Consider the following 144,179-nt stretch of genomic DNA (forward strand, 5'->3'; position numbering starts at 1 on the left):
TTTTCCAGCCATTTCCTAATTAAACCACAGAGGTCTCCAGCTTCTGTCCATTAGTTGGGTGTAAGTATCTGCATCTGGCTCTTTCATCTGCTTATTAGGCCTCTCAGAGGGCACCCATGCTGGGCTCCTGTCTACAAGGGCACTACAGAAACAGTAATAGTGTCAGGTCTTGGAGCTTCCCCTTGAGCTGGATCCCAATTTGGGCTAGTCACTGGTCCTCTTTTTCCTGCAGTCTCTTCTCTAATTTTGTCCCTGCAGTTCTTTTATTATTTTTTATGTGAAAATCTTTATTGGATATTTTATTTAAATTCCAGATGCCATCCCCTTTCCCCATTTCCCCTTTCTAGAACACTCCTATCCCATCCCGACTTTTGCTTTTATACTGTTTTTTTTTAAATGTTAATCAAAGGCATTATTAGTTTGGTAATGCTCAATATCAATCAGAAGTGTAACCCAATACCCAATCTAGATATATCAACTATATCAACTATCTTTGACTGGCGGGGACACGCAAACATCCACCTCCATGCCCCCCCCCCTTGTCACCTAGCTCCTCCTCTCCTTCTCCTCCTCTCCTTACTCCTCCCACCTTAGCTCCTCCTACATATCACCCTTCCTGTTAAAATAAAACTTTTCTCTTAGAATACAATTAGACCATAACTATATCAATTTGTGTCAGTAAGACACAAGATAGACCTAATATCCAGTCCATCATTTTGTTGACTAAAGAGAACCTCTGTCGTCCCTCCTAACTAAAAGACTTCATTCTGAACCTGGCTTTTTTTCTTGGCTTTAGAATGAATGTCAGCTAAAAAAACATCCTCTCAAACCTTTTCTCTCAAAGTACATGGCCAGGATTGGCTATGAGACTATAAGTCTTCAATCCCGTCAGAAATCCAGAATGACTGAGTTAACTGAAATTATGGGAAGCACTAAGCATAACTTCTAAAACTTAGCCAATTTATAGAGACCTCTGAACACCTGGACACTCCCTCTACTACAAAACATTGGAGCATTCGATCTTCAGCCTTCTGGTCCAGGATCATCTGACAGATCTAGTGATGCAGAATTATTAAGGGCTGATTACTCTGTCTTGGCAGATATAATCAGTCGACTATTCCACAAGTGTGTCCTTTTCTGGACAGTAATTTGACTGTAGATGAAAAGAGGCAATTCTTGCCTAGTGGCTGTCTCACCACAACTGAAGTAACTCCAAAGATGCTCAATTTCTTCTTAAAATACAAGACAGGAAGCAGTCAGGAGCAGACAGGTCTCTAATCAAAATGGACATTAATAAAGAAATGTTTGTAATGTCAATTTTGTGGACTTCTGACGTTTTAAAAACCAACTATCCATGTAAGACAATCTGGACTATTGTTTGTTAACTCCTCGCAGCTAAATAAAATATAGAAAACACCCTAATAGTAAACTTAGAGCCATGAATTTGCATTAGGCCCTTAACTCACAGGCTAACCATTTCAAATCAGTTTAAAAAGTTATAGAAGGACTGGGTCTAAGCCTTGTATTTCTAAATGTGTTATATAGGCACAATGCCTATGAGAGTAATAATATTAATCTCACTTTTATATCAATAAGAAGCTGATACCAATGAAAACCTTAAATTTGAAATCAAAGTAAATTTTGTACCATTTAAGAAATTATAACTTTATCTCAATAACTATACGTATTTCTACCAATAGGTTATGGCTATGCAATAAATCCTAGCTAATCCTCCCTGTTCCAACAAAACCACTGCTTTTCTCTGGAAAGACAGCCCAATATTAACCACCTCAGTCCCCAAGCCCACGGAATAGGGTCGCCGAATCTTCATTAATTTCTTCAAGCTGATTATTGGACGTTGAGATATTAGAAGAGGGGCAGGGAGAAGAGTAAATTGATAAACTTTTGATGTCTGTGTCTTCACTGCATCCAGCTGCAATTCCAGGACATCAGAGGATCGAGCATGTCTGCTCAGCTCACTTGATGAGTAGATACACCAAGGCTGTGTATTCTGCAATATACAATTCTCAAAACAAATTTTAGTATCAAGATAATTTTTTGTTTGAATTCTGGAATCTAGTCTTCTGGCTGCTTGCCTCTGTCATGTCTAATCCATATAACTCTGGGAGTTACTATGAGGGTGTACTACCACCATCCTCCCATTTTCACCTCCCTGCTCTTAAATTCCCCAACACTAGGGAATCCAAACTTTCAGGCACCAAAGCCCTCTACTTCCACTGATGCATAACCCCTTGCCCCATCCCTCCTCCTCCAATTACTATGAGGTTGTGCTCCCACCATCCTCTCATTCCCACCTCCCCGCTCTTGAAATTTCCCAACACTAGGGAATCCAAACTTTCAGGTACCTAGGCAGTCCACTTCCACTGATGCCTGGTAAGGCCACCCTCAACCACCTATACAGGTGGAACCATGAGTCCCTCCTTTTGTGTTCTCGGGCTGGAGATTTTAGAATGGCTACTACAGCTTGTTTCTTAGGACCATTTGCTTGAAAAATTGTTTTCCAGCCTTTTACTCTAAGGTAGAGTCTGTCTTTGTCACTGAGGCGGGTTTCCTGTATGCAGCAAAATGCTGGGCCCTGCTTATGTATCCAGTCCATTAGCCTATGTGTTTTAATTGGGGGATTGAGTCCATTGATATTAACAGATATTAAGGAACAGTGATTGTAGCTTCTTGTTATTTTTGTTATTAGAGGTGAAATTATCTTTGTGTGGCTATCTTCTTTTGGATTTGTTAGAAGAGGATTACTTTCTTGCTCTTTCTAGGGTATAATTTCCCTCCTTGTATTGAAGCTTTCCTGCTATTATCCTTTGTAATGCTGGGTTTGTGGAAAGATATTGTGTAAGTTTGGTTTTGTCATAGAATATCTTGGTTTCTCCATCTATGGTAATTGTGAGTTTTGCTGGGTATAGTAGCCTGGGCTGGCATTTTTGTTCTCTTAGGATCTGTATGACATCTGTCCAGCATCTTCTAGCTTTTATAGTATCTGGTGAGAAGTCTGGTGTAATTCTGATAGGTCTGACTTTATATGTTACTTGGCCTTTTTCCCTTACTCCATTTAATATTCTTTCTTTGTTTTGTGCACTTGGTGTTTTGATTATTATATGACTGGAAGTATTTCTTTTCTGGTCTAGTCTATTTGGCGTTCTATAGGCTTCTTGTATGTTTATGGGCATCTCGTTCTTTAGATTAGGGAAGTTTTCTATAATTTTGTTGAAGATATTTATTGGCCCTTTAAGTTAGGAATCGTCACTCTTATCTATACCTATTATCCTTAGGTTTGGTCTTCTCATTGTGTCCTGGATTTCCTGGATGTTTTGTGTTAAGAACTTTTTGCATTTTGCATTTTTGACAGTTGTATTAATATTTTCTTTGGTATCTTCTGCACCTGAGATTCTCTCTTCTATCTCTTGTCTTCTGTTGGTGATGCTTGCATTTGTGACTCCTGGTTTCTTTCCTAGGTTTTCTATCTCCAGAGTAGTCTCCCTTTGTGATTTCTTGATTGTTTCTACTTCCATTTTTATGTCATGGATAGGTTTCATGTCATATTCAATTCCTTCACATGTTTGGTTGTGTTCTCTTGTAATTCTTTAAGGGATCCTTGTGTTTCCTCTTTAAGGGCTTCTACCTGTCTACCTGTGTTCTTCTCGAATTCTTTGAGAGTGTTATTTATGTTTTTCCTAAAGTCCTCTATCATCATCATTAGAATGGATTTTAAATCTAAATCTTGCTTTCCTAGTAGTATGGGGAATTCAGGACTTTCTTGTGTGGGAGAACTAGGTTCTAACGATGCCAAGTACCCTGGGTTGCTGATGCTTATGTTCTTGTGCTTGCCTTTTGCCATCTGGATCTCCTTAGTGCTACCTGCCCTGTCTCTGACTGGAGCCTGTCTTTCCTATTATCTTGGTTTTATCAGAACTGTGTGGGGTGGTTGTTACTGCTGGGGTAAGAGCTGAGGCACAAAATTCAAAGCAAAGCAGTAGTTACTAGAGGGGGAGGTGGGTGGTAGTGGAAGGAGGAGATACCAAAGTTAAATTTGGAAAGAACAGTAAATTCTATTTTGCTTTTTCACATTGGCGCTATACAGAAAAGGGGTATATACTTTATATTTCAAAAACACAGAAGCAAGTATTGTGAATCATTTACCAAATATAAATGATAAGTACTTGAAGAAATAAACATTTATTTACTAAAGTTTATTTGTTATCCCATAAATATTTATAATTTCTGGTTGTTTACATAAACTTTCAAGGAAAACATCAAAGAAATTCTCCTCTCTTAATTGGAATGGCTGATGTTTGAATACCAATCTGATTTGAAGAAATCTAATGTGGTGGATAAATGAGTTTACTACGGGTTACTTCAGTAGAGATGAGTGGCTTATGTGACTCTGCATAAAGAAATCTCCATTCATGCCTATTAATGTTCTGTTATATAGAGATGTATAATTATGCAGTACAGAGAGATCAGAAGTAAACACAAGCAACTATGTGCTAGGTGCACACCATCTTTCCTTTAATTAAACAATCAGCTAAAGTTGACAAGACCATGGTAAGGAATGTAATGCTTCACTGTAGTCTCATACATAGAATCAGTACACAGAACTGAAAACATATAGTAGTCTGCTGAAAAATGCTGTTGCCTTTGACTAAGAATGTATTATTTAAATCTATTAAAATGTAATTGAAGGCTGGGCAGTGGTGGCGCACGCCTTTAATCCCAGCACTTGGGAGGCAGAGGCAGGTGGATTTCTGAGTTCGAGGCCAGCCTGATCTACAGAGTGAGTTCCAGGACAGCTGGACTACACAGAGAAACCCTGTCTTGAAAAAAACATGTAATTGAAAATAATGATTACATAAATCCTAGGGACAAAATGAAGAAGTCCAAACTGTTGATGTACATATGAAAAGTGTTCATTTGCTCAAGTAACCAAAGAAATATAAATTTCAAAAGAAATAATCTCTATTTTCTTAATGAAAAACTGCCAAAGCAATAATATTCATATATATATGAATATATATAATATAAAAAGAGACAGATAGTTATATATGTATATAATATTATATATGTAAAACCTTTCTGGTCAGATATAAAAAAAGAATTATTTAAAAAGATTTCTTCATGTTCATAACTCACCTAGTTCAATGTGGTCAGTACACTATTACACTCATATTACTTATTTATGTGAGAAGATTAGGAGCCTTTCACTGTAGAGTCCTTTGGCAATTTTAATTTTTTATTATTTCCCTTTTATTAGACAGATCTTCTCATACAATAAAACATAAAAACAGTCTCCCTCCTTCATCTCCTTCCAGTTTTTCTTCCCCACTCTTCTCCCATTCACATTCAATCTCTTTCTGTCTCTCATTAGAAAAGAAAAGGCTTCTAAAAAATAGCAACAAAATGTAACAAAATAAAATATAAGATACAATGAACAACATCATATCAAAGTTGGAAAAGACAAGCCAACAGAAAAATAAAAGATAACAGGCACAAGAATTAGAAAGCAATTCATTGACATATTCAAGAGTCCCATAAAAGTGCTTAAATGAAAATTGTGATTACTGTTCCCATCTCTGTGACTTCATTGCTTAGTAGATTTAAAGGGCTTTGTTCTTCTGAAGTCTTCTATACACTCTGTCTCACCCATTCCTGCTTCCTCTTCCCTGGGCTCCCTGGGATATGAGGGGAAGGATTTGATGGAAACATTTCATTTAGAGCTGTGTGTTCCAAGATTTCTCTTTGTATATACTGTCTGGAAGTTGGCTTGTGTGTTTTTCCTCATTTGATGCAGCAAAGAAATCTCTGATGCCAGCTAATTAAAGCACTGATCTATGTGTGTAGCAGAATATCCTTGACAGTATGGTTACTTTCCACAGAACTAAGTTCCATACTGTCCCCCAAATGCCGTAAGATTTTAGTTGTCTCTCCTTTTACTGCCTCCTCAATCCCAGCTCTTCTACACTTCATGTCTGATCTTCTAGTTCTTGTCGCTCCCCACATCCCTTGTCCATTCCAGCTAAAATCTGTTCTATTTCCCCTTCTAAGAGAGATTAATGTGGTCCCTCAGTCCCTTCCATTATGCCCATCCTCTCTTCATCAATAGATTTTAGTTTGGTTATCATTTATTTAATGGTTCATATCCAAACATAATAAAATACTTACTGTATTTGTCTTTCTGCATCTGTGTCTTTTTCTAGTTCCATCCATTTGCCTGCAATTTACATGATGTCATTTTTTAAAGGAAGAGAATAATACTTTACTGTGTAAATGTACCACATTTTCTTGATTCTTTATTTCTTCTTCTGAGGGACTTCTAGGTTTTCTAATTTCTGGCTATTTATGAATAGAGCAGAAATGAACATAGCTAATCAAATGCCCTAGTGGTAGGGTGAAGATATAGCCTTTGTGTAAATGCCCAAGAGTGGTAAAGCTGTATCCTAAGATAGGTCAATTACCATATTTCTGGAGAACCACCCACAATTTTGGACACACAATTTTTCATGTTTACATATTTTCTGCATAATACCTTCTACAGGACTGGACTTGTAGGTAAATATTGGTTAAATTTGGTTTTATCATAAAATGTTTTATTTTCTTCATCTATCTTTATCTATTACATGGTCTTTTCACTTTGCAGCTTTTAATATTCTTTCTTTGTTCTGTATGTTTAGTGTTTTGATTATAATATACTGAGAGGAATTTCTTGTTTGTTTCCTTATATTCAGTGTTCTGTATGCTTCATAGAGTGTCATAAGCATCTCCTTCTTTAGGCTAAAATAATTTTCTTTTACTTTTTTTAAAATTATTTTCTGGGCCTGTGTTATTTTTTCTTCCTTGATCCCTGTTATACTTAGATTTGGGTATTTCATGGTCTGGACCTTTCAGTCTTGATGCATATGCTCCATAAATTATTCCTATCTGAGACTGGTGTTTGTGTGGTTTGTAAAGCAATTCCTGGACCCCGACAATCAATGAGATTGAGAAATCCTTATTTAAATTAACTAAAAGGCAGAAAAAGAAAATCCAAATTAACTAAATTAGAAGTAAAAAAGGTGACATAACAACAAACACTGGGAAACTATTGAGAATTAATCATAAGGTACTTTAAAAATCTGCATTCCACCAATCTAAAAGTCTAAAAGAAATAGGAATTTTTTCTTGATACATATTACTTATCAAAGTTAAATCAAGATTAGATATGCAATTTAAACAGATCTTTAAACCCTTTAACCCCCAGTAGAACTAATGAAAGAAAAGTAGACATTAAAAGTCGGCCTTATTTGTGATAGCCAGAAGCTGGAAACAACCCAGATGTCCTACGACAGAAGAATGGATACAGAAAATATGGTTCATTTACACAATGGAATACTATTCAGCTATTAAGCATGAGGACATCTTGAGTTTTGTAGTTAAATGAATGGAGATAAAAAAAGTATCCTGAGTGAGGTAACTCAGACCCAAAAGAACACACATGGTATGTACTCACTAATAAGTGGATATTAGCCAAGTTGAAGGGCCCAATTGAGGATGACTCAGTCCCACTGGGGAGGGAGAAGAAAGCAATCACAAGTGGGTAGGGAAGGAGAAACCTGGGAGGGAAATTGGACAGGTGTAGAGGGGAGAGAGGAACCTAATCTGGTATTGGGTGAGGGAAAAAGACTTAATCCCTGAAGACCAGCAGAAAGAATGGAAACAGGCAACCTAGGGAGGTAGGAGGTTGGGGGGATCCTCCAGAATGCTCCAGAGATCTGGGAGGTAAGAGACTCTCAGGACTCAAAGAAAGGGATCTTAGATGAAATGCGGAACAGTAGAAAAAGGGAACTATACTTCCAGCAGAAAGACAGGGCATCAAATGAGGGAGGGGTTGCCATCCCACAGTCAAAACTCTGACCCATAATTGTTCCTGTTTGAAAGAACTACAGGGATGGAAATGGAGAGAAGACTGAGGAAAAGAACAGCAACAGTTCCAAAGTGGGATCCAGCTCAAGGGGAGGTCCCAAAACCTGACACTATTACTGAGCCAATGGAGTGCTCACAAAAAGGGACCTATCATGACCACCCTCTGGAAGACCCAACAAGCAGCTGAAAGAGTCAGATGCAGATTTTTGCATCCTACCAATGGACAGAAGCTGCTGACCCCATGGTTGAATTAGGGAAAAGCTCAAAGAAGCTGAGGAAGAGGGCAACCCTATAGGAGGACCAGCAAACTGGACCCCTGAGATCTCTCAAACACTAGACCACCAAAAAGGCAGCATACACCAGCTGATATGAGGCCTCCAACTCATATAAAGCAGAGGACTGGCAGGTCTGCATTCAATCAGAGATGATCCACCTAACCTTCAAGAGACTGGAGGCCCCAGGGAGTTTAGAGGTCAGTTAGGTGGGAGGTGGGGGCTGGGGACAGCAACATGGAGACAGGGGAGTGGCTGGGAGGTACGGGATGTAGAACAGTTGAGTGGATGGGGAAATAAAATCTTGGGTGGAAATAAATAAATAAAAGGTCTCCCAACCAAAAAATATAAATAAATAAATAAATAAATAAATAAATAAATAAAAGCTCAGGGCCAGATGTTTTAGTGCAGAATTCTACCAAACTTTCAAAGAAGAGTTAATCCTCATACTCCTCAAATCATTCCACAAAATAAAAACAGAAGGATTATTGACAAATTTATCCTATGAGGCTACAGTTTCCCTGATATTCAAACCATACAAAGTTTCAACAAAGAAAGAGAATTAAGAAAATTACAGAACAATTTTTCTAATGAACATAGACACAAAAATACAATAAAGTACTTGCAAACAAAATCCGAGAACACATCAAAATGATCATCAACTCTATCCAGTAGGCTTCATCCTAGAGCCTAAAGTGAAACATATAAGCATAAATTAATATAAACAGCTACAGAACATGACAAAATTAAATACTGAAGTAGGAACCTATCATAGGAGACAGAAGGAAGATAAGGAAAGGAAGACAATGTAATTATAGTCAATTTAGAAAAAAATTAAAGAAAAACACAGTAATAAAAATACTAGAAACATATGGGGGATATTAGTTTGTTTTTCTTTTTATTGGATATTTTCTTTATTTGCATTTCAAATGTTCTCCCCTTTCCCACCACCCTCCGTAAATGCCCTATCCCATCTCCTCTTCTTCTGCTTCTAAGAGGGTATTCCCTCACCTACCCACCCACTCCCTCCTCCCTGCCCTCAAATTCCCCTACACTGGGGCATCTAGTCTTCACAGGACCAAAGATACCTTCTCCCACTGATGTCTGACAAGGCCATCCTCTGCTACATATGCAACTAGAGCCATGGGTCCCTCCATGTGTACTCCTTGGTTGGTGGTATAGTCCCTGGGAGCTAGGGGGAGGGTCAGTTTGATTGATATTATTGTTCTTCCTATGGGGTTGTAAACCTCTTCGGCTCCCTCAGTCCTTTCTCTAACTCCTCCATTGGGGACCCCATTGAAGACCCAGTGCTTAGTCTAATGATTGGCTGAGAGCATCTATCTATTTGTCAGGCTTTGACAGAGCCTCTCAGGAGACAGATACATCAAGCTCCTCTCAGCATGCAGTTCTTGCCATCCACAAGAGATCTGGGTTTGGTGACTGTATATGGGATGGTTTTTCAGGTGAGATGGTCTTTGGATGGCCTTTTCTTCAGTCTCTGCTCCACACTTTGTCTCTGTATTTCCTCCCATGAGTATTTTGTTCCCCTTTCTAAGAAAGACAGAAGCACTCACACTTAGTCTTTTTTTCTTGAGCTTCATGTGGTCTGTGAATTGTATCTTGGGTGTCCAAGCATTTGGGCTAATATCCAATTATCAGTGAGTGCACATAAAACAAGGTACACTGAAACTAATAGAAGAGAAAGTGGGGAAGAGCCTCAAACGCATGGCCATAGGAGAAAATTTCCTGAACAGAACACCAATGGCTTATGCTCTAAGATCAACAATAGACAAATGGGACCTCATAAAAAAAAGAAAAAAAGAATTTTCAACTGAGGAATACCAAATGGCTGAGAAGCACCTAAAGAAATGTTTAACATCCTTAGTCATTAGGGAAATGTAAATCAAAACACCCCTGAGATTTCACCTCACACCAGTCAGAATGGTTAAGATAAAAAATTCAGGTGATAGCAGACACTGGCAAGAATGTAGAGAAAGAAGAACACTCCTATTGCTGGTGGGATTGCAAGCTGGTACAACCACTCTGGAAATCAGAAAGTTGGTCACATTATTACCTGAGGACCCAGTTATACAACTGCTGTGCATATACACAAACGATTCTCCAACATATAGCAAGGATAAATGCTTCACTTTATTTATAGCAGCCTTATATATAATAACCAGAAGCTGGAAAGATCCCAGATATCCTTCAACCTAGGAATGAATACAGAAAATATGGTACATTTACACAACGGAGTACTCCTCAGCTTTTTTTTTTTTCTCAGATTTTAAAAACAATGGATTCATGAAATTTTATGCAAATGGATGGAACTACAAAATATCATCCTTAGTGAGGTAACCCAATCACAAAAGAATACACATGGGATATTAATTTTTAAAAAATGAAAAGATGAAGAATTGATACAGTTCTTTTTCTGGATCCTGAAAATGTGGAGAATGGCAGCTACAGCTACAGTGGGGAGGTCAAGTTAATTGATAGACCTTTGAATTTTCTTTTATTTAGGTTGCTGCTGAGCCTGTATGTAACAAGTGTCCAATATCCTTTCGTAGTCTTCTTCACTTGTATAGTCTTCTTTCTTTATATACCAGGGGCCTCTCTCTGATTGATACATTTAACTCTACATTCTTTGAGCTAGATCTTTTCGAAAGCCCCCAGATTGCACCTTTGGAAAGGCTAACCATTCTATCTTGGGGGAGTTTCCTAAGTTAATTGTAAATGTGTTAAATAATCATAGCACTGAAATTTGTTCACTCTGGGGCTTGTGTTCAACCTTTCCTGTTCTCGCAAACACTAAATACTTTATTAGAAAAATCTGCTTAGAATTTTCTTCTTCTAATTCAGGACTTCACATAGTGGCTCCAGATGTTAATTCATCTACTGACCTCTGGTTCAAGACTATTAGCTTCCTGTTCTATCCTCAAATGATCACATGGATTCCTGCCTGCAGAGTGGGCCTATGTGTTTCACTATCTCAGTGAAGACCTGTTATGTTTGAACTTTTTACAACAGCAATTTATAAAATTTCCCCACGTCTTAACTGCCCTTTAGAGATGCTTCTCATTCTAGGTATTGGTAAATTAAACCTGCCTGCGTTGTAGTTGTTCTGCAGGGCAGCCCCATTTTAAACACATACCTAAAGAAACACGTTCTAGGCTGTGGACCTTTGTCCTTACTGAACTATTTCTGAGACTTGGGACAGAAGAACACAACAAATGAGGCAGACAGAGCCGAAGCTACTGATACAGTTTATAGTGGCTCATTTATCAAAAATTCCACAAAGAAAGGCTACAGGGGAACAAGGAAATACCTGTTCCAGAAAATGCTTCATGAAAATCAGCAACACAAAGTCATTACAAACATTTAACAGTGTCCCATTTCTGCTCCAACAAGATCCAGCATTTAATAAATCTCAGGTTAAAAGGAAAGTTTCCTTCTCAAACTTGCTCTTTTTTCAATTATCCCATTATGATAAATAAATAGTTGCTTGGCTACAAATTGAGAAATAATGATTTTCTTCCTCCCTTTGATGTTCATTAGTCACCAAATTATCAAGCTCTATTAACCCTCAGTGGATCCTAAATGTGGCCTCAATTATATATAAAGAATTACAGACAACTGAGTAAAACTGGATAACACACAATGGATTGTTTTTATTCTTTACCTGAAAATTTCAGCTTCTCATGTCAGAGGCCTTGTACTCCCTAAACAGTTTGTCCTAATGATTGTTCTATTACTGTAAAAAAAACACCTTGACCATGCCAACTCTTATAAAAGAAAGTATTTAATTGGGGATGGCATGCAGTTTCAGAGGTTTATTCCACTCTCATCATTGTGGGTAGCTTGGCAGCATGCAGGCACACATGATGCTGGAGAAATAGCTGAGAGACATACATACAGATCCATGGGTAACAGGAAGAAAGAGGCTCTGAACTCGAAATAGGCTTTTAAATCTCAAATACTTCCTTTAGTTTCACACTTCCTCAAACAAGGCCAGCCTTCTGATCCTTCTCAAGCAATGCCACTCCCTAATGACTAAGCATTCAAATATATGAATCTAAAAAGCTATTCTTATTCAAGGCTTGTAGCCTTATCATAATGTGAAATGCATTCAGTTCAACTTCAAAAGTCTCCATAGTCTAGCACAGGATCAGCATTGTTTTAAAGTCCAAAATTCAAAATTCAAAGGCTCTTCTGAGACTCATGATGTTCTCTTAGCTGTAAACCCCCAGTAAAATTCAAAAAAATCAAAACATAGATTGTAGTGAGCCGCTGTTTCAGTGGCTACACACGTACATTTTCCAAGATGGCGCTGGTCTCATGTTTCCCCAGCAGTAAACAATCATTCTGCGCAGCTGCTAGGCAGAAAGAGCGCCAAGTCACTGGCCTATCCTGAGGCGTAATATTGGGTGGTGAGCGAACAGCCATTCAGAAGTGAATACGTCACTCTAGGGTGTATTTAAGGGAGCCTCTTCCGGTTTCTTCTGTCTTTCTGCGTTACCATGTGGAATAGTAAAGTTCCTCGTGGCAGTACACCCGACTACCGCCTCCTGTCCTTATTCACGGGCGAAAAGGGATTTTGGGGGCGCTCGTTTCATCTGGTGCCGAAACCCGGGATTTTAAGGCGCTGCGGGAGACCACCCAAGTTTTGGGACGGGTTAAAAACTGTGGAACACGAGGTGCATCTTGGAAGGTATGCTTGGCCTGCAGACCTTTGTTGCGACCGAATTTTCATTCACTGCCGCTGCTGCAGCAGCTGGCCTTGTGCTCGTGTGGTTTTTGTTGGCAGTCTATTTTTGTTGTGAGGATCTAGCCCGAGGCACAGCTAATAGGGCGAGCAGAGAGGTTTCAAAAAAGGTCTGCTCTAAGCTATCAGAACCAGGATGTGGCAACAGGCGCTCAGCCATAGGGTTGGGAAACCCTTGTTATGGGTTCATCCCAATGCTTCTCCCGCAAAGATCATTGAAAGGTATCCAGATGCAGTTGCTCAACTTGCCCTTCATGGGCTAAAAGCGGCCATTACTCATTTTGGAAGAGAGCCTAAGGTTTTGATAGTACCTTATACTGCCCATCAAGTCCAAATATTAAGGGCGACCTCTGATGTGTGGGCAGTGCTGGTTATCTCCTTCAATGGTCAAATAGATAATCATTATCCTAAGCATCCCATCTTACAATTTGCTTTAACTCAGGCTATCATATTTCCACATATTGTGTCTCAGGAGCCGCTCCCAGATGGAAAGGTAGTTTATACGGATGGGTCAAAAACAGGAGTGGGTGCCTATGTGGTTAATGATAAGGTTACATCCAAACAATATCATGAAACCTCACCTCAAATTGTGGAATGCTTAGTGGTGTCAGAGGTTCTGGAAATCTTTCCAGGTCCCTTAAATATTGTTTCAGATTCCTTCTATGTGGTTAATGCAGTAAAAGCATTAGAAGTTGCTGGGTTAATTAAGACATCTGGCAGACTTGTAGAAGTTTTTCAAAAGATTCAGCTTACCCTGGCTAAGCGTAAATTCCCTGTCTTTATAACTCATATTAGGGCTCACTCAGGCTTACCGGGACCTATGTCCCGTGGTAATGACCTGGCAGATCGAGCCACAAGGTTAATTGCAATTGCCCTTTCACCAAAGTTAGATTTGGCTAAAGCTTTTCACAAAAGGTTTCATGTGACAGCTGAGACATTATGATGTCGATTTAACATCTCTAGAAGGGAGGCCAGAGATATTGTGACTCAATGCCAAACTGCTGTCAATTCCTACCTGTTCCCCATACCGGGATTAACCCTCGGGGAATCAGGCCCTTACAAATCTGGCAAATGGATGTTACTCACATCCCATCCTTTGGTAAATTACAATATTTGCATGTCTCTATTGATACCTGTTCTGGAGTTATATTCGCCTCTCCTTTGACCGGAGAAAAGGTGGCCCATGTTATTCAACATTGCCTCGAAGCTTGGAGTTCTTGGGGAAAGCCTAAAATCCTTAAAACTGACAATGGGCCAGCCTACACTTCTCAGAAATTTCAACAATTTTGTCGCCATATGGAAGTGACACACCTGATGGGTCTTCCTTATAACCCCCAGGGACAGGGCATCATTGAGCGTGCTCACCGCACCCTTAAAACTTATTTGATAAATCAAAAAGGAGAAGTTGAGGAAGCTCTGCCCATGGTGCCACGAGCTACCATTTCTCTGGCACTTTTTACCCTCAACTTTCTGAATTTGGACAGTCAGGGCAACACAGCGGCTGATCGCCATTGCCTGGAACCAACTAGGCCAAAAGAAATGGTAAAATGGAAAGATGTTTTGACTGGTCTATGGAAAGGCCTGGATCCTATTTTAATAAGATCCCGGGGAGCGGTCTGTGTGTTTCCACAGGGGGAAGACAATCCATTTTGGCTGCCAGAGCGACTGACGTGGCGACTCGCAGTTCCTGAAAAAGACCCCCGGAAGGATTCATCTGCAGACGCTCTCAGCTCCCATTTGGACTCTCCAAAATCGGGTTCCTAGTATATACAGTGAATTTAGATGGTTAACCTATCTGCTTCTCTAAAACCTATGCCCTTGCCTTCTTAAAAGGTGTTGCTGCTGCTAACTTGTACCAATGTAACTCGCTTTATATTCCAGTGCTGGTCTGCTTTTCTATAAGCAGGCCTAATAGCCAATTTACCACTCTGATCCCTATCCCCGTTCAGACGTCTGAGACCTTGATTTTATCCTGACAAGAAAGGAGATTTTGATATAACTGCAGTCCTTATCGCTGCTATTACCATCCCTACAATTGCAGCTGTGACAGCTGACTCAGACATGGTTAATCAAGTTACAGCAGCTACTGTTGTTAATCAAATTTCAGAAAAAACCTCTGAGGCTTTGACCCTCCCACAGAAAGTGGATGTGTTGGTCAATCAGAGTGTTAATTCGCTCCAAGCCTATTTGAAACAGCTCGCAGATGTGGTTCAAATGAGCTGTGTCTCAGAGACCCCACATCCAGGTATTTCACCTCTGAGATTTGTGAATGATACATTTATTTAAAGCCATAATCTTTCTGCTTATTTAAAAGGAAAGTGGAATGGGAAGTTGGACCAGATACAGCAGTAATTGCAAGCCCAGATTTCCAGCGGATGGAACCTGCTGCCCGTGGAGATTTTACTTCTTAAATTTCTTCTGCCTTTTCTTTCTTTCTTTCTTTCTTTCTTTCTTTCTTTCTTTCTTTCTTTCCAAAGAGCCGGAATAGGCCTGCTTGATACAGCCCTATGATGTGAATTAGTATTCATAGATGGTTGGTTTGTAAGCTCAAAGCCCAACAAAAACGTGACAAGGTAGCTTAAAGCCTAAGCATGCGCAGCCTTGGAGCAAGCATCCCTCCCTGAAATTTGACTATCTAGGCTGGAAAGTAGCCAATGACTGCGACCCTCAGTCTATGCACCCCAGGGGTTCGTCCCATTGCACTGGGCAGATGAGAGGTCTAAGTCCAGTCAGCCCTTGCCTGAATAACCGGTACCTGAGCAGTTAGAGGTGTTTGCGAGTGGGTACTCGACAGGGAATGTTCCACGAGTGTGGATAGATTTCCCGAAAGTATGCCTGATTACACAAAGGTTTGATGCCAAAAACCTCCCCTGGTGGCACCCCAGGGTAAAGGCTTCCTTTCCCCGTCAAAAGGCATCGAGATTGGGTATGGGAATTAAACCCATTACAATATCTCATTTTGCACAGGGGATCAGGCCTCTGCTTTCCCTCACTGAGTTGGTGCTGCGTTTAATGGGCGAAAGGCTGTTTTATATTAATAATTTAAACAGGGAGAGATGTAGTGAGCCGCTGTTTCAGTGGCTACACACGTGCATTTTCCAAGATGGCGCTGGTCTCATGTTTCCCCAGCAGTAAACAATCATTCTGTGCAGCTGCTAGGCAGAAAGAGCGCCAAGTCACTGGTGTAATATTGGGTGGTGAGCGAACAGCCATTCAGAAGTGAATACGTCACTCTAGGGTGTATTTAAGGGAGCCTCTTCCGGTTTCTTCCGTCTTTCCTTCCGCGTTACCGTGTGGAATAGTAAAGTTCCTCGTGGCAGTACACCCAACTACCGCCTCCTGTCCTTATTCGCGGGCGGAAAGGGATTTTGGGGGCGCTCGTTTCAATAAATCACATAGATCCAACACCCAATTCTACAGAATATACACAACCATCCCAGGAGGGGGAAAAGGACAGATAGTGAGAAAATACTGGACTAAAAAGCAAGACTGAAAACCAGCAGGCAAACTCCAAACTCTTCATCTCCATGTCAAAGCACTTGCTGTGTTAAAATGAGCAGTTCCCCTCTCCCATAGGTTCATAGATTTAAATACTTGATCATTAGAGAGTGACACTATTAGAAAGGATTGTGAGATGTGGTCTTATTCAAGGAAACATGTTAGTGGAGAAGGGCTTTGAGGTTTTAAAGCCCATGTCAAAACCAATGTGAAGCCCTTTCTTTTCCTGCTGCCTAAGGATCCATATGTAGAACTCTCAGCTACAATCCAGAGCCATGTCTGGCTGCATGCCACCATTAATCACTACCAATATGAGGGTAAAGTAAGTAATCCTCTGAAACTCCAAGCAAGCCCCAATTAAATGCTTTCTTTTATAAGACTTGCAGAGGTCAAGTGTCTCATCACAGCAACAGGACACTGACCAGGACACAACTTTTCAGATCTCCAGTTCCTTTCAGCTTTATTGACTGCAACATATTTATCTCTTTTAGAATAGATCCATACCCAGTCTGAGACATTACTTAGCAATGTTCTACAACTCTCAACATCTTGGAGTCTCCAAAGCAATCTAGGCCTCACCTTCACATCTGCATACAATGGCCTCTCTGGTTCCTTACAAGAACACACCTGACACATGACAAAACTGACTTCAGGAGCTTTCTTTAGCTGTAGAGGGAGAGTTCACAATTCTTTCTTGTAATCTTGACTCTACAGCCAGAAACATGTGGCCAAAGCTACCAAGTTTGGCTGCTTCCTAGGGCTAGAATTCAGCCTCTCATTCAAATGCATTTTTATCAGAGTTCTCTTTTTGATGGTTTCCTTCACTTCTTAAACTTTTAATTCTTTTGCACAAATTTGCAGATTAGTTGTGTGGGATCTTGCCCTCAGGTCATCATTTCTTTTATCCATTTAGTGTCAGGCTTTTCTTTAACATTTTGTTTTTTTAATTTCCTTGAGCACTAAACTTAACTCCATTGCACTTCCTGGTACACTTTTCCTCCTCAAACTGCACATTTTTCTCCTTGCTCAGCTGTCCAGGCCAGCTGGAAAATCAAGTGGGACCCTTAGCCCCTGTAGAGAAGACTGAGACTCCAGAGAGAATAAGGAGGCTCAGCAAGTCAGGTGGTCTGATCAAGCTGGCAAAATTTTTATTGTTCACACAGGTTATATACTCTAAAAACAGCATATGGGGAGGGGTAGGAAAGGAAAGAGGGCTTTGCAGGTGGAGGAAGCTAGCTGCAGCTGTGGGGTCTAACTAAGTTATTTTTACAAAGCCTTTCCATTACCAGGAGTTCTAAAAAACATCTATCTAGCAGGATGTTGTCTAAATCTAGAGATCAGGAGGAAGGGTTACTAAGGTGGGTTGCTATGAGGCCTTGTCTGAAGTTCTGAGAACTGACAAGTGAATCATGGAAGGTAAGCAGAAAGAAGAATAGTAGATAGGAGAGCCAAGGATGAGTGTTTGCCAAGAGTAAGGCCTTGCCATGGCTTCCCACATCTCCCCTTTCTCTGTATAACAGAGCACTGGAAGCATGGAGGGGGAGCACGGAGGGAGAAGTAGAGACCTGATCCCCTTTGAGTTTGCTGAAGGGCTAAGCACTCCTATGTTGGGGAGGCCAAGCCCCAGCCTCCTGAGGGCTTTTTCAAGGGGACAGGAAGAGTGACTTACTCCAACCCGTATGCAATCAGGCATGCTTCTCAGAATACAGTCTTTGAGCGAAAAGAAAGAGGTATCCCTGCAGTACTTTGTCTTGTACCCTCCAGCATCTCCCTTTACAGAGGAGGATTAATGGTAGGACGTCCTACAAAGGCAGCTGCTCTAGAGAATTTTGTGAGGTTTGAACTTTGAAGCACTGCGTCAGGGCTGGCGCTTGACAAGTTCTGGAGTAGGTTCATCATCAGAGTCCAATTTTAGGTAATGGACCTGGAGTGGCTTGGCCGCCAGGTTACCTACCTGGATATTTATGAGAATAGTAAGGCTAGAGAAGGCCCAAGGGCCAAAAGAAATGAGCAAGAGAAGACCAATGAGAGGTCCAAGGATAGAAGGCAGCAAGGTTGAAAGCCAAAGCGAGGTAGAGAACCAGTTCTTACACCAGCTCTTGCTTTTTTTTTTCTTTTTTTTTTCTTTCTAAGCCCTCTCAAACTCTGCACATGCTATCTTTTACTGCCCTTGATTTATCTGCAAAGAAACAGCACTATTCCTTTAAAGTGGTGCAGAGTCCTTTCTGTTGAAGGAGCAAGAGATCTAGGCCTCATCTATTCTGGAGGACAACTTTAGCTAAAGAGGAAAGTGGCTCACTAAGGGCTTCGATGCTCTGCTGTCGCTCTCTAACATCTTGATCAATGGTGCCACTAAGCTCAGAGTAGTAGTGGTTGGAGAGGACAAGGGAGGAAATTTCAGTTCCAGGGCCCACTGCCCCCAGACCCAAGATGACTGCAACGGTCACTGCAATGATAGGCTCTCGCTTTTGTCGGAGAAGAACTTCATCGTGTCTTGAGGGTGAGATCCAGGAAAGGCACTCCTCTTGGTTCCATAAGTGGAAAAGTCATCTGAGGAGTAATAGGCTAACCACAGGAGAACCTGCACAAAAAATCTTTTGAAGCCTTAAAGGTAGTAAGGTGTATGCAGGGAGTGAGTCCAGAGAAGCAGGGCTACCACGTATCCTCAAGGCGGATAAGGTAAAAGTCCCCTGTAAGGTTAAAAGAGGTTTGAGTCTGATTATAATGCAAGCAAAGGTAGGAGCCAGCTTGTTCCCAGAAGTGGTGTTGTAGGTACCAGATCCTGAGACCATTTCCAAAGAAAATCTATTAAAGGAGGAATGTTGCCAATGGCAGGAACTATGTTCTGTGGAGAGAGTAAAATTATTATGGGGGATAGCAATTCCTTCATAGAAAGAAGGGGAAGAATGATAACAAGGCCAGCATTCTTATGTGACCTTTGTGCGAGAATCATTGATGGCAGCAAATGTCTGTTTTATCAGGGAAAAGACAAGGTGTGAAGAAGAACTATGAGAAACTGTTGTTAATGAGGGAGTTGACTCTGGTGCGGCATAATCCTGTGAAGGAGAAGCGGGAGGAGAAGGTTGAGTTGGAAGGTAGGGCAGGTTGGTGAAAGACCAAAACTGGATTAGGTCCTCTGGTGACAGAGGAAGTTTTATGCCGGATTTCTCTGATTAGTTTGCTGCTAAGAGATGATGGATGTTAGTCAATGGCCATAAATCTGCAACCTGGTGGCCTATCCTGATTGAACCCGGGATGGCGGGGTCCCCAGGCTCTGGAGGCCCCATTGAGCCCGGGACCTTGACAGGAGGGGTGTTCTCCAAGGTGGCTTCGAGCGTGGGCTTTGACCACAGCTGCTCAGACACTGTCGAGTACCTGATGCTCAACTTTGGACCCTTCGAAACAGTGGCTCGCTGGCAGCGCCTTCTGCCCTGCGGCAATTCGTGGGCTCCTGGCGCGGCAAACACACAGTCATAGCATATAAGAATGCCATCTATGTGTTTGGTGGGGACAACAGAAAGACAATGCTCAATGATCTTCTGCGTCTTGGGGAGGACAGAAACCTCCCCTAGGGCAGAAGAGCAAAAGCTCGCTTGATCTCCCGCGTTTTGATGTGAAGGATTGCTCCTGGCTGGGAGGGGGTAAATCAATTTGCTTAACCAAACATTAAGCCATCTAGGGCCATAATTAGCCTGATCATAAATGCAAGCAGAACCTCATCCGCAAATGAGGACAGGATCAGGTCCATTCCATTTATTGCTAAGTGGGTCTTTAATGAAGAATATATACTTCTGGCCAAGCATCTCTGACAGGTTGTATAACTTGTCCCACAAACTTTTGGGCCAATGTGGGGCTATTGGCCATCCCTTGAGAGAGAACGCACCAATGGTAGCAGGATGTGGGGGCCTGAAAATTGGGCTGTGGTAGGCTGAAAGCAAAATGGGCACAGTCATCAGGGTGCAAAGGAATGGTGAAAAAGCAATCTTTATGGTCAATATTAACTTTGTGAAAACCCTGGCGGATGGCTGAAGGATTGGAGAGGCCTGGTTGCAGGGGCCCCATAATCTCCATGACTTTATTAACAGCCCGAATATCTTGCAGCAATTGCCATTTACCTGACTTTTTCTTGATGACAAAGATAGGGGTGTTCCAAGGGGAATTGGAAGGGACGATATGCCCTGCTGCCAGCTGTTCCTGTACTAAGAGCATGGCAGCCTCTAATTTCTCTTTAGTAAGGGCCACTGATCAACCCAGATGGGGGAGGAAGACCTGCATTTTATTTTGTCTGTAAGTGGGGTACAGGAATATCAATAGCTCCTATAAAAAAGGATATCCCAGACCAAAGTGATTGTTTTTGGGGGAGACCTCTACAGGATTGGGGATCCCCTGAGAATGTTTGCCCAGGCCATGTCCTGGAATGTAGCCCTGATTCATCATAAGACAAGTTACAGTATCATTCGGACTAAACATGACAACTCCCATTCCTTCCAAAATGTCACGATCCCAAAGATTAATAGGCAAATCAGGAATAACAAAGGGTGTGACCAGTCCAGAGTGTCCTTCCTCATCTGACCAGCAAATGGCCTGAGAACTAACCGTGGGAATCCCTGGAGTGTCCAATTCCCTTGAGCTGTGTGGCGAAAGCAGTCAGAGGCCAACTGAGGGACCAATGTTGCATCGATATTACAGTGGCATCTGCCCCTGAGTCCAAAAGGCCAGTGAAGGCTTTGCTATTAAGATAGCGTGTCATCGTGGGCTTAGCCCTGGATATTGGCTGGACCCAAAATGCCTCGTTAGATGGTGAGGCAGAATCTTCTCTATTCTTGAAATCTGCAGGGGCGTTGTCTTTGGGGGCGTGGTTTTTGCTCTGAGGGAATGTCTCTGGACATCAGGTATTGTAAGGTGGTTCTCCCATAAGTTTGGCAGCTGTCCAATCACGGGTATCAGGGTTTTTTTTTTTTATTTATTTGTTTGTTTGTTTTTGTTGTTGTTGGTTTTTTTTTTGTTTTTTTTTTTTGTTTTTTTGCGTTACGAAGGGCTAGGTTACCAGCCACTTCTTGAAATTCAGCTTTTCATAATACATAATTTCCTCCCTCTAGTGCACCATGACCCAGCTGAAAAAATTCATTTGGAGTTAACCAAGCCTCAGTAGAGGCCTCCAGTAAGGCTAACGTATAGGAGGCCATTGGGCCATACTTAGAGGTGCTAATTTAAGTTTTTCCAGAATTGACAAATTAAGAGGAGTATACACAAGGGTATCTCAGTATAGGGTCGGTCTCTCTGGGGCAGCTGCAACCACAGAATCTCCATCATCTTCATCCACATTAATAGTCCTGTCGGGGTTAGGATTACGAGGGTAAGCCTCACTAGGAGATGGCTCGTCACCTGTGTCTCAGGGAACAGATGTTCCTCTGCAAAGTGAAAGTGGAAAAGCAACTGCAGTGCGAGGGGCTTTTCCAGTTTTCTTCTTAAGGGACTGGGGCTCATCATGAAACGAATGTTGTTGGCCTGGGGGTAGGGAGAGATCTGCTAATTGTTTATCCAGATCATGAAGAGTTTTTAAAGTGAAAGTTGTTCCTGGCGATTAAGGACCAAATTTGTCAGGACACTCAAGTCGGTAGTAGCCGTGGAGCGTTCCTGCAAAGGGGGGGGGGGGGGGGGGGGAAGGGGGTGTGTTAGCAAAACTTGATCAAGGGGAGAAGATAGGGCAGCAGGGAATAGAAAGGGGGGAGAAGTTGATTGGAGAGTGGCTCAGGATTTTGGGAAGTTGAAAGAGCCACTGTTTTCTTGAGAGGGGGCCAGTCCGGATTGTAATATGGAACAGCCTCCTTGTCAAGGGCGGCTGCATCTTCTTCCCAATCGAGGGGTTCCTCTCTGCCTTCATCCTCAAGACCAATCAAAGAGGGGTGGCTTTAATGGCTTTAGTGGGCAAAGTTGAAGGTACCTTTTGAGAAATTTCTACAAGTGGGGGGGGGACCCTAGGAACAGGAATTTTGAGACAGTGGTCGAGAACAAGGGGATTCGGAGGGAGGGCACAAACTCTGACGAAGGGCCCTCTCCCCCTCTTCAATGACATTTGAACATCAGGCCAATTATTGTGAATCTTTAATAGGTTATGAATGAGATTACGGTAAGTAAAAGTTGTAACAGGGACCTTTTTCTGGACCAAAGGCCTTATAATAATCTTGTAAACAATCACTGACTGTCTTCTACTTCTTCTGATTAATAGTTCCTTCTTGGGGGAACCAGGGACAAAGATAAACCAAAAAATCAAAAAAAAAATCCCTTTAAGTCTTTCTCTTCAACCCTGGCTCCCGGGTCTCAAGGGAATCTTTAAGCCCTGAAATGAATAAATCTTGCTGAGAAATATTCTGACCCATGTCTATATATAATGTACCACCTGATTACTCACCAAATGCCCATCTCAGCATCAGGGAACTCTCAGAGTCCTGAATGCTGGCTCCACTGCTGCCACTCGAAGGTGGGGTGGTGGTTCCCTTTGGGGGATCTGAGAGCCTCATGATGGGTGCCATTTGTCCAGGCCATCTGGACAATCAAGTGGGACCCTTAGACCCTGTAGAGAAGACTGAGATTCGAGAGAGAATAAGGAAGCTCAGCAAGTCAGGTGGTCTGATCAAGCTGGCAAAATTTTTATTGTTCACACAGGTTATATACTCTAAAAACAGCATATGAGGAAGGGTAGGAAAGGAAAGAGGGCTTTGCAGGTGGAGAAAGCTAGCTGCAGCTGTGGGGTCTAACTAAGTTATTCTTGCAAAGCCTTTCCCTTACCAGGGGTTCTAAAAACATCTATCTAGCAGGATGTTGTCTAAATCTAGAGATCAGGAGGAAGGGTTACTAAGGTGAGTTGCTATGAGGCCTTGTTTGAAGTTCTGAGAACTGACAAGTGAATCATGGAAGGTAAGCAGAAAGAAGAATAGTAGATAGGAGAGCCAAGGGTGAGTGTTTGCCAAGAGTAAGGCCTTGCCATGGCTTCCCACACTCAGATTTCTCTTTTTCATTATAGCTCAGCGTAAGAGTGACCACTAAAAACCACAAGACAGAATCAATACTAGTCTATATTGAAATCACCTCTGCCAGTCTCATTAATACAAAGCTTTAGGCACATTTTTGGACAAGGGCATAAAGTATCCACATTCTTCAGAAAATATCAGAAAATAGTCTATAGGCCACTTATTAATATGCTTCTCCCATGAAACTTTTGGAGCTGGGCCTCCAAGGTCATCAAGTCATCACTATCTTTCATGTTCCTACTACAATGGATCATTAATCCCTACTCAAAGTATCCAACTGTTTTTCTAGTCAAAAGTCCCAAAGTTTTCCATATTCCTCTAATAAACAGCATGGTTAGACCTGTCACAGCAATATCCCAGTCCCTGGTGCCAACTTCTGTCTTAGTGAGTATTCAATTGTTGTGAAGAGACACCATGATCATAGCAACTCTTATGAAGGAAAGCATTTAATTAAGGCTCGCTTACAGTTTCAGAGTTTTAGTTCACTCTTATTAAAAAGGGAGAAGATGAACCATGGCAGCATGCAGGCAGACATGGTACTGTAGAAGTAGCTGAGAGTTCTACATCCAGATCCTCGGTCAGAAGAACTAGACCTGGCTTGAGCCTTTAAAACTTCAAAGCCAACCCCTATTTACACACTTCTTCTAGCTAAACTACATCTTCTAATTCTTCTCAAGTAGTACCACTCCTTGATGTTTAAGCACTCAAATATATGAGTCTATAAGGACCATTATTATTCAAATAACTAGACTCCATTGAAATATTTGCTCTTCGTGTTTTTCTTCATAATATCACTTCATTCTTTATGACACCAGATCATTGGGTCCTTTATTTTGTCAGCTATGGATTCCTGAAGTCTGGGTTAGAGGGATTTCTTCTCTTTCCATTTATGTATTATGAATGTATGTATGTATGTATGTATGTATGTATGTATGTATGTATTCACTTTACATCCCAATCACAGCAACCCCCTCTCCTCCCAGAATCCTCTTCACACAGCACCTCCCCCATTCCTCATCCCCATTCTCCTCTGAAAAGTGGGAGGTACACCCCTGGTTACCTACCCACCCTAGCACATCAAGACACAGCAGGACAAGGCATTCCTCTCCCACTAAGGCCATACAACACACCTAGATAGGGAAACAGAATCCACAGACAACCAACAGTCCTAGAGACAGCTCTGTTCCAGTTGTTAGGGGGCCTGCATAAAGACCAAGCTGCACATCTGCTACATATATGCAAGATGCCTAGGTCCAACCCATGTATGCTCTTTGCTTAGTGTATCAGTTTCTGGTCCAGATTAGTTGACTCTGTTGGTCCTCTTTTTTAGTTCCTATCCCTCTGGGTTTCTCAATCCTTCCTTTCTTCCACAAGACTCCCACAGCTACATCTAAAGATTAACTGAGTCTCAGCATCTGCTTTGGTCAGTTGCTGGGCTGATCCTCTCAGAAGACACTTGGGCTAGGTTCTGGTTTATAAGCATTACAGAATATCATTAATATGCCAGAGATTGTTTCTTGCCCATGGGATAAAAGTCAAGTTGGGCCAGTAACTGGTTGGTCATTTCCCTAGTCTCTGCTCTACTTTTGTCTCTGTACTTCTTATAGAAGGATGAATTTGTGGTCAAAGTTTTTCTGAGTGTGTTGGTGTCAGAAGTGGCCACTTCAGGCTTTGTATTTCCTACTGCTAGATTCCCTGGAACCTCCCCCATCCCAGGTCATTATCATGTCTCAGAGTTCAGTGATGTTACCCCTCCCACTGATGGGGTTTTTTTTCACTCCTCCAGCCCTCTTTCCCTGGCTTTCCCTACACTTGATTCCCCATTCCCCTCCCCCATCACTCCATCTACCTCTAATGACTATTTCATTTCCCCTTCCGAGAGAGATTCAAGCATCTTCCCTTGGGCCTTTCTTGATAGTTGGCTTCTTCGGATCTGTGGATTGTAGCATAAGTATCCAGTACTTTATAGCTAGTATCCACTTATAAGTGAGATGCCATGTATGCCATTTGGGGTCTGGGTTAACTCACTCAGGAGGATATTTTCTAGTTCCATTTATTTGCCTGAAAATTTCATCATGTCCTTGTTTTCAAATGCTGAATGGTATTCTATTGTGTAAATGAACCACATATCTATATCCACTCTTCAGTTGAGGTTCATCTGAGTTGTTTCCAGTTTCTGGATATTACAAATAAAGCCAATTTGAACACAGTGTAGCAAGTCAATAAATAGTACCAGACTAACTGGATATCTGCATGTAGAAGAATACAAATAGATCCATATTTACCACTCAGAACAAAACTCAAGTACAGGTGATCAATGTCTTCAACATACAACTGGACACACTAAATCTAATAAACGGGAAAGTGAGGAACTGCCATGAACACATTGTGACAGTAGACAATTGCCTGAACTGAACAACACTAACCTAGGCACCAAGAACAACAATTAATAATTGGGACCTCATATAACACATTTAGGAATACAAAGCTTAGACCCAGTCCTTCTTTAACTTTTTAAACAGATTTGAGATGGTTAGCCTGTTAGTTAAGGGACTATAGCAAAGTCATGGCTTGGAGTTTATTGTTAGGGTGTTTTCTATGTTTTATTTAGAAATAGCTGAGTGGAGTTAACAGAGAACAGTCCAGATTACCTTACATAGATAGTTGGTTTTCAAAACGTCAGAAGTCCACAGAATTGACGTTACAAACATTTCTGTATTAATGTTCATTTTGATTAAGAGACCTGTCTGCTCCTGACAGCTTCCTGTCTTGGATTCCAAGAAGAAATTGACCATCTTTGGAGTTACTCCAGTTGTGGTGAAACAGCCACTAGACAAGAATTGCCTCTTTCCATCTACAGAAAAATTAATGTCCAGAAAAGGACACACTTGCAGAATAGTCGACTGATTATATCTGCCTAGACAGAGTAATCAGCCCTTAATAATTCTGCAGCACTAAGGTCTGTCAGATGATCCTGGGCCAGAAGGCTGAAGATCAGATGCTCCAACGTCTTGTAGTAGAGGGAGTGTCCAGGTGTTCAGAGGTCTCTATAAATTGGCTAAGGTTTAGAAGCTATGCTTTGTGCTTCCCACAATTATAGTTAACTCAGTCATTCTGGATTTCTGATAGGGTTGAAAACTTATAGTCTCATAGCCAATCCTGACTATTTACCTTGAGAGAAAGGATTTGAGTGGATGATTTTTCAGCTGATATTCATTCTAAAGCCAAGGAAAAAGCCAGGTTCAGAACTGTTTTATTTAAGATAGATGACAGAGGTTCTGGTTAGTCAACAAAATGATGGATTGGGTATTAGGACTATCTTGTACCTCACTGGTACAAATAGGCATAATTATACTCTAAATGTATTTTGAGAGAAAAGTTTTATTTTAACAGGAAGGGTGCTATGTAGGAGGAGCTAAGGTGGGAGAAGTGCTGAGAGGAAGAGAAGGAGTAAGGAGAGGAGGGGAAGAAGGAGAGGAGAAGCTAGGTGATGAGAGAGAGAAAGAGGGGGGAGACAGGGAGGCAGATGTTCATGTGTCTCCACCAGTCAAAGATAGTTGATATATCTAGGTTGGGTAGTGGGTTACACCTCTGATGGAACATTACCAAACTTATAAAGAAAGCCTTTGATTAACATTTTTTAAAAAGTGTATAAATGCAAAAAGGAAAAGGGGGCATGGGATAAGGGTTTTCTAAGGGTGGGGGAATGGGGAAAGGGGATGGCATCTAAAGTATAAATAAAATATCCAATAAAAAATGAAAAAAAAAGTAGATCAAAATGACAGCATCCAGAATGGGAAAAGATCTTTACTAACCCTACATCTGACAAAGGGTTGATATCTAAAATATATAAAGAACTCAAAAAGTTAGACACCAACAAGCCAAATAGCCCAATTTAAAAAAAGAGGTTCAGAGCTAAACAGAAAATTCTTAGTGGAGGAATCTTGAATGACTGAGGAACACTTAAATGTTCAACATCCTTAGTCATTTGGGAAACACAAATTAAAATGACTCTGAAATTCCACCTTACACCCATCAGAATGGCTAAGATCAAAAGTTCAAGGGACAGTACATGTTGGCAAAGATGTAGAGAAAAGGGAACACTTCTTCATTACTGGTGGGAGACAAACTTGTACACCAACTATGGAAGTCAATTTGGCAGTTTCCCAGAAAGTTTCAAACAATTATACGTCAAAACCCAGCTTTATCACTCCTGGGCATATACCCAAAAGATGAGTTTCCTGTATTTCATAACATTAATCATTCTCAAGTTGTTACTCAATATTTACATTCTCAATTTTTTAAGAATCAAGTTACCTAATATCTGCATTCATTGGTTGTTTTAAGTTCTACATCAGCAAAGGTAGGTTTCACTGCTCAAACATCACAAACACAACAACTAAAATAGTTTCAATGTGAATAACTGAGTAGATGATACAAAGGCTTTCCATGTTCTCTTTCCATTATGATTTAAAAAGTACAATTGTATGTACAAGAATTAGACTTTAGAGACACATTCTGGGGGATCCATAGAACCCATAGCCAGCGCTAGCACTCCCCTGCTGCCTTGCGCCCCTCTTCCGGTCTGAGGCCTGGGCCGGACCTCTGCTAGGCCAGCTTGTGAGTGCACCCCAGATTCCGCCAGACACATTCTGGGGGATCCATAGAACCCATAGCCAGCACTAGCACTTCTCTGCCGCCGCGCGCCCCTCTTCCGGTCTGAGGCCTGTTGGTGAGTGTACCCCGGTTACTGCTGCCAGACACATTCTGGGGGCTCCACAGATCCCACAACCAGCTTTAGGTAGGAAAACCCACATACTACCCTGAACTCATAGCTGGGTGCCCTGAGTGCTCAGAATCCAGCAGATACCCCCCCCCGCCCCTGCCGGCTAGCACCCCCCTTCTGCCCATCTCCCGGGTCTGAGGCCTAGACCAGACCTCTGCCAGGTCTGCAGTTGTGTGGACCCCGGATTCTGTCTGAGACATACTGGAAGGTCCACTCAACCCAGAGCCACAGAGGAACAACTGAACTCAGAGTGTCAAACAACATATCCTGAGATATCCAAGAGGAGACACTGCACCCAGAACAGCAGACAAATAGCTGGACTGCTACCTTGGAGGCACCATATCCTGAGGCATCCTAGAGATACTACCATAATCAGTGCAGCTGGAAAAAATCATAGAGACATCTGGACCCCTAGAAGACCAAACACAAGCGAGACAACTGGAAAGGCAGGCTATAATCAGAGACAGAAGCACAGGTAGCACTAGATTTAACCAGATGGCAAAAGACAGGCGCAAGAATGTAAGCAACAGAAACCAAAGTTACATGGCATCATCAGAACCCAGTTCCCCCATCATAGCAAGCCCTGAACACCCCATCACACCAGAAAAGCAGGATTCAGAATTAAAATCACTTCTCATGATGATGATAGAGGGCTTTAAGAAAGACATAAATAACGCTCTCAAAGAACAGATAGAAACCCTTAAAGAGGAAACACAAAAATCCCTTAAGGAATTGCAAGAAAATGCAACCAAACGGGAGAAGGAATTAAACAAAACCATACAGGATCTAAAAATGGAAGTAGAAACAATAAAGAAATCACAAAGGGAAAATACCATGGAGATAGAAAACTTAAAAAATGATCAGGAGTCATAGACACAAGTATTACCAACAGAATACAGGAGATGGAAGAGAGAATCTCATGTGCAGAAGATACCATGGAAAACATTGACACAACTGTCAAAGAAAATGCAAAATACAAAAAGCTACTAACCCAAAATATACAAGAAATCCAAGACACAATGAGAAGGCCAAACCTAAGGATAATAGGAATAGATGAGGGGGAAGACTCCCAACTTAAAGGACCAGTAAATATTCTCAACAAAATTATAGAGGAAAACTTCCCTAACCTAAAGAAAGAGATGTCCATAAATATACAAGAAGCCTACAGAACTCCAAATAGTTTAGACCAGAAAAGAAATACTTCCCGCCACATAATAGTCAAAACATCAAATGTACAAAACAAAGAAAAAATACTAAAAGCAGTAAGGGAAAAAGGCAAAGTAACATATAAAGGCAGATCAATAAGAATTACACCAGACTTCTCACCAGTGACCATAAAAGCCAGAAGATCCTGGACTGATATCATACATACCCTAAGAGAACACAAATGCCAGCCCAGACTACTATACCCAGGAAAACTGTCAATCATTATTGATGGAGAAACCAAAATATTCCATGACAAATCCAAATTTACACAGTATCTCAACACAAACCCAGCGCTTCAAAGGATAATTGGTGGAAAACTCCATCACAAGGAGGGAAACTACAACCTAAAAAAATCAGGAAAGTAATCTTCTAAAAACCGTAAAAGAAGGTAGCTACACAAACATATCTCCACTGCCAATAACAAAAATAACAAGAAACAACACTCATTTTTCCTTAATATCTCTTAATATCAATGGACTCAATTCTCCAGTAAAAAGATTTAGACTATCAGACTGGATACGTAAGCAGGACCCAACATTTTGCTGCATTCAGGAAACGCACCTCTGTGGAAAGGACAGACACTACCTCAGAGTAAAAGGTTGGAAAACAATCTTCCAAGCAAATGGTCCCAAGAAACAAGCTGGAGTAGCGATTCTAATATCAAATAAAATCAGTTTTCAACCAGAAGTAATCAAAAAAGATAAAGAAGGACACTTCATATTCATCAAAGGAAAAATGTACCAAGAGGAACTCGCAATTCTCAACATCTATGCCCCAAATGTAAAGGCACCCACATATATAAAAGACACTTTACTAAAGCTTAAAGCATACATTGCACCCTACACAATAATAGTGGGAGATTTCAACACCCCACTCTCAGCTATGGACAGATCATGGAAACAGAAACTAAATCGAGACACAATGAAACTAACAGAAGTTATGAACCAATTGGACCTAACTGACATCTATAGAACATTTCATTCTAAAAAAAAAAGAATATACCTTCTTCTCAGCACCTCATGGTACCTTCTCCAAAATAGACCATATAATTGGTCACAAAACAGACCTCAACAGGTACAAAAAGATTGAAATAATCCCTAGTACCTTATCAGACCACCATGGGTTAAGACTTGTCTTTGACATAGACAAAAACAACAGAAAGCCCACATACACTTGGCAACTGAATAATGCTCTACTCAATGATGACTTGGTCAAGGAAAAAATTAAGAAAGAAATTAAAGACTTTTTAGATTTAAATGAAAATGAGGACACATCATATCAAAACATATGGGACTCATTGAAAGCAGTACTAAGAGGAAAAATCATAGCTCTAAGTGCTCACAAAAAGAAAGTGGAAAGAGCATACATTAACAACTTGACAGCAAACCTGAAAGCATTAGAACAAAAAGAAGCTAGTATACCCAAGAGGAGTAGACGGCAGGAAATAATCAAACTCAGGGCTGAAATCAACCAAGTCGAAACAAAAAGAACTATACAAAATATCAACAAAACCAGGAGCTGGTTCTTTGAGAAAATCAACAAGATAGACAAACCCTTAGCCAGACTAACCAAAGGGCCCAGAGACAGCACTCAAATTAATAAAATCAGAACTGAAAAGGGAGATATAACAACAGAAACAGAGGAAATCAAAAAAATTATCAGGTCCTACTACAAAGGCCTATACTCAACAAAATTGGAAAATCAGGAGGAAATGGACAATTTTCTAGATAGATACCAGGTACCAAAGTTAAACGAGGAGCAGATAAACCACCTAAACAGTCCCATAACGCCTAAAGAAATAGACACAGTCATTAAAAATCTTCCCACCAAAAAATGTCCGGGGCCACATGGTTTCAGTGCAGAATTCTTTCAGACCTTCAAGGAAGACCTAATACCAATCCTCTTCAAGTTATTCCATCGAATAGAAACAGAAGGAACACTACCCAATTCATTCTATGAAGCTACCATTACACTCATACCTAAACCACAGAAAGACCCAACAAAGAAAGAGAACTACAGACCAATCTCTCTTATGAATATTGATGCAAAAATACTCAATAAAATTCTCGCAAACCAAATCCAACAACACATCAAAACAATTATCCATCAAGATCAAGTAGGCTTTATCCCAGGAATGCAGGGATGGTTCAATATTCGGAAATCCATCAATGTAATCCACTACATAAATAAACTCAAAGAGAAAAACCACATGGTCATCTCACTAGATGCTGAGAAAGCATTTGACAAAATTCAACATCCCTTCATGTTAAAAGTCTTGGAAAGATCAGGAATACAAGGCCCATATCTAAACATAGTAAAAGCAATATACAGCAAGCCAGTAGCCAACATCAAACTAAATGGAGAGAAACTTGAAGCAATCCCACTAAGATCAGGGACTAGGCAAGGCTGCCCACTCTCACCTTACCTATTCAATATAGTACTGGAAGTCTTAGCTAGAGCAATTAGACAACAAAAGGAAGTCAAAGGGATACAGATAGGAAAGGAAGAAGTCAAAATTTCACTATTTGCAGATGATATGATAGTATACTTAAGTGAACCTAAAACTTCCACCAGAGAACTCCTAAACCTGATAAACAACTTTAGCAATGTGGCTGGATATAAAATCAACTCAAACAAATCAGTAGCCTTCCTCTATTCAAATGATAAACAGGCAGAGAAAGAAATTAGGGAAATGACACCCTTCACAATAGCCACAAATAAAATAAATTATCTTGGAGTGAATCTAACAAAACAAGTGAAAGATCTGTATGACAAGAACTTCAAGTCTCTGAAGAAAGAAATTGAAGAAGATCTCAGAAGATGGAAAGATCTCCCATGCTCCTGGATTGGCAGGATTAACTTAGTAAAAATGGCTATCCTGCCAAAAGCAATCTACAAATTCAATGCAATACCCATCAAAATTCCAAATTAATTCTTCATAGAGATAGAAAGAGCAATTTACAAATTCATTTGGAATAACAAAAAACCTAGGATAGCAAGAACTATTCTGAACAATAAAAGAACCTCTGGGGGAAATCACCATTCCGGACCTCAAACTGTACTACAGAGCAGTAGTGATAAAAACTGCATGGTATTGGTACAGAGACAGACAGGATGATCAATGGAATAGAATTGAAGACCCAGAAATGAACCCACACACCTATGGTCACTTGATCTTTGACAAGGGAGTTAAATCCACCCAGTGGAAAAAGGACAGCATTTTCAACAAGTGGTGCTGGCTCAACTGGAGGTCAACATGTAGAAGAATGCAAATTAATCCATTCTTATCCCCCCTGCACAAAGCTCAACTCCAAGTGGATAAAGGACCTTCACATAAAGCCAGATACACTGAAACTATTAGAAGAGAAGTTGGGGAAGACCCTCGAATACCTAGGCACAGGGGAAAAGTTCCTGAACAGAACACCAATGGCTTATGCTCTAAGATCAAGAATCGACAAATGGGACCTCATCAAATTGCAAAGCTTCTGTAAGGCAAAGAACACTGTCAACATGACAAAACGGCAACCAACAGATTGGGAAAAGATCATTACCAATCCTACATCTGATAGGGGGCTAATATCGAATATTTACAAAGAACTCAAGAAATTAGACACCAAACAACAAAATAACCCCATTAAAAAATGGGGTACAGAGCTAAACAAAGAATTCTCAACTGAGGAAACTCGAATGGCTGAGAAGCACCTTAAGAAATGTTCAACATCCTTAGTCATCAGGGAAATGCAAATCAAAACAACACTGAGATACCACCTCACACCAGTCAGAATGGCTAAGATCAAAAACTCAGGTGATAGTAGATGCTGGTGAGGATGTGAAGAAAGAGGAACACTCCTGCATTGTTGGTGGGGTTGCAAGCTGGTACAACCACTTTGGAAGTCAGTCTGGCGGTTCCTCAGAAAATTGGATATAGCACTACCTGAGGACCCATCTATACCACTCCTGGGCATATACCCAGAAAATGCCCCAACAAATAACAAAGACATATGCTCCACTATGTTCATAGCAGCCTTATTTATAATAGCCAGAAGCTGGAAAGAACCCAGATGCCCTTCAACAGAGGAATGGATACAAAAAATGTGGTACATTTACACAATGGAATATTACTCAGCTATTAAAAATAATGAATTTGGGAAATTCTTAGGTAAATGGATGGAACTAGAAAATATCATCCTGAGTGAGGTAACCCAATCACAAAAGAACACACATGGTATTTACTCACTGATAAGCGGAGATTAGCCCAAAAATCTGAAACAACAAAGATTCAACTACCAGACGACATGAAGCTCATGAAGAAGAAAGAACAAGTAAGGATGCCTAGGTCTTTCTTAGAAGGAGTAACTAAATACCCAAGGGAGCAAATATGGAGACAAAGTGTGGGACAGAATCTGAAGGGGGGGTTGTAGGGAGACCACTCCATCTGGGTATTCATTCCATGGGCAGTCACCAAAAATAGACGCTGATAGGGATGTCAGGATGGGAAAGCTGACAGCAGCCAGATAAGGCTATCTCCTTAGAGGTCCCCCAGAGTTGGACATACCCAGAGACAGATACCGACAGCTATCCATTAATCTGATCAAAGGTTCCCAATGGAGGAGTTAGAGAGTAAATAGAAGGAACCTTAAGGGCTGGTGGCCCCATGAGGAGAGCAACAATACCAACCAGCCAGAGCTCCCCAGGGTCTAAACCACCAGCCTAGGAGCACATATGGAGAGACACATGACTCCAGCTGTGTATGTAGGGGAGGATGGCCTTGTCGGGCATAGGTGGGAGACAAGATCATTGGTACCCTGAAGGTTGAGCACAGAGGGGGTGGGAATCTGAGGGTGGGGAGGGGGGCTGGGAGTAGGTGGGTAAACACCTTCATAGAGGCAGGAGGAGGGGGAATGGGATAAGGGGTTCCTGGGTGGTGGGGGAAATATGCTAAGGGGATAAAATTTGAAATGTAAATATTATATCCAATAAAAGATGGGAAAAAATAGAAAAGCGGTTAGAACCAACATTCTTAATAAAATGTCAGCCCTCTTAAAAAAAAAAACTATCTTGATACTAAAATTTGTTTTGAGAATTGTATATTGCAGAATGATCAGCCTTGGTGTATCTACTCAACAAGCAAGCTGGGCAGACCTGCTCAAACCACTGAGGTCCGGGAATTCCATCTGGAGGCAGTGAAGACACAGCATCAGAGGATTGTCAACTTGCTCTCCCTCCCCCCCCACTCCTCTTCTAATATCTCAATGCCCATAATCAGCTTGAAGAAGCTAATGATGAGTCAGCGCTCCTATTCCCTGGGCTTGGGGACTAAGGTGGTAAATGTTGGGCTGTCTCTCTAGGGAAAAGTAGTGGTTTTGTCGGAATAGAGACGATTAGCTAGGGTTTATTGCATAGCCATAACCTATTAGTAGAAATCTGTATAATTAATATCAAGATGAAGATATAAATTCTTAAATGGCACCAATTTACTTTGTTTACAGATTTTAAGATTTTCACTGGCATGAGCTTCTTAGTGATATAAGAGTGAGATGAATATTGTTACTCCCATAGGCATTGTACCAGTATAACACATTTAGGAATACAAAGCTTAGACCCAGTCCTTCTTTAACTTTTTTGACTGATTTGAGGTGGTCAGCCTGTGAGTTAAGGGACTATAGCAAATTCATGGCTTGGAGTTTATTATAAGGGTGTTCTCTATGTTTTATTTAGAAATAACTGAGTGGAGTTAACAGACAACAGTCCAGATTACCTTACATGGATAGCTGGTTTTCAAAACATCAGAAATCCTTAGAATTGACATGACAAACATTTCAGTATTAATGTTCATTTTCCTTAGAGACCTGTCTGCTCCTGACAGCTTCCTATATTGAATTCTAAGAAGAAATTGAGCATCCTTGGAGTTACTCCAGTTGTGGTGAGACAGCCACTAGGCAAGAATTGCCACTTTCCTTCTACAGACAAATGACTGTCCAGAAAAGGACACACTTGCAGAATAGTTGACTGATTATATCTGCCTAGACAGAGTAATCAGCCCTTAATAATTCTGCAGCACTAAGGTCTGTCAGATGATCCTGGGCCAGAAGGCAGAAGAACAGAGGCTCCAACGTTTTGAAGTAGAGTGAGTGTCCAGGTGTTCAGAGGTCTCTATAAATTGGCTAAGTTTTAGAAACTATGATTTGTGCTTCCCACAATTATAGTTAACTCAGTCATTCTGGATTTCTGATGGGGTTGAAAACATATAGCTATTGACCTTAAGAGAAAAGACTTGAGTGGATGGTCGTCAGCTGACATTTATCCTAAAGCCAGGTTCAGAACTACATGTTTTAGTTAGAATAGATGACAGAGGAGCTGGTTAGTCAACAAAAGGATGGACTGGGTATTAGGACTATCCTGTACCTCACTGGTACAAATTGGCATAATTATGTTCTAATTGTATTTTGAGAGAAAAGTTTCATTTTAACAGGAAGGGTGATGTGTAGGAGGAGCTAAGGTAGGAGGAGTACTGAGAGGAAGAAAAGGAGTAAGAAGAGGAGAAGAAGAAAGAGAGGAGAAGCTAGGTGAAGAAAGAGAGAAAGAGGGGGGAGACAGGGAGGCAGAGGTTCAAGTATCTCCCCCAGTCAAAGATAGTTGTTATATCTAGGTTGGTCAGTGGGTTACACCTCTGATTGAACAATTCCAAACTTATAAAGCCTATGATTAACATTATTTTTAAAAAATGTATAAATGCAAAAAGGAAAAGGGTGCATGGGATAGGGGTTTCCTAAGGGGAGTGGGGGGGAAATGGGGAAAGGGGATGCCATCTAAAGTGTAAATAAAATATCTAATAAAAAAAGAAAAAAAGAAAAAAATTGATCTATTGAAAAAAATAAAAAAAAATAAAAATTATAAAATATTTACATAAAAAAAAAGAATTAGACTTTAGTTTTTCTTTTTAAATATGTTTGGTAGAAGTATTCTTCAGTTTAAATCTTATATGGATATTATATCATATAATATTACATTGTATTGTAGTATAATATCAATGTTTTTTTTTAAAAATCTTGGATGAACTAGCATCCCTCATATTTCTGTTGACCTGAAAAGGAACATTTTCCTTCTTCTGAACAAGAGAAAATGAAGTGCAGATCTAAACAATACATTTTTAAACAAGCACACTTGTAAACAAATGCAAAGCTTTTACTCTGTCAATGAAACCTCAATGAGATCAGATTCTGACTCTACATAAATGACAAAGACCAGCTTCTCTCACAAGACCCACTGAGACTGCCCTCATGGCTTTATTCATATAATGTTTAATGATGGTCTTCTTCTCAGGCATTCATACCCTTCATTCAAGTAACTCAAAACAACTACCTATATCTTCCAAAATTTCTAAACAAATTAACCCAATGACTTACAAATTTAACTTACAATAGGTCAACTCAAATGACAAAGTAGTAATTTTCAAATATACCTGTATCTTCTGGTTTTGCAGAACATTTAGGCTTTCTTGGACAAACATTTGTAAAAATGAAACAATAAGAATTTTTATCTTTTCCTTAATAACAAATGAAGTATATTTTCAGATAAAAAGTTTTAGATTACTTTTAATTTGATATGTGAATTCAGAATACAGCTATCTACCTTTTGAATATTTTTATTCCCATTCAATAAATTCATGCAATAAGATTATCACTTCTCAAGGAGGTTATTTTACAGTATCTAATCCATTATTCAGAATCTTCTTATTTTTTCTCTTAGATAACCAGACAATTCTTTTGATACTTCTCTCTTGGGGAAACCAGTAGCTCATCATCCAATTCCCAATAGAAATTATTAATGAGCTGGGTATTGGCCGCCTTCACAATGGGTCACTCTCCTGAGCAACTAATTAGCTTCTTTGCCACTATAAAAAATCATACATATATCTTTGTCTTCAGAGGCATTGCTTATAGACATGAAGAATAATCTACTTAGATTTCCCTTCTCTTCCAAGTGTACCTGCTGTTACTTGAGAGAAGGTAAGGGGTGCTTTACATTTAAAACCTGAAAAACATGGTTGTTGGCATCTTGCTAAACTCCTATCTGTAAAATAATTTTGTCAGACATTTCACCTTTCATGAGTATTTTTGCCCTTTTATTTTACACTATCTGACTATAATTTTGAAATTTTACTTAAATATATTGCTTTATATAATTATTCTCATGCTTACAAACTTTTGATAATTTTTAATTTGCTTTTTTGGTATGAAGATTTTTCAAGATACATATGTTTCTGCTTTGTTGGCCTCAGACAATTGTACACTTTATTTTAAACTATGCCAAGCAGATGTCTATCCTCAGATATTTCCTGCATATTTAAAGATCATATTATAATTTAAAACAAAGAATAATCTCTCAAGACTTGTCTTCTAATGCTCTAGAGTAATTCCCACCTTTTTTTCAACATTAAAATATTCTAGGCAGTGAATAAACTGAGGGACTATGCCAAGACTTAGATATATTCTAGCCTATGGTAAGGGATTCTGCAGAAATGCATTAGATAGGAGTTCTTTTCATTGCAGCTTTTCAAGTAGTAGTCAAGATGTTTGAAAAAAAGAAAAAGAAAATTTGGTAGAATCCATCAAGGGGATAGGGTAGGGAGAAGACTATTTGTTTAGGAAGCAGGAAGCATAGTTTAATGTCAAACTGAATATGAGTTCAAAGACTAATAGGATCTTTCTAATAGAGTAAAGTGAGCCTATCCAATATGTATTATTCTGAGATTTTATAACTGTTTCTCAAAATCATTTGTAGACTAATATTAAAGACCAGTATACTAAAGTTTAGGACATTTGGCATCTGATCTGGACTTCTGATTGTTTAGCTATCGATGCACGATTAAACACAGGGCCATTTTATGTAGAACCAAGGGTTAAAAACATTCTCTCTCACAGTTGTTCCCAATTTTCATGTAAATCTATAATTCTATTAATATGGTTTGTTTAACACATGTTTATATTTCTTGTTTGAAGTGATACATACCCCAAGACCTTGAATAATAGAGAAATTTAAGTCACCACAACCAGGAAAATCATCAGTCACTATGGGGACTTGGCTCCTGATGAACTCTTAGGAGCGTTATGCTGTTATCAACAGTTCAGAAGGAAAAGGAATAAAGCACTGTATTTTTGCTTTTGTTTTGATTTTCATCTTTTGAGATAAAACTGAGAAGTTTTATTGTATTTTTACTATTTTTGCACATAAATCTCTAAAAACATGTGGATTTACTAATATATGATAATAATAACCCAAGATGTTTGTAGGAAAATAAGACCCTCATTTATTTAAATTCTCATTCTTTATAATTAGCATAAATAGAAAGCAATAGATATAAAAGTATATTAAATTCAACTATACTGTAATTTTGCTTTTCATCTGAACAATGTTATAGCAATTTTTATAAATATTTTGTGAAATATTTTTGAAGCTTTTCTATGTGTTCCAGACATAATTTTATATAGGTATTACTGTGTTAGACCAAAAGAGACAGCTTCCTGGATTTCTGAGCTTTAGTTTATCCTTATTAAAAACTATAATATAGTAGAACCAGAATAAACAAACTCTTCCTGAAAGATAAAGGTTTATTTTGATCAATGACTTTTTTATTTTTTGAAATATGACTTATCTGTAAGTTAGCTGAGCATTCCCCAAAACTATCAAACACCCAGTTCATCCTTTCATATTTCACTGTCCAGTCATGCACATTCTTAATTTCTTATATTCTCTTGATACCAGTAGTTATTTGCTCCACAGATGCTCTATTGCTTTCCATCCTTCCAGTAAACATATGCAGTACCAGTACATGGAAATCCAAGGAACCCACTCAGTAAGGAGTTCATATTGCACATGTTTTGTTTTAAATCATAATGGGCAACATAAAGTTGCACATTATATCTCCATCTCTTTATTAGCATTGTTTCCACATCATGATTCTCTCATTTTCACCTGTCACTGCATTTATCTGTCTTTCCAACCTATCTTTATCCTTTGTTTCTGTCTTCTCTTCTGCCTGTTCTTAAAAACATTCTATTGATGACACTATAACATTCTTTAATGTACCAAGTAGTTCCAATTTTTTCAATGTAGAAATCACATGTTATAAAAATTAAATATTATCAGTAAAATAATGCTATAAATGAAAACATTTTATCTTTAAACAAATAACTTTCATATGTTTAGGGTCTTGTTCTTTAAAGCATATAAGTCTCACCTCCCTACAAGACAAATACCAGTTCAATAGCATTAAGTTAATGGTAATATGATTTCTAAATCTACTGATGTAATTCAGATTTTAATTAATCAATTGGTTTGTGGTGAATTTTATAAGCTGAAATGTGGAATTTATTTTATCTTACTTTAAAATATGAAAAGCTTCACTATAAGTACTACATATGCTTTTTTCTACTTCAGGGTTACATTTTCAGTGACATAGATGAGCTTAGTAAATCACCAACCACAGGCTTCTCAACACAATACAGAGCAATGCCAAAAAACCTTCCAATGATGATTTTATTAACTACATAATATTCTTCTCACATTTGATTCCCCTTCCCAAATATTTTCAAATATCACCTAGAAGACTGGGTGATATAAATGTAGGTTAGAAGTCCAGGAACAAAAGTGTGAATGCATTAATATTGCAAACATGGTTTTGCAATGTATGTTGTACAAAAACCAAGAACCTGAATGGATACTCAAGAATTTTTATATGGAATAGTATAGAAAACAATGCAGAAACTGAAAGTTAACCAAAATTGTTGTATAGTGTAGAATAGGGAAAGAATTCAAGTGCTTAGTCTCCAGATTCATACCAAAGTATTATCTATTTTTGTACCATCTCATTATGTTTTTCTGTATTTGACTATTCATTGTATCTTATTTTTTAAAAATGTCTCTTCCAGTAATTGTTGAACAGAAACAAAACCAATAGACATGCTAGCGCGGATAATGGAGAGCCTTAGTCTTCCACAAAGAATTACAAGTAACTAAGGAATGCTGAAAGTAGTGGAAATGGCCGTCCAGAAGGAAGAGCACAATAACTGGTTATCCAATACTGAATGCTCATCCCTGAAAACATACATACTAATCACATTGTCCACATTGAGTAAATTATTATCCCAGTTCACATCACTACTCTGGCTCACACTGAGCCTGATGAGGTCACAAGGACATCTATTTTCCTTACAGTTGTTTTATTATTACAAGAATTCATTCAGAATGGTCACCCCTGGTCAACACGAAGCAAGGGGCATGCTTTGTCACTGCTCGAGTAAACTTCCTTAGGAAGTTTTCATCTTAGTTTAGTTTTACACAAAGCCCAATGTTAAAATATCTTTTATTCACCTGATATAATTGTCATTTTGGAGACGTATTTCCTCTTTCTTCAAAGAGAAGTCTAGTCTTGGAAGCTTCTAGCCTCCATAAATCTTATCTAGGCCTAGAATGTTTCCAGCCTTTGAGAGTTACTGGTGAATAAGCTCACCCTTGCTAACTCTTTCTGAACTCTGGCTGGCTGGCCAACTCAGCTGTTCTGGCTCAAAACTCCTCTACAAGCTGACTGATTTAATCTGGCTTCTCTCAGATTCTCCTGAATTCTTCTGTTTGGCTTGAAATTAACTCTGGCAATATGTTAATCTTCTTGCTCCTTTTCATTCTCTGGCTCATTCTGTCTTCACCAGTGTCTAGATTGTTCTCTCTCTGCAACCTGTCTCTGTACAACTATCCTGGTGAAAACTGTCCCCTCTTCTCTCTCTGCAATGGTCTCTCTCAAGTAGGCTCTCTTCTCTCTGTTCTTGTGAGTTGAGCATATCTTTTATCTGCCTTGCCATTTTGTCTCCCACTCAATTAGACATCACTTCAAATAGATACTTCTGTCTACAAACTAAATTTACCTTCATTGTTTGGGATTCTAAGTCTGTACTAAGGGAGTGTCTGTATTCCAGCCAGAGAGTTTAAATGTGTGTGCTAAAGCTGACCCACACCACTACAAGTTTTTCCAGTAAAAAACAAGATCTCCAGGTTCACAGTGTGATCTAATATCCTGCAACAGCCCAAGAAAACTAAACGAAACCCTTTACTGATTTAAATGTATCTTGTCCGTAGAGAATACCATTTGTGAAATAAAAAAAAAAGTGCAATAGAATAAATAACATTCTTTATTTAATCAGTTATGAGTCAATCCTAGTTTTCAAACAGCTTTCATAAACCTGCCATCTCTTTAGATCCCTAGATAATTTGATATTTGAAGAGAAAAATAGACATAAATACAGTATGTGCATTGAAAGATTCATTAAATCTAAAATAAGAACTAGAAACTCTGAAACCTGAAATGCTATCATTGTAACTGGAAATAATGAGCTTGCTAATTACTTTCCATCAATGTTTTAAGTAGCAATATCAATGTTGTTGTTATGTCCATCATTGAGTTTTATTTCATTATTATAGACAACTGTGTATATTTGATATATCTGTACTTAATGGCTCTCGTTTAAACTGCCTTAATGCTTTACTTATAATTGTCAATAAAGTGTTATGAATATTTGTGACTGGAGATATCATCTGTACAAGTAGTATTTCAGAAAAATGCTTCACAACGAGGTATAGAGATAAAATTTTTGATATATCATTTAAGGGTTAAAATACCTTCCCTCTTGTATAACTATAAATAAAACAATTTTACTGAGCTTTTGCTCCCTTCTTTGTGTGGAGCAGTATGGTCCACTCTGAAAGAGTTGGTAATAATAATACATTTTGCTAATTATAGTTGTAATTTTTCTAACTTAACAAGAGAGTAATATTTTCTTATATTTCATTGATTTCTAAGACACACACACACGGATACACAGTTACATTTCTCAGTTCTCTATATCATTGTTCACATTGCCTGATGGGTTTTTAGTATCAATCATGTATATTTTAATCATTCTAACATTATAATGATATCAGCTTTATTCTCTCTAAACACTGAAGTTCAAGCACAAGATAAACCATGAGATAGTTTTGGGACAAGCATGGGTAAGAAATAATTCTTTCTTTCTTTCTTTCTTTCTTTCTTTCTTTCTTTCTTTCTTCTTTCTTTCTTTTTCTTTCTTTCTTTCTTTCTTTCTTTCTTATTTCTCTATCTCTCTGTTTCCATTTTTTCTTTCTTTTTCTTTTTTTTTTTTTTAGGTACAGAGGATCAAATCCCCTACATGCTAGTAAAGTACTTTATCATTGAATCTTTTTTTAACTAGCATAAGTAAGAAATAAGTTGTTTACGTGTCTTGACTAACCTTCCATTCTAATGCTTATATTCACTTAATTTTGTTATTTTAGATCAGTTTTAGAATGATCCTTTTTAAGTTTTGAAAACAATGTTAATGTCCTGACAGAGTCCTAATTCTCTGGAATACTGTATTCATTTAGGATTGTTCCCAATATCTCTTTTTATTTCACCTGAACTTCTTGAATTTGTTCAATACATTTTTTTCTACTACATAAATTGTCTCATACGTTTATGTTTTATCAGTTACTATAATTTAGTGCAATATATCATTTTGAGTAGATCTCTTTTCAAACTCCATAAATCTCTTGTACAGTGGGTTCTTCGCATTTTGTAAATAGTCTACACCAACTAAAAGTATACTTGTCAGCAATAGAAATTGTTTGATAAGCAAATGGTCTACTGTTAAGCAATATCTCTGGTAGAGTGACTGATTTTAAATTATTAATATTTAATCTTACTTTTGATGCCTTAAAATAATTTATCTTCTCTTTCAGAATTTTTCTGTATCTTCCTTACATTCTGATCCAATGGAACAAGTGAATGATTCTATTGTACCTGAATTTGTTTTGCTGGGACTTGCACAATCGTTTGGATCACAGATTTTCTTTGGCCTCTTCTTCTCCTTATTTTATGTGGGGATTCTTTTTGGAAACCTCTTCATTGTGTTCATAGTGATTGCTGATTATCACTTACACTTCCCTATGTATATTCTACTGGCCAACCTTTCACTCATTGACTTGGGCCTTTCATCTACAACAATTCCTAGGACAATATCTGATCTTTTTACTGGTTGTAAAGTCATTTCTTTCCACAGCTGCATGATACAAATGTTCTTCATTCATGTGATGGGTGGAGTTGAGATGGTGCTGCTCATAGCCATGGCATATGACAGATATACAGCAATCTGCAAGCCTCTTCACTACCTGATGATCATGAACGCCAAAAAGTGTATAATTTTGGTAATTGCTGCTTGGGTCATAGGCATGATTCATGCAGTGTCTCAGTTTATGTTTGTCATAAATTTACCCTTCTGTGGTCCCTATAATGTAGGAAGCTTTTATTGTGATTTTCCAAGGGTCATTAAACTTGCATGCATGGACACTTATAAACTGGAATTTGTGGTCTCTGCCAACAGTGGCTTCATTTCTATGTGTACCTTCTTTTTCTTGATTATATCATACATTTTTGTTCTGGTCAGTGTACGACAACATTCTTCAACTGATTTATCCAAAGCATTCTTCACCTTATCAGCCCACATCACCGTAGTGGTTTTGTTTTTCATACCATGCATGTTTCTGTATGTATGGCCTTTTCCAACTAAGTCACTTGATAATATCTTTGCTATTGTTGACTTTGTTCTCACTCCTGTCTTAAATCCTACTATCTATACTTTAAGGAATAAAGATATGAGGTTGGCCATCAGAAGGTTAAGTAGACAGGTTTTAAGTTCTAGGGAATTTACATAGTAAATATTATTAATAAAATAGAGAAAATGTGATAAACTATTAATATTAATACAATAGAATAAAAACATTATTTTATTGGGTTTAGAAACTTAAAAAATGCACTTACCAAAGAGTTTCAATTAAGATAGGGTTACAATAACTTCTGCTGCTTACAAAATAAAAGTGTTATATATATTTCCAATCAATATGCCTAAATTTTTATTGGTTTTAAATTTTTGTATTGTACTGAAGTACTTGTATTATATTTGTTATTATAACAAGCAATTATTGCACAAACTTTAATGTTATTTTGTTTGTACAAATAAATGTGCATATACATATGTGATGTACCTTTATGCAGCCAATACAATACTAGTTATTAATATATATTTCTTATGGAAATTATGTGGATCCAATGGATAAAATATAGGTTTAGGTAAACCAATAATTTTGGTTTAAGACATATAAGTAGGACAGTCATCACTATTAAGATTTTTGTGGTTTTTTTTTCTGACCTGTTTTTTGGGGGTTGAGACATACCATTTTATTATTTCTAAGATACATACTTTTTCCGTTTTAGAATATCTAAAAATGAGTATGTATTTCTGGTTGTGTGACAGTTTAGTTTTTTCTTTTTTTATTGGATATTTTATTTATTTACATTTCAGATGCCATTCCCTTTCCCCATTTCCCTTCCCTAGAACCTCCCTATCCCATCACCATGCATCCTCCTTTTTGCTTTTATACCATTTTAATTTTATGCAATTATTAAGGTCAGTTCTAGGTTGAGAAACTAGCAATACCTGTTCTTAAATGACAATTTATGATGTCATTTTAGACATAGACTTAGTACACTTTTATAATGCAATACCTGTGTATGTCCTTATATAAAAGCATGACTTTGTCTCCCTAGTAATCTTCCTCAAACAAGTTTCTACTTAACAGAAAAGAAACAACTACAAGTTAAACTATTTCAGGGAAACTTAACATCTGAAGCTATAGCCAAGTTCTGAAAAGCTTATTTAGCATGCTAGCTCTCCAGCTGTGGTGCTTAGGAAGAAGAGTCTGCTTGAATCCTTCAGAAGAAACCAGAAACACATGGTGGTCAAGAAGCCCAACTTGAGACAAGTCTTGAATGTGTTTCTTAGATGTGATTTAGGAATCTAGTTGTTTATCTCAGCTCATTTAAATGTCTTCATGGTAATTAAAGTTTACAAATACCAAATGTGTGTGAACTGAGATTTTTAAATATTCAGGAAATTTTTGATATGTTCTCCACATACTGGTTATCAATGTCTTTGAACTATTCTTTTTATAAAATTGAAATATTATCATTCACTGCCTGATTTATTTGTATAGACTTTATTTTTGTAATATTACTTTATTTGTTTACAATGGGATTTTTTTTTTGCAGTCACTCTTAGATTGAGTGAGATGGTAAAATTATCTAGTGATCCAAGAAACTACAACAATGTCCCTTAACTCAGAAATAAACTATGTTTCCACCAAAGGCCAAGGGAAAACCTATGTATGACACTGAATCAGTCTGCCAGTAAGCTCGGGCTGTTTCTGGATTCTCCATGGGTTTCTGGTTACTTCATAAATGCTTATCGTTAGCCAAGAAAGTTGTTTGCTCAAGAGGACAATTCGTATAAAAGCTAATCTCCCAGAAATGTTAATGCTTTAAAGTGTGTTTAGGAGGGACTCTGTACTGTTCTGTCTCTTAAGATTACTGCTGTCTCTTCAAGTTATGAAAGAGGTAAGTGGAATGACAAAATTAACATTCATCAGAAACAACTATGGGTTAGAAGTTTAATGAATGGAAACTCACTCCACAGAACTAAATTTTGATATTTTTTCTTCATGAAAACAAATAAAATTCCTGTAGGGTTGCCTTATACACTTAAAAGAGTTAACATGATGAATATGAAAAAGGATAACCCATATTGTCAGTGTTCTACACCCAAATTTACTGATTTAACATATTCTTTCCTTTCTGTGATGTGGTTAAAAAAAAAAAAAAGACAAACCAATAACTTAGTATTTTCTTGTTCCATGTCTTTTTTTTCTAACAAATTCAAAGGAAAAATACTTTTGAACATTCTTTCACATAGAAGTCACAAATATAGTGTTACAACTATGGATATCCTAAGAGGTATTAATTGGATTATAGCATTTGAAAACGGAAAAATGAAGGCACGAGAAATTTTTCTTAGATATTCAAGATCAAGTAGTGGATCTGTGCTTAAGCCCAGAGCCCTGGTTCTTATCTTTCTGAGTACAAAAATACTTTTCTTTTAGAAAACTCAATGTAAAACATGATTATGAAGAACATAACATTAAAATGATTTAATTCAAAAGTAATATATTGAGAGTATTTTTTCTTTAATCATGCTTGGCCTGTTGTTGTTATAATAAAACCAGTACAACCAGACTTAACATGAGGGGATGTACTTAGTATTATTGCAACATGGTATGACATGTTTTGTTGATATGCTGCTGAGGCCTGCCCTTTTCTTAAGGGAAACAAAGGAGGAGAGGGTTTGGGGGAAAGGGCAGGTTGGGAGGGAGAGACTGAGTTCAGGATATAATATATAAGAGAAATGTAAATTTCTAAAAAAGATGCAAAAGAACTCTTTAAATTTGGATGCAAATTTAATAATAGAATCATTACATTCTTCAAAAACTTCTTGAGTATTTTCTAGAGTCCCACATGAAATAAGGAAGTTCTGTTGGTAAAAAGACCATTGATGAAGATACCATGTTAGCATTTTCCTCTTAGCAACACAACTCTGCAGATGTGACACATTGTGAACCACAAAATTTCTTTTTCTTAAAAATATAATTCTTAAATTCTTATTTTCTACTATGGTAGATTTTAATATTCAGCAGAACTCTGGACTCACAATCCTTGGCATATTTCTCATTGAGATACAACTGGAATATTTCCTTCTCTATCCTCTTCTTCATTCTCAAAATGTTTTTTAAAAAAGTGAAATACTCAAATAACTTTAATTTGAATAGTATGATTCTAAAGAAAAGGTTTCATGAACTAGTCACACCGCATTTCATCTCGCAACAGAAGTCCTATCCTTGAGTGTTATCAGTGTTGGATAATTATACTTATACTGGGTAAAGAAGGCACAAACCAAAACGTGTTTTATGAATTATTTTATGATTAGATCTATCTTTATTATAAAAAAAATTGAACCACCAAATTGTTATAGAACTTTGTACACGGTAATTTGAATGTAACTAGGCAGGTGTAAAGAAACTAATTTGGACTAATGCAGAGATAATTATAATTTCTAAGCACAAGCAGTTTTCAACAAATAAATCACAAATAATAAATAACAGCATTCGCCCAAGAAATAGAGGAAGATAAGTCTCTATGTCTCCTAAAAGACATTACTCATCAAATCCGTCTCTATCTTATAAATGTCTACTGTACAACCTTGTCATCTTAAATCCTATATTTTCACTTATTTCTGTCATTTTTGTTTTTTTATTTTTAGTTTCCTATTAGTAAGTTTATTTTTTTTTCTTAAAGACTTTCACATACAATAATGTAAGGCATGTTTTATACATTACAGGGGTTTTTTGCTTTATTTTGTTTATAACATTCAGACTTAAAAAGTAAGTCTATGATGAGACTACAGAGAGAGAAGCACAGACTGTACCATTGTGTTAGGAAGGAGTCTAGTACCATGGATACGCTGAAGGCTTGGATATCTAAGAAGCAAAGCAAAACCAGTATAGTTTAAATTGAGTTTTGATTTTTAGTTTGGAATTTTTAGTTTAGTTTAAGCAATAGATCATAGCAAGGCCTTCATGAGTGAGCAGAGGTTAGAATTTGCATATAGTGACTCTGATGGTTTTTTTCACTGTCTTCTCAAAGGCAAGTGCAGAGACTCTCTTCTGGAATGAATCAATATGGGAAGCAAACCATTCTGTGGTGACCGAATTTATTTTAATTGGACTCTCCGATTCTCGGGAACTTCAGATCTTTCTGTTTGTATTCTTTTTTGTTTTCTACATAGGAATTGTGTTTGGAAACCTTCTTATTGTCATAACTGTGACCAATGACGCCCACCTCCACTCCCCTATGTACTTTCTGTTGGCCAACCTCTCATTCATAGATTTGTGTGTGTCCTCTGTCACTGCTCCAAAGACTATTGCTGATTTTTTCTACAAACGCAAAGTCATCTCAGTCAAGGGCTGCCTTACACAGATATTTCTCCTTCACTTTTTTGGGGGGAGTGAGATGGTGACCCTTGTAGCCATGGCCTTTGACAGATATGTAGCAATTTGTAAGCCTCTAAACTATACTACAATTATGCGTGGTAATGTATGTGTTGGCATTGTGGTTACTGCATGGGGAATTGGTTTCCTACACTCAGTGAGCCAATTGGCCTTTGCAGTAAGCTTACCATTTTGTGGTCCCAATAAGGTTGATAGTTTTTACTGTGACCTTCCTAGAGTACTCAAACTTGCCTGTGCAGACACATATAAGTTAGACATCATGGTCATTGCCAACAGTGGTATGCTCAGTGTGTGTTCTTTTGTTTTGCTAATCATCTCCTATGGTATTATTCTAATGACCATCCAACGCAGGCCTTCTGATAGGTCATCTAAGGCTCTGTCTACACTGACTGCTCATATCACAGTAGTTCTTTTGTTTTTTGGACCGTGCATTTTCATTTATGCTTGGCCCTTTCCCATCAAGTCATTTGATAAATTCCTTGCTGTGTTTTATTCTGTGGTCACTCCTCTCTTGAACCCCATTATATACACACTGCGGAACACAGAGATGAAAACTGCCATGAGACGCCCAAGACAATGGAATTTAAACTTTTGGGTGAAGTCTTAGTTCTCCTGTTGCCATGAGATTGAGATAATGAACAAAGGAAGTTATTACATTATGCAGCAGACCCAATGTCAGTTGTAAAAATCCATTTTTACCCCATTTAGTAATTGTTAAAGAAGGTGCTATCATTTACTCAATTTATTCTATATGAATAAATAGGTTTTTATATAGGTTGAAAATTAATTGAATTAATTCCAACTACCTTTTCACTAGTTTTTAGAACAATTAAAGGTACTATTATGGTATTATTTGTGTACAACTGAGACTTCCTGGATATTTTTGGGTTTCAGATTAAAAAAAAAGATACAAGCTGGACTATTTTACATTAAAAAATCTTTATTTTGCTTATTTTTCATAAAAGCTTAATAAAAAATTACTACTTACCTAACTAAAAAAATGTACTCAATGATATAAGTTAAAATCTGAATTACATATATTTATGAGAGATGTTTCTAACTGGTAACCATATATCATTTGTTTCCTACTACTATAATAAACCATAGTCTAATACTGTCTTCAAGTCTTCAAGTGTCATATGGAGACCAAATTTACCATCATGATTTGCCTTTGTGGTGTTTGACACCCTGTGGAATATAGCAATTGGTTTTAAAACAGTGAAAAGAATTAAGAATACTCCAACCACTTATCATGTTGACACAAACATATGGCTTATGTTCATCTATCACTTTTCATCGTCAGAAATTTAAAGTTAAAAGATGTTGACTTCAATATCACTTAAACTTTGCTAAATATGATTATGAGTACTTATTTATCTTTTATAAGGTTTGGATGTCATATTAATAAAAAAGAGATTATGATATGTATTACATATGATTATTATGAAAAGTAATAAAATAGTAGAGATATGTAAGATGATATAAACACATGACTTATTCACCACTCAGTGAAGATTAGATAATAGCCATGGTAATCCTCTATGTTAACATAGTCAAAAGTTTTTACATATTTCAGAACTTAGTACAGGGACATGGTATATTTCAATCTTAGTAGATAATCATGTAGGGCATTGTAGTTACAATTGGAAATGTGTTCAATTATATGCAATGTGATATCAACATATTTATATGCAAGAATGTCAAACACATATTTGTGTAAGGTACACATATTCTGCCATCATAGTAAGGAATTTTAAATATCAGGACAGAAGTAAGAGGAGAGACTATGAGTTTAAAGAACTTAACAGTTATTCTGGTAACTTTTCACCTTTCTATTGATTATCTTTGATGTAGTTTAAAGTTGAAGATCACAGCTCTGACTAAGAATCAACATAGCTGAATAATTATAATCTCAATGAATGAATAGAAATGGAAATTCAGACAATAAAAGGGTCAAAATTATGCCTATTCAAGAGAAACAAAATAACCATGAGGACACTAATACAAATGAACAGACAGTGTCTCAAATCAGTGATAAAACAAAAGAGCTATTAATAAAGTGATGAAATCAACAGGATGCTTTGGAAAAAAAGGCATTCGATTTATTCATCAAACTACAGAACAATTTCTAAATAAACTGAAGATGTAAATCCATTTAAAATCTATTCACATATTTTAAAACATGAATTAATATCTTTAGAATTCACAATGTAGTAAATGAATAAAATTAATTATAATGTCATATTGGACTTCTAAAAAGAAGATAAATGAGAAAGTTGATAGCACTCTAGGAGTAATAACTAATATATAATAACAACAGTTATTATATATATAAGTTAGGTAGCTTTCATAAACTCAACAACCTAGTAGAAAATTAGCAAAAGCTTTAAATGCACATCGTTTACATAAGATGAATCCATATGTACAAGAAATATTGTCAAACTGTTTCATGATAAAAACATATGCAAGCTAAAATTTTATCTAAATATGATCTCTGATCTATAAGGTGTCTGATGTCAGTGTTTAATAATCTAACTAAGGAGAGAAGCTGTAGTGAAAGAAGAATGATGCACAGTTACAAAATCTTTTTACTATCACCTTTAAATGTACCTAAACAATTTCTATTATGATAAAGCCAAAAATAAAAATAAAAAGACAAAAAAGTAGAATAATCTGCCAGCAATAAGAAATGGACCATATGAGGTTTAGAGATATGGTCCAGTTTCAGTGATGACTATAACAAGTTAAATCATAAGTACATACAAGCATCCACGAAATGATCATTAAAATAAAACTGACAGAGTTTCTCTTTGAATGAACCCAGTAATCTAAAATTAGTAGGTAAGAGTTTTTGCTCAAAATTTACAATAATTAGCAAAACAAACAATTTGAAGATACAGATTATGATTAATATTATGTGTGGAAAATAAGGTAAAAATGAAGTAATAGTAAGTAACTAATAAAGATTATCTGCCTAATGACATTCAACAGGAAAGAGACAGGACAAAAACTTGCAAAAATACCTCATAGATTCAACAAAATAAAAATTGAATAATGGAACAGTTAATTGAACAAATTATCTAGACTAATCGTTGGGTTCAAGAAATGAAAGAAGAGTAAAAAGAATTGATTCAGATTGAAAGCCAGAAGAAACAACAAACTGAGTTTTGTCAAGGGCCTGATTTAAGCAAGCCAATTTTCATAAAATTGTGAGGCAATCAACAAAATGGAATAACAATCAAGTGTGTATTTGTGGCAAATATAGACAGTCAGATATAGCAGCAGAAAAATGATGCATAAAATGGAGGTTGTGGGGCCAGGAGGAAAAAAAAGGAGGGAGAAAAGGGAATCAGAGAACCAAGATTATACAGAAAAGAAATGCTCATAACATTTTTATCTCATAGATAAATTTTTATTGATATTTTATTTACATTTCAGATATTATTCCCTTTCCCCATAACCCCCCACCCAGAAAAATCCCCATCCCATTCCCCCTCTTTCTGCTTCTATGAGGATGTGCCCCCACCCACCCACCCATTCCCAACTCCCTTCCCTCAAATTCCCTCACATTGGGACATCCAGTCTTCACTGGACCAAGGACCTCCTCTCCCACGTATGTCCAATCCTCCCTTTCATATACAGCTGGAGCCATGGGTCCCTCCCTATGTGCTCCCGGGTTGATTGTTTAGTCCCTGTGAGCTCTGGTTAGTTGCTATTGTTGCTCTCCCCATGGGACTTCAAACCCCTTCAGCTCCTTCAGTCTTTTCTCTAACTCCTTCATTGAGAACCCCATGATCAGTTCAATGGTTAGCTGTGAGCACCTACCTCTGTATATGTCAGGCTTTGGCAGACCTCTAAGGAGACAGCAATATCAGACTCTTGTCAGCATGCACTTCCTGGCATCCACATCAGCATCTGCCTTTGGTGATTGCACATGGGATGGATACACAGGTGGAGCAGTCTCCAGATGGCCCCTCCTTCAGTTTCTGTCCCACACTTTGTCTACATATATTCTCCCATGAGTATTTTGTTACTCCCTCTAAGAAGGACTGAAACATCCACACTTTGGTCTTCCTTCTTTATGAGCTTCACACAGAAGGAAACTACAACCTAGAAAAAGCCAAGAACATAATCTTCCAACAAACATAAAAGGAGATAGCTACACAAACATAATTATACCTCTAATAACAAAAATAACAGGAAACAACAATCATTTTTTAATAGCTCTTAATATCAATGGACTCAATTTCCCCAACAAAAAGACATAAACTAACAGACTAAATACATAAACAGGACCCAGAATTTTGCTGTATACAGGAAATTCACCTCAGTGACAAAGACAGACACTACCTCAGAGTAAAAGGATTGAAAACAATTTTCCAAGCAAATAGTCCCTCGAAACAAGCTGAAGTAGCCATTCTAAAATCAAATAAAATCAACTTTCAAAAGTTATCAAAAAAGATAAGGAAGGACACTTCATACTTATCAAAGGAAAACTCTACCAAGATGAACTCTCAATTCTGAATATCTATGCTCCAAATGCAAGAGCACCCACATTCATGAAAGAAACTTTACTAAAGCTCAAAGTGTTGAGAGCTGCTCTACGTTGGGCGACAAAAATGTTGTGGCCCACACTATCCCACGCTTAGGGGCCAAAGATGTTGCAGACCGCTCTGTCAATGTTGGAACCCGCACTGCCAAAAGCCTTGGGGACTAACTTGTTAGCTTGCACTGCCCCAAGCTGCTCGGGTCTATGGGTCGGGGTTCAGCAAGAGAGAGAGTGAGGGCCTACTCAAGGAATGGAGGCTAAACAGAGTGTGATTCAATCTCATTTATTCTTCAGTCTCTCTTCCTAGTCCAAATCCCAAGTCTTGAGTTCCTAGTCCCTAGTTCCTAGTCCCTAGTGCCTCCAAGTTCCAAGTTACTTCTTCCAAGTGCTAAGTGCCTAATACCTAATAATCTGCTGCAAGTTGTACTGAACTCTTCTGTCTGCCTCTCTCACCTTTTATATGTCTCACTTCTAAGCTATGCCTCTAAGTCACGCCCTTAGATCTTATCTCCAAATCACACCTTAAGTCACATCCTTAAATCTTGGCTCTAAATCTGATCTCTAAGTCTCACACACCCAAGGGAAGATCCTGGATATCTAAAACAAGATGTTATCAGAGTGTGCTCAGCTGTTGTAGGCTAATATAATCAAATCTCTTGTCAGGGTATATGGCTCAAGATGGTTGCAAGGATGATAGCCGCTTTCTGTTGCCTCCCCACATCAAAGCACACATTGCATCTCACACAATAATAGTGGGTGACTTCAATATCCCATTCTCAGCAATGGACAGATCATGGAAACAGAAACTAAACAGAGATACAGTGAAACTAAGAGAAGTAATGAACCAAATGGATTTAGCAGATATCTATAGAACACATCATCCTAAAACAAAAGAATATACCTGTTTCTTAGCATCTCGTGGTACCTTCTCCAAAATTGATCATATAATTGGTCACAAAACAGGTCTCAACAGATACAAAAAGTTTGAAATAATCCCTTGCATCCTATCAGATCACCAGGAACTAAGGCAGGTCTTCATTAATAACAAAAACTATAGAAAGCCCACATACAAGTGAAAACTAAACAATGTTCGAAAGAAATTAAAGACTTTTTAGAATAATGAACATGAAGGCTGGTCATATCATAGATAAATTCTTAATAGAATCTAATTCTGGAAATCCAGGCACAGAGAAGCTCAAAAAAGATAAAACTTGGTATCAAATCAACATAAAACAAACCAGGGAGGACTAAAACAAGGACAGGAAGAATAAAATCTACTAACTCAAACTTCTAATCATCTACTGAGCCTTATAATATGATAAATTGTATTTTTCTGTTTTTATTATTTTTCCTTAATGTTGTCAGTAGTATTATATAATTTTCGTGGCATAGTTTTCTTAAAGATGATCCTGAGAACTTGATATTTTAAAAAGAATTATTCATTTCATTTCTGCAAATCTGTTGCTAAGCTAGAGATACATAAAATTTTAAATTGTCTAGTCTGCAATCTCTCTGAATTAATTTATTATATCTAGTAATTGTTGTTTGGAGTATTTATCATTTTCTAAACAATTATTTGTGCCATATACCATATTAAAGAGTTATACAATTTTAATTCTTGTGTCTTTTTTTATTTTTATATTATCTAGGAGTTCAAATACAATGAATAGAAATGTAAGAAATAGATTATTGCCTTGCACTAAATCCTAAGAGACAGGTATAATTTTTTGCCAAGTGCATCGATTTCCTCAAAAATGAGAAATACAGAGGCACAAAATGTTCCATATTTTGTTGTTGTCCTTAATGTTATTTGCTGGGGGCCAGCCCTGGCCTGGGGGGATGATCTTCTTTCTTGTCAGTGAGGCAGCAGAGGGGGAAGAGAGTTGGCAGAGGATAAGACTTGGTCTTAGGAGAATCGGGATATTTAGGATTGCATTATAATAAAAGTTTACTTATCTAAGTCTAAGTTACTATGCTTTGTAGCTGAGCTGCCTTCTGTGATCCTCTGTAAATATCTTTTTGTACTATCTCAGCAGGAACTGCTGGGCTTTAACTTAAGCCTGCTAATCTGAGGTTGCAAGAAGAAAAGACACTTAGAGAAGTGATTATAGAGTTTATTACTAAGTGTAAAAAGTTTCCTATGAAAGCTATCTAAGGGGAAAGGCAAAAAGATCCTAAGTGGGGAAAAGGAATAAAAATCTAATAATGAAAACAATTCTCCTGGAGGGAAAGAAAAGGAAAGGAAGAAACGAATCTCTCTTTTATCTTTGTCTTCAGCACTTATACACCTTTCAGAGTACATGACCACATGTTTCAAAGTTCATCACAAGTTCACACCAAAAATCAAATCACAAATTGAAATAGAAGTTTACAACAGAGAGTGTTTACATACATATCCATTAGGAGTAATTATCTGTCTAAACATCCATCACCTGTCTAGATCCAAGGTTCACTGAAAGTTTAAAACTATAACTAAGTTATTAGTGCAATTCTGTATAGATAAACCCAGGCAATATTTTATCTTCTGTCCTAGCACCTGTAATAAATCATTAGTTCCCTTTTTATGACCTTTGGGTAATTGTTTTACAAGTTCTTGGAATGTGCTCTGAGTAGGAGAAAGTCTGGTTACTCTCTTAGAGCAATTGCCTAGTGACACTTGGAAGACTGGCAGAGTTCTCATTTCAGTTTTGACTATCAGAAAGAGACCTAATAGCAGTCCCATTATAAAAGAGCTTAATAATCACTGATATAATTTTAGGAATTCTTATAGAATCATAATTAAGACTTAAGAAGTCATCTATTTGTCTGTATATAAGGATCACTACAAGACAGTACATCTTCCTGGATCTGCAGAGATCTGCTCCCAAGAGTGTGCTATTACTTAGTGATTGTTTTATCTGTTTAATAATAATAGGAAAAGCATATTAATAGCAGGAATCTCTTCTAAAATGAGTCTTTTACAGCCTTGCTGAATAAGGACACACCTGTCTCAGATTATATAATAACCCAAAGCAGGCCATTTCAGGATGATCACCTACTAGTTATTAGCTTGTCCCATAATGGCTCCTGACAGTAATTAATATCACTGATATATCCTTGTCTAATTATTTGATTTTATTCTGTTTCACTGGTCAGACTATTTAACATTTTATCAAATCCATTCAAAATTAAATGGAAACACTTTAAAGATGTAACTTTCACTTAACACTCATCATTAGTTTTGTGTGTACATATTATTAACCTTAATAAAAAGCTATTTGTGAAGTGCTTCCATAGCATAGATACCCTTGGAACTCATCAGCTTCAACTATCTCAGTGGTTCCCTAACAAATGTATCCAACCTACATACCCTGCTAAATTTGTGATTATATGAATATGTGATTATATGAATATGTCTTTTTATGAGTCAGTTATTCATAATAAACACACACACATACCAATGCACACACCACAATTATTTCTCTGCCCTAATATATTATTCACCAATTGTACTAGTCTAATCGATATTTCATTGATTTCTGACATTATTTGTCAGAAATTGTTCTTTTTGCTTATTTGTATTTTTATTTCTTCTAGATCATTTACTCCTTTATTAAACTTTATTAAAGTATAATTATGAAAACAAATAAGATGAAGAACAATCTTTTAATATGTATGTACTCTATGAAAGAGTCTCCATAATCAAGATAATGAACATCACAGGTTTTTTGTTTGTTTGTTTGATTGGTTGGTTGGTTTTTGGCTTTTTTTTTTTTTTTTACCAGTTATAAGTGTATTTTGTGTTCATTTATTTATGTAGTGAGAACTCTTCAGACTACTCCTGTAAGCAATTTCAGAATGTATAATATTGTCAAATATACTAGACATGGAGTATCTTTAAATAGTACTTAATAAGTAACTAAATCTGCCAAGTTCCAGTTTGCATGGCCAGAAAGGTAAGAGATCTGATCTCTGCACTTCTGCATCTTACACCCATGACACTCTAACTTAGGCGTCTTGACCACACTCAAGACCTTGTTAGAGACCTGACTACACCAATTCTGGACACATACTTCTCCAGAATTCTCACTACCAAGCCATGGGCTCAAGTGACCAGATCTGGTCAGAGAACTGCCTCTTCCATTGGGTTCCCTTCTTCTCATCCCAGGAATCTCAGAAAACTACCAGCCCAGTGTCTTTCATTGAGACTACAGACAATTTAGCTTACGATTAATTTTTTAAATCTTACCAAAAACCTAACTCCACAAGACCATATTTCATCATAAAGCTATAAACAATTTTAGAATGCCATCATTCAAAAATCACTAGATACATTGAAAAATCCTCAATAAGAACAATTTGGAAGCACAAAACTAGAAAAGTATTACTGAACAAAAATTAAAAACTCTGATTGAAATATTATTTCTGATATCAAGTGATATTCCAGAGCTATGGTTATCAAAACAATATGATGCTGGTGTACCTGTATACCTGCATGTAAATAAATAAAATAGAGTAGAAGGACTTTATTTAACTTTAAATAATAAGAGTGACATGTTTTTCACCAGAGATTCCAAAACTACATACAGGAGGAAAGACAGAATCTTAAACAAATCTTGGAAAAACTAGATGTGTACATAGGGAAGAATGAAACTAAACATTTATTGTTGGGAGCCATGCTACAGGAATACCAAGATAGCTTTACAACTAATGAGATGTGGTTCACCTGTTCACACAATTATGGTGAGTCTGCCTCAGAGAGGCAAAGCCCTGAGGACTAACTATGTGACTTGAGGACTTCTTGTTGTTATGAAGCATCACTTTGATTATTGCCTTCATGGTCACCATACTCCTCATAATCTGTGAGTTGTATAGAAACTCTAAGGGGGCTTCCAGCCTGACACTGGGCAGTATCATTGACACTCGCATTATTAGTGCTTGATCTTTTTCCAGCATTGCTGCTGGAGCAGATTCATGATTCATCCACTATACTCAGAAAGAACTTAGAGATGTAGATTGGTAGCAATGACTACCACCCTTAGAAAGAATTTGGAAAGTAGACTGTTAGTGAAGTTAGGTTAGAATCTTTTTGCTAATGGATTTGATATACAAAATCAAAAATTGATAGAGAAAAACAATTTGGAGCTCAGAAACGCACATTCTTAATAGTTAAGCTAGAAAAGTTTTGAGATCATGGAAGGACAATGGCAGCCCAACCAGCACTAGCTAATGTGCCTCTCTTGCGAAAGCTGGGCTTGTGAGCAAGGTGATGATTAATCTTTTTGTACCCATTTTTGCCCTTAGCTTCTTGATATGAGTTAATAAAAAATATTAATAGGCAGATCTCATCCTGCTGATTTAAAGTAGAAATGATTAATTTTTTTATCTAAAAGTTTAGGATTGTGATTCTTTTAAAAATTTTATAAGATTACTTTTTACGATAATAATAAAATAATGGACCCCCTTTTTTTTGCAACCACAAATTGCAGCCTACCAGTAACCAAAAATGTCTGAGAAAATTACCTTACTTGCTCATACACTTATCTATAACAAGTTGTTCAGTTGCAAATGTATGTGGGTTCTTGGGAATAATTTGTTTATTTCACTTGTAACATGTAAAATTTTTATTCATATGAGGATATTGGGGGACCTGTTTTTTCTTATGTATACCCACTATAATCATTCACTAGAAGAAAAACAGAATGTAGCCACATTGTAATTTTTATACTTCTTGGCAGATTTTTCTGGGGAATATACACTGTGATAGAAATCATAAAGTTGTTAGAGCTTGCTCTTTGGAGCTTTTCTCCATCCACCAAATGTATGTATATACGTAAAGTGGTTGGAGTTTTAGAGAAATCTGCAGCTTTGCTAACCAATAGCACCATATGTGCAGTTACAAATATGTTTGCTAAGGACTCATGTATTAACGAATGAATTAAGTACAATAGTTCTAATAATTAACCATTCAATTTATAGAAATAGACATCATGGAGACTATCTTTTGTGACATTATACTATATTAAATAATTTAAAGAACAAATTTTAGTCTCAGATGAAGATAAGTTAGAAATATCATTTAAATCTGTTTGTTTTATTATGACACTTTGTTCATGTTACATAAAATAAAAAACACAAATCATATAGACCATTGCAGTTTTGTTAAATATATATCTTTTGTTTAATATTTTCTAATCCTTTCAGCCCACTCCATTAGTATTTTGCTAGACAGCTGTGATCAGGCAAAAGTGGAGACCTTTGCCAATGGGAAAGAAATTGAAAATTTGGAGTGTACGATAATGATGTACAGAATTATATTCAGGCAAAATTTACTAAGATATTATTTATAAATATAAACATATGAGTTTTATCAAAAAATTAAATTAAACTTTACTAAAACCATAGAAGAATAGTTAAATGACATCCCTGTGTAGAAAAATCATGCACAATCAGATTTTAGATTAAGTATTCAAAGTAATTTGACTGTTGGTCAATAAATGTCATATACTCTTTATATGATTAACTTATTTGGAGATTGGTACAAATTGTAAACATAAATTATATTTTCTGATTTAAAATTTATTTTAAACAGTCAGTCTTACAATGTGAAATATTTGGAACAGGTTTCTAGATATTAGAAATTTCCTTTGTGACCAAGGTAATTGCTTATAAATCTTTTCATGGCATTTTTCATCTCTTTATTTCTCAGAGTATAAATGGTTGGATTTAGGAGAGGTGTAAAAACAGAATAAAATACAGCAAGAAATTTATCCAACCAGGTGATATTAAGAGGCCACACATAGATGAAAATGCAGGGCACAAAAAAGATTAGCACCACTGTGATGTGGGCAGTGCATGTGTTCATTGCCTTAGATGCACCAGCTTTAGAGCTCTGACATACAGTGATAAGAATATATGTGTAGGAAATAAGCAACAGAATAAAGCAAGTTACAGCCACAAGTCCACAGTCAGTATTCATTAGAACATCCAAGTCACGGGAATCCATGCAAGCTAGTTTTATTACCAATGGCATGTCACAGAAAAAGCTGTCTATTTCCTTGGGTCCACAAAAAGGCAACTCCACAATCACTATCAAGTGACTCATAGCATGTACAAACCCAGTTGTCCAGGAAGTGAACACCAACCCGGTGCATCTCTTCAGGTTCATAATGGTGAAGTAGTGGAGTGGTTTGCAGATGGCCACATAGCGATCATAAGCCATTACTACCAAAAGCACCATCTCTCCTGCAGCAATGCAATGGGCAAAGAAGACCTGCGACATGCATCCTGCAAAGGAAATGGTCTTGTTTTCCCTGAGAAAGTCTGTGATCATCTTAGGAGTGGTGACTGAGGAAAGCCACATATCAATAAAGGACAGGTTAGCCAGCAAGAAGTACATGGGAGAATGAAGATGCGGATCAATGGTGATTAAAACTAGAATGACAATATTTCCAGAAACAATGAGAAGGTAAAGCATTAGAAATAACACAAAGAGTAAGACCTCAGTCCTCTGTGAACTGGCAAGTCCCCAGAGAATAAATTCTGACACCACAGTGTGATTGCCTTCATCCATTTTACTCTGCATGTCTTCAGAAGTAACCTACAAGAAAAGAACAACTACCTAGTAGATGTATGAGAAAGACTACATTCTCTGTAGAATTTGACATTCACCAAGAAACTTATTTGAATAGAAATCTAAGCTAAATATGAGCAACTGATGGCTAAAGTGAAAGCTAATGAGTCTAGAGTAACTCCTCAAGGAAAAAAGTATCAGGGGTGACTTTTATACTCTGTGAGAAATTTCTTTTTATAAGAGAGCAAGAATGTAATGTGAAAATTTAAAATTGTATGTTGCTCCTTAAAAAAAAAATCTCTGAATATGTTTCTAGACATCATGACATTCCATAAGAAACACATGGATTACATTTGGTAACTGGTGAGGAATTGCATTGCATTTCAGTACAAATGGTATTATAAGATCTTAATATTCAAACAAAATATATTATTATTTCTTTGAGAATGAGTAGAATAATATCAATAAATGAAAACATTAGCTTAAAACTCCAAAGAATATGTTAGGAAAGCCTTACATGGGAAGCTTACAGAAAACCATATGAGACATACATGGGCATGCATTTGAAATGCAAAAAGCAGGTTCACAGTTATTTATTAATAGATTTATTTATTTAGCTAAACTGATTAACAAACTAACATGCAAATACATGAAGAAGTGGATTGACCAAGCAACTGCTCAACTCATAAATGGACCTGAGCTCTAAAAGTCACAATCTTAGCAGTGGAAAATATTGGTCTTAAATTTCATAAACTAATTTTGAAAGGAATTTCAATTTTGAAATATTGTAGTTTCCTGACATGAATAATATATCATCTATCATCACTACATTTTCTCATTGTTCCCCTGTTCTACTGATCATCTGTGTCTTAAAAAATATAATAGATTAAGTAAACATGCAAGCATACCAGTCATTTGGCTGTCAGTCTTGAAGGAGTGTAAAATTATACTTCCAGCAAGCAGCAATTATTCAGCTGAAAGCACAGAAAGGTGCTTATGCTGATATAGTGAACAACACTAAAGCCAGATGGTGAATAGTCATTGCCAATTTTCTTCTCCTTTCAGAAATTCTCTTGATGTTTGAAGACTTATAGGTCTCATTTCTTTTATCCTAAAGCAGGTGAACAATAAAATCCCAAACATCATCATCAGGAAAGAAAATACAATAACTATACAGTGAAGAGCATGTGTTCTTTGAATTATTTTTTTCCACATGTCAAAATATTTTAGGTCAACCTGAACTTTTTGTTTTGTTTTCTATTATTTCTTTCATTTTTTAAGATTATAATATTACTACAACATTTCTCCCTTTCATTTCCCCCCTCAAGATTCTTTCATATATTGTTCCCTGTTCTCTTTCAAAGCATGGGAGTGAACAAGACCATAAACCAACTGAGCAAAGCTCATATGAACTCACAGAGAGCAAAGAAGTAAGTACGGGGCCTACATGGACCCACACATCTGCATATGTACTATAGATTCATTTTTAGTAATTTTATGAAGCTTCTGAATAGTGGGTCTCTTGTGCCTTCTCTTTGGGATTCTTAAAGTTTTCTATTGGCTTGTTATATCCAACTTAAATATGATGGTTTTTGTTTTATCTTAGTATATTTTATTTTGTTATGTTTGTTGTCATCTCTTAGAAGCCTGTTCTTTTCTAGTGAAAGACACAAAAAGAGTGGATCCAAATGAAAGAGGAGGTGGGAAGGAACATGGAAGAAAAGAGAATAGAAAAACTATATTCAGGATAAATTCTGAGAACAGAATTTATGTGTAATAAAAGGTGAAAAATGAAAATCATGGCCTCCTATTTCATTATATACAAACACACACACATGTGTATGTATGTATGTATGTATGTATGTATGTATAAACAGTATTCAGTATATATAATGTTACTTGTGTATGTTTTCAAGGCTAACCATTAGTATTGATAACCAATGGAAATGCTCTGGCCTGGAATACTCCACTTCTCTCACTCTCGGGAATCTTTAGTTGGCTGTGATTCTTTGCATAGGGTTGAGGCCTCCTGTGTTTTCCCTTTTTCTGCTGTAGTATGATGTTGGAGTTATTGAGCTCAATTTTGATAATCAAGACAGAACTATAGAACTACAAAAGGGAGTTACTAAGAGAATGAATTCATTTACAAAATGATGTCAAACTGTCCTTTTAGACTTCTGCTGCAAAATAGAACCAAGTATCAAGTAATGCCTTTTGAGTTGTCATCTCTAATATTATGGATGCTGTAGGATACTACTTTGTGAATGTAAAAATCCTATAACTGCTTTCTGATACATAGTAGTAACTATGCATTATCAGACATGTTTTAATGATGTTACTCAGAATGTTTTGTTTCCATGTGATAATTGAGATGCTAGTAAAAATGATGCCATATATTACAGTAGCTTAGAGAAAGTCACATACTCAATTTGATGTGTTGTGAAAATACAAAATAAAATATACACATGGAAATCATTAACTCCTTCTAACATCTACAATACAATAATAAGTGTGTTGTTCTGTCTGTTTAATTCTATTTCCTAGTGTTTCTTAAAACAACATTGTTCATAAATGTATGATAAGTGATTTTAATGTTTATCTGAACTCTTTGTGTAAGATATGCATACATATATAAATATATGTATATATGTATATTTGCATATATAAAATATTTTCAAATATACCAAATATGTTCATATATAAATACATATGTACTTTATACATATATAAATATGTATACATATATTTATATATGTTTATAAATTTATATGTTTATAAATTACTCTAGTTATATACACATATATACATATATACATATGTTTTTATATATTTTCTTACTTAAAGTAGAATTACATCATTTTCCTATTTAGTTTCATTCTCAATACCAATACCTTTTATTTCTAATACCATTTCCAAATACCACCACTGTATACTGTTGCCATGCTACCTTTCAGTGACTGGCCTCTTTGTCCTTGATTCTTAGTGTTACATATATTGGTGTATGACTATATGTGTATGGAAAAAATGCATGTAAGTTCAATCTGTTGAATCCATCTTTGTTGTGGCAATTTGTTTCAGGACTGACCTCTCTACATTTAACAATATACTAGGTATTCGTATTTGGAAGTGGGTAATTCTTTTCTCATTGAAGGCAATAGTTTTCAGAATTTTTTGAGTTCATTTCTATAATAACCACTAAACTTACTTTCATTTTACTCCCAATTTTGTGTTTACACTTGTCTTCTCTACTATGTACTTTTTCATTTAAAAACATTTTGTCTGGTTAAGTTAAAGGGAATATTTGTAAACTGTTAGCTGGATACTACTCATATGGATCATCTGATTTAAAAAATGATTAACTTATGATATAGACATGATCACTCAAAAACAGGAGAAGTAGAGAAAACACATTAATTGGCCTCTAATACTGATAAAAGACAAAGAAACAATTCTCAATTCTCAATGAAAAACATAGTGAATATTGGTATAAAGAGATAACTAGAAATATTTTAAGAATTATAAAATAAATGACTAACAAAGAGATGACTTACCAAAAATCACAAGTTTCTCTTGGGTCAGATTATCTTCTCATCTGATGTGTGCTTATGAAGACATTCATGTTGTGTAGAGACAGTTTTTCCTTCAGCCTGACCAATCTTCACTTCCTGAAATTATCTCATGGGTGTTCCATGTCACCTGTTCTGTGTTCTGAACAAGAAGAGGAAGTTGGAAATAATTATCTTGGATATCTCTTAGGGACTTCTCTGTTAAGCAAGATACTGAGAGCTACATATTTGTGTAAATAGAAAAAAGAGACAAGTAAAATCTCTTGTTAGTCATCCCAGCATTGATAATGTCAGTCGGCTTTTCAAAACTATGCACTTCATCTATAAGGAATATAGAGAAGTTCTATATTCTTATAGACCAGGCTCTTGCCTGGTCTCTTACTATATCAATATAATCTAAGTGACTACTTTTTAAAAAATTATATTATTTATTTACATTGCAGTTGTTGCCCATTCTTCCTGGTCTATCCTCCCACAGTTCTTCACCTTATTCCTTCTCTCCCTTATCTCTGAGAGGGTTCCCAACCCACCAGACCTCCACCATTCCTGAGGCCTCATGTCTTTCAAGGATTACACACATCTTCTCCCACTGAGGCCAGACCATGCAGAACTCTGCTATATATGTGCCAGGGACCTCTGACCAGCCCCTGTATGCTCCTGGTTTGTGGCTCAGTCTCTGGAAGTTCCTTGGGGTTTGAGTTGATTGAGACTGCTATTCTTCCTATGGGGTCCCTCTTCCCTTCAGCTTCTTCAATCCTTCCCCTAATTCAACCATAGGAGTCCAGTGGTTGGGTGTAAGTATCTGCTTCTGTCTCAGTCAGCTACTTGAGGGAGTCTCATAGGGCAGCCATGCCAGGCTTCTATCTGTAAACAACAGTGTCAGGATTTGGTGACTCCTACCCCCATAAAATGGACCTCAAGTCGGACCAGTCATTGGGCTACCTTCTCTTCTGTTTCTTTTCCATTTTTGTCCCTGCAGTTCTTTTAGACAAGAATGTTTCTGGGTCAGAAATTTTGACTGTGGGTTAGTAACCCAGTTCCTCCACTTGAGGCCCTGCCTATCTACTGGATGTGGACTCTATGAGTTCCCTCTCCTCATTGTTGGGCATTTTGACTAAGGTCACCCCCCCCCCCCACTGAGTCCTGAGAGTCTGTCACCTCCAGGGTCTCTGGTACTTTCTAGAGGGTCTCCCCACCTCTCACCTCCTAGGCTACTTATTTCCATTCATTCTCCTGGCCCTTTGGGCTTCTCTCATGCCTGATCCTGTTCTCTTTATTACCTCCCCCTCATTTCTCGCACCCATGCCCCTCCCTTTCCTCTGCCTCCTAGGATTATTTTCTTTAACCTTTTAAGTGGGACTGAGGCATCCTCATTTAGTTATAAGACCATATGCTAAAAATGTGATATATGACCAGAACAAAACCCATGCTGTGAATATAATTTCCTTATGCATGGCAAATTTCTGTCTACTATTGATCACATGACTGATAAAGTGTATGTGATATTGGCAGGTATGAATTGAATACCACAAGTATGAACTCTCTGGAATACAAACAATTCCTCTACTGATTTTATAAAATTAAGATGTGTACCTCTCAAATAATTTCACTTGATTCAGTTGCAATAAATTCAGCTGATGATAAAATAAAAATACTACATATGGTTTTTCTAGGTAGTCAGCATACCTAAAGTGTAATTATCAGCAATTACAAAGTTACATGTCATTTTGCTTGTAAAAATTCACACACCTCAACCAATGGAATAAAGTCTGAGACCCCTGTTGTTGAATTATGGAGAGGCTCGAAGAAGTTGAGAAGAAGGGTGACTCCATAGGAAGACCAGCAGTCTCAACTAATCTGGACCCCCGAGATCTCTCAGACACTGAGCCACCAACCAGGCAGCATACACTAGCTGGTCTGAGGTCGCCTGACAAATATACATCAGAAAACTGCATAGTCTGGCCTCAGTGAGAGAAGACTTGCCTAACCCTAGAGAAACTTGAGGTTCCAGGGAGTGGGGAGACCTGGTGTGGTGGGTGGTGTGGGGTGGTGTGGGGTGGGGGATGGGGATATCCTCTTGGAGGCAGGGGAGGAGGAATGGGATAAAGAACTGCTGGAAGGAGGACAGGGAGAGGGATAAAAACTGGACTGTAAAAAAAATGAAATTAATAAAAAAGTATTCACATATATGTATGCAATGAAACTTCATAAGTATCTCTTTGCAGGTAGTACAACACTGAATATTAATAGATACTTCTTAGGGAAGTTATGTGGGTCCAATGGGGGAAAATGGATTTATTAGAAGCAACAAATATGTAAAATGAAGAGGAAATAATCTTGTCTACTTTAAGAAAGAAAAATAGAAAAAGCAACATTATTAACACTTGTGTGTGTTCTTACCAGCTGAGTTTGTAATGTATAATGTATATATATTAAATACATATATAATATATTTGTCATTTAAGACATAGACCATAGATTTTGATCATGCAATCTCAATCTCTCAACTCCAAAAAAAAAAAAAACCTTGTATATTATAATAGCACAATTTTGCTGGTCTGGTAATCTACTTTGAATAATTTCATGATTTAGAGAAAAAGACATGTATAATTTAGAGTACTTCTAAATACCTATTTTCTGAAATTAGATATAATTTTAAAACATTGGTTGTTTATCTGAGCTCATTTTAATGTCTTCATTGCAAATAAATCAGAAAAATAAAGCAAACTATAAGCATTAATACTAATACTAATGAGTATTTTTCCTATGCCCTCCACATACTGGTCATTGACAGCTTAACCTATTTGTATAAAATCTAAATATTATCTTTCACTACATGATTAATATGTATAGAATTTAATTTCTTCATGTTATCTCATTTATTTTAATTTGTTGGCAATAAAACTTAGATTAAATGAGATAGTAATATTATCCAATGACCCAAGAAATTGTGACAATGATCCTTAACTCAGGAATAGACTGTTTCCTCCAAGGCCAAGAGAAAACCTATAACATTGAATCAGTCTGCCAGGAATCCGCAGGCTGTTTCTGGATCCTCTAAGGGCTTCTGGTTATTTCATGAATGTTCACTATTAGCAAATCAGTTTGCTCATGAGGACAACTCACATAAAAGCCAATCTCCCAGAAATGTTAATGCTTTGAAAGAGTGTATAAAAGGGACCCTGTACTGTTCTAACCCTTAAGTTACTGCTATCTCTTCAAGTTATGAAAGAGGTAAGTAGAATAACAAAATTTAAATTCATCAGTAGAAGCAACTACAAGTTAGAATTTTGTTAATAATTACGTGTTTCTATGAGTAGAATTTAATTATGCAGAGCTCAATTATGATTTTTCTTCAGGAAAACAAATGGAAAACCCTTTAAGGTTGCCTTAAGTACTTATAATAATTAACATGAGTAATAGTAAAAGAACAACTCTTGCTAGTGGTGTCCAAGTAGCAATAAAAACTGACTCCTACACTTTTTGCTGACTTGACAAATTACTTTCTCTTCATTTAGTGGATTTTACAATTCTTCTGTCACCCAAAATCTAGTATTTTCTTTTCTGTGAGTTTTTTTTTTATCTTTTATTAATAAGCTCAGGGAAAGTTTAATTTTTTTCATAAAAGTTTCAAAATATATTGTTAAAACTGTGGAGATTCTGAGAACAATTAATTGGGGTGTACCATTTTGAAACCAGAAAAATAAAGGCTCTGGAATTTTTCCTAAGACATCCAGGATCAAGCAGTGGATATGACTTAAACCTTGATTCCAATCCCAGTGAATAAAAAGATGTTTTGTTGAAAAACAAATTAAGATAAAAGATGGTTATGAAAAGCACATTTAAAAGATTGAATTCAAAGTTAGTGTGATTAAAGTGTTTCTCCTTAGTCATGGTTGGCCCTTAGTATCATATACACAGTGTGAGGTACAGGAGAACTCTTTCAATGAATGCAAATTTAAAAATAAAATCTGTACACTCTTCAAAAAATCTTGAGTCTTTTTAACATTCCCCAATGAAGCATGAGGACACTGTGTGCTGGTAGATGGACACTAGATGGGGATTGCATTTTATCATCCTTCTCTTAATAACAAAACTCTGCAGATGTGCCTCATAATGAGCTACAAGATTTCTCTTTTTTCTGAAAAATTACATTCTCTAATTTTCTACTATGCTAGATTTTTATTTCCTTCAGATAAGAACCCTTGACCCATCTTCATCCTAGGCATATTTCTCATGAAGACATGTTCTGGAATTTTTCCTTCTCTATCTTCTCTATTCCCAAAATGTTTCAGCATTTTAAAATAAATTAAAACTCAAAACAACTTTTTTGAATAGTATGATTCTAAAAATAATAATTTAATTAACTAGCCACACCATAATAACTCTCCTATTCTTGAGTGTTGTAACTGTTCACATGATTATATTTTTACTGGATTAAAGAGACACTAACTTAAAGAGTTTAATGAATTATTTTATGATTAGATCTTCCCATATTTGGAAAAAAAGAGAATCACTAAGTTTTCATATGATTTTGTACACAGTAAATAGATACTTAACTGGAAAGGGGTTAGGAAAACAATTTGGAATAATAGATAAACATAATTTGTAAGCACAACTGGTGGTAAGTAAATATCCAAACAAATAACAAATAAAAGGATTCTATCGGGATATTTTTATATCCTCTTATCTCCCATAAGATATTACTCATCATATCTATCTCTGCCTTTTATGTTATAGATGTGTGCTGTGTCATGTAATCTTTTAAATTTCTATAGTTTTACTTGGTTTTGCCATTTCTATTTTGTACATTTTTTTAATTTGGTAGAATTCTTTTTCTCCTAAGCACTTTAACATTTTAAATGTAAGGACTATTCTGTATATCTTAGTGTCTTGACATTTATAGATGAATGAAGTAAGTCTAGGAAGAGAGTACAGAAGGAGCAGCACAAACAATAACATTGTCTTAAGATGGCGTCTAAAACCAGAGAGAAATTGGGAGGCTTGGCTAACTGAAGAACAAGACAGGCAAGGAAGCAATGAGAATTAAACTATGAGTTTTTATTTTTAGCTTGGGAGTTTTACGCAAGAGATCATAGCAAGTCCTTAATGATTGAACAGTGGCTAAAATTTGGATATAACAACTCTGACTTAGTTTCTTATTGTCTTCTCCAAGGCAAGTACAGAGACTTTCTTCTGGAATGAATCAAAAAGGGAAGCAAATAACTCTGTAGTGAAAGAGTTTATTTTCATTGGACTCTCCGATTCTCAGGAACTTCAAATCTTTCTGTTTGTATTCTTTTTTGTTTTCTACATAGGAATTGTGTTTGGAAACCTTCTTATTGTCATGACTGTGATCTATGATTCCCACCTCCACTCTCCTATGTACTTTCTATTGGCCAACCTCTCATTCATCGATCTGTGTCTGTCCTCTGTCACAGCACCAAAGATGATTGCTGATTTTTTCAGCAAACGCAAAGTCATCTCTGTCCATGGCTGTTTTGCACAGATATTCCTCCTTCACTTCTTTGGGGGTAGTGAGCTTGTGACCCTCATAGCCATGGCCTTTGACAGATATGTAGCAATTTGTAAGCCTCTAAATTATGCTACAATTATGTGTGGTAATGTATGTGTTGGCATTGTGGTTACTGCATGGGGAATTGGCTTCCTACATTCAGTAAGCCAATTGGCCTTTGCAGTTAACTTGCCATTTTGTGGTCCCAATAAGGTTGATAGTTTTTACTGTGACCTTCCTAGAGTACTCAAACTTGCCTGTACAGACACATATAAGTTAGACATCATGGTCATTGCCAACAGTGGTGTGCTTACTGTGTGTTCTTTTGTTTTGCTAATCATCTCCTATGGTATTATTCTAATTACCATCCAACGCAGACCTTCTGATAAGTCATCTAAGGCTCTGTCTACACTGACTGCTCATATCACAGTAGTTCTTCTGTTTTTTGGACCTTGCATCTTTATTTATGCCTGGCCTTTTCCCATCAAATCACTTGATAAATTCCTTGCTGTGTTTTATTCTGTGGTCACTCCTCTTTTGAACCCCATTATATACACACTGAGGAATACAGAGATGAAAACTGCCATGAGACGCCAGAGACAATGGAATTTAAAGATTTGTGTGAAGTCTTAAATCTACTGTAACCATGAGATTGAGACACTGAGCGAAGACCTACATTATTCAGCAGACCTTATGTGGATTATAAATTTCATTTTACTACACTTAGTAATTGTTTAGGAATGTTCTAATAGTGCCTCAATTTATTCTATGTGATTACATCTTTTATGTTTGTATAGGTTCAAAATTAATAGCATGAATTCAAGATACTATTTCACTAATTTTTAGCCTAATTAAAGGTATTATAATGGTATTATTTGTGTACAAATTAAGACTTCGTGGATACCTTTCTGTTTGAGATGATAAAAGATACAAATTAGACTATTTTACATTAAAGGAAATGTTACTTTGTTCATTTTTCATAAAAACATAATAAAAGAATTACTAGCCACCAAACTACAAATTTGCTTAATGATAAGAGTTTATATGCCTACTACTAAGAATCATAAGTGATATTTCTTTCTGGTAGCCATATAATTTTTCTACTACTACTATAACAAACCATAATCTATTAGTTCCTCATTAGATGTGACAGCAATACTATTCACTATTATTTTTCTTCAAGACATTTAAAAATCTGTGATACTACAATTATAGAACAGTAAACAGAATTAAGAGTTTTTCAGCATTTGACCATCTTGACACAAAGTATATAACTTATATACATCTATCATTTTCTATTATCAGAATGTTAAAGTCAAAAGATGATATTTCAATTCCACTTAAACTTTACTAAACGCGATTATAGCTACTTATTTTTAATAAGTTTTAATAAGTTTTTAATAAGTTTTAATAATGATATGCATTATACATAGTTATGAGAAGTATTTAATTACTAAAGATACATCAGGCAACATAATTCTGTGACATATCAACCTCTCAGTGAATTTTAGATAGTATTATATTATCCATACTAATTTATGTAAATGTAGTCAAGAATTTTGACTTAGTTAAACTTTGGTATTTCACAAGTTACTTCAGGGACATGTTAGTAAATGTTTATTTGAGGCATTGGAGTTACAGTGGAAATGTGCAGATTTATGTGCAAGTGTGTATATTTGTATGCATACTCTTCCATGAGCATATCTTTCTATCCTATTGAGGAATTCTAAATGTCAGGGAAGAAGTAAAGAAGGATATAAATTTAAAAAATAACAAGTGATTCTCCCAACTTTATACCTTTCCAGAAATTTTTATGGAAACATACTAAAGTTGAATACCACTTATTCTGAGCAACAAGCAACATAGCTAGATTAATTGTAATCTGAATAAGTAAATACAAATGAAAATTAAGATAATAAAAAGGTTTAAAATTACTCTTTAAGTGGAAAAATAGTCCAGATAACCACAGGGATATTTAACACTTAAAAAGATTTATCTATCGTCTAGTCAGTGGTAAAATAAAGGATCTATTTATAAATTGGTGGAATAACTCGGATAATATGAATAAAACGTTATTGGATCAACTTGTCATATCACAGAATAATTTTTTAATGAACTCAAGGTGTGAATCTGTTTTAAATCTGTAAATACATTTTAACTGAAATAATACATTTATAAATCATTAGTATAATAAAGTTTTCTAGTAAACATATATATATATAATTAGTTTTATCAGATAAAACTAACTAAAAAGAAGATAAATGAGAAAATAAATAGCACAGGAAAATAATAACTTAAATATTTAAAAACCAACCATTATTATACACAAGTAAATTTTGTGATCTCAACAATCTAAGAGAAAATTGGGCAAAATATTTAATCTCTTAGTTTATAAGTAAGACATAAAACATATTTACAAGAAAAATCTTCAAGTTCTTTCATGGTAAAATACATGCATGCTAAAATTATACTTAAATATCATCCCTGGTTTATAAGATAAATCATCTGAATGTTTAATAATATAACATAAGGATGACCTATAGAGGAAAAAAGAATTTTAATTATATTGTTAGTAAGAATACAAAATGGCACAACTTCATGGCAATGTCAAAAAATACAAATACTACACTGCAGCAATCTACAATTCATAGTCAACTGATGGTAATAAATTGTCAAAGGGTTTCTATAGAACACTAATTTTAAGGTAAGCAGAGATACATATATTACATACATCTGCAATTTAAAACAAATGTAATAAAGCATTTTAAATGATTAAATTGTTTTCTTCTTCAGCAAGAAGGATATGAATTAGAGTATACTAAATATATCTTATTTTATAGTTTTGACTTGAGAATAAAAATGTTTTGCATAATTAAAAATTAAATCATTAGCACTAAGAAGATGCTATCCAAACAAGTACAGCTACCTGAATTGGACTCTCATAACCTATGTGGAAAAGTTGAATTGTATATAAAGTATATAAAAGTATATAAGGTATATGACTGTAATTCAACCCCTGGGCACACTAGCCAGACAGCCTAGTCTAACATTGAGTAAGAGACACTGTTTTAAAGACCAAGATGAATATCTCCAGAGGTGTAGACATCCAGAAACATATTTTTCACATACATTAACCTGTGTGTGCAAGCACACACACATACATGCACATACACACACACTCACATACACACACATTCACACACAACACACATAACACACACACACAAAACCCTGCAGAATTAAATTAATGTAAAAACAAATCCATGTCCTGCAGAGATGGCTCAGGGCTTAAGGATGATTTTAGACTTTCCAGAAACCAGAGTTCACTTTAACACAACCAATGTCAGGCAGTTCATGGCTCGCAACTCTAATACCAAGGAATTACATGCCTTCAGCCATTCATTGGCACATGCACACATGAGCACAGGATACTATACAGTCATATACAAGTGCAAACAATTTAAAATAAAATATGAAAACAAAAACCTTAAAATTTCAAGAGGAGATTGAAAAAAAGGAGTCGATCAAGGGGATTCAAGGGAAAGGGATATGTATGATTATTTTATAAAATTTTCAAAGAACCAATTTTAAAAGTAAAATACAAAGCATTGTGTAATCTCTAAAAAAATCAAGTTTGAAAAAGTACCTTATTTCATAATATTTTATGTAATATAATACCAATGAATGAATAATTTATTAAACAGAAATAATGCAAAATTTAACTAGCTATAAGTTGGTAATAGTAGTTTTGCTTTTTAAGAAACACTTATTTAAATAAAGCAAAGGAATAAGCATATTAATACCAATAATAAAAATATATATCATTAAACAATTTTTATTTAATTTCAATTGTAGATATGAGTATAAATTGTTTTTATTTTAATAAAATATAAGTAGTCCTCAACATTCTGAAAATCTATTGAATCCAAATAAAAGAAAATTATACTTAATGTCCTTGTGTTGTTATCAAGCATTATTTGTCACTAAAATAAATCTAGATTTCTTACGTAAATACTTGATGCTAGGTTTGCAGCAGAAACATGTCAGATCTTTCGGGAACCTTTTATTTTAACTTTTTGTGACTGAGCATCATGTCATGTTATCAAAAATATCCTACAACTCATCATATAGCTAGTGTTCCCTTTAAACTTATGAAAATGTATCTGGTTCACCATGCCAAGTACAAGATATCCACATGCATCACAATGCACAGATACAATTTTTCATGTCATAGTTAAAGGAACTTAATTAATTGCTACCATAAAACTTAAATAACACAAAAAATAGAATAATCTATCAATAACAGGAAATAGCCCATATTAGGATCAGTGCTACAATGGTAAGTATAATAAATTTAATCATCATTACATGAAAGCATTCACAAAATCTTAAAATTTTAAAATATGATATTTTTCTTTCTGTGAATAGAACTAATAAGCTTATTAAATATTCTGAACTGTCTTGGATTTTTGCAACAAATGTAACAAAACCAAAATATTCTGTAACATGATTATTAAAAAGGAAGACAGATCAAGTATGGATAGTTCAGGAGTAAATATTTTAGAAAACTTCAAGTTCATAATTCAAATTTGTAATCATAAGTAAAAAATCAATTAATGAGTGTAAGGTAAACAATAGAAACCAAAATTTATTAGGTAAGAGTTTTTTAATAAAATTTATAAGAGATAAAGAATCAGACAGATTGAACACAGAGACTGTGATTCATATCATCTGGGGAAAATAAAGTATAAAGTAATTATTAATGAACTAATTAATAAAGATTCTCTTTCTAATGACATTCTTCAGGAAATATTCACAAAAGAGAAATGCACAAAAATAGTAGATAGATTAAAAACCATAAAACTGGAGCATGAATAGTCAAAGAGTCTGGAATAGTCATCAAATTCAAGGAGCAAACATCATGTGAAGAACTGATTCAGATAGAAAGACTGAAATTTTTTCTTAATGAAGCTGAAGGGGTTTTTAACCACATAAGAAGAACAACAATATCAACCAACTAGACCCGCCCCTCAGAGTTCCCAAAGACCAAACCACCAACCAAAAAGTACTTATGGAGAGACCCATGGCTTCAACTGCATATATAGCAGAAGATGGCATTATCTGGTATCAATGGATGGGGAGCCACTAGGCCCTGTGAAGGTTCAATGCCTCAGCATAGGGGAATGCTAGGATAGTGAGGCAGGTGTGGGTGAGCAGGTGGGAGAGTAACCTCATAGAGGCAGGGGGAGGGGGATGAAATAAAGGGTTTCTAGATGGGGAAACCAAGAAGAGGGATAACATTTGAAATGTAAATTAAATAGAATAACCAATAAGAAAAGGAAAGACAGAAAAAAATATTAACCAGTGAAATACAGGGTATTGCCATATGATCCTTCATTGAGCAAGCCAATTTAAATGACGATTTTTAAGAGAATCAATAAATAAGAAGCAAATATTTGAGCACAACAAATATAGACAGCCAGAGACAGCAGCAGATAAATGATATAGAGAATGAGGTAAAGAATATCATGACAAGCAGGAGGAGAATAAAAAAGAAAAGGAAATTAGAGGACCAAGACTTTATAGAAAAGAAACAACTACACTTTCTCACATGGTAAAATTCTCAATGGAATCAAGCACTGTAAAGATTCAGCTTTTGACCTAGGTAATTTTATGTGTGGATATTGTTAAATTCCAATAATGGTCTATTTTGTCAAATGATAGCCTTGGTGCTTTTCTGAAGTTAGTATTTAGATTAGTAGATTCTAAATGAAAAAAAAAAATATCATCTATATTAAAAGATCTTTATTTAATCACTTGAAAGTATTAAGGGAACAAAAGTGGCATTCACAGCCAAACAGAGCTTGAGGACTCATGAAAAAATAGGAGGAAGGATTCCAGTCCCTAAAGGGATAGGAACTCCACAGAAAGACCAAAAGAGCCAAATATCCATAACACTTGTGGCTATCCAAGTCTGAACCACCAACCAAAAAACATACAAGTTCTGGACCTAGGCCTCCCCACACTTGTGTAGCAGATGTGCAACATAACTTGGACTTAATGTAGGCCCCGAACAACTTTAATGGGGCTACCCCAGAAACTGATCCCTTATGTGGGATATGTTTCTCGAGCTGGGCTGCCGTGTCTGGCTTCAATGGGAGAGCAAGAACCTAGCCTCGAACAGACTTGAAGTACCAAGGTGGGGGGATATCCAGGAGAGTACTACCTGCTCACAGGAGAAGGGGAGGGAAGATGGGGGAATGATTGTGGGAAGGGGTTACCAGGAGGGGCCAGTGAGCAGGATGTAAACAAAAAAAACTAAATTACAAAAAGATTTTAATTAACTACACAAAAATTCAGTGACCTGATTTTCAATAAATATGACAAATATGTATAGTGGATGGAATACAGAATAGTCAACAAACACTGTTGGAAAAAAAACTGGATGCTTACATGGAGAAGAATGATATTAATATTTTATCTCTAATCTTTGTTTTAAAAAATCCAAATGAGTAAAAACTCTTAATGTAAGATCTGAAAATCTTAAATTGCTTGAATGGCTATGGAATTTAACCAGCTTTACAGTATCAGGCATAAACTCTCTCTTGTGGAAAAGATGCCCAAAACATAATGAGTTCACCAATCAAATTATTGCCATTGTAACAGTAGTGCTCACATCTAGCTAGGTGAGTTTATGTTTTCCTATGCAGGGTCTAGATCTGTGTAAGACGATTGATGTTCTTTCTTACCCAGTACCCTGGGCAACTTTTATCACCATGAATGATATTGAATAGGAAGAAAATCCCCAGTCAATTTGAGATTGATTTCCTTGTTCTGAAACCAAAATGTGTTGTTTAGTCATCAACATATAACTTTGATGGCCACAAAAGGGAAATACAACTGGTCTAGTTTGTTTTACACGTCTACAGCTTCACAGACCAACAAATCATTTGTCTACTTACAAATATGTTTGTTAAATGTCACATGTGGGTTAATCACTGAATGAAGTATAATAATTTTAATAATTAGTCTATTTATGAACACGGTCCTCATAGAGATTAAGATTTCAGGATATACACAATTTATAAACACGATTAATAATTAATCATTATCCAAATGTTTTATTTTGAAACATTCATTATTCATTTGGTTTAAAAAAACAACACAAAGGTTCACTGCTAGCCCATGTCACGTTTATCACTTTGTTTCATCTTTTCTTAATTTTTACTGCCTACCACATCAGTGTTTTGGTAAATTGCTGTCATAAGACAAAAGTGGTGAAGTTGGCCACATGATAGATTCAGTGAAGGGTTTGGGGCATGTAGTGATGTACAGAATCATACTCAGGGAAAACTCACTAAGATGTTATTCACAAAGATAAACACAAGAGCATAGTCAATAAAAGATAATTTAAACTTTATGAAAAAACAGTTTGATGACTTTTTTTCATTACATTTATAAAGATTCTTCATATTTAGATTTTAAGACAAAAGGATTCACAACGCTTTTTGATTGATCAATAATATCATATCGTTTTAAAACATTATATTATTTCTATATTAGAAAACTGGTAACATTTTCAAATAATAAACTTTATTTCCCAATTATACATCTATTTCCTAGTTAGTCTCATTATAAGTAATAAGTTTGTGTTTGGGATATTAGAAATTAACTTTGGGACCCAGAAAGTTGCTTATGAACCTTTTCATAGCATTTTTTATCTCTTTATTTCTCAGTGTATAAATGGCTGGATTTAGGAGAGGTGTAAAAATAGAGTAAAACACTGCAAAAAATTTGTCCAACCAGGTGATATTGAGAGGCCACACATAAATGAAGATGCAGGGCACAAAAAAGATCATCACCACTGTGATGTGTGCAGTGCACGTGGACAGAGCCTTAGATGCGCCAGCTTTAGAGCTCTGACATACAGTGATAAGAATATATGTGTAGGAAATAAGCAACAGAATAAAGCAGGTTATAGCCACAAGTCCACAGTCAGCATTCATTAAGTTATTTAAATAATGATAATCCATGCATGCAAGTTTTATTACCAGTGGCATGTCACAGAAAAAACTGTCTATTTCATTGGGACCACAAAAAGGCAGGTGCACAATCACTACTATGTAAATAAAACCATGTATAAAGCCAATTGTCCAAGAAGTCAACACCAGTCCAGTACATCTCTTCAGGTTCATGATGGTAAAGTAGTGGAGTGGTTTGCAGATGGCCACATAACGATCATAAGCCATTACCACCAACAGCACCATCTCTCCTGCAGCAATGCAATGGGAAAAAAAGACCTGACACATGCATCCTGCAAAGGAAATAATCTTGTTTACCTTGAGAAAGTCTGTGATCATTTTAGGAGTGGTGTTTGAGGAGAGCCACATATCAGTAAAGGACAAGTTGGCCAACAAGAAGTACATGGGAGAATGCAGATGGGGGTCAGTGCTTATTAAGATCAGGATGACAATATTTCCAGACATGATGAACAGATAAAGTATTAGAAATATCACAAAGAGTAAGACCTGAGTATTCTTTGAGTGGGCAAGTCCCCAGAGTATAAATTCTGACACAACAGTCTGATTGTCTCCATCCATTTTATTCACTGTGTCCTCAAAATAGCCTGCAAAGAAAAAATATTATCCACTAGAGGTATGAGGTAGGCTACTTCCTTTGTAGGATTAGACATTCATATTGAATCTTACCTGGATAGAAATACAAACATTAAAGACAATCTAAAACAAATGTGAGTGACATTGCTGCCCAAAGTAAAAACTAATGAGCCATGAGAAACTCCCCAAGAAAAGAAGCATCAGATGTGACTGATATACACATGCTCTATGAGGAAATACCTCTTACGTAAGAGCAATGCAGAAAACAAAACAGCAACACGAAAATCTAAAAATGAGTGTGATTTCTTAAAAAAAAAAAAAAGTCAGAATTTGTCACTAACTATAATTGCCTGTGGTCTGATAGGAAGTTACCTTTTTGAGTAGCATGGATCATGATTCATTGAGCATCCGTGGAATTGTCTTTGTTACATTGGTAAATTAAAGTTTTACCTTAAAGTTATAAAGTAGACGATGGGAAAGTTTCAGTGGAGAAGCATACAAAATGCCATATAAGATATATAGATACCAGATTGAAATGTACAAACCAGGTTTACATTTAATTATCAATAAATATGTATCATCAAATTTAATTATTCAACTAAACTGATTAACAAACTCTATTGCAAATAGTGTAGGAGTATTCATTCTTAACACTAGAAAATATTGATCTTAAATTGCATAATATTTCCATTTTCTGAGGACTCAGGGGGTTGGAGTAGGTATAAAAGAGAAGAAATTTTTGAAGACATCAGGTAATCTATCCATCTGCTGTAGAAGCATAATAGCAGATAAGTAAACACAAAAGCCTTACAGAGATGTATCAAATATCTGAGGAAAATACACCAATTATACAGCAAAGAGTTCATGTTCCTTGATTTTTTCCCTACATGTCAAAAAGTTTCTGGTCATCCTGAGCATTTTGGAATTTTTATTATTTTTTAAAATTATAACATTTTTTTCTTCCCTTCCGTCTTTCCAGTTACTTCCAAACATTCTTTGTTCACTTTCACATTTATAGCTTCTGATTTCATTACTCATAGTTTTTACCTACAAACGTGTGTGTGTGTTACATACAAAACACATGTATGTATGTACTTGAGTATATACACATGTACATTTCCCTTATAAAAACTGGTCAGTCCACATGATATTTTTTTGTAGATATGTTTTCAAGGCTGACCATTTAGAATTGGAGAACCAATTGTGTTCTTTCCATGGGAAGTCTACTTCTCCAAATCTCAGTGTTTCTTAGTTGGTTGTGACTTTCTGTTGAGGCCTGTTGGGCTTTCTGCCTCCCACTATAGTATTGATTGGGTGTTGGGATTTGTTCTATTGGTGTCTATTGGCATCAATTTGTGTTCGGTATATTCAGTTTAGTTTCAGCAGGTATGTTATAACTGGATCATTAATAAAGGAATAACTCAGAAAGAGCATTCACTTACAGAAGGTGCATCAGCCTTTCTTTGGAACCTCTCCTGCAAAGGAAAGCCAAATCTCAAGTAATGTCTTTTAAAGTGTTTCCTCTAGTATTACAGATGTCACACAATACTATATCGCACATTTGTGATTGTATAATATCCTACATCTGCTTTCTGATACACAATAGTGACTATGCATTATCAGACCTGTTTAATGATTTTATTCAGAATGTTGTGTTTTCAAGTGATGATTGAGAAGCCAACAAAAAATGTGCCAGATATTAGAGTATCTTAACAAATGTTAAATTTATTTTAATGTGTCATAAAAATATAGAATTAAATATACACACAAGAATCACTAATGCTTTCAAATATGTAGAGTACAACAGTATATGAGTTGTTTCCTTTAGTTATATTTTCTAGTACATCTTGAAACAATTTGTTCACTATGTTAAGGTTTTGATGTTCATCTGAACTCTTTAAGGTATGCATATGGACACACACACACACACATATATATATATATATATATTTCATAAGTATATTTACATATGAACATATTTTTATTTTCACTTGCATATTTTATATCTTCACATATCTTCACATATGTATTTATTGGTATTCACACACACACATACATATATATATACATACATACATATATATAGTCACATTTCTTTAATATACTTGCTACCTATACTTTTATTAAGTTTGTCTATAGTTGCCGGGTGGTGGTGGTGCATGCCTTTAATACCAGCACTTGGGAGGCAGAGGCAGGTGGATTTCTGAGTTCGAGGCCAGCCTGGTCTACAGAGTGAGTTCCAGGAAAGACAGGGCTACACAGAAAAACCCTGTCTCAAAAAACAAAAACAAAAAAAAAGTTTGTCTATACTTGCCAAATAGTTACCTATTTGTAACTATTAAATATATAAATGCAAAAGATATATTAAACATGCAAATTGTATTTAGAACATAACAACTACTTCATCTCTTCTCTTGCCAGGAGATATCTGTATTTTAAAAGACCTAATGGAATACATTAATCTATTAAAGAATCTCTGCAATTCTTGCATCTAACTCAGCAGCAATTCTTCTAGATAATCTAAGGTTAGCTTACATATAATATTATAAAACTGAATGAACAAATACAAATTGAATAATCTTTTTCAGAGTCTAAGAGCATTATTAATTTTCTCCTAATTTTTAATTTTTTTCCTGTATTGAATACCCTTGTATCAAAGTGATAAACTTTGTATTAATCTGACTATTTGTATTCTGTAAGGCTTTATAGATGTAGTGAGAATTACACAACTTAAAAGATACCATGTGCTAGTCATTGATGACTCAAGGGCAGCTACTAGCTTCTAATGGCTTGTTTTGCTCACTGATTGTTGTTTTGTGTTTTGTTGTTGCAGTGTGTTTTAGTTTGGGTTGTTGGTAGTATGTATGTGTCACTTTTATATATGCTATTAATGCAAGTAGAATTCCATCATTTACCCATTCCCTTTCCTTCCTGAAAATGTTCCCAAGTGCATCCTCATATTCTTCCCATGCTACTTCTCATGTGGCTAGCCTGTGTCCCCTTGATTCTTATTACTACGTATATGGATGTTTGTATTAAATGTATGAAAAATGAATATAAATGCAATCCATTGATTCTATTTTTATTTATTTTTGTTGCAAATAGTTTCAGGACTGATAACTGGGCATTGCCAACAAATAAGAGAGCTTATCCCTGGAGAAACTATTCCTTCTTTTTCCTGGCAGACAAGAGATGGCAGAATTTTTTAATCTGATTTCCACAATTCCCACTTAATTTGATTTTGTTTTTACTATTATTTTTTATGCTGAAGCTTATCTACTATACACTCTTTGATTTTAAAATATTTTATTCACTTAAGTGGTAGGGAATATTTGGACTGTATTAGCTGTAGCATACTTTTATGGATTTGAATATATGACCAAAACAAAACCTATATGTAAAAAATGACGAACTTTTTATTTAGACATGAATATACACAGAACAGGAAACTTGGAAAAAAATACTAATTGGTCTCTAAAAATTACAAAAGAGAAAAAAACTCAATTCTATACATATGGGTATTAATAATGAGAATTATTTTAAGAATTGCCTTAATGAATAATATTAGAGATACAGGACGACTTACCAAATTTACATTTCTTTTAGTCAAATTTTCTTCCCATCTACTGTGTGTTCAAGAAGACATCCATGTCTTGTAGAGATAATCTTCCCCTCATCCAGACCTATATTCACTTCTTAAAATTGTCCCATGGGTGAAATGTACCTGTTCTGATCAAAATTAGAACTCTGAAAATAATTACCTTGGACATCTTTTGGGGATATTTTTTTAAAGAATGATAGTGAGTATTTCATATTTGTCCAAACAGGAAGAGATGAACCTCCTGTTACTCATCCCAACATTGATTGTGTTAGACAACTTTTCAGAATTATTCACTTCACTTCACCAATAAGGACTAAGTAGAAGCTCACTGCTATCTGGTGTATTACTATATGTATAAAATCAAAGTGTATCAACTTTTTGTAGTTATGAGATCTTGCACTATAAAATGTGATATATGACCAAAACAAAACCTATGCTATGAAAATAATTTCTTAATGAATGAAAAATCTGTGTCAAATCTTGGTCACATGACTAGTGAAGTTGAATCTACTCCATAGCTACATGTGATGTTTATGGGTATGAATTGGACACCACAACTATTAATTCATAGAATACAAATATTTCTTATACTATTTTAAGAAAACTAGGGCATATATACTGGAAAAGAAGTTGCAAGTTCTCCTGATCACAGAATAAAAGTGCTACATGTGTTTTTTTTATTCAAATCAGCATACTTTAATTGTAATTATCAGTAATTACTGCATAAGCTGCTATGTTATTTTGCTTGTACAAATGTACATACATGTGTGCAATATAACTTTATCAGCATCTTTATCTGAATGAGATAACATTGAATATGAACAAATTATTTTATGGAAATTATGTGAATTTAACAGACAAAATATGCATTTACATAAACCAACAATTATGGAAATTGAAAATATTTTCATGTGTACTCTAAGGTAAATAAGTAGGATGATCAAAACTTTAAAAACTTTCATGTATTATTTCTAGCCTAATTTTCAATAGTAATGTATGTTACCATTTTAGACATAGACTGTAATACTTTGAATCATGTAATACCTGTGTATATCTCTCTTTTATAATACCATAACTTTGTTGCCATGGTGGACTTCTTCAAAAAAGTACATTACTTACAGAAAAGTCATGTAAATTTTAAAGTATTTCAGGAGACTTATTTTTTTGTTTATTATTATTAATTATTTTATTTATTTACATTCTAAATGTTGCTCCCCCCATCCTCCCACCTAGCAGAGTTCTTCCCTTATGCTCCTCCCTTACTCCACTGTGAGGGTGCCCCATCTCTGAGCATACCCACTCTCTGGGGTATCAAATCTTTACAGGATTAGGCACATCCTTGTAGGAGGAGCTAAGGTGAAAGGAGTAAGGAGAGGAAAAGGAGGAGGAGGAGGAGGAGGAGGAGGAGGAGGAGGAGGAGGAGGAGGAGGAGGAGAAGGAGAAGGAAGAGGAGGAGGAGGAGGAAGAGGAGAAGAGAAGAAGCTAAGGGAGAGACAGAGAACAAGAAAGGGGGACATGGAGGCTGATGTTAACTTGTCTGTAGCAGTCAAATGTAGTTGGTATATCTAGTTTGGGTATTGGGTTACACCTCTGTTTGTTAGGGCATCTTGTTATTGATCCTTACTAAATATATAAGCCTTTGGATAATTTAAGCATTAGAGTCTCATTTTCTTACTGGGCCCACGTGGTTGGTGGGATGGTCTAGGGAATGACCAGCCTTACAGAGACAGCGTGAAAGATTGGCAGAGCCATCTCCCACAACCAGCTCTCCAGCTGTGGTACTTGGGAAGAAGAGTGTGCTTGAATCCTTCAGAAGAAATGGGGAACACATGCTGGCCAAGAAGCACCCCTAGAGACAAATCTTGAATGTATTCATCAGATGCAATTTAGAATTATTAATGATGTATCACAGCTCCTTTTAATTTCTGCATGGTCATTAAAGCTGCAAACTGCAAATAAACAAACTGGTAAAAAAAAAATGAGAGCATCTTGTTAAACTTCCTATGGTCTGTGAGTTGTATCATAGGTATTCTGAACTTTTTGGCTAATATCCACTTATCAGTGAGTACATACCATTCACATCTTTTTGGGTATGCACACAGGAAACTCACTCAGAAGGGGAAACAAAATAATCATGAGATGCAGAGGGAGAGAGGAAACTGGGTGGGAGAGGGGAGGAGGAGGAGAAAAAGAGGGGCAAGGTCAAGTATAGGAAGAGACAGGAGGGATGTCCAGAAAGCCAGGAGAATGAAGGGAAATATGCAGCAGTTGGGGATAGGGGGCAGGGGGAACCTCTAGAAAGTCTCAGAAACCTAGAATGTGAGAGACTACCAGGACTCATTGGGGATGACATTAGCTGAAATGCCCAACAGTGGAGACATGGAACCTGAAAGGACTACCTCCAGTAGATAGACATGGCCCTCAGTTGAGGCAGGGGGTCAACCACCCATCTTCACAATTTTTAACCCAAAATTGTTCCTGTCTAAAGGAAATACAAGGACAAAAATAGAGCAGAGACTGAAAGAAAGGACATTCAGTGACCTGCACAACTTGGGATTCATCCTATGGGCAGGTGCCAAATCCTGGCACTATTATTGCTACCTTATTGTACTTGCAGATGGAGCCTGGCATGCCTGTCCTCTGGGAGGTTCTATCAGCAACTGACTGAGACAAATGCATATACTTTCAGCTAACCATTGGATTGAGGTCGGGGACCTCTATAGAAGAGTTAGAGGGCACTCCCACCCTCCTAGAAAGGGAGGGAAAGGGGTATGGAGAGGGTCTCAATGAATGGAGACCAGGAGGGGGCACTTTTGAGAATAAAAATCAATAAGTTAATTAAAATAAATAAATACATAAATAAATAAAGTAAACCAAGAGTAGAATGGAAACTTTGCCACCTGGGCAAGAGAATATCTTAGACACAGGAGGTAAAGTTCCTGCCCAAAGACAAAGGAATTAAGTACAAGTATCTGAGCTAGAAAAGTTTTAATCTAATTTCCTACAGATAAATTCTTGCTTTTCTACAGAGGAGCCCTTTGATCTGGTGCAGTGGCAGAGTGCTTTAAATAATGCACAAAGAGAGGAAGTTAGGACTAAAAGTTCTTTGTCTGAATCTTTCTATCCTATTATGTTGACTAAAATTGGGATGCCTAACTGGGGGGTGGGGGAGATAGTTAAAGTACTGCAAGATTTTCTAGTGGACGACAGAGATAAAGACAATGAAAAAAAAAAAACTAAGAAAAGGGAAGAAATAGGAATGGCACTGATAAAAATTATTGCTGTGCCATAAAAGCAGACACCTCCGACAAGAAGGAGGAAGTCATAATAAGGACCAGAAAGGTGGTACAAGTGAACCCATCATTTTTATACCCTTCTTTGACAGCATTGCTTCAACAATGTAGCTTAGAAGTGAAGAATCTCAGCCACCACAAAATTTAGAACGTATTTTTCACAGCTTTGTGCTAGTTGTGATGATTACTAGCCAAAGAAACAATCCAAAGTCTCTCCTTTTTCATAAATTTAAATCCTAACCAACAGAGAAAAGTTTCAAAAGTTTAAGAAATGAACCTACTTGAATGAAAAAAATAAAATAAAAGGAAGATTATACAGCTGCTCCTAAAGTATAGAGATTTTTATTTTAGATACAAGATAGAAAGCAGTCAAAGGTAAGAGTACAGGCTAGACTTGGTGAACAGAATAAACAGGACCATTAGAGAAGAGGGGGAGGAAAAGGAAGAACAGAGATACTAACCAAGAGCAGCAGCCTGGGCCAAGAGAGGGGCATGACCAAAATAGTTGAGTTATATAGAGATCCCAGCTGGGTAAAGGGAAGCAGAAGCCCAGCCTCTGGGAGGACAGGTTTTGAGTAACAGTTGGAGTGAGAAGTGTCAAGAAGAACAACAGATCCTGAGTGAGACCTGCCCTAACATCCCAGCCTTTTGTTGATGATAAGTGAAAAAGTAATCTCGTCTATAACAATTTCCCACTGATATTTGGGCATCATTGTTCGGACACAGGAAAGTTGCAATGGTGGTCAAAGAACAGGAATAAAAAGGTGTGCAGGCCATTTTGCTTGATGCACAGGTCCTGCAGGGCCACCTGGCACTAGAGAAGTGCAGGCTGCTTTGGAGTAGTCTGGAATACTGACTGGCCCATCTGTCATCTAGAATATAATTTCTGAGGGAGTACCTAGAGATGACGCTTTGTAGGTAGCATTGGAGCTGTTTAAAGTTGACTTGAAACCTAGGACAGATAGGCTAGGGAGAGAAAGTAAAGAGGTTTAAGAGAAAATTTTTATCTTGGGCATATAATTGAATCTTAGACACGTGGTCCTGGTAATTGGCTGAGGGAAAGAGTCCCAGGACCAGGAAAGGAGGGGTGTCCTACACTCAGAATAGACGACTGGTGAAATGTAGGCTGTTACTGACAGGAACGATTATCGAGATTTCATTTGATATGTGGCAGGAGGATCAAAGTTGTGACATCATAAAGCTTACAAGAATGTTTTACTTTAGTTTACAAAAAGAGAAAAAAGTTTTAGATATATCAACATAACCACTTTTTTATTCTATACAGAAATTAACATTATAGCAAAAGCAGTAGACTCATGTCTTTGACTCATAACAAAAAGCTTGGAGACCCAAAAATAATTTGAGGTAAAAACCATGAATATTTTTCCAGAGGGACAGAGATTAGAAGTATTTTAAAGTTTATACTTAGAAAACAATCAAATGTAAAATTTGAGCTTGTGACTCAAATTTTATAATAGCAGTCTTTTACCAGATCTAGATTATACCATATCTCATTGATTAATGTGAATAACATAGTGGAACACACGCCTTTTTGGCATGGCCTGGCATCTTTTGGGTTTATTCCCAAGAGTGGTATTGCTGGGTCTTCAGGTAGATCTATTTCCAATTTTCTGAGGAACTTCTAGATTGATTTACAAAGTGGTTGTTCCAATTGGCAATCCCACCAGCAATGGAGAAGTGTCCTCTTTCATCACATCCTTGCCAACATGTGTTGTCACCTGAGGTTTTGATCTTAGCCATTCTAATTGGTGTAAGGTAGAATTTCAGGGTCATTTTGATTTGCATTTTTCTGATCACTAGGGATTTTGAACATTTTTTTAGGTGCTTCTCATTCATTTGATATCCCTTATTGTGAATTCTTAGTTTAGTTCTATACCCCACTTTTTTAATTGGGTTGGTTTGTTTTTGTTGTTGTTTCTTTCTTTCTTTCTTTGTTTTGGTGGTTAGCTTCTTGAGTTCTTTATATATTTTAGATATTAGCCCTCCATCAGATGTAGGGTTAGTGAAGACTTTTTCCCAATCTATAGATTGACAATTTGTCCTATTGACTATATCCTTTGTCTTATAGAAGCTTTCTAGTTTCATGAGGTTCTATTTATTAATTCTTGATCTTAAAGCCTAAGCCACTGGAATTTTGTTTAGGAATTCACTGCCTCATGCCAATGAGTTCAAGGCTTTTTCCCACCTTCTCTATTAGATTCATTGTATCCGGTTTTATGTTGAGGTCCTTGATTCACTTGGACTTGAGCTTTGTGCAAGGTGAAAAAAAAACAAAGTCTATTTTCATTTTTCTACATACAGACCGCCAATTCAACCACCACCATTTATTTAAGATGCTTTCTTTTTTCCATTGTATATTTTGGCTTCTTTGTCAAAGATCAAATGTGCGTAAGTGTGTGGTTTTATTTCTGGGTCTTCAATTCTATTCCATTGATTAATGTGTCTGTCTCTGTACCAATACCATAAGGTTTTTATCTCTATTTCTCTGTAATAAAGTTTGAAGTCAGGGCTGGTGGTTCCCCCAGCTGTTATTTTATTGTAAAGTATTGTTTTCCTAGGCTATAACAAAAAAAGTAATTACAGGCAGGAATCTAAATCTTAAGCTAGAACAAAGAAGTAGGCTTCAGGCATGAAAATGACTTTAAGCTAAGACAGGGATATAGGCTCAGATATTTTGGTCATCTTGATAAGCCCTTAGAAATAGTGATCACAGGAGTGATCATGAGACTCTGTTTATATTCCTGTGTATTCTTTGACTATCTTGGTTTATTGTCTTGCTTTTTTTTTTGACTATTTGCATCTATTGTATTGCTAGTTCCTCAACCTAGAACTGACCTTAATACTTGCATGTAATTTGAATGGAATAAAATCAAAAAAGGAGGAGGAGGGATGGTATAGGAGATTAATGGGGGGATGGGGAAAGGGGATAACATCTGAACTGTAAATAAATAAAATATTGAATAAAAAAGAATTATTTTCATTATTCTGTTTTTTGGGGGGGTTGTTGTTTGTTTTGTGTGTGTGTTGTTTGTTTTTGTTTTGGGGTGGGGTTTTTTTCCTTTTCAGATGAATTTTAGAATTTCTCTTTTTATGTCTTTGAAGAATTGTGTTGCGATTTTGATGGGGATTTCACTGAATCTGTAGGTTACATTTGGTAGGACGGCCATTTTTACTATATTAATTCTGCCAATCTATGAGCATGGGAGATTTCTCCATTTTCTGAGATCTTCTTCAATTTAAATGAATTTTTTCATTGTTGAGAAACTTGAAGCTATTGCCATACAATTCCTTCACTTGTTTGGTTAGAGTTACCCCAAGTTATTTTATATTATTTGTGTCTATTGTGGAGAGAGTTGTTTCCTAATTTCTTTCTCAACCTGTTTATCATTTGAATAAAGCAAGGCTAATGATTTATTTTAGCTAATTTTATATCCGGCTACTTCGAGAAATTGTTTATCAGCTAGAGAAGTTCTCTGGTAGAACTTTTGGGGTTGCTTATGTATACTATCATATTATCTGCAAATAGTGATACCTTTATTTCTTCTTTGCCAATTTATATCCCCTTGATCTCTTTTTGTTGTCTTATTGTTCGAGCTAGCTCTTCGAGTACTATATTGAATATATATGGGAAGAGTGATCAACAAGACAGATAAACCCCTAGCCAAACTAACTAAAGGGCCCAGAGGCAGTATCCAAATTAACAAAATCAGAAATGAAATGGAGACATAACAACAGAAACAAAGGAAATTCAAAAAATTATCAGATCTTACTATAAAAGCCTACACTCAAAAAAAATAGAAAAATCTAGATGAGATGGATGGTTTTCTGGACAGATAACACACTTCAAAGTTAAATCAAGAGCAGATAAGCTATCTAAACAGGCACATATCCCATAAGAAAATAAAGGAGTCATTAAAAACCTACCAACAGGGAAAAAACCCAGGGCCAGATGTATTTAGTGCAGAATTCTACCAGACCTTAGAAGAAGACCTGATGCCAATATTTCTCAAACTATTCCATAAAATATAAATGGAAGAAACACTACTTAATTCATTCTATAAAACCACAATTACTCAGATACGTAAACCACACAAGGACCTACCAAAAATGAGAACTTCAAACCAGTCTCTCTTATGAATATAGATGCAAAAATACTCAATAAAATTCCTGCAAACTGAATCCAAGAACATTTCAAAACCATCATTCACCACAATCAAGTAGGCTTCATCCCAGAGATGCATAGTTGGTTCAATATATGAAAATCCATTAACGTAATCCACTAGGTAAACACACTCAAAGAAACTTCTTCTTAGATGAAGAAAAAGCATTTGACAAAATACAGCATCCTTTCTCGTTAAAAGTATTAGAGAGATCAAAAACTCAAGGCCTGTACCTAACATAATAAATGCAATTTACTGCAAACCAATAGCCAATATCAAATTAAATGAAGACATACTTGAAGCAATCCTACTAAAATTGGGGCCAAAACATTTATCACTTTTAATATACTTTAAATCACTATCTTATGCCCTTGCAACTTATTTTTGCACATCTCAAAATACTTTCTTAGACCTAGACAATTTACATAAACTTTGAATTATTAACCATGAGACACAAGTGGCTGATTACTGAGAACAGTCACTGAAACCCAAATTTACATAGTTAGGCAGTCATAAACACTATCAGAGATATGATAATGATAAATTATAGCAGGAAATATAATCTAAATGGCCCATGTATCTTGTAAAACAACAGAAACTTACCACTCTCTTGAGCATTACCCTAAGCTCCTGTGTCTTTATGACTTCTTTAGAGGCAGAGGTCTGGGCAGCATCAGCCTTCAGCTGGGCCCAGAAGAGACTATAGATTTTTCTCTGGAGGAGGTAATTAGGGGAATGGCCTAATTTGTCTTGGCAGAGTAGAGCAATAAACCCAACAGTGTCCACAGTTTGGGCAGAGCCCTTACTTACGGCAGGTGAATCTTGAGGTAGCATTTTCCAGGGTTAGTCACAATCCAGGTGGTGGTATATCTACCACCCTCCCCTGCCCTTCTGCCTCTCTGACCTTAGTCTTGCCAGTGGGATCTGACATTGATGACTATCATGGAAAGCTTTTTCATTTAACCTTTTAAAAGCTATATTTAGCAGAACTCTGAAGAGTTTAAGGACCATTATCTATTAAATATACCTGAGCTAAACAAACTTTATTTGTTTTTAGGTACTTATTTAAGCTTAAATTTGAAAACACATGCAGGAAACTAAATAAAGCTTGTCCCTATGACTGAATTACATATACACTTAACATTACTATGAGTTTATTATAGTTTTGAGCACATTAAAGAATTTGATCATATATAAGGTAACTAAGCATTAACTTGCATGTCTTAATTATAATTAATAATTTAAATGTTAGTAGCTTTTATAAGATTGGGATTTTACAGATTTGTTAAGTTTGAGCCTTAAAAAAACTAAGCTGAAGATTCATCTAACGATCCTTTTAGAATCAATACAAAACTTTAAATCATAAATGTAGTCCACAGAGAGACTTTTCTGCCTTTTTTATAATGCACCATTACAGAATATGACAGTTTCTTATATGAATCTATTTATCCAAGCAGCTAAAGATTAACAAAGTGAACAAATACAAAGAAGCTAGACAAATATCTAAAGCTTAATACAGTTATCAAAGACAACAGGCTAGACATATATCTTCAAGTCTGTTATTATTGACCTGAGTATTCCTTAGGAATTTATAAACTTTATTTAACAAATATTATTTATCAAACATGTTTTGTTCTTATTGAAAATTTCTAGAAAACTGATGTTGAATGGTTAGCAAAAACATGAATAGTTAGGTGTAAATCTCCAAGTCAACTATTGCTAACATAATTATACCTTTATAAACTTCAGGATTTATCATTATACAAAAAAAAAATGCTAATCCAAACTTTTGAGGAACCTGAAACTGCCTCCCGAGTTGAAAAGGAGATACAATTATCAGCACAGAGCTCAGTAGGAATAAAAAGTTTTATGATTATTATTTTAGTTGCTTTATACCATGTGGTAATCTTAATCAAGATGGTGGTAAAGTCATATGACATGTACTGTTTTTAACCTTAGTAAAACATCTCAAATGGTCATTTCTACTGTGAAGTTGTCATCAGCCAGGATAGAAGCAAGTCACATGGTTGTATTTAAAACATACATTCTCCAATAGATCTATTTTTTTAAACAGGAGTTGAATCATATATATTTATTGGATCCAATTATATATTAATATATATTATAGTATATACTATTAGAGTAGTATATCATATATAGTACAGATACTGTATATTATAAAGTGTATATATATGTATATAGCTTATGGCATATGGTAAACTGTTGGGAGCCACAGTGAGCATGTCAACATTCGCCATTACAAGATGGTGCAGGCATCCTGTCCTCCCACTAGTAAACAACTAACTGCACAGGTGCAAAAGGCAGAAAGAGCGCCAAAGTCACTGCCCATCCCGGGGCGTAATATGGGGTGATGAGTGAACAGCCAATCAGAAGTGAACACGTCACTCTAGGGTGTATTTAAGCTGTGCCTCTTCCTGTCTTTTCTTCTTTCCGCTTCTGCTCTTACAAGTAAAGCCTCGTTTGTAGTAATACCCGATCACTGCCTCCATGTCCTTTTTCGTGGGTGAAGGGGACACGAGAGGCACGCAGAACAGTAAACAATATGCAGTATGCAGTATGTAGTATATAATATGTTATATAGGATAGTATACAGTAGTTTAATATATATGCAAATAGTATATTATACACACATATTAAACATTAAACAAAAGTTGAATGTAGTATATAGAAGCATATTAAAATTAACTATGTACCACTCCTCACTTGGTTCTTTTGGCTGGAGCAGATACTTAGCTGGTCTGCTCCTGTGAAGACACCATATCCTGAACCATCCTTGAACAGCAGTGGAGAAATGAAGGAACCACTGCACTCTTGGCAGCAGAGGAACCACTGCACAAGGAGCAGCAGGATTTCAGGATCCCAGAGGCAGCCTGAGTCCCAGGAGCTCTTCCACCCAGGATCTCAGAATCACAGAGACAGCTGGACTCTCAGGATTTCTGACACAAGCAAGATAACAGGAAAGACAGGCTCCAGTCAGAGACAGTGAGTGCAGGTAGCACTAGACATAACCAGATGGCAAAAGGCAAGCACAAGAATATAAGCAACAGAAAACAATGTTATCTGGCATCATCAGAAGCCAGTTCTCCCACCACAGAAAGTCCTAGACACCCCATCACACTGGAAAAACAGGATTCAGATTTAAATTAACTTCTCATGATGATGATGGAGGACTTTAAGAAGGACATAAACAAGTCCCTTAAAGAAATACAGGAGAATATAGTTAAACAGTTAGAAGCCCTTAAATATGAAACACAAAAATTTCATAAAGAATTGCAAGAAAGCAGAACCAAACAGGTGAAGTAACATAAAAAAAAAAAAATCGAGGAACTAAAATTCGAAGTAGAAAAAATAAAGAAATCTCAAAGGGAGACTACCCTGGAGATAGAAAACATAGGAAAGAGATCAGGAGTCATAGACCCAAGCATCACCAACAGAATACAAGAGATAAAAGAGAGAATCTCATGTGCAGAAGATACCATGGAAAACATTGACACAACTGTCAAAGAAAATGCTCAATGAAAAATGCTCCTAACCCAAAACATCCAGGAAATCCAGGACACAATGAGAAGGCCAAACCTAACAGGTATAGATGAGAGTGAAGATTCGCAAATTAAAGGCCAGTAAACATATTCAACAAAATTATAGAGGAAAACTTTCCTAACCTAAAGAAAGAGATGCCCATGAACATACAAGAAGCTTACAGAACTCCAAATAGACTAGACCAGAAAAGAAATTCCTCCTGTCACATAATAATCAAAACATCAAATGCACAAAACAAAGAAAAAATACTAAAGGCAGTAAGGGAATAAGGTCAAGCAATATATAAAGGTAGACCTATCAGAATTACACCAGACTGCTCACCAGAGAATATAAAAGCCAGAAGATCCTGGACAAGTATCATATAGACCCTAAGAGAACACAAATGCCAGCCCATGCTACTATACCCAACAAAACTCTTAATTGCTATAGCTGGGGAAACCAAGATATTCCATGACAAAACCAAATTTATACAATATCTTTCCTCAAATTCAGCCCTACAAAGAATAATAGATAGAAAACTCCAACACAAGGAGAAAAATTATAGCCTAGAAAACTCAAGAAATTAATCTTCTTCCAACAAACCCAAAAGAAGATAGCTACAAAATATAATTCCACATCTAATAACAAAAATAACAGGAGGTAACAATCACTTTTTCTTAAAATCTCTTAACATCAATGGACTCAATTCCCCAATAAAAAGACATAGACTAACAGACTAAATACATAAACAGGACCAAGAATTTTGCTGCATACAGAAAATGCACCTCAGTGACAAAGACAGACACTACCTCAGAGAAAAAGGATGGAAAACAATTTTCTAAGCAAATGGTCCCAAGAAACAAGCTGGAGGAGCCATTCTAATATCAAATAAAATTGTCTTTCAACCAAAAGTTATAAAAAATATAAGGAAGGCACTTCATACTCGTCAAACAAAAAATCTACCAAGATGAACTCTCAATTCTGAACATCTATGTGCCAAATATAAGGGCACCCACATTCGTGAAAGAAACTTTACTAAAGCTCAAAGCACACATTACACCTTACACAATAGTAGTAGGGGATTTCAACACCCCACTCTCAGCAATGGACAGATAATGGAAACAGAAATTCAACAGAGACACAGTGAAATTAACAAAAGTTATGAACCAAATGGATTTAACAGATATCTATAGAACATTTCATCCTAAAACAAAAGTATATACCTTTTTCTCAGTGCCTCATGTTACCTTCTTCAAAATAGAACATATAACTATTTACAAAGCAGCTCTCAACAGATGCAAAAATATTGAAATAATCCCTTGCATCCTATCAGATCATCACGGACTAAGGCTGGTCTTCAGTAATAACAAAAACAAAAAAAAGCCTACATACTCGTAGAAACTGAACAACAATCTACTCAATGATGACTTGATCAAGGAAGAAATAAAAAAAAGAAATTAATGACTTTTTAGAATTTAATGAAAATAAAGGCTCATCATACCAAAACTTATCGGACACAATGAAAGCAGTGCTAAGGAAAAAACTCTTAACTCTAAGTGTCTACAAAAAGAAACTGGAGAGAGCATACACTAACATCTTGACAGCACACCTGAAAGCTCTAGAATAAAAAGAAGCAAATACACCAAAGAGGAGTAGATGACAAGAAATAATCAAATGCGGGGCTGAAATCAACCAAGTAGAAACAAAAAGAACTATACAAAGTATCAACAAAACCAGAAGCTGGGTCTGTAAAAAAATTAACAAGATAGATAAACCCTTAGCCAGATTAACCAGAGGGCTAATATAATAGAGATGGCATCCAAATTAATAAAAATCAGTACTGAGAAGGGAGACATAACAACAGAAACTGAGGAAATTTTAAAAAGTCATCAGATGCTACTACAAAAGCCTATAATCAACAAAACTGGAAAATCTGGATGAAATGAACAATTTTCTAGACAGATACCAGGTACCAAAGTTAAATCAGGAACAGATAAACCATCTAAACAGTCCCATAACCCCTAAAGAAATAACAGCAGTCATTAAAAGTCTCCCAACCAAAAAAACCTAGGACCAGACGGTTTTAGTGCAGAATTCTATCAGACCATCAGGGAATACCTAATACCAGTTCTCCTCAAACTATTCCACAAAATAGAAACAGGAGGAACACTACCCAATTCTTTCCATGAAGCCACAATTACGCTCATACATAAGCCACACAAAGACACAACAAAGAAAAAAAACTTCAGACCAATCACCCTTATGAATGTCGATGTAAAAATACTCAATAAAATTCTAGCAAACCAAATCCAAGAACACATCAAAATAATCATCCATTATGATCAAGTAGGCTTTATCCAAAAACGCACAGATGATTCAATATTCAGAAATCCATCAACATAATCCACTATATAAACAAACTCAAAGAAAAGAAACCCACATGACCATCGCACTAGATGCTGAAAAAGCATTTGAGTCACAAAATTCAACACCCCTTCATGGTAAAATATCAGGAATCCAAGGCCCATACCTAAACATAGTAAAAGCAATATACAGCAAACCAGTAGCCAACATAAAACTAAATGGGGAGAAACTTGAAGCAATCCCACTAAAATCAGGGACTAGACAAGAGTGCCTTCTTTCTCCCTACCTATTCAATATAGTACTCCAAGTCCTAGCCATAGCAATCAGACAACAAAGGTAGGTTAAAGGAATATAAATTAGAAAGAAAAAAGTCAAAATATCACTATTTGCAGATGATATGATAGTATACTTAAGTGACCTCAAAACTTCCACCAAAGAATTCCTAAACAACTTCAGCCAAGTTGGTGGATATAAAACCAACTCAAACAAATTAGAAGCCTTCCTCTACTTGAAGGATAAACAGGCTGAGAAAGAAATTAGGGAAATGACACCCTTCACAATAGTCACAAATAATACACAATACCTTGGTGTTGATCTAACCAAGCAAGTGAAAGATCTGTATGACATGAACTTCAAGTCTCTGAAGAAAGAAATCAAAGATCTCAGAAGAGGGAAAGATCTCCCATGGTCATGGATTGGAAGGATTGATATAGTAAAAATGGCCATCTTGCCAAAAGCAATCTACAGATCCAATGCAAACCCCATTAAAATCCCAACTCAATTCTTCACAGAGTTAGAAAGAGCATTTCTCAAATTCATTTCATATAGCAAAAAATGCAGGATATCTAGAGCTATTCTCAACAATAAAAGAACTTCTGTGAGAATCACCATCCCGGACCCTAAGATATACTACAGAGCAATAGTGATAAAAACAAACAAACAAACAAAAAACAAAAAAAAACTGCATAGTATTGGTACAGAGACAGGCAGGAAGATCAGTGGAATAGAATTGAAGACACAGAAATGAACCTACACACCTATAGACACTTGATCTTTGATAAAGGAGCTAAAACCATCCAGTGGGAAAGTAAGCATGTAGAAGAATGAAAATCACTCCATTCTTATCACCTTGTACAAAGCTCAAGTGCAAGTAGATTAAGGACCTTCACATAAAACCAGATACACTGAAACTAATAGAAGAGAAGGTGGGGAAGAACCTCAAATATTGGGCACAGGAGAAAATTCCTGAATAGAACACCAATGGCTTATGCTCTAAGATCAAGAATTGACAAATGGGACCTCATAAAATTGCAAAACTTCTGTAAGGCAAAGGACACTGTCAATAGGACAAAATGGCAACCAACAGATTGAGAAAAGATCTTTACCAATCCTACATCTGATGGAGGGCTATTATCCAATATATACAAAGAACTCAAGAAATTTGACTCCCAACAAAAAAAATAACCCTTTTTAAAAAATGGGATACAGAGCTAAACAAAGAATTCTCCACTGAGGAAACTCGAATGACCCAGAAGCACCTAAAGAAATGTTCAACATCATTAGTCATCAGAAAAATGCAAATCAAAACAACCCTGAGATTTCACCTCACACAAGTCAGAATGGCTAAGATCAAAAATTCAGGTCATAGCAGATGCTGGCAAGGATGTGGAGAAAGAGGAACATTCCTCCATTGTTGGTGGGATTTCAAGCTGGTACAACCACTCTGGAAATCAGTTTATTATAAGGGTTATTTGGATTTTTGGAGTCTAACTTCTTGAATTCTTTGTAAACTTTGGATATTAGCCCTGTGTCAGATGTAGGATTGGTGAAGATCTTTTCTCAATATTGTTTTGTATTATAAAGTACAATAACTTCCTATTAGTGGCTCTAACTACCTCTGAGGATCATGTCATGTACACATTAGTTAATAAATTACATGATAGAAGGATACCATTTACGTTTTACATATATGATTGTTCCTAAGCAGAAGCATGTAGTTTTTCAGGAAATTGTGATATTTTGATAGTTGGCACCTAGCTTCCTAAGTTGTGATACATGGATTATAAAATAAAAGGATGAAGTTAAGTTTGGCTAGTGGAATTATTTTATGTTGCATGAAGAACTAGAGATAATAACCTGAGTCACAATTCCAGTAGTATAAAGAATAAATCAGTCTATTTAGATAGAAGACTTATTTAATTGATATGGTGGTTTGAGTATGCTAGGCCCAGAGAGTGGCACTATTTGGAGGTGTGGCCTTGTTGGAGTAGTTGTGGCCTTGTAGGAGGAAGTGTGTAGCTTTGGACATGAGCTTTAAGACTCTCATCCTAGCTGCCTAGAAGCCAGTAGAACTCTTAGCTCTTACTCTACCATGCCTGCCTGGATGGTAGCATGCTCCCAACTTCATGATAATGAGCTGAACTTCTGAACCTGTAAGCCAGCCCCAATTAAATGTTGTCTTTATAAGAGTTCTTATAAGCCTTTGTCATGGTGTATGCTCAGAGCAATAAAATCCTAAGACAGGAGGATACCAAATCCTAACACTATTACTGATGCTATGTTGTGCTCTCAGACAGAAACCTAACATGACTGTCCTCTGAGAGGCTCTATCAGCAGCTGAATAAGACAGATACAAAGACTCACAACCAAGCATTAGACTTAGCTCCAGGACTCCTATGGAAGACTTAAGGGAAGGACTGAATGAACTCAAGGGAATGGCAACCCCATTGGTAGGCCAGCAGTGTCAACTAACCAGGACCCCTGGGATCTCCCAGAAACTAAAATGAGCATACACTGGCTGGTCTGAGACCCCAGCATATATATATCATAGGACTTGTCTGTCCTCAGTGTAAGAGAATGCATGTAATCCTGTAGAGACTTGATGCCCCAAGGAGAGAGAATACCCGGTGGGACACATTTTTTAGAGTCAAAGGGTATGGGAGATGAGGGATAGAAATCTATGAGAGAGAACCAGGGGGCAACATTTAGAATGTAAATACCCAAATTAATTAATTAATTAATTAAGAATAAAGCCTCTCCAGAAAAAAGGAGAAGAAAGAAGAGGAGGAGGAGGAAGAGGAGGAGGAAAGAAAAGAGGAAGAGGAGAAGGAGGAGAGGAAAAGAAGAACAAGAAGAACAACAAGAAGAAATAGCTAACAGGAGGATCAGTGAAGTAATGATGAATATAAGTTGAAGTATTAATATATAACAGCATCAACAAAATGATTGTTAAAATAAAAATGACATTTTAATCTATTGGATAGAACTAGTTAATTTATTTATTAAATATTCTGACACTTCTATAATTTATATAATAATTATAACAAAACCAAAATATTCTATAATGTGATTATTAAAAATAAAGACATTATCAAGTAAGTATTCTTTGATATTTGCAGTCTAAGGAGAGGTAATTATATAGATCAGGAGTAAATAGTTTAGAAAAATTCAACTTCATAATTCAAATTTGTAATCGTGGAATTAGAAAATCAGTTATGGATATATGATAAACAATAGAAACTAAAAATTATTAGGTAAGAGTTTTGTAGTAAAACATACAAGAGGTTAATAATCAGAAAATTTTAACACATAATCATTATTCACAGCATGTGGGGAAAATAAAGTATAAAGTAAGTATTAATGAACTTAACTAGTAAAGAGTCTCTATGTAATGACATATTACAGAAAATATTGACAACAGAGAAATGTGCTGAAATACTAGATAGATTCAGTACCATACTATTGAAGTATGAATAGTCATTGGAACAATAGTCTGAAGTATTCATCAAACTCAAAGTATGAAAAAGTAGTTCTCAAAAAATAGTAGAAAAAATGGTAGAAATTGAAGGACTGAAAAGACATCAACCAGTGCAATGTCATGGTCCTTATTTGAATAAGCCAAAATAAATTAATATTTTGAGACAGTCAATGAAATTTGAGTAACAAGCAAGCATTTGATTACAGCACATGCAGACATCCAGAAAGCAGCAGATAAATGATAGAGAAGATAAAGATTAGGTGGAGCAGAGGAAGGGAGAAAAGAGTATTGGAGAACCAAGATTTTACAAAAAGAAAATAATAATAATCATTGAGATAGGACTAACACCTTGCATTACACTTCCTCACATGGAGAAATTCTCAATGGAATCAAATACTGAAAAGGTTCAACTTTTGGCTTTGTTGATTCTAGTTGTCAATTTTATGTGTAGATATTGTTAAACCCCAATAATGGTATATTTTGTCAAAAGGTAGTCTCAATGTTTCTGTGAAGATTTTCTTAGATGAAATTAAGATTTGGGTCACCATATTTTGAGTGAAGTAAATTATCATATATATTATAAGGTATTTATCCAGGCACTTGAAAGTATTGAGAATACAGAGAAAGGGGGGTAGAAAGAGAGAAATTTATGTCTCTAAGAAACTCTGGTACAATCTTTGCTTATTTTGCTAATATATACTCAATTTAATTTGTTTCTACTCATAAATGTTACACTTTATTCCTTTGTTGTATTCAAATTTTCATGTCTTCTAGCCCAATTTTAAACTTTATTGAATTATAATTACACAACTAGTGTTGTGTATTTTAAGGTGAAAAGCAGTGTTTTGTTTTGTATTCCACAAAATAAACATACCAATCAAACTAATGAAAATATCATTGTTTATGTTACTAGTTATTTCTTGTTTATGTATGTAGTAAGAACACTTCTGAACCTCTGCACCTTGTAAGATAATTTAACAATATACAATATTATTAAATTTATGGAAATGGTGTATCATGAAGTAGTACACATTGCATAACAAACTCTACCAGGCACCAGCTCACATGGATAGATGTGTTAAGAGACCTTCAGAATTCGCTCAAGACCCTGGATAAATACAATATCTAGTAAAAGACCTAAATTGACCATTGCTAATCTCTCACTGCACCATAATCCTCTCTGCCAAACCTTGAGCACAATTGACAAGATCTGGTCATAGTCCTGACTCTTCTATTATTTCATTCATCTTTCCCCAGCAATTTCATCAAACCTCTAGTCCACTGTTCTTCCTTCTACTATTAGGCTAATGGGCTAAAAAAATCATTTAAAAAATTTTAACCAACAACTTAATTCCAGAGCTAACATTATATCACAAAACAATATTAAAATATCACCTCTCAAGAAAATACCAATCACATAGCAATGGTCTCTAACAGGAACTATTTGAAAGCACAAAGATTGCCAAAATGTTCCAGAGCAAAAAGAAAAGTATTCATTGGATTATTATACATGAGCTCAAATTCTACTGCAAAGCAAAACATGTGGCAATGACGTGATGATCTACTGTTGTCTAAACTAATATTATATAGTAGAAGATTTTAACTTAAGTCCACAAATTTAAGTGACCCAGAATTTCAACAAACATGACAAAATAACATGAGACAAAGGCAATAATCTGAGTTGTTTTAGACATGTCAGCAGTTTCACTGACCAACAACAACATATGTGTACTTACAAATGGTTTTGTTAAATGTCTCATCTTCGTTAAAATTAAATAAAGTACAATCAATATAATAATTAATCTGTTCATGGACATTTGTATTCATGGAGAAAAATTTCAGGATATTATGCAGAATTAAGTAATAATTAAAATGAAAAGTTTTAATACTATATTGAGATAAGATTGAAATCTAATCTTTATTTATTCATTTTATTATGACACTATAATAACTGAGTAAAGCTCAAAGCTGTTCCATGTGAAGGTTATCACTTCACTTTACCATTCTTAATTCTTTCTGCCCACATCATTAGTATTTTGGTAGATAGCTATGATAAGAGAAAAATGTTATCAGTTATTTGGCAAAAAAACTAAGTAATTTGTGGCATATAGTTGTGTTGTGTACAGAATTATACTCAGGAAAAATTACTAATATTTTATTTATAAAGTTAAACAAATGAGATTAGTTTGAAAAGTTAAGTACAACTTTATTAAAATCAGAGAATCATAGTTTGATGACATGTGAAAAGATTATTCATATTTAGATCATAGTATGAAGGAGTTACAATATTGTCACAGATGATCAGTAAATGTCATATTCTTTTTAAAATATTAAATTATATATATATATCAAATGCTTGGTCTATATTTTTAAAGAGAAGCAGCATTATTAGTTTTAAAGCTTTTTAATACAGCAAGTCTCAACATATGAGGAAATTAGTTAACAATTCTGGATATTAGGGATTTCTTTTGAGACCCAGAAATTTGATTATGAATCTTTTCATGGCATTTTTAATCTCTTTATTTCTCAGTGTATAAATAGTTGGGTTTAGGAGAGGAGTAATAACAGAGTAAAACACAGCAAGAAATTTGTCAAACCAAGTGATGCTGAGAGGCCACACATAGATGAAGATACAGGGTACAAAAAATATCAGCACTACGGTGATGTGGGCACTGCAAGTGGACAGAGCCTTAGATGCCCCAGCTTTAGAGCTTTTGCTAACAGTCACAAGGATGTAGGTATAGGATATGAGCAAGAGACTAAAGCAGGTTACAACCACAACCCCACATTCAGCATTCATTAAAGTATTTAAATTATGGGAATCCATGCAGGCTAGCTTGATTACTAGTGGCATGTCACAAAAGAAACTGTCTATTTCCTTGGGACCACAAAAAGGCAGCTGAACAAACACTACCAAGTAACTTACACCATGTACAAATCCAATTGTCCAGGAGGTCAACACCAGCCCAGTGCATCTCTTCAGGTTCATGATGGTAAAGTAGTGGAGTGGTTTGCAGATGGCCACATAGCGATCATAAGCCATTACTACCAACAGCACCATTTCTCCTCCAGCAATGCAATGGGTAAAAAAGACCTGGGACATGCATCCTGCAAAGGAAATGGTCTTGTTTTCCCTGAGAAAGTCTGTGATCATCTTAGGAGTGATGTTTGAAGACAACCACATATCAATAAAGGACAGGTTGGCCAACAAGAAGTACATGGGAGAATGCAGATGGGGGTCAGTGGTGGTTAAGATCAGGATGACAATATTTCCAGACACAATGAACAGATAAAGCATCAGAAATATCACAAAGAGTAAGATCTGGATATTTTTTGAGTGGGCAAGTCCCAAGAGTACAAATTCAGACACCACAGATTGGTTGCCTCCATCCATTATATTCAGTGTGTTCTCAGATACAAACTGCAAAGAGAGAAAGATTGTCAATCAGCTGGAGATATGGGGTAAGTTGCTTCCTTTGTAGAATTAAACATTTGTATTGAAACTTGGTGGATAGAAATGAATAAAATAAAGAGAAATCAAAGCCAAATATGAGTGACGTTGCTTCCCCAGGTAAAGTTCATGAATCAAGAGCGACTCCTCAAGAAAAGAAGCATCAGGTTTGATTGTTATACACATTATCTATCAGAAAATACCTGTTATAGAAGAAAAATGAGAAGAAAAAGACAATAATGTGAATATCTAAAAATGTGTGTGGTTTCTTAAATAAATGGTCTGAATTTGTCACAATAATGATATTCTATAACAAAAATGAGGTTTAAACTTAGAAAAGTGTGGGGAATTGCATTGAAGTTCAGTACAAATGGGCAGACAGAATGAGCCAATTTTTGAAAGCATGTTTTATGATTTCATTGAATGTTAGTTAAACAAAATCCATGACATCAATAAATTGAAATTTTAAGTTAAAATTCTAATGTACATGTTGTGAAAACTTTAAAGAGATGCATTATAGAACACCATATAAGATATACACAGATACCAAATTGAAACATTAAACTATCTTTACAGTTATTTATTAAGTATATATCATCAAATTTATTTATTCAACTAAGCTGATTAATAATTACCATTACAAATACCTATTGGAGTAGATTTACTGAGAACAAGGCAACCCATATTCAAACCTGAGCTCTAAAAGTCACATTTAGTTCAAATTCAGCACAATAATATGTAGGTCTCAAGTTGCATCAACAACTCTATTGACATGCAACTACAAGATATTGAGAATAACTAGACTTTTAGGTATTATAGTTTCTTGATATGAATTATATATTATCTATCACCAATGTATCATCACTATATGCTCTCATTATATAACTTATCTACTGATCATCTATGTTGTTTTAAAGAATAAAATAAATTACATAAAACTGTAAGCATAGCTATTTTTTGACTCTCAGCCTTTGATGAGTATGATGTTACCGTGCAGTGAGCAGCAACTTTTCACCTTAAAGCACAGGCAGGGCACTTCTACTGATTGAATGGACAGTACTCGAGCTGTATGGTGGATAATCATTCTCTAGTTTCTCATCCACTTAGTAATTATCTAGCAATTTTCAACTCATAGGTCTTATCAACTTTGATCCTTTGATTTCTCTAAGTAAGGGGAATCATCAGGAAACAATGAGATCTCTGACATTATCTTTACAATTATTTTACATCTCTGCTTTTTAAGGGTTCTGAGGGTACAGTAAAAATGAAAACAACCCGAACAATAACAACAACAACAAACAAGCAAACAAAACCAAGAATATTCTGAAGACATCAGGTAACACAACTATCTGCTATAGATGCATCACAGCAGATAAATGAATGGACATACTTTACAATGACTTATTAAATATGTCAGAATATACTGATTATATAACAAAGAGTTTGTGTTCCTTGACAATTTGATTTTTTTCATAAGACAGTTTCTAGCAAACCTAAATTTTCCAGGTTTACATTTTTGTTTTGCTTTAGTTATTTCTTTTATGTTTTTAAATTAAAACAAAATTACATAATTTCCCCCTTTCCTTTCTTCCCGACAAATTATTCAATATCCATCCTCCATCCCATCTTTCAAATTCATGACCTGTTTTTTGGAGTAATTTTTAAGTCATACATGTGTATTTATATATATGTATTTATTCCAAAATATAAATTGCTCAGTCTGTGTAATGTCACTTGTATATACAAGTTGTAAGGACAGACCATTTGGTATTGAACAGTATATTGAATTGCTTGCTCTGAGTAAGACTATTTCTCTAGCTCTCAGCATACCTTTGTTGCCTTTGTTCTTTGTGTAGGGCTGAGGCTTGTTGAACTGTCCCTTGTGCTCTTTATCACCTTTTCTGTTGCTGTGTTTGTTCTGCACAAGTTTAGAAAGTCAAGGGAGAATTGTGTCACAAATGAATTAATATTTAAGAGAGCAAGTATATTCCTTCACAAAGCTGTGTCAGACTATTCTTTTCATTAAAAAGTAGAACCAAGTCTCTCACAATTCCTTTTATATTCTTTCCTCTAGTATTGTGTATGTAGCATACTATTGGATTATACATCTGTGGATGTAAAATATGTTACATTTGCTTTGTGATACATTCTGATGACCATGATTTATCAAAACTCTTTCAATGATGATACTCAGAATGTTTTACTTTACAGGTGATAACTCAAATGCTAGTAAAAAGTTGAGCGACTTACTCCAATAGCTTGAAAAGTTGTTGCACAGTTAATGTAGTAATGTATAGTAAAGACACAGAAGAAAATACAAACATGAGAATCATTAAGCCTTTCTAGTATTCAGAGTACAATGATCCATGAATTCACTCTTTTTACTATAGTCTCTAGTATATCTTTAAACAATATAGTTCTTGAGATTATAGGCAATGAGTCTGTTGTTCAAATGAGCTCTGTGTAATAGATATTTATAAAAGCACACACAATATATAAAACATTTACCTGTATGACAATATATGTCATATTATATGTCATATTATATGTCAATATATGTCAATATATGTCATATATATATATATATGCTATAAAGTACATGTTTGTGTGCATGTGAATTTTCTTTAAAATACTTACTACTTATACTTCTTTTAAGTTCCTATATATCTACTCAATAACTATGAGATATGCTGCTATGAAAGATATATCTAACATGCATATTGATTGTCAGGATCATAACAGCTACTTCACCCTTCTCTTGCTCAGGAGCTATCAATATTTTACATGACATAATGAAAAACAATAATCTATTAAAGTATCTCTGTAATTTTTGCCTTTAACTAAGTGGCAATTCTAATACTAGTTTTACATTAACAAATATTAATGAAGAGAAGCAAACTCAGTTATCTGTTTTTAGAGTCTACAAACAAACAATTTTCTTTTATGTGTATTTTTTCATATTGCTTGGTTTTTTTTATCAAAGTGCCAAACAATATAATAGTCTGAATATTAATATTTATATATTTATGGATGTAGTTATATTTACTAAACTTAGTACAAACCAAGTGATAGATACTGATGACTTACACAGCTATATTTTAGTAGTTTCTAATGAACTGCTTTGGCATAGGATTGGTTGTTGTATGTTTTTGTCTGTCTGTTTTGTTTTTAGAGGTTAGGATGATTCTACTTATTAAATATGCTTTTAATTTAAATAGAATTATATTGCTTTCCCCTTCCCTTTTCTTTTTAAATCCTTCTCACCTATACTTTTTAAGGCCTTTCAGTCTCAACCCTCAAGTTGATTGCCTTTTTTCTTTATTATTATTACATATATATGTGTATATGTACGTAGTTTTATAAACACACACACACCACCAATTGATTCAAACTTTCTTATTGTATATAAATTTAGGTTTAATCACTCAACATTTGACAACAAATTAGAGGGCTCATTCCTGGGAGATGTTATTCCTCCTTCTTCATGGAGACTAGTTTTCAGATATTTAAAATATGAGTTATAAAATGTATTATGTCTCTTGTCACTTGAATTGTTATTATTTTTATTATTTATATGCTGAAAGTTATCTTATATATTATTCACATTGAATTTAAAATATTTTATTTGATTAAGTTCAAGGGGACATTTGTACAATACTACTTTTATGGATTATCTCATAAAGAATAATGATCTTATATAAACATGAAGACTCATAGAATGGTTCAGGTATAGAAAACACATGAATTCCTAAGGATGACAAAAGAAAAAAACACAAGTAATTCACAGCCTACCACATACACTGTATTGATAAAAAAAAAAACTAGAAATATTTTTGAGAATTTCCTAACAGAATAATATTAGAGAAATGCCTTACCAAAATCACAATTTTCCTGTGGGTCAGATTTTCGTTCCATCTGATGTGTGCTTATGAAGACATTGATGTTGTGTAAGGAGTTTTCCCTCAGCCTGACTTATCTTCCTTTCTGCAACTGTCCCATGGGTGTCCAACATCACATATTCTGTATTCTGAAAAATAAAAAACCTTAGAAATAATTATCATGGACACCTCTTGGGGATTTCTCTGCTAAGAGTAATACTGAGTGTTGCTTATTTATGAAAATAGAAAGAGGGACATGTAAAAACTCTTGTTAGTCATCACAGCACTGATAATGTTGATCAACCTCTCAAAAACTATTCTTATCAATAAGGAATAAAGAGAAGCTTACTGCTGCCTGATCTCTTGTTGCATGTATTTAATCAAAGTGACTGCAAACATTTTATACTTATGTGACCAATTGCTAAAAGTGTGAGGTATTGCAAAAAAAAATTACTGTGATCATAATACCATAATGTACGCAATCTGGATCAAATCTTGGTCACATAACTGATGAATTTCACTGTGCTCTGTAATTGTATGTGATGTTTGCAGGCTTGAATTTGCCATCAGGTTATTTAAACCATAAGGTTGTTGAAAATTATTTTCTACATAGTCTATAGTTATCTACATATAGTCTATAGTTATTGTGTATGTGTGTGTGTGTGAATTTGTGCCATAGTATATATAGAGAGGTCATAGGGTCACTCTGTCAATTCTCTTCTTCTACCTTCCCCAATTTTGAACTTAGATTGTCAGACTTGCACAGCAAACATCTTCATTCTCAATGATATCTTGCCTCTGTCTTCTTTAACAAAGATTTATAAAGAAGACATAAATGTACATTTCAAACATGCTTATATGATTTTAGATTTAAACTATCTAAGAAATACAGCTAAAGATTATCATGTATAGAGAATTGGGAAAACGGTAGAATTCAAATTTAAAGATTGGCTTCATTCTGCCTGTGTACTGAGTGCAGGGCTGAATTTAAAAGTAATTGACTAATGTTTGACTGTGGGTGTCTGTATTTGATCTGATCAGTTGTTGAAAGAAGTCTTTCTGATGATGATTCAGCTAGTAAGTGCTCTATGTGTATAGCAGATTATCATAAGTAATCATTTCATTTACTTTGTTGTTGATCACATTTAGTTTTGCTGTAAGTCTTTGAGTCATGCTGCTGCTGCTTCTTTCTTCTTCTTCTTCTTCTTCTTCTTCTTCTTCTTCTTCTTCTTCTTCTTCTTCTTCTTCTTCTTCTTCTTCTTCTTCTTCTTCTCCTTCTCCTCCTCCACCTCCTCCTTCTCCTCCTCCTCCTCCTTCTCCTTCTTTCTCCTCCTCCTCTTCCTCCTCCTCCTTCTCCTCCTCCTCCTCCTCCTTCCTTCTCCTTTTCCTTTTCCTTCTCCTTTTCCTTCTCCTTCTCCTTCTCCTTCTCCTTCTCCTTCTCCTTCTCCTTCTCCTTCTTTCTCCTTCTCCTCCTCCTCCTCCTCCTTCTCCTCCTTCTTTCTCCTTCTCCTTCTCCTTCTCTTCTTCCTCCTCCTCCTCCTCCTCCTCCTCCTCCTCCTCCTCCTCCTCCTCCTTCTCCTTCTTCTTCTTCTACCTAGGCAGCACCTACCATAGGCTCCATCTAGTGCCTATGGTCTCAACTTAGGCAGAGCTCAGGAAATTCCAAAGAGGAGGAGGAGGAAAGAGTATAAAAGGTATGTAGGACTCTAGGAGAACAAGGCCCTCAGAATCAACTAAGCAGAGCTATTGGCAACTCACAGAGACTTGAACTGGTGATTTCTAGGCCTTCATGGGTAGGCAGTAGGCCCTCTGCATACATGTTGTGGTTGTTGCTTGGGTTTCTGTTGTACTCCTAATAGTGGAAGTAGGGATGCCTCTCTCTCTCTTCTCCCCTCTCCCCTCTCCCTCTCCCCTCTCCCCTCTCCCCTCTCCCCTCTCCCCTCTCCCCTCTCCCCTCTCCCCTCTCCCCTCTCCCCTCTCCCCTCTCCCCTCTCCCCTCTCCCCTCTCCCCTCTCCCCTCTCCCCTCTCCCCTCTCCCCTCTCCCCTCTCCCCTCTCCTCCCCTCTCCCCTCTCCTCCCTCTCCCCTCTCCCCTCTCTACCCTCTCCTCCCTCTCCCCTCTCCCCTCTCCTCCCTCTTCCCTCTCCCTTCTCCACTCTCTCCCCTCTCTCCTCTCCCCTCTCTCCCCTCTCCTCCCTCTCCCCTCTCCCCTCTCCCCTCTCCTCCCCTCTCCCCTCTCCTCCCTCTCCCCTCTCCCCTCTCCACTCTCTCCCCTCTCTCCTCTCCCCTCTCTCCCCTCTCCTCCCTCTCCCCTCTCCACTCTCTCCCTTCTCCACTCTCTCACCCTATCCGCTCTCCCCTCTCTCCTCTCCCCTCTCTCCCCTCTCCTCTCCCCTCTCTCCCCTCTCCACCCTCTCCCCTCTCCCCTCTCCCCTCTCCTCCCCTCTCCCCTCTCCTCCCCTCTCCCCTCTCCCCTCTCTCCCCTCTCCTCCCTCTCCCCTCTCCCCTCTCCACTCTCTTCCCTCTCTCCTCTCCCCTCTCTCCCCTCTCCTCCCTCTCCCCTCTCCCCTCTCCACTATCTCCCTTCTCCACTCTCTCCCCTCTCCCCTCTCTCCTCTCCCCTCTCTCCCCTCTCCTCCCTCTTCCCTCTCCCCTCTCCACTCTCTCCCCTCTCCACTCTCTCCCCTCTCCCCTCTCCACTCTCTCCCCTCTCCCCTCTCCTCCCTCTCCCCTCTCCCCTCTCCCCTCTCCCCTCTCCCCTCTCCCCTCTCCCCTCTCCCCTCTCCCCTCTCCCCTCTCCCCTCTCCCCTCTCCCCTCTCCTCCCTCTCCCCCCTCTCCCCTCTCCCCTCTCCCCTCTCCCCTCTCCTCCCTCTCCCCTCTCCCCTCTCCCCTCTCCCCTCTCCTCCCTCTCCCCTCTCCCCTCTCCCCTCTCCCCTCTCCCCTCTCCCCTCTCCCCTCTCCCCTCTCCCCTCTCCCCTCTCCCCTCTCCCCTCTCCCCTCTCCCCTCTCTCTTCTCCCCTTCTCACCTCTCCCCTTCTCACCTCTCCCCTTCTCCCCTCTCCCCTCTCCCCTTTTCCCCTTCTCCCCTCTCCCCTCTCCCCTTCTCCCCTTTCCCCTCTCCCCTCTCCTTTTTTCTTCTACAGGGTTGCTTCATCTACCCCTTTGTTTGTTTGTTTGTTTGTTTGTTTATGTTTTCTAATCATTCCATTTGTTTATATTTCAAATGTTATCCCCTTTCTGGATCCCCCACACACACACAAATACTCCACCTCATTTCATTCACCTTTGACTCTAAAAAGGTGCTCCACCATCCATCCATTCATTCCTGTCTCAGCCCTATAGTATCCCCCTTCTCTGGAGCATCAAGCCTCCAAAAGACCAAGTGCCTTTCCTCCAAGTGATGCCAGATAAGGCAGTCCTCTGATACATATGTAGCAGGAGCCATGGTCCAGCCCATGTATACACTTTAGTTGGTGATTTAGTTCCTGGGTGCTCTGCGGGGTGCTATTAGTTGATACTGTTGTTTTTCCTATAGGGTTGCAATCAACTTCAGCTCCTTCAACACTTCCACTAACTCTTCCATTGAGGTCCCTGGGCTTAGTCCAGTGACTGGCTGTGAGTATCTACATCTGTCCTAAGTTCTGTGAGAACCTGCCAGGGGACAGCCAAACCAGCCAGGCTCCTGTCTGCAAGCACATCTTGGCATTAGCAATAGTGTCAGGGTTTGGTGTCTGAAGATGGAATTTATTGCATGGGAGGGCAATCTCTGGATGGCTTTTCCTTCAGTCTCTGTTCCTTTTTGTCCCAGCACTTCTTTTGAACAAGAACAATTATGGGTTAAAAAATTTGAGATGGGTGAGTGGACTCATCCCTCCACTGGAAGCCATGCCTATCTACTAAAGTGGGGCTCTTCAGTTTCAATCTCCCTGCTGTTGGGTATTTCGGCTAATGTCATCCCCATTGGGTCCTGTGAGCCTTTCACATCCCTGGTGTCTGGGATGTTCTAGTGGTTCCCCCAGTTCTCCAACACCCCACTACACACTGCTGCTTATTTCAATTTATTCTTCTAGGCCTCTAGACTTCTCTCATGTCTCTTCCCATACTGATCCTGTGTCCCTTTTTTTCTCCCCTTGCCCTCTCTGACCCACGTCCCTCACTCTCTGTTTCCCATGATTATTTTGTTCTAACTGGATGTGAAGCATCCACAATTTAGTCTTCCTTCTTGTTAAGCTTCATATGGTATATGAGTTGCATTGTGGGTATTCTGAGTTTTTGGACTAGTATCAATTATCAGTGAGTGCATATCATGTATGTCCTTTTGGATTCGGGTTACCTCACTCAGGATGATATTTTCTAGCTCCATCCATTTACCTATAATATTCATGAAGTCTTCCTGTTAAATAGCTGAATATTATTCTCTTTGTGTAAAAGAACCACATTTTCTGATCCATTTTTTTGTTGAGGAAACCTGGATTGCTACCAGCTTCTGACTATCACAAATAAGGCTGCTATGAGCATATCTGAGCACATGTAGTTGTGGTATGGTGGGGTATCTTTTATGTATATGCTCAGTAGTGGTATAGCTGGGTCTTTGAATAAAACTAGTTTCAGCTTTCTGAGGAACTACTGGATGGATTTCCAAAGTGATTTTACCAGCTTGCACTCCCATCATCAATGGAGGAGTGTGTTCCTCTTTCTCTGCATCCTTGCTGTAGCCTGAGTTTTTGATCTTAGCCATTCTAATTGATGTAAGATGGAATCTCAGGGTTATTTTGATTGGCATTTCCCTGATGACTAAAGATGTTGAATATTTCTTTAGATGCTGCTCAGCCATTTGAGATTCCTCAGTTCAGAATTCTTTTTTTTTTTTTTTTTTTTTTTTTTTTTTTTTTTTTTTTTTTTTAGCTCTGTGCCCCATTTTAAAATTAGACTATTTGGTTTTCTGGAGTCTGATTTCTTGAGTTCTTTCTATACTTAAGATGTTCAAAATATACAAATCTTTTCCTAATCTGTAGAGTGCAGTTTTGTCCTATTGACAGCATGCTTTGACTTACAGAAACTTTTTAATTTTATAAAGTCTGATTTGTCAATTGTTGATCTTAAAGCCTGAGCCATTGGTTAGACAATTAGGAAATTTTCCCCTGTACTTACGTTTTAAAGGCTATTATAACTGGTGGCTGCCACTAGAAGAATTCTGATATAAGATAGCTGATGAGTTTAGGACACTAGATTTCCTGCTGAGTGACTGTGTTATCTCGTTGTAAAATATTAAGGCTGTCTGGTGTTTTTCATCTGCGATGACTCAGGTGGGCAAAAGAAAAGGCACAGCAGTGGATCAGTCAACTGAGGTTGGTGGAGCCAGTTGGGGCATTTATAGCCAGGTAGAATGCAAACAGCAACTCCCAGAGTTTTCGGGAAGGTAGGCTGTAGGCAGAAGAGCAGAACGGGGCTCTCAGGAAAATGCCAGCTGACAACATGACTGCAGCCCTTCTCAGAACATAGTTGGGAATTCGGGAGAGCACCCAAGAAAGAATAAGTGTGTTTTTAAAACTACACGGAACAGATGACGTCCAACATGGTAGGCAAGAATCCACTAATAATTTAGGATTCTCAGATTGATTCAGACACAGTGAAGCATGTCTGGAAGGAGAGGAGAGGTGGTTTCTCAGTGAGGGGAGTGGATTCACATGCTCCAGCATGCAGGAATCTTAAAGAAACACAGGGACAGATTCAGCTCATAAGCTCTGAGTTTCCCTTCTATGGAAAGTTAGGATGGCCTCTCTGAAGAAGAGAGTCGAAGGAAAAGCTGCCTGCTTCCTAAAATCAGGTAATCATAGAGTAGAATTCTAAGTTTGGTTTAATTGTTTTTAAAGATAGAAGAGAATATATATTTTGCCTGAGCCTCATGAGGAATTCTTCCAGCGTTTCGAAACTAATACAACGGATTTGGGCCCAGAAGTGCCGTAACCCCTGCTGTACAGACAGGCTGAGCTGGAGGTAGGCAAAAAGTCTGCACCCTCCAAGAAAAGATACACTGAGATTGTTTGAAGACAGAACTGCTTTGGGGAAGCCTTGAAGTCTTGCAGAATAAGTCATATTCTTCGAACGTGGGCTTCATGGGACTTTTGGGTTAAATGTCCTAGCATGACAGATTAGAAAAACTATACAGTATTTGTTTAGTTTACTTCATTTGTTTTGAATTGTTTTAGTTATAAAAATGGGTGTGATTCTGAGTTTTGTGGTTATTTTATTACTTCTCTGGTCATAGGTCAAGCTAAAATTTAAGAGAATCAAGCATGAAAGGTAAAGATTCTTTGTCCCATCCTTCACATGACACAAATGAAGACTCGGAACATAGCTGGAAACTTAGGGAGAGCTCCCAAGAAAAAAAAATAAGTGAGTTTTAAAACTATCAGCAAGAGTTCTCTTCTTTTGGTTAAGTTGTGAGATGATTAATTTCTTGGTTTTTGTTGTTGTTGTTGTTTCTTGGTTCTATTTTCCCTTCTTGTATTGGCATTTCCCTTCTATTATCCTTCTATTTAGTGGAAAGATATCATATAAATTTGGTTTTGTCATGGAATATTTTGATTTCTTAATCTATGGTGATTGAGAGTTTTGTTGGGTATAGAAGCCTGGGTTGGCATCTGTGTTTACTTAGGGTCTGCATGACCTCTGTCCAAGTTCTTCAGTCTTTTGAAGTCTCTGTTAAGAAGTCTGATATATGTCTGCCTTTATATGTTACTTGGCCTTTTTCCTTCATTGCTTTTAATATTCTCTCTTTGTTTTGTGTATTTACTGTTTAGATTATTATGTGATGGGAGAAATACCTTTCCTGCTCCAATCTATTTGGCATTCAGTAAGCTTTTTGTACAGTTATGAGAATCTCTTTCTTTAGGTTAGGGAACTTTTCTTATACAACTTTACTGAAGATCTTTCTTTGCCCTTTGAATTGGGAATCTTCACTCTCTTCTACTTCTATTATTTGGTATTTTCATTGTGTTCTGAATTTCCTGAATGTTTTATGTTAGGAGCTTTTTGCACTTTGCATTTTTTATGACTATTATATCATATCTTCTATGTTATCTTCTAAGCCTGAGATTCTCTATGTCTTGTATTCTATTGGTAATGCTTGCATCTATAACTCCTGGTCTCTTTTCTAGGTTTTCCATCTTCAGGGTTGCCTCCCTTTGTGATGTTCCTGACCCACCTTTGTTCGCCTATATCCCAGATGGGTCAAGCTGTCTTGATTCAAGTTTTCAGACCTAGTGGGACAGAGAATCAAAAAGAGAAGTTATAATGACTTTTATATTTTTCTTAAATGTGACCAATTATTTGGACTCAATCATGGACTGGTCTAGAAATCATATTCCAGTATTGGAAATAACAGTCTTCATTTGGAAGGCTGGTTCTAGATATTTTCAGAGAAATATTTGGAAGATAGCTATAGTTTTCTATGATGTTATGTTAGCAAGAGATAAAGTTGGGACAGGATCTGAAATTTGAATTCAGATTTTTGAATTTTGAATTGAATATTAGTGTCTGTGTTAAGGATTTTTTTAATTTTCAACTTAAAATTACTCTTGTTTCTTCGACAGTATATATTGTAAGTTGTGTTGATTGTACATTTTATAATTGTGTTAGTGTGTTGAAATCTGGTATGTCAGTTATGGGGGTCTCTCAACCAGATTTTGTTTCATTCCCTGAGTATTACAGAACCTTAATTCTCTGAAAAAAAAAAGCTTGCAAATACTGGAATAAGTGAGTCAGGCTTTAAGCAGAAGCAAGAAAGTAGTGGATTTGATTATTGCTGGTATAACAGCTTTAATTACATTAATTGGTAGCACCACTACTTCTGCAATTGCTTTAACACAAGATGTAAAGACAGCTAGTTTTGTTAATTATTTAGCAAAAAATTGTTACTAATGTGTTGAATATACAAGATGATTTAGATAGGTGTTTGAAACATCAGATTAATGCTCTTTATCCTATTCAAATTATTGGAAGGAGGTTTAGAGTTTAAGAGTAAGGAGCCATCTTGTGTGTCAGGCCAAATACCAATAGAATTGTGTTACTTCTAAAATTTACAATGATAGTCATTATAATTAGAAAGAAGTTTAAAGGCACTTGCATGTATTTGCCATAATTTGAACACCTCTCAGGATATTTTAACCTTGCAAAATGAGATTATGAACTCAGGCCATGGGTAATTTTATCAACAGTATCTGCTGCATCAACACTCAGCAGAGCAGTATTCTTTAGTCAGTATTCCTATTTTGGTCAAGCTTCAAGTATATATTGCTTGATCCTGCTAGCCCTATTTGTCTTGGGAATACTTGTATTACTGTCCCTCATGCTAAAGCTTGTCTTTGATAACATCAACATATTGGCAGCCAAAGTACATGGCTTGAAACTGAAAATGGACTCCCAGAGAGAGTTACTAAATTAACAGTCTGGCAAGCCAAGGATGGGTAAGATTATGCACAGAGTCTTACCAACCTAAGACATAAGTACATTGCTTTTGATAATGCATATTCCATGATGGGTAAGGAAGGCATTCTTGTCAGAATGACAAAACAGGCTCAGTCTTGTTTATGAAATAAAAAAGGGGGAGATGTGGAGAGCTTTTGGGGCTGCTTTGCAGGAATCCTACATTGGCCAAGGACAAGGAAATGGGCTGCTTGGCAGGATTCTGAAATTGGCCAAGGACAAAGAAGTGAGCTTCAGGCTGGAATCTGACATTAGGCTAGAACAAGGAAGTAATTTCAGGTAGGAATCTAAATCTTAGGCAAGAACAAAGAAGTAGGCTTCAGGCATGAAAATGACTTTGAGCTAGGACAGAGAAGTAGGCTCAGATATTTAGGTCATCCTGATAAACCCTTAAAAACAGTGATCAGGAGAGTGATCATGGGACTTTGTTTATTGCCTTGCTTGTTCTTTGACTATTTGTGCTTATTGTCTTGCTTGTTCCTTGACTATATGTATCTATTGTATTGCTAGTTCCTCAACCTAAAAATGACCTTAATATTTGCATATAATTAAAATAATATAAAAGCAAAAAGGAGAAGCATGGATGGAAGAATGGGTTTCTGGGGGGGGGGATGGAGAAAGTGAATAACATCTGAAATTTAAATAAATAAAATAGCCAATTAAAAGAAAATATAGCAAAATAACTAATGATAAAAATGATCAATTTAAAAAACTAACAAACCAGAGTACATAAAACAAATACATACACACACATACATGAAAAATGAAGAAAAAGAAGGAGAAGGAGGAGAAAGAGGGGGATGCGGAGGAAGAGGAGAAGGAGGAGGAAGAGGAGAAGGAGAAGAAGGAAAAGGAGAAGGAGAAGGAGGAGAAGGAGAAGAAGAAGAAGAAGAAGAGGAAGGAGGAAGGAGGAAGGAGGAAGGAGGAAGGAGGAAGGAGGAAGGAGGAAGGAGGAAGGAGGAAGGAGGAAGGAGGAAGGAGGAAGGAGGAAGGAGGAAGGAGGAAGGAGGAAGGAGGAAGAAGAAGAAGAAGAAGAAGAAGAAGAAGAAGAAGAAGAAGAAGAAGAAGAAGAAGAAGAAGAAGAAGAAGAAGAAGAAGAAGAAGAAATGGCCAAAAAGAATTCTCACATACAAAAGAAAATCAACCCACCAACCTTCCAAACAAACAAACAAATAAACAAACAAACAAAAACACATATTGACCCTGGGGCACACATATTTGCACACACATAAGTGGATGAAAACACAAAATCATAAATAATAATGCCTAACAAAAGATCTGTAAGGGCTGAAAGACTGTACAGGTAAAGCATTATGAAACAACAACAAATCATACTTCAAAGGTAACAGTGAGTTTATTTTGTGTTAGCCATTCCCTCCTGGGTATGTACCCTGCCCTACATGTATCGATATACCCAGTGAGACCACATTAGAGAAAATTATTTTCCCTGTGTTAGTGACTATCAATTGGAGATAGCTTCTTGATTAGGTTGGGAGCATGTGTCCACTACCCTTCTTAGCACTGGGGACCTATATGGCTTAGACCTAAACAGAACCTGTGTATGCTGCCACAGTCTCTGCGGGTCCTATTGTGTCTACAAGTCCTTGTTTCTTTATCCTCTGTCCTCACTGGCCCTAATAATCTTATAGATCCTCTTCCACATAGCTCCATGAGCCAAGGGGATTGATTAAAGAGATCTAATTTAGGACTGAGTGTTCAAGGTTTCTCACTGTCTGTGTACTGTTCAGTTGTAGGTCTCAGTATTTGCTTCTATATGCTTCAAGAACAAGCTTCTATGGTGATGGTTGAGCAAGATACTGACATTAGGCAATTAGGAGTCATCCTATGGCTATATTCATTAGTAGAACGACGCTTTTGTTTTTCCTCCTAGGTCCTTTATCTGTCCAGTCTTAGATTCTTGAAGACAGGTGCAGTATCCAGCATCAGTTACATCTAAAAGAAAAATGAAAAATGCATGTTATTAAGATACACAACAATAGAAACTTAAGCAGCTATTAGAAAAAGGAGATTAGGTAGACACATCCTAGTAAATTACATTTATTAATTAATAGTTATATAACGTATTACAATAAAACTATTTTTAAAATAAGATGCAACATTCTTTGTGGAATGCAGACAAATAGGTTTGTGGGCCTCAATCTGTCCAGGAAATCGGAATGTGTTAGTATCATAAAAAAGAAAATAAGGAGGTTTGGGCAGCCAATGCAAGGCAAGTATTCAGGGTTGCAGGTCTCCTCTGCTACAATGACAGTGTCAGTACTAGTGCCAGTGCCAGTGCCAGGAGTATGAGCATGGCCTGCCAGGCAGGTCCAAGGTCCAGCAATGAAAGCTTCAGGAAAGAGACTTTTTCACCAAAGTGTTTCAGCTCAGTAAAACAGCCATTCTCAGATGATTCTTAGTAAAATAACATGCATTTTATTCCATGTAGATAGAGACTTTAAAAACATTGAGAAGTAGGGTGGGAAACAGGGTTAGATCCTTGATATTGGCTCAGAGATTTTAGTGATGGTCTATTTTCATGTGGAAGGACTACAGGTGTTTCCCCTATAGTCTATCATAGTCCTCTCAGGGGAATATCATGTTTATATGTTTCCAGAGCAGAAAGAGTTACTCAGGGAGTTGGACCTACTCCTGCCATTCTCAATACACAGGGTTTGAGCTCATTCAACTTTACCAGATTTGTCTGATGGCATGGTCAACTTGCCCCACAGAGATGTATATGAAAACATGTACACACACACACACACACACACAAACACACACATACAAAATCACACAAATTCACAACAATATTGTCTTTTAAATTTTCTGAGGTTTTAATGATTTAAAAATTAAGTTCATACATTCCAACATAGCAAATTTTCAAAGAACATAATGAAATACAACTTTTTATGCTCAGCATTGCCTGCCTGCCTGAGACAGCTTCATCATGTATTAGAGAACCACTTTTTTATGATCACACAAAAAACATAACACATGGCTTTTCTTAGACCTGATAACAATCTTTCTATGAATTCTGGCTATGTAGAGTAGAAAGCAAATATGAATAAAGTATCACTGTGGCATTTAGTTGCTAAAGGAAAAAATTCATATTACTTCACTAATTTTAAACCCTGGACTTACCTATCCATTTTGCTTGTACCTATGTTATATTCATAAATATGTAGCATATTCTAACATTCTTAACAAAGAAACACCTGAGAGAAATTCATCATAATTATCTACATTCTCTTTTGTTCAGAATGTTGGCTGATGTATTTTTCCCATGGGACTAATTCAGATGGTGAGTAGAAGCCAAGCCAACAGATAGTGATTTTAAGACACTGTCCTTATACAACATGAGTATATCCACAGGTACACAACACAAAGCAGGAAGATTTGAACTATGAAAAACTATTGAATTCAGTAAGCTAGCTCATCTCTCTGATTGTATTGTCAAAGACCACTCATAAAATTTATTTGAGTATCTGTTTTACCAATATCTTCTTAGTTTTAAGAGGCAAGTTCATAGCAATAACTGCCTACTTTAAAAAGGGGGGGGAGACCTCATACTAGCAACAAAATCAAAACAACCCTGAGATTCCACCTAGCAGCAATCAGAATGGTTGAGATAAAAAACACAGGTGACCTAAATTACCAGTAAGGATGTAGGAAGAGGAACAATCCTCCATGGCTGGTGGAATTGTAAATTATACAACCACTCTAGGAACCAATCTGGCTGATCCTCAGAAAATTAGAAATAGTTTTACCTGAAGACCCAGCTATACTACTCTTGGGCATATACCCAAAAGATGCTCCACCATATTACAAGGACAAGTGCTCCATTATGTTTATAGCAGCCATCTTTGTAATAGTCAGAAGCTAGAAACAACTCAGGTGTCCCTCAACCAAAGAAAAGATACAGAAAATGTGGTTCATTTACACAATGGAATCCATTCATCTATTAAAACCGAGGACATCATGAATTTTTCAGGCAAATGGATGGAATTGGAAAATTTCATCCTTATTGAGGTAATCTCAATCCAAAAGGACATACATAGTAAGTACTCACTGATAAATGCATATTAGCCAAAAAGTTCAGAATACCCATGATACAATTCACATACCATATGAAGATTTACAAGAAGGCCCAAGTGTGGATATTTCAATCCTACTTAGAAGTAGAACAAAATAATCATAATCATGGAAGGCAGAGGGAAGGAGAGACCTGGGTAGGAGAGGAGAGGGAAATAAAGAAAGTGGGTCAGGATCAAGTATGGAGGGAAACAGGAGAGAAGTCCAAAGGGCCATGAGAATGAAAAGAAATATGCAGTAGTGTGAGGTGGGGGATAGGGAATTGGAGAAAGTCCCAGACACCAGGGATGTGAGAGGTTCCCAGGATCTAATGGGGATAGCCCCACCCAACAGTGTGGAGATGGAACATGAAGAAATTACCTCTAGTAGATGGGCATGGCCTCCAGTTGAAGGATGGGGCCACTCACCCATCTCACATTCCTGTCTAAAGGAAATACAAGAAAAAACAATTCAGCAGTCACTGAAGGAAAGGCCATCTAGATACTAGATACTATCTCAACTTGGGATCCTTCTCATGTGTAGGCCCCAAACCACAACACTATTGCTGATACATTTTATACTTCCAGACAGGAGCCTGGCATGGCTGTCCTCTGAAAGGCTACCAGCACCTGGATGAAACAGATGCAAGCAATTACAACCAACCATTGGTCTGAGATCTGGGAGCCCTATGGAACAGTGAGGGGAAGGACTAAAGGAGCTGAAGGGATTTACAAACAGCAGAATCACCTACCTGGACCCTTCAGAGCTTCCAGAGACTAAGTCACAAACCATAGAGCATACATGGGCTGGTTTATGGACCCTGCTACATAGGTAGCAGAGAAGTGCCTTCTCTAGCCACAGTGGGAGGGGATGCACTTGGACTTGTGGAGGCTTGATGCCCCCAGAGAAGTGGGATGAAAGATGGGTGAGGTGGGTGGGTGGGTGGAGCATCACCCTCTTGGAGATGAGGAGGATTAGGCATGGGGATTGGACTGGAAAAAAGGACAATAATTGTAATGTAAGTAAATGAAATAATTTTTAAAAACAAAGTAAACTTCACTGCTAGCCCTTATGGAGTTTATAACTTTGATTGTCTTTTTTAAAAAAATGTTTGCCCACACCATTACTAATTTGGTTGATAGTTGAAATAAGACAAAAATGATAGTGTTGGTCATTTGGCAAAGGAAGTTAACACTTTCAGGTCTGTATGGCAACTACAGAATTCTACTCAGGTAAAACTTACCAATATTTTAATCATAAGTTTAAACATGTGAGTTTTGTCAAAAATGTTAAGTATAACTTTATTGTAAACATTGAAGAATAGTTTGATGGCATTCTTGTGGGGGAAAATAACTCATATTTATATTTTAGGGTAAAAGATTCACCATTATCTGATGGTTGATTAGTAAATGTCATGTTTTCTTTAAAATATTAAATTATATCTCTATTGAAACTTGATAAAATTTGAAATTGAAACAATATTTTCCAGTTTTAAAGATTTTCAATACGAATTTTATTATGTGAAAAAAACTAGCATATAATTCTGACTATTAGGAATTTACTTTGAGACCCAGACATTTGCCTATGAACCTTTTCATAGCATTTTTCATCTCTTTATTTCTCAGAGTATAAATGGCTGGGTTTAGGAGAGGTGTACAAACAGAATAAAATACAACAAAAAATTTGTCTAACCAGGGGATACTGAGGGGCCACGCATAGATGAAGATGCAGGGCAAAAAGAATATCATCACTACTGCAATGTGTGCAGTGCACGTGTTCATTGCCTTTGATGCACCAGCTTTAGAGCTCCGGCAAACAGTGATGAGGATATTTATGTAGGAAATAATCAAGAGTATAAAGCAGGTTACAGCCACGATCCCACATTCAACATTCATTGAAGTATTTAAATCATGTGAATCTATGCAAGCTAGCTTGATTAACAAGGGCATGTCACAAAAGAAACTGTCTATTTTTTTAGGACCACAAAAAGGTAGCTGTACAACCACTGCCAAGTGACTTATACCATGTGCAAATCCAATTGTCCAGGAAGTCAACACCAACCCAGTGCATCTCTTCAGGTTCATGATTGTGATGTAGTGAAGTGGTTTGCAGATGGCAACATAGCGATCATAAGCCATTACCACCAAAAGTACCATCTCTCCTGCAGCAATGCAGTGGGAAAAAAAGACCTGAAACATGCATCCTGTAAAGGAAATGGTCTTGTTTTCCCTGAGAAAGTCTGTGATCATCTTAGGAGTGGTGTTTGAGGAGAGCCACATATCAGTAAAGGACAGGTTGGCCAACAAGAAGTACATGGGGGAAAGAAGACGGCGGTCAGTGCTTACTAAGATCAAGATGACAGTATTTCCAGACATGATGAGCAGATAAAGCATCAACAATATCACAAAGAGTAACACCTGAGTATTCTTTGAGTTGACAAGTCCCTGGAGAATAAATTCTGACACAACTGTCTGATTGTTTTCATCCATTTTATTCAGTATATCTTCAGACATAACCTGGAAAGAAATAAAGATTATCAATTGAAAATATGAGGTGAGTTACTTCCTTTGTACAATCAGACATTTACACTGAAACTTGTCTGAAAAATGCATAAATATAAAGGGAAATGCAAATATGTGTGACATTGTTGCCAGGGTAAAGTTCATGAATCAAGAGTAACTCTCCAAGAAAAGAACCATTAGGTGTGACTGTTATATACACCCTCTTTCAGGAAACTCATCTTATAAAAAAGCAATGAGGAGAGGAATACTGTAATGTGCAATCGTAAAACTTTTTGTGGTTTCTTAAGTAAACGATCTGAATTACTTAGTAGGAATTATGATATTCTATAACAACACTGAGGTTGAAACTCAGAAAGTTCAGTACAAATGATCAGAAAGGATAGTACAGTTTTAAAGCAAGTTTAATGATTTCATTGAGTGTTTGTAAAATAATATCCATGACATAAATATGCTAAAATTTTAGCTTAAATTTCTAATGTGCATGTTGTGAAAACCTCAGTGAGGAAGCATTATAGAACACCATACAAGATACACAGGTACCAAATTGAACCATTAAAACAGGTTCACAGTTATTTATTTATAAGTATACATCATTGAATTTATTTATTCAAATAAACTGATTAATAATTACTGTTGCAAATACCTAGTGGAGTATATTTGCCAAGAGCAAGGCAACTCATATTCAAACCTGAGCTCTAAAAATCACACTTAGTTCAAACTTAGCACTAGAGTATATGGATCTCAAGTTGCAGCAAAAACAAATTATCTTGCAACAGTAAGATACTGAGAATATCTAGACCCTTAAATATCATCTATCCTCAATCATCTATCACCAATGTGTCTATCATTAATACATTTTCTCATTATATTGTATTCTGATCATCTATGTTGATTGAAAGAATAGAATAAATTATATAAACCTGTAAGCTATTTTTGACTCTCAGCCTTTGATGAATGTGAAGTTATACATCCAGTAAGCAGCAGTGATTCACCTCAAAGCACAGGCAGGGTGCTTCTACTAACTGAATGGACAGAACTCAAGTTGGATGGTGGATGATCATTCTCTATTTTCTCCTCCATTTATTAATTCTCTTGTCAATTTTCAACTTGCAGGTCTTATCATCTTTTATCCCTTGATATGTCTAGGTTAGGGGAATCATCAGGTAAACAATGAGGTGCCTTTACAATTAATTACATCACTTTTTTCTAAGGACTTGTAGAGTACACTAAAAATGAAGAAGAAGAAGAAGAAGAAGAAGAAGAAGAAGAAGAAGAAGAAGAAGAAGAAGAAGAAGAAGAAGAAGAAGAGGAGGAGGAGGAGGAGGAGGAGGAGGAGGAGGAGGAGGAGGAGGAGGAGGAGGAGGAGGAGGAGGAGGAGGAAGAAGAAGAAGAAGAAAAGAAGAAGAAGAAGAAGAAGAAGAAGAAGAAGAAGAAGAAGAAGAAGAAGAAGAAGAAGAAGAAGAAGAAGAAGAAGAGGAGGAGGAGGAGGAGGAGGAGGAGGAGGAGGAGGAGGAGGAGGAGGAGGAGGAGGAGGAGGGAGAAGGGAAAAGAAGAAGAAGAAGAAGAAGAAGAAGAAGAAGAAGAAGAAGAAGAAGAAGAAGAAGAAGAAGAAGAAGAAGAAGAAGAAGAAGAAGAAAGAGGAGGTAGAGGGGAAAGGAGGAGGGGCTAAAGGAGGGAGAAGAAGGGCAAGGGGAAGAAGGGGAACAGAAAGGGAAAGGAAAAGGGAAGGGGAAAGGGAAGGAGAGAAAGAAGAAAAAGTAAAAAGTTCTGAAGACATCAGGTAACACAACCATCCGCTTTAGAAGCATGGTAACAGATAAGAAAATGCATGCACCTTAGAAGATTTACCAAATATATAAGGATACCCTGATTATATAACAACCAATTTGTGTTCCTTGATAGTTTTATTTTATCCAAAGGAGAGTTTCTAGTAAACCTAAAAATTTCAGGATGAAAATATTGTCGTTTTAATTATTTCTTTTATGTTTTGAAATTATAATATTTTTATATAATTTCCCCCTCCCTTTCATCTCTACAAATCATTAAATAAACCTCCTCCATAATCTTTTTCTTTCCTTTTTCTTTGTTTTATTCTTTTCCATTTTATTTGTATACAGTTCAAATGATATTCCCCTTCCCAGATATCCTTTCACAAATCCTCCATCCCATCCCCTCTACCTCTGCTCTTTTCCTCTATGAGGGTACTCCTATACCCACTAATCCACTTCTGCCTCACTGATCTAGCATCCCCTTTATCTGGAACATCAAGCCTCCTGCTCTCTTTAAAATTCATGGCTTATTCTTCATAATTATTGTTAAGTATGTACATGTATATTTATAAACACTTTTATTCCTAAATATAAATTTTTCAGTCTGTATAATGTTATTTGTATATATAAGTTGTAAGGACTGATCATTTCATATTGAATAACATTTTGATGTGCTTGACCTGAGGAAAAGTATTTTTCCAGCGCCCAGTATCTTTCTTTCCTTTGTTTTTTGTGTAGGGCTCAGTCTTCTCGGACTTTGCCCTGTGATCTTTATCACATTTTCTTTTATTGAGTTTAGGAAGTCAAAAGTTTAGGAAGTCACAATAGCAAAGTGTCACAGATGAAAAGAATTAATATTTAATAGAGCAAGTACATTTCTTCACAAACCTGTGGCAGACTATTCTTTTCATTGAAAAGTAGAACCAAGTCTTAACTAATGCCTTTTATATTGTCTCCTCTAGTATTATGTAACTAGTACACTGCTGGTTTATACAACTCTGGATGTAAAATATGTTACATCTGCTTTGTGATACATTCTGGTAACCATGATTTATCAAAACTTTCTTAATGATGATCTTTAGAATGTTTTACTTCCAGGTGATAAATGAAATGCTAGTAAAAAAAAAAAATGTACTTAAAAAAAATGTATCTTGAAAAGATGTTACACAGTTAATTTAGTAATTCATAGTAAAGAAATAGAAGAAAATACATATTTGAGAATCTTTAAGTCTTTCTAATATTCAATGATCCATGAATCGTCTTTTTTTCTGTATTTTCTAATGAATTATTGAACAATATAGTTCTTATGGTTATAGACAATGAGTCTGCTCTTTGAATGAGCTTTAAAACATATACTTATAAAAGTACACACAATATATAGAGAAGAACATTTATATGTATGAAAATATAGGTCATATATATATGCTATAAAGTATAGGTTTGTGTGTGAGATTTCTTTAAAATATTTGTTACTTATACATTTCTTAAGTGTCTAAATACCTGTTGAGTAACTATGATATATGCAGGTATGAAAAAAATATATGACATGCAAATAGATTGTCAGTAAAGTACCAACCACTTCACCCTTCTCTTCTTTTGCCCAGAAACTATCAGTACTGTACAAGACCTAATGAAAAACAATAATATATTTAAAAAATCACTGTAATTTTGCATAGTGGCAATTCCAATGTTGGTTTTATATTAACAAATATTAATGAAGAAAATAAAACTGAACTATCTTTTAGGACTCTAGAATTTTCTTTGTGTAATATTTTTCTATATCGAGTGTCCTTTATTAAAGTGCTAAACAATGCAATAATCTGAGTATTAGTATTTATGTAAATATTTATTGATGTACTCATATTTACACTAGTTAGTAGAAAACAAGTGATAGATACTAATGACATATAGAGTAATATTTTAGTAGCTTCTAGTGATTTTCTTTCCAGCAGATTGGTTGTTGTGTTTTTATTTGTCTGTCTGTTTTGTTTTGAGAGGGCTAGGATGATTTTATTTATTAAATATGCTTTTAATTGAAGCATTACATCACTTGCCTCTTCCCTTTCCTTCCTCAAATCCCTCTCACCTACACTCCTTAAACTCTTCCAGTACCACACCTCAAGTTGATAGTTTCTTTTTCTTTGTTTATTATTATTAAATATATATGTGTACATGTATGTTGTTTTATACAAACAGAGACCCATGACACACATACAAAGCCTATTGACTTAAATTTTGTTATTGTATATGAATTCAGGTTTGACCACTCTTCATTTGTCAATAAATTAAATGGCTCATCCCTGAGAAATATTTCTCCTTTTCCAGAGAAACTAGTTTTCAGATGTTTAAAATCTGAGTTATACAATACGCATTTATTATGTTTTTCCCATTTGAATTGCTATCATTTTTACTATTTCTCCATTTTATTTGGTTAAGTTGAAGAGAATATTTGTAAAATTGTAGTTGAATACTGCTTTTGTGGATTATCTGATAAAAAATGGTAATCTTATGATATAGACATGAAGACTCATGGAATGGGACAGGTGTAGAAAACACATGAATTAAGCTCTAAAGATGACTTTAAAAAAAAAAAAACAAGCAATTCTCAGCCCACCATATACTAGGTAGTAAAAAGAAATGACTAAAATATTTTAAGAATTTCCTAACAGAATAATATCAGCAATGACTTACCAAAACCACAATGTTCAAGTGGGTCAAACTTTCTTCCCATCTGATGTGTGCTTTTGAAGAGATTGCTAATGTGTAAAGACAGTTTTTTCCTCAGCCTGACTTATTTTCCTTTCTGCACTTGTCCCACGGGTGTCCAACTTTACCTATTCTGTATTCTGAACAAAGCAAAACTCTTGGACATAATTATCTCGGACACCTCTTGGGGATTTCTATGCTAAGAGTGATACTGAGTGCTAATTACTAGCGAAAATCTAAAGAGGGGCAAGTAAAAACTCCTGCTAGTCACTGTAACACTGACAATGTTAGTCAACCTTTCAAAACTATGCCCTTAATCAATAAAGAATAAAGAGAAGCTTGTTGATGCCTGATCTCTTACTGTACATATTTAATCAAAGTGATTCCAAACATTTTCTACTTATGCGACCAATTGCTAAAAGTGTGAGATATTACAAAAAAAATACTGTGAACATAAAACTATAATGTATGCAATCTTGATCAAATCTTGGTCACATATCTGATGGATTTAAGTGTACTCTGTAATTGTATGTGCGGTTTGCAGGTTTGAATTTGCCATCAAGTTATTTAAGCCCATAAGGTTTTTGAAAATTATTTATCATCTATAGTTATTGTGTATTTATGCATATAAATTTGTGCCATAGTATACATAGAGAGATGTCATAGGGTCATCTGTCAATTACCTCCTTCTACCTTCCCCAATTATCTAGGACTTGATTTAAAATTGTCAGACTTTCACAGGAAATGTCTTTATTCTCAGAGATATCTCCCTCCATCTTCTTTAACTAAGTTTAATAAGACAGATATGAATTTTGAACATACTTGTTTTAATTTTAGATTTAAAACATCTAAGAAATACAGCTAAAGCTTATCATGAATAACAAGTTAGGGAAATGGTAGAACTCTAATTCAAACATCTCCATAAACCCACGTGATTTTTTGCATGAGAATGTCTCCTAAAGACTGACATATCAAAACACATTTTTCTCAGTTGGTGGCACTGTATAAGAAGGTTTTGGGGAGGTGTGGACTTGCTGGAGAATGTATGTCACTGGGAGTGGATTTTAAGCATTAAAATCTGGAGCTCCATCAGATTCTTGTGCTTGACTTCATCTTGAGTTTGAAGAACTGAGCGTTTAGCTTCCTCCCTCTGCCATTAAGTCTACCATTTGTATCTATGTTTCCTTTCATCTAAGATTCTTATATTTCTGGATCAACCAAAATAAGCACTTCCTTCTGAAAAATAACTCAGGATCTAATATCAATATTTGATAAATAAGACCCCGTGAAACTAAAACTGACTGACCCTACAAGAGACAGAGAGCTAACATCCAAAATAGATTTATAAATTCAAGAAGTTAACTCCAACACCCAAAAGAGCGCTCAACAGAGGAATTTCAACTGGCCAAAAAGCACTTAAAAGAAATGCTTAACACCAATAGTTATCACCAAAATGCAAATCAAAATGACCTTGAAATATCATCTTACACCAATCAGAATGGATAAAATAAAAAAAAATTCAAAAAACAAACAAAACATGCTAACAAGTGTATGGAGAAAAGGAACACTCTTCCATTGCTGGTGAGATTGCAAACCTGTATAACTACTCTGGAATTCAGTCTGGCTGTTTCCTAGAAAATTGGATATAGTTCACCTGAAAACCCAGCTATAGCTCTTCTAAGCATATACTCAGAAGATACTCCACCATACCACAAGGACACATGTTCCACTTTGTTCATAGCAGCTTTATTTGTAATAGCCCGAAACGGGAAACAACCCCATGCCCCTCAAGTGAAGAATGGATACAGAAAATGAAGTACACAATGGAGTACTACTGAGCTATTAAAAACAATAACTTGGTGAAAATTTCAGGCGAATGCATGGAACTAGAAAATATCAACCTGAGTAAGACAGCCCAGACCAAAATGGATATGCATGTTATATATTCATTGATAAGTAGATTTTAGTCTTGAGGTACAGGATACCCATGATAAACTTCACAGACCCGAAGAAGCTAACCAAAAAGAAGGCCCAAGTGAGGATGTCTGAATCTCAGTTAAAAGTGGGAATAAAATAGTCAAGGGAGACAGAGGGAAGAAGCAAAATGGGTGGAAGAGGGGATGGAGAGGGGAATAGGTGGGTCAGTATCAGATGTGGGGAAAGACAGCAGAAAAGGCCAGAAGTCCAAGAGAATGAATAGAAATCTGTAGCTGTAAGGGTTGCGGTAGGGGGAATCTCTAGGAAGTCCTAGAGACCCAAAATGGAGAAAGCATCCAGAAGTCAATATGAGCGACATTAGCTGAAATACATAACAGTGGGAGTATGTATCTTGAAGAGACCACCTCTTGTAGCCAGGCAGGACCTCCAGTAGAAGGTTACAGACACCAATCCACTTACAAAATTTAGATCCAAACTTTGCCCTGTCTATGAGATATGCAAGACTCATGGAATGGCCAACCAATAACTTGCCCAATTTGAGTACCATCCTATGGGCAGGCACCAGTCTCTGACACTATTAATGATACTTTGTTATACTTGAAGATAGGATCTTAGTATAACTGTCCTCTGAGAGGATCCCCCCAACATCTGACTGAAACAGATGCAGAAGGCCAACAGCCTAACATTGGTTAGAGGTCACAAAGTCTTATGTAAGAGTTAGAAGGGTTGAAAGACCCAAAGTGGTTAGGAACTCCACAAGACCAAGAGAATCAACTAACTTGGACCCTTGGTGGCTCTCAGAGACTGAACCACCAACCAAAGAACATACATGGGCTGGACCAAGGTCTCCCACACATATGTAGCAGATGTGTAGCTTGGGCTTCAAGAGGGTCCTCCAACAACTAGAGCAGAGGCTGTCCCTAAATCTGTTGCCTGTTTGTGGAATCCATTCCCCAACAGGGCTGCTTTTCTGGCTCCAGTGGGAGAGGATGTGTCTAATCCTGCAGAAACTTGATGAACCTGTGTGGAGAATACTCTGGAGGACCCATCCTCTCAGAGGAGATAGGGAAGGGAAATGCTGGGAGGAACTCTGTGAGGGGAAGACTGGTAAGGGGCAGCAATGACTAGGATGTAAAAAAGTAATTAATTAGTTAATTAATTAATAATGATATCATGAAAGTTAGGTAAGAAATTTATTATTTCATGATAGGCAAAATATGATTGTTAATCTTTGTTATCGAAATAATGGAATCTAGAATCATTATGAAAACACATAGCTGACTATATATTTAGAAATATTTATCTGGGCAGAGAAATCTTAACCCAGAATATCAATGAAACCATCATTTAGTAAGTTACCCAGACTGAAAAACAACACAAAACAAGAGAGAACAAACAAACAAACAAGAAGGATGAAAAGGCAAGCCATGAAATAAAATCGTTCTGCCATACTTCCAGACTGTAGATGGAGTACAGCCAGTTATTCCATGCTTGTGTCATAATGGCCTTTCTTCCATGATGGAGTGTTTCATCAATATATGACTCAAGTCTTTCATTCTTTAACCTGCTTTCATTATATATTGTACAATATATATTATAATAGCACTGAGAAATTGCTTATTATAGAAAAATTGGTACTGAGAGGTAGGGCCATCACTGGTCACCATTATAATATAGTTATACTTTAGAAACAGAACTGAAGAATTTAGGACTTTTGATACAAGATCCTTAGAATGTTACAAACTGCAGAGCAGGCCAGTCTAGTGGAAGCTCAGAGAGCTAGAACACCAGCAATAATATGAACAGACAAGCACATGGCTCATGTGGTTTTATAGAATAATAGGGACTCATCTCTCTGACATAGAGACTATTCTTTTAAATTATGACAAAGCATATGATGTCACTCTGCCTGTGTACTGAGTGCCAGGCTCAATTAAAAAGTAATTGACTAATGTTTGACTGTGGGTGTTTGTATCAGATCCAATCAGTTGCTTAAAAGAAATCTTTCTGATGATGATTGGACTAGTAACTGCTCTATGAGTAGAAGGAATCATTTCATTCATTTTGTGGGTTGTTTTTTTTTTTTTTTTTTTTTTTTTGCTGGTATTAATCATATCTAGCTCTACCTTTATTATTCTGTGTTTAATATTAAATTGAATATAAGTTGGTGGTATTTATACCCATTTAATTTCTTTTTCAAATTGTTAACATTTTCTTCCTCCAACTCCTTTCTTTCCCATCCTTTCTCACCCAACTTTGACATTGCTTTTTTCCCATCTTTCTCCACTGAGTCCACTTTCCATTTCTCAGTTATTCTTGGTAATAAGGACTGCCCTGATATGTAATCAGCCTACCTGGGATCATATCACTAAAGGAAAGTATCTGTCCCATTCCAGTCCAACTGGAAAAAAAAAATGGCAATAGCTCATCAGTAGGTGATGGAATTTTGTGCCCATCTTCCCACTTCTGGCTGTAGCTTGTAAGGTTTCGTGCAAGCTGAAATAATTGATGTGAGTATGTATCTGTGCTGGGAGCCAAGACTTTCTTCTTCCTGAGAACAAATGTCAGTTAAGCAGATAGCCTGAGTTAAGGAAAAGCCTTACTGGCCTTCCTTCCTAGGAGAGAAAATTAGCAACTTGAGCCTAAAAATGTTTTACTGGCCTCTTACTAGAGAAAGTGGTTTGGGCTAAGGAATGCTTGCAAGAACTTAACAAGGCCCTGGACCTTGACCCTCCTCCCTGCTTGTCTTTATAAGGCGACCTGAACAATAAAGTTTATGCACTTGATCAGACATTCAGACAGGTGCTTCTTCTTTGTGTCTCTTGTCCTATCAGTTTTTCGCCCCCTTCCCTAGGGTCTTGTTGAATCCCTGCAAGCAGGGGCATATTGGCGCCTGAAGTGTGGCCCTTTAGGTCTGGGGTCTGATTTAACTTTGCTTCTACAGGAATGGCCCACAAGCATAGGATCGGTGGCTTCTCTTGGGAGAAGAAAGATGTCCATATATCACCACAGAGTTACCAGCCTGAGAGATTGATTGGTGAAGTTATGAAAAAGCAACACAATTCTAGGACAAGCAATAAGCAAACATGATTTGCTCTTAAAGGGTCTCAAAGAGCAAGAGGAGTAAGTGTTAATAAAAAGATCTTAAAAGATTCTTTGAACAATATATACTCAAGGGAGCAAATATGGAGACAAAGTGTGGAACTCAAGGAGGGGCCATCTGGAGACCATTCTACCATGGTATTCATCCCATGTGCAGTCACAAAAGATAGATGCTGATATGGATGTCAGGAAGTGCATGCTGACAGGAGCCTCATATTGCTATCTCCTCAGAGGTCTACCACAGTCGGACATATCCAAAGGCAGATGCGGGAGGATGGGATAAGGGGTTCCTGGGTGGTGGGGAGAATGGGGTAAGGAGATAAAATCTGAAATATAAACATAATATCCAATAAAAAAAAGATTCTTTGAATTAATTGGCAATGTTTGTCTAGGGTTTCCCCAAGAGGGAACTATTAAGGACAAAATGCCACACCTCCTAAGGAGGAGATGAAAAGTTAGACCTTGAAAATGGGAGAGAAGGCTAAACCAGTTGTCCACTCTCAGGCATGTTAGCAAAAGAAAAGGAAAAGCCTATTTCAGAGCCCTCCTGGGAGCAGGAGAGAATCAGAAGTCCTGGCTCCTACTGAGAGATTCTTAGTTATGCTTTCTTTATCTATTGTCTACCCTTGGCATGCAAAATTTGTCCATTGTGTGTCAATTGTCTATCTTTGTTTCTTTTGAATGATTGTTCTATGTTTTCATGTTCAAAAAAATGGATAAAACTTCTGGCTTCATTTAGCTTAAAACTTGCTTAAAAGGCAATCCGAATTTACACAACAGAAGCTGATAGATGAATTCCCCCAGCTCTGTTGCTGGAAGACACAGCAGGAGGTGTCCTGGCAGGAGTGATTATTTGCATAAGTTGCTCTCTGAGGGGCCAACAGCTTTTTGGCTTCCCTGGTAAAAAAACTGATGGGTTGTGTTTGTTTGTTTGTTTGTTTGTTTTTTCCTAGAAAAATTTCTGTGTCAGTGTTTATTGGTTTATTGGGTTCAAGGGTTCAACAAATGACAAATTGCTTTTCACTTGAAATTACAGCTAGAAAAGTAAGAAAAATTTGTTTGGATAAAATATATAAAATGTGAATGTGCATCTACTTCACTTTTGTTTCTGACTGCTTTTAAAAGTATTAAAATGTTCTACGTGTCTTGGTTATACATTATTAGCCTATAAGTTATTGGGTATGATTAAAAATTTGCAACTTTTGGTAACAAAAAACTAGATTAAAACTGATAAGTCGGGGTTGGAGTCATTCAGAAACCAGATGTATAAGAGATAAGATTTAAAATGTCTTTTTAATGAGATATTAAAAGCTGCACTATCATATATTCATATATAAGAACTGGCGGCCAAACTTTGTAAGATGAAAGTAATGTACTTGCTGTTGATTTAAAAAAATATATATTGTTTTGATTGTTAAAAGTTGGTTTTGTTTCCCAAAGTTATGGTTACTATTGCAAAAGAAACTTAAAAATATAGTTAAACTGCCAGTATTCCACTGGCTGCAATTGGCCGAGAATTTTTAACTCACCCATGTTTATGGATGAAAAGAGGATTGAACAGGTGGATCTGATTGCAAGAGTAATAAGTTGAAAATAACTGTGACACAGTACAGTACTGCTGCCAATTTTATTAGATAAAGTGGTAGAGGCAAATTTAGCCCTCCACCCCTAAGATTGAAAAGAAGATCAGTGGGAGTTTTATCTGGGATCAAACAAAGCCCTGATAAACAGTTCCTTTTGTTACAATTGGCTTGTAAGAATGCTAATGTGGCCTGCTACACAGCTATCTAGCCATACAGAGCAAAGACAGACTTACCTAGAAGATTTATGAAACTTGTGGAATATTATAGCCTACTCCAGCTGTCATTCCAGGAAATGCATATAAAATTATCATAGATTTAGAAGACTGTTTTTATATTATTCCTTTACATCTTGACAATTGTAAGAGGTTTGCATTTAGCATATTTGCTTGTAATTTTTGAGAGCCCATGCAGCAATATCATTGGAAAGTTCTTCCTCAAGGAATGGCTAATAGCTTTTTATTATATAAAAAAAATTGTTGTTGCTTTAATACAAAAAGTTAGGAGTTTGAATTTTTCCGTGTATATTACTCATTGTATGGTATTTTATTAGCTGATCCCCCTGAAGGAGTTTAAATACAAGCCTTTGCTCCCATACAACAAGTTTTAAAATTTTGGGGAATGCTTGTTGTTGTAGAAAACATTCAAAGGCATTATCTTTTCAATATTTGAGACACCAGTTATATTCTTAAATAAATTGTGGCACAAAAAATTCAAAGAAAAGATAGTCTACTTACTTTAAATTATTTTCAAAATAATTCTAGGAGATGCTAATTGGCTAACACCTCACCTGTTTGATGTTCTCAAGGGAAATGCAAATCCTAATTCCCTTCAACAATTAACTGAAGAATAGCTTTGTAGATTGTAGAGGAAGCTGTTAGTTATCAATAGTTACATTATACAGACTGATCAATTGTTGGCTGTTTCACAGCAGTTCTTTGGCAAAAGGGATCATTAATGTAGGTTCATATTTCTTTAGCTCTAGAGAAAGTTTTAACACCCTGTTCTGAAGCTGTTGCTGTGTGAATACAAAATTGTAGGTCAGGACCACAAAAGTATTTTGAGAAGAACTTAATGAAATATTCTTTATTCCAAACAGCAATTATTTGGTTATTAAAGAATATTGATATTTGGCCTATTACATGACCAACTTTTTAGACAAATTCAATAATTGTAACAAGTTGTTACAATTTTCCTCTATACATGTTTTTGTATTTCGTATAAATTTACACATGCATTCCATAGAAAATGTGTTTACTCTATTTACAGACAGCTCATCTAATGGGAAGAAAGTATATGTAATTGAATCACATGTTCATTCTCTTGAGTTTCCCCCTGCTTCAGCACGAATAATTGAATTACATGCTGTAGCCACTGTTTGAAATGCTAAATAATCAAACTTTCAATTTGTATACTCTTAGACAATAATATACTTCATGGTTTTTAATTGCTTGAAATTATTCCTTGTTTAGATATTGCTAATTCTCAAATTTTACAAATGAAGATTAATTGAAGAAACATGTACTTTCCCTTAACTTTATGACTTTTAAGAGCTCATACTAGATTGCCTGGCCCCTAGGAAAATGTCACAGCAGATTTGTGTACCAGGCAGATTATAGGCCTTCTAAGTTTGAAAGGTTTCCTGTGAAAGCTATCTAGGGGAGAAGTGGAAAGGTCCTGAGTGGAGAAAAGGAAAACTTTTATTCTATCTGGGAAAAGGGAAAACTTCTATATGCTACTCTAAGTGGGGATAAGCAAAAAATTCTATTCTATCTCTCCGTTGTATCTGCCTCTCATTTCTTTGTCCTCAGTGCTTCTGCATCTTTCAGAATGCATGATCACATGTTGTTGGGTTTATTACCAGTTCACCAAGGGTCAAATCATGGGTTGAGGTGGAGGTTTGCAACGGAGAATGTTTACATGCATGTCCATTGAGAGTGATTGTCTGGCTATCACTAAGTTATTAGTGAAGTTTGGTATAGATAGGCCCAGGCAATATTTTATCTTCTGTCCTGGCACCTATAGTAAATTATTGGTTCCTTTTTAATGACCTTTGGCTAATTGTTTTCACAACCTCTTGAAATTTGCTCTGAGTGGGAGAAAGTCTGATTGCTGTCTAAGAGCAATTGATTGATGACATTTGGGAGACTGACAGAGTTCTCATTGCAGCTTTAACCATCAGAGAAGGGTCTACTAACAGTCCAGTTATAAAAGAGCTTAATAATCATTGATATAATTTTAAGAATTCTTATAGTATCATCATTAAGACTTGACAAGTCATCTATTTGTCTATATAGCATCACCACAAGATAGTACATCTTCGTAGATCTGCAGAGATCTGCTCCAAGGGGGTGTCCTGTTGCTTAGTGATTGTTACATATATTTAATAATAATAGCTTGCGACAATAATTTGGTATTTCTAGAGAGTGTACAAGTCAAATTACAAAAAGTCGTTCTCAGTTTCCTCAATTTTTTCATAATGGTGTTAATACTTGAGGACTTATACCTAACCAATTATGACAAGTGGATGTTACTCATTTCTAATTTTGGAAAATTAAAATATGTACATGTGACTTGACACCTTTTCAGCCTTTCTAGTTGCAACTGCCTTAACAGGAGAAACAACTAAAAATGAAATTAGTTATTGCCTACATTATCTTTCTATGCTTGGTGTTCCATATCAAATTAAGATAGAAAAAACTGTCTATTGCAGTCAGACATTTGAGATGTTTGTTGACAATCTAATATTACCCATATTACTAGAATTCCTTATAATCCTCAAAGACAAGGTATTGTGAAACAGATATTATAGAACTATAAAATAATATCTCCATAACTTTCTGAGTGTGGGAAGAGCAGCTACTGGTGCTTTTGCCCTGGTTTTACAAGGAATACTGAAAAATTCGCTTTTAATAAACAAAAGAGGGGGAATTTCACCCAGAAGGGGTCCCCTAGAAATATTCTTCATCATGCCTTATTTGTTCTCAATTTTCTAAATCTCAGCACTCATGGCAAATATGCTGCTGATCGCCTCTGGCACCCTGAGACCAATAACAACTATGCCACGGTTATGTGGAAGGACCCTCTTACCTTTAAATGGAATAACTCGGACCCTGTTCTCATCTGGGGCTGAGGATTGATATGTCTGTTTGATACCAAAGAAGGCACAGCTAGATGGCTCCAGAAAAATTAGTGAAACAAATAGATACTTCCACAAAGCCAGACCCAATTATAGATAAGATAAATAACAATTGACATCCAGGGAAGAAAGATATCACTGAGAATTCCACCCCCCCCCCCTTTTTTTTTCCTTTCCAGATAAAATGGACCCACCAGTGGTGTTTGGAGGTTCTTATCCTGATACCAGCTTTGGGACTTGCACTACTCAGAACTTCGAGGACTCATTGGCAAAGACATTGAACAGCTAGAGACTGGCATCACTAATCTGGAAAAATCCCTCATTTCACTATCTGAAGTGGTCCTCCAAAAATGCAGAGAGCTAGATCTGCTTTTCCTTCAACAAGGGACTATGTGCTGCTCTCAAGGGGGAGTGCCGTTTTTGTACTGACCATACTGGGGTGGTTAGAGATAGTATAGCCAAGATCAGAGAGAGATTAAAATGGCAAAAGAAACAGTGAGAACAAGAAGAAGAGTGACTTAAAAACTGCTTCTCTGTTTCTCCTTAACTCACCACCCTTCTCCCTTCAGTCCTGGGTCTTGTGTTCAGTCTCCTTCTCCTTTGGACTTTCAGCCCTTGGGCCTTTAACAAACTCACTGGCTTTATAAAACAATAAATTGACTCCTTGGCATCTAAACCTCTACAAGTATATTGTTACAGACTTGATCTGGCTGATAGAGGCTTGGTTGAGCTTTGTGTTAACATATCTCCTTTAGGAGCTGCATTGAACTCAGATCTATGCACCCTGGTTAACATGGCATGAACACAGCGTGGGTACCTTGCAAAGGGTGCGTGACAAAGTACCGCAGGATGAGGACCCAAATTGTCCGCATCTGAGTCCCGTGAAGCAAACCTGATTGCTTACAGGTTGGTGTTACTTTCTTTTGTATCTAAGCGGCTCACTAGGACCCTCATATCCTATGAAGCCCATGAGACTTTTAACCCTCTCCTCCCCCCCAAAAAGGCACCATTTCTAATAATAATAGGAGGATCAGGTCAATCTTCCCCCCTCTGGTCAATGCCTGCTCATTTATCAATGAGATTCCAAATGTTCGCCTTCTCAGACCAGTCTCTTTAAAAGTTGTTAGAAAGGAGGACATGCTGGAAGCGAAGACTTCCTTCTTCCTGAGAACAAATGTCAGTTAGGTATAGCCTGAGTTAAGGAATGCCTTATTGCCTTCTTCCTGAGAACAAATGTCAGTTAAGCAGATAGCCTGAGTTAAGAAAGGCCTTATAGGCCTTCCTGCCTGGGAGAGAAAATTAGCAACTTGAGCCTATAAAATGTTTTACTGGCCTCTTGCTCCTGAGAAAGTTGTTTGGGCTAAGGAATGCTTACAAGAACTTAACAATTACCAGATGGCCCTGGACTCTGACCCTCCTCCGTGCTTGTCTTTATAAGATGACCTGAACAATAAAGTTCAAGCACTTGATCAGACATCCAGACAGGTGCCTCTTCTTTGTGTCTCTTGTCCTATTGTTTTGTTCACCCTCTTCCCTAGGGATTTGTTGAATCCCAGAAGGCAGGGGCATATCTGCATCTGCCCTGCTATATTTGGAGAATAGTTCCAACAATGGTATCAACCACTGTGGGACAAGTAGAACTGTGTCATCAGAAAAAAACAAACAAACAAACAAACAAAAAAGGTTGAGTACATTCAGAAACCCCAGTGAATTTTCATAAATGGTAGGTACTTCATCCACTCCCAACCTGGTTTCTGTCTTGGAACATGTGACCATGACACACCATGGAGAGGACTGTGATAAACAGTCATGTAGGGGCAACACCCAATGACTGTCCAAATGCAAATGAAGCATCCTTAACTAAGCCAATAGAAAGCACCTGCTTTTAGACCCCACACCAGTCCAAATGTATATAAGACCCTATCCACAAGGCATAAAGATGCACTGGTTATTTCATCAAAGACTGTCTTAGAGTGTCAGAGTGTCTGAGTTACTATAACACTTTGAGGAAAGAAAATACTCTGCAGAAGCTTACATCACTGGAAGCTGCTTGAGCCTACTGCAGTTTCTTCACCTTCAGTGCCCCCAGCCTTGGCTCCTAGGCCTATGCTGTGCCCCTTGGACACACAACACCCATCCTGCCATTGTGCCACACTGATTTGCTGCACTGCTCAGCCTGCTATGCCCCACAGGGCACATGCCCTATTGCCTGCCACCAATTCCAGAGCAGCAGCATCAGAAGAAGAGATCCAGCAGCCAGCCTAGATCCAACTCCTCCTCCTCTTTGCAAAGTGCAACACTTTGGCCCTGCCAGAGACTCACAGATCTCTGCAGATAGTTTCTTGTCCATAGACTTGAATATTATGGTACCACCTTGAATATTATGGTAGTTATTCATTTAAAATCAAACTGCAAAAGGGAAACAGATGGGTGGGTAGTTAGTAGAGGGGAAACCAGGAAGAAGAATAACATTTGAAACATAAACAAATAAAATGATTAATAAATTTAAAAATAATTAAAATAGGAGTAGAAAAAAGAAAATTGAAATAATAAATAGTCTAAAAATTGCAAGACAAAAAGAAGAAAAAAGAAAAAAATCAAACTGACAACTAATCATAACTATGATAAGTAATACTATAGAAAATTTGACCATGCAGATACCTCTTCAATGCATAATTTCAAAAACTGTACACACACACACACATATATATACGTACATACATAGAAACGTGATTTTTCTAAAGATAAAATTAACAAGCTTTCAGCTGCAAAAAGTAAAGAAAGTCAAGTGTATGGAGCCCCACAAAAAATATTATGGAGCTTATAATAGTTGTTATTATTATTATTAACAAGTATTTCATAGTACAATATAATTAATAATTAATGAATCATTGTTATATTTATAATAATAACAATAATCTCCAAACTTTTACATATAACTACTTGTCAATGGAGTGAATAATCTAAAGAAAATGAGAAGTTCATAGGAACATAAATAAAATCATGAGGAATTTTAAAGATAATATTTTTTTCTTGTGTGAAACAACGTGACTATAAACTTGACATAGAGGGATTGAAATTATATATATATATATATATATATATATATATATATATATATATATATACATATATACACATATATACACATATATACACATATATACACATATATACATATATATATAATATGGACTTCAAGAAAGATTATCACTTACATAAATAAATTATAGAGGTATAATACTGCCTAATTTCAAAATATACTCTGTGGAAATGGAAAGATAGATGAGCCATTTAGGGTTAGGATTATAATCCAAAAGACAAAACATACTATCACTACTAATAAAGGATGCATAGTACTGTATAATTTATACAAATTGATATGGGTATTAGTAAGTACAAATAATTTAACCCATTCTAGCCATCTTATTTTAAACATGCCAAAAAAAGAAGAAAAAGTATAAGTACTACAAAAAAAAAAAAGCACAAGAAACACATATTGACCCCAAGGCACACACATTTGCACATACAGAAATCCATAAATACACAAAATCAGAAGTCATAATACATAACAAAGACCTGTAAGGTTTAAAAGATGATTCAGTTAAAGCATTATAAAACAACAACAACAAAAATATACTTCAAAATAATACTGAGTTTATTTTGTCTTGCTCATCTACAACTGGGTATGCAACCTGTCCTTAAGTGTGTTTATGTACCCAGTTGGATTCCTTTGGACAAAATTAGTTGGTACTGTGTGAGTATCAATTGGAAATAACCACTGGATTAGGGTAGGGGACTTTTGTCCACAACCCTTTTCAGCACTGTTACCCTACACGGCTTAGACATGTACAGAACCTATGTATGTTGCCCTAGTCTCTGTGGATCTTATAGTGTGTACAAGGCCTTGATTCCTGGTCTTCTGAAATAACTAGGTCTGATCATCTTTAAAGATCCTCTTAACATAGCTCACTGAGCCAAGATGAAAGAATAAAAGACCTAATTTAGGGCTGAGTGTTCAACGTTTTTCACTGTCTGTGCACTGTCCAGTTGTAGGTCTCAGTATTTGCTCTTATATGCTGCAGGAAGAAGCTTCTAGGTTTATCTTAGACCTGAGAACAATCTTTCTATGAATTCTGGCTATGTACAGTAGAAAGCAAATATGAATAAAGTATCACTGTGGCATTTAGCTGCTATAGAAAAAAAATTCATATTACTTCACTAATTTTAAACCCTGGACTTACCTATCCATTTTGCTTGTACCTATGTTATATTCATAAATATGTAGCATATTCTAACATTCTTAACAAAGAAACACCTGAGAGAAATTCATCATAATTATCTACATTCTCTTTTGTTCAGAATGTTGGCTGATGTATTTTTCCCATGGGACTAATTCAGATGGTGAGTAGAAGCCAAGCCAACAGATAGTGATTTTAAGACACTGTCCTTATACAACATGAGTATATCCACAGGTACACAACACAAAGCAGGAAGATTTGAACTATGAAAAACTATTGAGTTCAGTAAGCTAGCTCATCTCTCTGATTGTATTGTCAAAGACCACTCATAAAATTTATTTGAGTATCTGTTTTACCAATATCTTCTTAGTTTTAAGAGGCAAGTTCATAGCAGTAACTGCCTACTTTTTAAAAAAGGGAGGGGGGAGGAGACCTCATACTAGCAACTTCAGAGCACAGCAGAAATCTCTAGAACAAAAAGAAGAGTCATATACAAAAGGAGTAGATAAGAGGAAATGATCAAATTTATGACTGGAATCAATAAAACAATATTACAAAAATTAATGAAACAAATAGTTTTTTTTAAAAAATAAAATCAGTAAGACTGACAAACTCTTTTCTAAAAAGGTTAAGAAATAATATCCAAGTTAACAAAGTCAGAAATTAAGGGAGAGTGAGGAAAAATAACAACAGACACTGAGGAAATCAAAAAGTCATAAGGACATACTTCAAAAAACTGTACTCAGTGAAATTGGAAATTTAAGATGAATGGAAAATCACCTCATTAGGTACTCCATAGCAAATTTAAATCATGATCAGATAAACGATTTAAATAGACCAATAAGACTTACTGAAATAAAAGAAACCATTAAGAGTCCAAGAAGAAAAAAAAACCCATAAAACAAAGAAACCAGTAAGCAAGCAAACAAACAAACAAAAATCAGAGGCAGATGGTTTGGACAAAGAATTCTACCAGACTTTCTATAAAGAGATAATGCCAATACTCCTCAAATTATTCCACAAACAGTAACAAAAGGAACATTGCCCAATTCATTTTATGAGGTCACTTTTACCCTGATATACAACCCACATAAAGACCCAGCACTGAGAGAAAATCACAGAGCAATTATTTCTATGAATATAGATGCAAAACTGCTTAATAAAGTACAATCTGAAATAAAAGCAAACCCAAAATATCATCTTTCTAAATCAATTAAATTTCATTCTAGAGATGCAGGGATGATACAATATATGAAAATAAATAAATGTAATCATTTAGGCAAACTAAAAAATAAACACCATGTGAACATCTCATTAGATGCAGAAAAGGCCTTTGACAAATTCAACACACTTTTTTATGATAAAAGTCATAAAGGGATAAGGGATGCAAGGGGTATACCTAAAAATGTTAAGGGCAGTTATAAAAACCCATAGCTAACATTAATTTCAATGAATAGAAACTCAAAGCAATTCCACTAAGATCAGGGAAAAGGTTGTCTACTCTCTGCATATCCATTCATTACAGTAATTGTGATGGTTTGCTTAAAAATGATCCCCATAGGCTAACAGGGATTGGCATTATTGGGTGTGACCTTGTTGAAGTAGGTGTGGCCTTGCTGGAGAAAGTATGTTACTAGAGGTAGGCTTTTGAGGTTTCAGAAGCTGATATCTGGCCCAGAGTCTCTATCTCTTCCGACTACCTGCACATATAGATGTAGACCTCTCAGGTCTACTCCACAATCATATCTTCCTGAATGTCACCATACTTCCTACCATGATGACAATGAACTAAACCACTGCACTGTTAGCCATTCCTAAATTAAATGTTTTTCTTAATAAGAGTTGCCATGTTCATGGTCATGGTTCTCTTCACAGCAATAAAAACCTGCCTAAGACAGTACTTAAAGTCCTAGCTAGATCATTATGACAACTAAAGAAGAAAACTTAGATACAAATTGGAAGACTGTAGTCAAATTATCTTTATTTGAAGACTGTGTGAAAGTATTCATAAGCAACCCTAGAAATTCCACCTCAGAAATTCTTCCATTGACAAACACATTCAGCAAATTATCTAGATACAAAAATAAATCACAAAAATCAGCAGCACTCTAATATACAAATGACAACCACATTTTAAGTAAATCAGAAAATATCACCTTTCACAATAGTCTTTAACAATAGAGATGATCTTGTGGTAACTCATGTAAAGCAACAGAAAGACTTGAATGATAATAACTTCAAGAAATTAAAGATTTCAGAAGATAGAATGATCTTCAATGTTCTTGAACTGGTAGGATTAACATATTTTAAAAGTTCATCCCACAGAAACACTCTACAAATTTAGTACAATATCTCTCAAAAGTCCAACACAGTGATAGGAGATTTGTGAAGGAGAACCCGTGAAGGGGGATAGCACTTGAAATGGAAATAAATAAAATAACCAAAAAAAAAAAAAAAAAGACAAGAAAATCTAGGAAAAGATAAACTTCCCAATGTCTAACTATTATTCAATATATTAATCAAAGTTCAAACTGGAGAAATTAGACAACAAAAGAAGATCAAAGGGATACAAATTGGAAAAGAGGTCAAGATATCACTATTTGTATATATGATAGTATAAATAGGTAGCCCCAAAAATTCTACCAGAAAACTCCTACAGCTGATAAACAACTTTAGCAAACTGGCTGGATATATAATTAACTCAAAGAACCCAGTATTTTTTTTTATACAAAGGATAATCAGGCTGAGAAAGGAATTAGGGACACAAGACACTTCATAATAGTCACAAAATGTAACTTGTAACATTTTAACTAAGTAACTTTAACTAAGCAAGTGAAAAATCTGTATGACAAGAACTTCAACTTCCTGAAAAAAGATATCAAAGAAGAACTTAGAAGAGGGGAAGATCTCTGATGCTCACAGATCACTAGGGTTAACATAGTAAAAATGGCCATCTTATCAAAAGCAATCTTTTCAATGCAATCCTCATCATAATTTCAATTCTTCACAAAGACAAAAGCAATTCTCATCTTCATATGAAGAAACAAAAATCTCAGCTTAGTGAAAATAATTCTCAATAATAAAAGAACTTCTGGGGAAATCAACATTCCTGACTTCAAGATATAATACAGAACAATAGTGATAAAAACCTCAAGTTATTGGTACAGAGGCAGATGGGTCAATCACTGGAATAGAACCAAAGACCCAGAAATAAACCACTCAAGTAAGAAACTTCATTTTTAAAAAAGAAGCCAAAAACATACAGTAGATAAAATAATCCATCTTTAACAAATGGTGCTGGGCTAACTGGGTGCTCTGCATATAGAAGAATGAAAATTGATCCATATTTATCACCTGGTACATAGCCCAACTCCAAGTGGATTAAGAAACTACACAGAAAACCAAATACACTGAATCTAGTAAAAGAAAAAGTGAGAAATAGTCTACAATGCCTTGGCACAGAGGGAAATTTCCTGAACAAATCACCAATTGCTCAGGCTCAAAGACCAACAATTGACAAAGGGGACTTCATGACACTCAAAATATTCTGTAAGTCAAAGGACAGTGTCAATAAGGCAAAACTGCAAGTTACAGATTGGGACAAGATCTTCACTAATCCTACAGCCGATAGAGAGCTAATATCCAAAATAAACAAAAAAGTTTAGAAGTTAGACTACAAAAAAACCCAAATAACCCAATAAATATTGGGATAGAGAACTAAACAGAGAATTCACAACAGAGCAATCTCAAATGGCCAAGACACATCTAAAGAAATGTTCAACATCCTTAGTCATCAGGGAAATGAAAATCAAAACAACCCTGAGATTCCACCTTGCAGCAATCAGAATGGTTGAGATCAAAAACTCAGGTGACCTAAATTACTAGTAAGGATGTAGGGAAAGAGGAACAACCCTCCACGGCTGCTGGAATTGTAAACTCTAGGAACCAATCTGGATGATCCTCAGAAAATTAGAAATAGTTTTACCTGAAGACCCAGCTATACTATTCTTGGGCATATACCCAAAAGATGCTCCACCATATTACAAGGACAAGTGCTCCATTATGTTTATAGCAGCCATCTTTGTAATAGTCAGAAGCTAGAAACAACTCAGGTGTCCCTCAACCAAAGAAAAGGTACAGAAAATGTGGTTCATTTACAGAATGGAATCTATTCAGCTATTAAAACAGAGGACACCATGAATTTTTCAGGTAAATGGATGGAATTGGAAAATTTCATCCTTATTGAGGTAATCTCAATCCAAAAGGACATACACAGTAA

At 36.4% G+C, this 144,179-nt stretch overlaps 7 protein-coding genes across 10 annotated transcripts; 3 read left to right on the plus strand and 4 right to left on the minus strand.

Annotated features, from left to right (window-relative positions):
* The first annotated feature begins 37,413 nt into the window (after positions 1 to 37,413).
* LOC117704144 (olfactory receptor 4F17-like) lies at positions 37,414 to 45,442 on the plus strand. Its single transcript, XM_076929424.1, has 2 exons — positions 37,414 to 37,487; positions 43,267 to 45,442. Exon 2 carries the CDS (start codon positions 43,300 to 43,302, stop codon positions 44,236 to 44,238), a length of 939 nt encoding a protein of 312 aa, XP_076785539.1. The 5' UTR covers positions 37,414 to 37,487; positions 43,267 to 43,299; the 3' UTR covers positions 44,239 to 45,442.
* Positions 45,443 to 45,562: 120 nt separating this feature from the next.
* LOC117703201 (olfactory receptor 4F4-like) lies at positions 45,563 to 51,788 on the plus strand. Its single transcript, XM_076929423.1, has 2 exons — positions 45,563 to 45,976; positions 48,116 to 51,788. The coding sequence occupies exons 1-2, from the start codon at positions 45,968 to 45,970 to the stop codon at positions 49,085 to 49,087; spliced, it is 981 nt and encodes a 326-aa protein (XP_076785538.1). The 5' UTR covers positions 45,563 to 45,967; the 3' UTR covers positions 49,088 to 51,788.
* Positions 51,789 to 57,514: 5,726 nt separating this feature from the next.
* On the minus strand, positions 57,515 to 64,273 carry LOC117704020 (olfactory receptor 4K13-like). Its single transcript, XM_034495970.2, has 3 exons — positions 64,133 to 64,273; positions 61,490 to 61,692; positions 57,515 to 60,608 (listed from the first exon to the last, which is right to left on the minus strand). The coding sequence occupies exon 3, from the start codon at positions 60,591 to 60,593 to the stop codon at positions 59,643 to 59,645; it is 951 nt and encodes a 316-aa protein (XP_034351861.1). The 5' UTR covers positions 60,594 to 60,608; positions 61,490 to 61,692; positions 64,133 to 64,273; the 3' UTR covers positions 57,515 to 59,642.
* Positions 64,274 to 67,270: 2,997 nt separating this feature from the next.
* Positions 67,271 to 73,449, plus strand: LOC117703202 (olfactory receptor 4F4-like). Its single transcript, XM_076929427.1, has 2 exons — positions 67,271 to 67,381; positions 69,324 to 73,449. Exons 1-2 carry the CDS (start codon positions 67,373 to 67,375, stop codon positions 70,293 to 70,295), a joined length of 981 nt encoding a protein of 326 aa, XP_076785542.1. The 5' UTR covers positions 67,271 to 67,372; the 3' UTR covers positions 70,296 to 73,449.
* Positions 73,450 to 76,756: 3,307 nt separating this feature from the next.
* On the minus strand, positions 76,757 to 82,022 carry LOC117704075 (olfactory receptor 4K14-like). Of its 3 annotated transcripts, XM_076929425.1 has the most exons (4): positions 81,864 to 81,939; positions 79,720 to 79,752; positions 78,650 to 78,727; positions 76,757 to 78,288 (listed from the first exon to the last, which is right to left on the minus strand). In XM_076929425.1, exons 3-4 carry the CDS (start codon positions 78,669 to 78,671, stop codon positions 77,324 to 77,326), a joined length of 987 nt encoding a protein of 328 aa, XP_076785540.1. In that variant the 5' UTR covers positions 78,672 to 78,727; positions 79,720 to 79,752; positions 81,864 to 81,939; the 3' UTR covers positions 76,757 to 77,323. The 3 variants fall into 3 exon arrangements, with proteins under 3 accessions (XP_076785540.1, XP_076785541.1, XP_034351945.1); XM_076929426.1 differs by lacking the exon at positions 78,650 to 78,727 and having other exon boundaries at positions 81,864 to 81,954; XM_034496054.2 differs by lacking the exons at positions 78,650 to 78,727; positions 79,720 to 79,752 and having other exon boundaries at positions 81,864 to 82,022.
* A 19,176-nt stretch (positions 82,023 to 101,198) lies between these two features.
* LOC117703964 (olfactory receptor 4K13-like) lies at positions 101,199 to 106,464 on the minus strand. 2 transcript variants are annotated; one of them, XM_076929428.1, is made up of 3 exons: positions 106,340 to 106,463; positions 104,295 to 104,382; positions 101,199 to 102,434 (listed from the first exon to the last, which is right to left on the minus strand). In XM_076929428.1, exon 3 carries the CDS (start codon positions 102,405 to 102,407, stop codon positions 101,469 to 101,471), a length of 939 nt encoding a protein of 312 aa, XP_076785543.1. In that variant the 5' UTR covers positions 102,408 to 102,434; positions 104,295 to 104,382; positions 106,340 to 106,463; the 3' UTR covers positions 101,199 to 101,468. The 2 variants fall into 2 exon arrangements, with proteins under 2 accessions (XP_076785543.1, XP_034351761.1); XM_034495870.2 differs by lacking the exon at positions 104,295 to 104,382 and having other exon boundaries at positions 106,340 to 106,464.
* A 13,714-nt stretch (positions 106,465 to 120,178) lies between these two features.
* LOC117704158 (olfactory receptor 4K14-like) lies at positions 120,179 to 126,021 on the minus strand. The gene is made up of 2 exons (XM_034496174.2): positions 125,886 to 126,021; positions 120,179 to 121,419 (listed from the first exon to the last, which is right to left on the minus strand). The coding sequence occupies exon 2, from the start codon at positions 121,414 to 121,416 to the stop codon at positions 120,454 to 120,456; it is 963 nt and encodes a 320-aa protein (XP_034352065.2). The 5' UTR covers positions 121,417 to 121,419; positions 125,886 to 126,021; the 3' UTR covers positions 120,179 to 120,453.
* Between the last annotated feature and the right edge of the window lie 18,158 nt (positions 126,022 to 144,179).

This window comes from Arvicanthis niloticus, chromosome 2 (genome assembly GCF_011762505.2).
Source record: "Arvicanthis niloticus isolate mArvNil1 chromosome 2, mArvNil1.pat.X, whole genome shotgun sequence".
NCBI classification, from domain to species: domain Eukaryota; kingdom Metazoa; phylum Chordata; class Mammalia; order Rodentia; family Muridae; genus Arvicanthis; species Arvicanthis niloticus.

Bases quoted from the DNA above. Each gene is read 5' to 3' on its own strand.
- LOC117704144 (XM_076929424.1), top strand. From the start codon at position 43,300: ATGGAACAAGTGAATGATTCTATTGTACCTGAATTTGTTTTGCTGGGA.
- LOC117704020 (XM_034495970.2), bottom strand. From the start codon at position 60,593: ATGCAGAGTAAAATGGATGAAGGCAATCACACTGTGGTGTCAGAATTT.
- LOC117704075 (XM_076929425.1), bottom strand. From the start codon at position 78,671: ATGATCCATGCTACTCAAAAAG. The intron at 78,289-78,649 runs GTAACTTCCTAT...TTTTCTTTGCAG, and splicing joins GATCCATGCTACTCAAAAAG to GCTATTTTGAGGACACAGTG.
- LOC117703964 (XM_034495870.2), bottom strand. From the start codon at position 102,407: ATGGATGGAGGCAACCAATCTGTGGTGTCTGAATTTGTACTCTTGGGA.
- LOC117704158 (XM_034496174.2), bottom strand. From the start codon at position 121,416: ATGTCTGAAGATATACTGAATAAAATGGATGAAAACAATCAGACAGTT.